This window comes from Nicotiana tabacum, chromosome 22 (assembly GCF_000715075.1).
Source record: "Nicotiana tabacum cultivar K326 chromosome 22, ASM71507v2, whole genome shotgun sequence".
NCBI lineage: Eukaryota > Viridiplantae > Streptophyta > Magnoliopsida > Solanales > Solanaceae > Nicotiana > Nicotiana tabacum.
Window position 1 is genome coordinate 51,417,770 of NC_134101.1, and position 144,179 is coordinate 51,561,948.

Here is a 144,179-nt window from a genome sequence, read left to right on the forward strand (position 1 = left end):
TGGACCTAGAATGGGTACTATCAGGCTTGATTATGGTATATCCGGGAGGATGATATTGAAAGTCGGCTTAGGAGAGGATTATGGTTCTGTTTGAGGCGAGAGAGCTCCATGGCTAGTTGATCTGATGAGTGGTTATGAGTTTGTGATTGTTTCTTTCATCATTGGCAGTGTACGAAGGTTTCAGAATGAGGTTATGTTGAATGCGGGGTTTTATACTAGTACTTGGTTGGTTTTGAGTAGTTATTGTGATCAGAAATAGTGCTACGAGTATGCGAGTTGTGTAGTATGTTATGTGATTATATCTGGGATTATGGTTGTGGCTGGATACAACTTGTTCAGGCTTATACAGTGAGTAGATGTGAGATTCGGGTCTTGAAAAGAATTTTGGATGTTAGAAATTTGGATCCATAGTTTTGGGGCTAAGGTTAAATTAATGATTTTCAGTTATGTTGTGTGGTAAGAACTATATAGAATAGGGTGACGTGAGATCATCCCCGGGTATGTGCGTGGTAAGGTGGAATAGAGATTTGAAGGTTAAGAATAACTCTTGGCACGTTCGAGGACGAACATATGTTTAAGTGGGGGAGAATGTAACGACCCGACCGGTCGTTTTGAGTATCACAACCCCATTCCACCATTTAATGATCAATTTATGCCTTACAGTTGATTTATGACTTATCGGGTTAGTTGGTTCGGGTCCGGAAGGATTTCAGAGTGAAATGAGACACTTAGTCTCATAATTGAAAACTTAAGTTGGAAAAGTTGACCGGATATTCACTTATATGTAAACGACCTCGAAATTGAATTCTGATGATTCCAATAGCTCTGTATGGTTATTTTGGACTTAGAAGTGTGTCCGAAAAATTATTTGGAGGTCCGTAGTATAATTAGGCTTGAAATGACGAAAGTTTAATTTTTGAAAAGTTTGACCGGTGGGTTGACTTTTTGATATCGGGGTTGGAATCCGATTCCGAAAATTAAAATAGGTCTGTTATGTCATTTATGACTTGTGTGCAAAATTTGAGGTCAATCGAACTTGATTCGATAGGTTTCGGCATCGAATGTAGAAGTTGGAGATTTCATAATATACTAAAGTTTCAAGTGAGTTCGCACAAGACCTAACTTCAAATGAGCATAACTATCATGATACGAAGTACTATATGATGTATTACCTATCAAATTAAATATATTTGAGTCTAGTTTCTAACGCTTCAAACCGTTCGTCATTTGGACATTTCTACAAGAAGTTATGACCAAGTTACCAAAGGCTGGAAAAATGAGATTCTGCGGCAATTCTGAGACCATTATGCGATCGCAGAAGTGGTTATGCGACCGCAAACTGGTCGCAGAATGGACCAGAACAGCCCAGTTCTGGGCACCAATTTTTGCAACCATTTTGCGACCCGCATACCCATTATGCGGTCCATTATGCGACCGCGGACCTGCTTTCGGATTGCTAATTTTTATATTTTCATAACCCGATCCCATTTTGATAAATAGGCTTTGGGACTCATTTTGGAGCAAAAATCTGACATTTTTAGAGAGAAGAGAAAGTGTTCTAGAGAGAGGAAGAAGCTCAAGTGCTTTGTTCATCAAGATCTTGTTTAAGTTTTGAAATCCAACAAGGAAATATCACAAGATCTTCACCCAAGAGGTAAGGTTCTAACCCCTAGTCTTCAATTTCGAGTTTGGGTAAAGATGGGTAATTAAGAGTATGATTTTTGGGTGTAATAGTATTATTTATACATATCAATAAGGTTTATGGAAAGATTGTTGAGTTCAAATGGGTAAAGATTGGGTTGAAAATGGTAAAAATCTTCAATGAATTTAATTGAAGATTTGAGGGTCGAGTTGATGTCGGAATTTGGTGAAATTTGTATGAATGGACTCGTGGTTGGATGGGCGTTCATATTTTATAACTTTTGTCGGGTTCCGAGATGTGGGCCCCACAAGCGATTTTTGAGTGTAATTTCGGATTTTATGGATAAATTAGTATTTTGATATGGAATAAATTCCTATAATTTGGGTTGAATGAATCAAATTAATTGTGACTAGATTCGAGCCGTTCAGAAGTTGTTACGCGCAGAATGGAATTTCTGGAGCATTGTTTAGCTTGCTCGACATTGGATTCGGCTTGTTCGAGGTAAGTAACTCTTCTAATCTTGGAGTTGAGGGTATGAACTCTGAATATATGTATTATGTGAATTATTGGGAGGTGACACACATGCTAGGTGACGGGCGTGTGGGTGTGCACCATGAGAATTGTGACATAATTGTTTTCGTGGAATTTTGTAGTCAAATAATCTTGGCATTTTCTATGTAGTTTTATGTTAAGGAAATTGAGCTGAGAATCATATTAAAAATCATGTTGAGGCTATGTGACAGTATTATTAGGACACACAGAGGTCATATTGCTGTGAATTATTTGTTTTAATTTGAAAATTTATACTCAGTCATATTCGTGTCATTACATATCATATCTCAGTCTCTGTTGTTATTTATTGATACATCATATCATCATTTTCGGGCTATTTTTATGATATTGTGAGCCCATGAGAGAGAGACTATAGAGATTGATGACTGAGTGAGGCCGAGGGCCTGATTGTGAGGATAATTATGGGATCGCTGCAGCAGGCTATATTGGCTTTATATACTTTATTATTATGTGGATCGGGACTGCTCACCTACAGCAGGCCTTATAGGATTTGTTATAGCACGTGAGTTGTCAATGAAGATACAGATATTGATACTATAAAACGTGAGTTGTCCGTGCAGCAGGTGAGTTGTCCGTGCAGATTATAGCGCTTGGGCTGAAGGAACCCCTCCGGAGCCTGTACACACCCCGAGTGAGCGCAGATACCTACTGAGTGCGAGTGTCGAGTGCTGAGTGTCGAGCGATTGGAAGGACTGAGTGACTGGGAGAACTGACTGACTGAGAGGACTAGGTGACTGGGATGACTGAGTGAAATAATACTATTAGAGTATGCATATGATTTTATCACTGAGTTGCATCGCATTGACATGCACATATAACATGCATGCATAGAGACGTATTTTCCTCATACTGTACAATATCACATCATTCATGATTTCTTACACATGTTGACAGATGGGCATAGTGATGCATTTGTTTTACACGGGTTATCTGAAAAGAAAATGAAACATCTCATTTATTATTGAAATAATTTTTGGAAAATTATTATTTTCAAACTTATTCATATTTTTGGCAACTTCGGTAAACGATTTGGGTTTCCACTCATGTACTTCAAAGGAAGAACTATTTTTTTGAAATCATGATTTAGCTGAGCATTTTATCTCTGAGTTAATACTTGTATTATTTGCTTTACCTGGTTATGGACTGTTGTGGACTATTAGTTGTGGACCCGACCTTGGTACAAGCTCGTCACTACTTTCAACCTAAGGCTAGGTTTGTTACTTATTAAGTACATGCGGTCGGTTGTACTCATACTATACTTCTGCACCCTGCGTGCAGATGTTGGCTGCTGATGTTGCTGTGTTCGTTGGGAGCTGGATATGAAGATGTACCTGCATTCCGGTTGTAGCTGCCTATTGTTCATGGTAGCCTTAGATTTATAACAATCTGTTCATGTACATTTCGAACAGATGATGTATTATTTCATATCAGTTTTGTAAATTCTATTCTTAGAAGCTCATGATTTGTACTACCAGTTCTTGAGAAAATGTATTGGTTTTATCTATTTTCTTTTAATTAATTGCTTTATTAATTTTATTGGAATTGGATAGTTGGTAATTGGCTTACCTAGCGGGTTGGGTTAGGTGCCATCACGACTAGTTGGATTTTGGGTCGTGACAACACCAATGGTTGTTCGATCACTTGAAGTGAATAAGGATTTGTTTCGACCTCCAAAAGAGGATGAAGAACTCCTTGGTCCCGAGGTACCCTATCTCAGTGCAATTGGTGCACTAATGTATCTTGCTAATGCTACAAGGCCTGGCATAGCATTTTCTGTTAATTTGCTAGCAAGATATAGTTCTTCTCCTACATGAAAACATTGGAACGAGATTAAGCATATATTGCGATATTTAAAGGGAACTCTTGATATGGGTTTATTTTATGCTAACAAAGATAGTGCAAATCTTATTGGTTATGCAGATGTAGGTTATTTATCTGATCCCCATAAAGCTAGATCTCAAACCGGGTACGTGTTTACATGTGGAGGTACTGTCATATCATGGCGCTCCACAAAGCAATCTATTGTTGCCACTTCTTCAAATTATGCTAAAATAATAGCTATCCATGAAGCAAGTAGGAAATGCGTATGGTTGAGATCAATAATTAATTTTATTCGAGAAAAATGTGGTTTGGAATGAGAGAAAAGACCCGCAATTTTATACGAAGACAATGTTGCATGCATAACCCAATTGAAGGAAGGATTTATAAGGAGATAGAACGAAGCACATTTCACCAAACTTATTCTACACACACGATCTTCAGAAAAATGATGACATTGATGTGCAACAAATCCATTCAAGTGACAATTCGTCAGATTTATTCACTAAATCTTTGCCAACTTCAACTTTTGAGAGATGGTATACAAGATTGGAATGCGGAGACTCAAATATTTGAAATAAGGTTTTCATCAGGGGGAGTAAAATACGTGATGTACTCTTTTTTCCTTACTATATTTTTTTCCACAAAGTTTTCCTTATAAGTTTTTTAATGAGACAACGAGTTATGCGTATTACTAAATATGTGTACTCTTTTTCATTCACTAGGATTTTTTCCCATGGGGTTTTTCCTAGTAAGGTTTTAATGAGGCACATTATCTTTTAATGAACATCCAAGGGGGAGTGTTATAAATATATTATATTATGGATGTTCATTTAGTACTTCGTTGTAAATAAGCTTCCTGGAGAAGCTTATCCATATGAGACTCCGCCGTAAATATATTTATCTGCTTAGTACTCTATTGGAAATAAGCTTCCTGAAGAAGTTTATCCTTTCGCTACTCCGTTATGGATAAATATTACTAATGGTAGAAGATTATCTATATCTGGTACAACAACAACTTTCAAGCAGCTTGCAGTAGCAGCTTACAAGCAGCTTACACAGCAGCTTGCAGTGACATCTTACACAACATCTTCCTTTCTTCTATAAATATAAGAGAATTCAGTACATTATTTATATAAGTTTGAAGTTTGAATAATAAATCAATTTCTCTCTATACTTGTGTTTATTTTACGATATTTATTTTATAACAAAACGATGTTATTTGATTGTTGAGTCAATTTATCCTCACCTCAACTAATTCTTATGTAATATATCTATAATTTTATCCACTAAAATTTAAAATAATCTCAAGAGACTAGCTTTTCAAAATAATTTAAGATAAGAAGTTGATATTTTTATTAATGATGCCGGCCTTTACTGTGTGCCTTGGTTAATGGGGACACGTTTCATGTGAGGTCGCACAATCACATGACAAATTCATACTCCACTTTGGAGGTAATTAATGACCCCACGTGGACATCCACTGAATACATAATACCTTCTAAGTACAAAATTAAGCCTTCATTTTTTTAGTAAATTAACATTTGATTCCCGATCAATTGATGCCACTATTCTATCCACATACTTATAAATTTTTCACTAGCACGTACAATAAGTGCATTTCGTTGACGAGCAGGGCCGGAGGGAGAGTATAATTTGCGGGTTCGATCAAACCCAATAGCTTTCGTTCAAATTATGTATTTGTTTTAAGAAATTTATTGTACATGTATAAATTATTAATTTAGAACCCAGTAACTTAAAAAATTTAGAAACCTGAACCCATAAATTTTAAATTCTGGCTCCGCCCATGTTGACGAGATGGATTGCTCAGTACCTCCACTTACAACTTCAGAGTTATGTGTCACCAAAGAAAAAAAAATGCATTTCGTTAATACCAAATAGGCAGTAAGTTGACTTTTAAAATGTTGGTCAAAAACTTAATTTTAAGCTCAAGAAGAAGAAGAAAAACATTCTTTTGGATAAATGAAGTAATAAGTAGAGTTAATCAAAGCCATAGAATAATTTTTTTCTAGTGTAAAAGTACTTGATTTCTAGTTCTATTAACTTGCACTAACTAACTAATATTAACGAAATTTTTTATTATTGACGTCATGATAAAATGTATAGAATCTTTCAAATCTCAACCCGTGGTACTTAGGAATTAAGCCATGTGGTAACTCACTATGTGGTGATTGTTGTATAGGACTTGAATATGAATTAATCGGTATCCCAAAGAGAGTATATATGGTGGGAATAACAAAATAAGATTAAGTAAAATATTTTTTTAAAGAATAGAAAAGGGAGCATATTCTAAGAAGATTTTTGTATGCCTTGCAAGTAATTAGCAATTTGATATAAAGTATTCCGAAAAGCCGAAAAACAAAGTGGGTGTGTGAAAGCGTGCGACAGCCCCACCGTTGCCTTCCTCTACACAACTTTTTTATTGCAAATACGAAATTATGCAAACCTTCTGTAGAATTGCACCCTCCGCCATGGCCTCCTTCCCTTGTTCTAAGGTTCTTTTTTTTTTTCCCTTTCTATCTTCCGCCCCTTTAATTTGTGTACATAGCTCTCTTTAAATATTTTTGGTAATTTGTAGAGTATTCTAAAACTACGACTTACAGTACAGCTTTGTTATGTGTCTGGAAGACTATGGTTATTTTTTATTTGGCGTGGATGAATTGAAGTATTCTGCGGTTTCTGAAAATAGTTGAAGTGAATTGGAGAAATGATGAATTTATTTCGCCCGTGTGTTTTTTGCTCTCCCTAAATTGAATTCATGTTTCCTTGCTAGTTATGAATTTACTGTGAAGTCTTCACCAACTGTGTAATTTGAGTACCGATATATATAAATGTAGGAGTGATTTGTATTAAAGTTGGGATCTTTTTCACTTTTTATTGTATCCTTAATTAGCTTTTGATAATTCCTATGTTGGTCTGAGATTTTAAGGTTTAAGGTTTTACAAGAATTGCTTCTCCGTCAGTTATTTACTGATTCTATCTGATCTTCTTGTGGGACTCTTTTTGTTATTCTGCTTCATAATTTTTTTTTTTTTTTTGGGGGGTTGGGGTTGGGGTGGGGTGGTGGCTTAGTTACATGTGCTGCTTTTATTAGTATTTAGATCTTTAATCTTTTGGCTTGCATTTTGACTTAATTCTTTTTGTTGGTTTTCTTAGACTCAGACAGGGGTTTGTGTATGGCCTGGTTTGAGACAGCTTTCTCTTAGGAAGAATCTCCTCTATGGATTTATGCAGCTTTTCTCAATGCCGTTTAAGACCATACGTGGAGTTAGTCGGACGCTTGGAGTTTCTAATCTCTGTAGCATTACCAGTACGTCTTCTAGTTTGCAAATCGAACTGGTGAGTCCTCATTAACATGCATTTTATGTGCGTATAATGTTATTTGTTGTGTCATTTTAGTGTTGGAGACATTTAATTATTCTTTCCTCTCAATGGAAAAATATTTCACCCATTAGTGGCTTTAGAACATTGCTGAATGTCCTTTCTTTCTTTTGTAAGTTTATCTCGAACAAGTGATTGAGATAGAAAGTACTGATGCTAGAGGGGTTTAAAATTGTTCGAGCAGACCAGTAAGAAGAGCATATTTTCGTGGTAACAACAACAACAACAAACCCAGTGAAATCCCACAAGTGGAGGTGTGGGGAGGGTAGTTTATATGCAGAACTTACCCCTATCCTATGAGGGTAGAGTGGCTGTTTCCGGTAGAACCTCGGCTCAAGAACAGAAAAGGGAGCAATAAACAAACAATAGCAATAACAATGTAATAGGACAATGAAAGCAAATGACCATGTAATAACAAAGATTTAGGAATAGGAAAATACAAGAATAGTTCTGATACTACCGGTAAGAATGACACACGGTGTACAAACAAGGAATTAGGAATAGTAAACTAAAACTAGTACTAATACTGCTGGTGAGACTAGGAGAAACTCTCGACTACCTGTCAACCCACAACCCTAATACTCGACCTCCACACCTTCCTATTGCGTGGTAATGTGCAAAAATGATTACTTTATATGAAGACGCCAAGTGTGACGGGTAGTGTTGCAATTTGGTATTAATGGCCTTTGTATACCCCTGAGATCACCGTAATTGATGATAGTCAGCTGTTAGAGTTAATTAACAGATCCTCCTGAGAGTTATCTGTATAACTAAGTGACATCTCGAAAGTTGCCATAGCAAAGCTGCTTGTCTATCATATGTTCACCTGCTCCGTGGGAGATAGCTTCAAAGGATGGATCTTGATGTTCAACATCTTTGGAATATGATGGGCATTTTTTACCCACCGTTTCTGAAGTAACTGCTGCACAACTGGTTAATTATTGAAATTCTAGAGGCCTGAATAGGAGGAGTTGGGTAGTTGTCCAGTATGCTGTAAAATGTGGGCTATAATATAGTGATTGAACGCACCCAAGGGTGTGGCCTAGTGGTCAATGAAGTGGGTGAGAACTATGAGGTCTCAGGTTCAAATCCCAGCGGAGACAAAAAACACTAGGCGATTTCTTCCCATCTATCCAAGCCTTGGTGGATAGAGTTACCTCGTACTTGTTGCTGGTGGGAGGTGGCAGGTATCCCGTGGAATTAGTCGAGGTGCGTGCAAGCTGGCCCGGACACCACGGTTATCAAAAAAAAAAATAATAAAAAAAATCAATATCCTGCCTTTACAGGTCAAAACTTCTGAAATCTATCAAGGGCATTAACAATAGCTGTAGGGACTGAACTGAAGACTGAATCTATTTGGCGTGCTCATGACATTCCAACTTGTATGAACAATTCGATGAACTTCTTGAATGGGATTCCTTTCTTTAGCGCCTTATATTCTCTGATATGCAGACGTGTTCGTCTTTTTCTTACTGGGTAATATCTTTTTTGTATAAATTTTACCATAAGAAAGGCATAATGCTCTTACACTAGTGTTGCTAGTACAAAATAATCAAATATCTAAGTCTCAGCTCACAGAAATGGTAGTGTGCTACTTTCATTTTGGGTGGGAAAGATGGGAAATTTCGTGCTTTTTTATTTTCAGGAAGCAGATTTACTAGCTGAGAAAAAATAATATAATTTCTTGCTTTTCTTCCACTTTCTTTCCCTATGTGTTTCTGCTTTCTATTTCTGAACAAGAAAGCACAAATAGGAAATCTACATCTTGACTTTATAGTGTAACAAAGCTTTCCATCTCTATGTTGAGAAACCCTGATAGGTTTTGCTCATCTTTTCTGTTGTCTATTGCCAGATACCATGTCTCCAGGATAATTATGCATATCTATTGCACGATGTGGATACTGGAACAGTTGGTGTTGTGGATCCTTCTGAAGCTGTTCCTGTTATAGATGCACTTAGTAGAAACAACCGCAATTTGACTTACATTTTGAACACACATCATCACTATGATCACACTGGTGGCAACATGGAGTTAAAAGCAAGGTATGGGGCAAAGGTATGATGAGGTTTTCCTCTTGGCGCAGTGATTTGAATTGCAGCTATTAACATAAATCTAGTATTTTCTGAGTACTTCGATTGGTTCATTTTTTGTTTCCATTTTCAATGTTTTTCTTTTGGTTCTTTTTTCCCCTCCTTTTTAGGACGGGGGTTGGATTTTATCCGGTTACAGGTTTTGGTTCAACAGAGTGATCTTGAAAAGAAGGAATGTACAGTTGCTTTAGCGCTTCATTTCTGTTGCCATAAATCTCGTGAAATACTTTAAGTGCTGTTTGTACAATTTTCTCTGTTAGTATCTTTGCCAGGCATTGCTGGGGGGACTGGTTTAGATTACCGAATCTGGAATGAAATCCAAAAAGACAACTAAAATACCAAAAACTATTTTCCTTCAAGCTCAATGATTTTGGTTTTAGAACTGGGTAGAAATTAGAATTAACTTAAACTTACACTTAAAAAATCCTGTATAACTATAACAGGCAATTTCTCTTTGATTAGCAGATTAAGGGTCAATATATTTGTGTCAGCTGAAATTTTGTCAAAAAGGCTTTCATTTTTTACGTGATTTTGTAGGTAATTGGATCTGGAGTAGACAGTGATAGAATACCTGGTATTGATATAGCCCTAAATGATGGGGACCAATGGATGTTCGCAGGCCATGAGGTGCTTGTCATGGAGACTCCTGGTCATACGCGAGGTTGTATATTAGTGCCTGATATCATTTGAAGATTTCCTTGAACTGTCTGATAGTCCTTTTTTTTTTGCTCTTGAGGCTATATGACAGAACAGACATCTATTTCCCTGTCAAATAGCACGGTTCTTGTCTTTTGGTTTTCCGTCTTTCTTTTCCTGCTTCCCTTTATGGTTAAATATCAATTCCATTTTGGGAGCAGAGAACCATTTTTGTGTAGATTTTCTCATTCTATGAGTGGTTTTAGGTAGTTACTAATCCTTCATATTACTTGCTCGTCATGTGTGCTTGCATTAGGGTAGGTTGTCTACATCATTCTCTTTGGGGTGCGGAACTTCCTCGGACCATGTGTGAATGCTGGAAGCTTTGTGCACCCGGCTGCCCTTTTTTTACTTGCTGGTCATGTGCTGTGGGAAATATCCATCTAGTGTAGGTTTACTAAGTCCGGTTGGGAGTAGGTTAACCAGTACATCCACATTGAGAAAATTCTTATCCATTAGTATAATAACATCTTACAAATGAGAGATTTGACATTTTACCACGATAATTATTGTCCTATGTCCAATTACTCATGGGAGATTAAGGAGAGAGATGATAGATCAAGGAAAGAGGTATTTTTATCAGAAATGTATTCCACTAAATAGAGCTGTATAATAATTCAAACGCTTAATTAATCTCTCCACGCGCTCCACTTTCATGTAAAACCATTTGATTGGGCGTGTTCTTTTTATGTCACACTATTTGATTGGATACGAAATTTAAAAGATTAGTTTGACTAGTAAATACATATATGACTGGTATTGGATGAATATATTAGTGTAGTATTTGAGAAGTTTATTTGAAAGAGATAACCATCAAAACTTTAAATAATTAGTTAAAATAGATGCGAATTGAGAAACTTTTGAAAGTTGATATTATGAATAGAATGATGTCAAACATTTTGGCATGTTCCAAAATAGAGATAGTGTCATTTAAAATTGGGAGAGATGTAGTCCCTTCGCTCTTCACTACAACTGTTTATTCTTTTCACTGATCTCTGACGAGAAATTTTAGATTGAGGGCAAAGTGGGGATTACTGCTGATCTAAACTGTGTTATCTTTTTGATCTTATGTGTTTTTATTTGCTTGAAATATCTCCTCAACATTACTAATACGAAAAAATGCATGACAGGGCATATCAGTTTTTACTTCCCGAGGTCAAAGACAATTTTCACAGGAGATACACTATTCAGCTTGTCTTGTGGTAAGCTTTTCGAAGGCACTCCTCAGCAGGTAAAGTAGAGTTCTATTTTGTGGGCCGTATGCATCTAGTTTGTCTTGCATTTTATTTTTCTTTTATTGAGCTTCTGTATGTTCTTTTCTATTTGGCTTCAGATGTTGATGGTTCTCAACTAGCAAGTAAGTCAGACCGATTAAGTAGCATAAGTAAAACTAGTAGTAAAAAATAGAAAAAGCCACTGTTGGCCCAACGGAAGGGGGTTTCGGTGGTTGGGGTTACCAGGAAAAATTATATAATCTATCAAAACCATAAAAGTTTTTGGAGTGAGCTAGCCAAGTTTAAAATGTGGTAGTATAGGAAGAAATATCTCTTACCTATCATACCCCGGTGTTAAATACTATGCTTATTGCTTTGGTTTGGGTGGAACAAGAACTAAAACTGTCTGCTATATAATCTGAAATTGGAATGTGAATGAGTGATGCATCATCTATCTTAACAGAGCTAGGTCCGCTGTGCAGAAAGACTTTCGTGAGGGCACTTGCCGACCGTAAATAATAAATACTACTAAAAAAGATAATCTTTATGTTACAGATGCTCTCTTCATTGAGGAAGATCATGTCCTTACCAGATGATACAAATGTTTACTGTGGCCACGAGTATACATTGGTAAATTAACTTTTGAACATTATTGTTCGGTGATAACTTAGATAGCGTTGACAGCTGCTTCTGACCTGACTATTTGACATGTTCTAACAGAGCAATTCAAAGTTCGCACTTTCTGTAGAACCTGGTAATGAAGAATTGCAGTCATATGCCGCACAAGTTGTCAATCTCCGCAAGAAGGGCTTGCCAACGGTAAGCTTGTTTTCCTGAAAACTCTAATGAGAACAATCTAGCGGTTTAGCTAAATTGTAAATATTTTGGGATGATTCGAATGATTCATGAATTTCTTCCTAGGTGTCTTACCTTCCTAGGTTGAGGAATCCAGTAATATCTATGTTGCATTTTTGATTTTTACACAAAAAAAACTATGCGTAATAGGTAAAAGTATGTGTATATCTTCCCCTCTATTTTTTGGGAATATTTATCTGCTAACTGTCAGTGTTTGCTAAGTATATCTTTTGATGCTTTAGATTCCAACAACGCTCAAAGCAGAGAAGCTATGCAATCCATTTCTTCGAACTTCAAGTACAGAAATCCGGAAGTTGCTAAACATTCCACCCACTGCTGATGACACAGAAGCCTTGGGAGCCATTCGTCGTGCCAAGGATAACTTTTAGGAATTCGCCTATAAATGACCCAGACAATGTGTTAGATACAATTTTTGTATAGGGAAAGTACATCTACAAGTGAGAAAACAGACAAGGAATACCTGATTCCTGTTCATGTTTCTCTTAACTTGGAGAGTCCAGATTCTGCCTTGGACTCTCTGTCTTTCTGATAACATATCACATACGCTTAAATTTGACCCGACAGAGTTGTTACAGTAAGAAATGCTTTTTAGTTACTACTGTATTTATTTTATGGATCAAGTTTGAAATTTACTTTTTCATTTTATAATGAATGTGTGTACCATTTCTTTCAATCGTAGCATTTTGCAGTTTGAATTCTGAAAAGGACGAGGAAAGAGAGAACATGACCAGAATCCTAACTGGACACTGCTTTTATGTTTTCCCCGAATTTCATTAGTTCATTATGAAAATACTTTCCAGGTGTTAATTGAAACAATTGATGTCAGAGTAAAACTTGATTTCTTCATAGAGGAAATTAACTTTTGCATTATCTTTCTTATGCATATACACAATACCAATTTCTTTTGATTTTTTATTTACTATGTACGGAATTAGAAGTCTGAGACATAGTTTTAAATTTTATAGATAGATTTCTGATGATAGTTAACTATGGCTTTGTAAAGATTATTGCTTGGGATTAATACAAAAGTTTAGTTCCAAAAGAATATTATTAATCACCAAAACCAAATTTAATAAAATGTGCACATTTTGATTTTTCATTTTAATTTGGTTAGACTTCTCGATGTTTCTTCGCCGTGTCCCCACAAGGACAAATGGAAGGAAGGATAACTTGCCAAGGAAATAATACAAACAAGAGGGTTAAAGTTGTCCATTTACAAATACAACCGAAAAAGATGTGACTTCTTATAGCATTGGATTCACATAATTCCCTCTTTCTTATCGGCGCCTCCTCTTCTTCTTCTTTTCTTCTTCTCTCTTCTAAGCAAACCGAAAGCGAAAAACGCCTTTCTCAAATACATATAATTATTTTCTGATTTTCTATTGCTATCAAAATTTTCTCTTCTCTCTTTTCTCGGTTTTCCAAATCTCAATCTAATAATTTTTTCTAGTTTTTTTTTCGTGTTAAACTAGTTTTTTAGGGTTCGATAATGGCGCCGCCGGGAGAGATGCCGTCTAATAATCTATGGGTTGGTAATCTAACCCCCGACGTAACGGAAGCCGATCTAACGGGTCTGTTCCAGAAGTACGGGCCGGTTGATAGCGTAACCTCATATTCGGCTCGTGGTTTCGCTTTTCTCTATTTCAAGAACATCAACGACGCTAAAGAGGCTAAGGACGCGCTTCAAGGATCTTTCTTTCACGGCAATCCACTTAGGATTGAGTTCGCAAAACCGGTTTGTTTTTTTGTTTTTATGTTCAATCAGATGGATTTTTGTTGTTTTTTCATCGATGTTTATAAATTTATTTTTGTTAGTATTTGTCGTCAACGTTTGTGTGTTCCCGATCATCTACAGGAAGCCCTTAAGCCTTTTCCCTCACTCAAAAATCAAAACAAAAGATAAAATGACTAGCCAAACGAGATCTACGCCGGAGATAAGTAGATGCGTAGAAAATAGAAAAAGGAAATAGATGAACAATATAGGAAGAAAAAAAGTATTTTTTTACCTATGACAACAACAACAAGTATTTTTACCTATGACAACAACAACAAGTCAACAACAACTTGGATCTGGGGAGGGTTGGATATCTAACGGGTAGAGAGACATTTTTTCACTTTATGGATGTTATTATTTTAGTAATTGAAATATGCCGATTTTGTTCTAATGCGAATACGCTATTAGAGAAGCAATGTATCGTAAATTCGGCCGAAATCGTTGAAATCAAATTTCTGCAATTAGGAGATCTGGCCAACATCTATTTGCAGTTCCCTCCCAAACATTTACCAATCTGTGTTGAAGAGGAAATATTTTTATCAGCTGCGAAATCGGTGATTGGTACATTGAACTTATGAACCGAACAAAATTAGACCAGGCAAATAACCTTTATGGAGTTTTCTGAATACTGCGCAACTGAATTAAAGTTGAATTAGACTTCAAAAGCTGCTCAAATTTGCAAAGCTTTAGGATTTTTATTCGAAGTTTATACCAAGTTCCACCAATATGTTGTGTAGCATAAAGGTAACCAAAATAGAAAAAAAAGAGCATATTTCATTATATACTGGAACGGTACGGATCGCTTCACACATCCAAGACCACGAGCACGATCTGCAATAGGCACTATTTGTTGTTCGAAACTAGATTGCCTTGAAACAGATTTTTGTAGAAAAAAACCAGAACGTTAATCGCCCAGCTGCAATACCATCAAAAATGCAAATCAATTGCGACGTAAATGTTAACCACGTACTATATATGTTATATAGATTCCGTTTTATTTGTATATATCCATTCTAACTGATGGAGATTTCTGGACTTTTTTGTGTCCACGTCCTTTCTCAAGGGTTCTCAGATGCTTCATCCTCCAAATGCAATTCCCGTAACATTTTAATAGACATTGAGATCAACTGATACGTGTAATTAATTAATTATACAACAAATGCTAATTAGTTGAGTAGTAGTTTAGCCACCGCTCCAAAATATGGGTATCTAGTAACTCAAATTGTCTTTAATATTTCAAGACTTGTGAAAATGTTTGATGAAGTTTCATTCTATCTTACACTGATTACTTGTTAAAAGTTTAGTAAATGAAAGTAAATGGAACAACCTTTAGAAACGAATGTTTACTCTCAATAAGGAATATCTATATGTCAACGAAGTCCAATATAGATGGGTATAAAGTAAATTTCACTTATCAGTGCATCGACTGTTATGTCTCCACCAAATAGAAGAAAAGAGAAGAATCAATATGTGAATGTTTAGGCGTTATTATGTAAATCTATGAAAAGAATTAGTACTTATATAAGCATCCCTCTGGAAATGAAGTTCAGGAGATTCTTTTCACCTTTCACAAGTATGGCTAAGACTTGATAATACTTTCTGAAAATAACCCTGGTTTACCACCTATTGGAGATACTTTCTAGGGAATACAAGAGAACCAGTCCTTACAGGAAAACAGCCTAGCTGAAGGAAAGTTAAGATATTCTATTATACAAACGTGTTTGGTATAAAACAAAAACAAATGATATGCATATATGGTGACTCCCTGTATTTACTTTTGGGATTAAAGGGTTGTTAAGTTTGGATGTAGTGGGTGTCTGGTGATACATATTTTACAACTCTAGTTGCTAAAGGTATAGCTGGATATTATAAGTGAAGGTTATGAACCATTAGAAAGAGCAGATAGTTGGTAAGCAGATAGGAAGAATGAACATCCAAGCACAAAAAAATGCCCCGGATAGTCAGCAAACTACAACTTTGTTGGATTACATGCATCCTGATGGCTTGAGCTAGTTCTCTCTTCAAAATAATGATATGTTTATTCATCAAAGGAGGGTATCATATCTTTTCCAAGCTATTATAAATTTGGCGTGAATCTTCATGTACTTCTTGATTATCATACATGCTACATGCATGCCACCTCAGAGGTAGCTGGTCCCTTTGGGATCCTCAAGTGATGTGTTTATTAATTGAATTGGTTGGTAGAAGATGTATACACATAGGGGTAGTTTGGGGGGAAGTCAAATTGAAGTATACACGTCATGGATACAATACTTGGGATAGACAAAAACAGGACATGTCCGTTGCTACAAACTATTCACCGGCTCTACCTCTTGAAATGATTTTCCCCTTTCATCTTGACGTTTGGACATTATCATGAGAATTGAAGGTTAATTACTTATAGGAAAAAGAAATATTCAATAAATTGCTCCGAAGCTTGACTTTTTCCTCCTTATGTTGACCTCAATGCATTAGAATTTGTTAACCACATACAATCATGTCTACTATATGGGCATTTGGTACTTAGCCTCACATTGTCTGTCTGGTTCTTCAATGTCACTCTTAACTTGAGTTCATTTTTTTGTTGGGACTGAGATTTTGGCCAGTATATATGGCATAGTATTGTTTCGGGATATGCTCATTAAAGAATGTTACAAACTTTTATGTGAATGCTAAATTGACTTGGAGATTATTCTGTGAAGCCCCACCTGTATTTAACGACTTGATCGTCTTTACTGATGGTTAATGTGCACTCTGTATTTTGGGCTCACGTGGCAACACTATGCCATTATTGTTGTGTTGTATGTTTGTGGAGTTCCTTTAACGCTATGGGTATCTCAACTCCTATTCTTTGATGACTGAAAACATTTTAGATTTTGTTATAGTTGTCCAAGTGCTGGTTTATTTGCCCGGCATGATTTTGTCTTACAGACATTAGGTTACCTGTCTGTTATTTGTTCTGCTGTGGTTCTCATTATGCATTGCACTGTGTCAGGTAGTTAGTCTAACAACAGTTATGCTGTCTGGTTTGCAGGCTAAGCCATGCAAAAGTTTGTGGGTAGCTGGGATTAGCAAGTCCGTGCCAAAAGAAGAATTGGAAGATCAGTTCAAGGGATTTGGTAAAATTCAAGAATTTAAGTTCATCAGGGATCGCAATACCGCATATATTGATTTTACTAGACTGGAAGATGCATCAGAAGCACTGAAGAACATGAATGGCAAAAAAGTTGGCGGTGAACAGATCCGCGTGGATTATCTCAGGTCACAACCTGCTAGAAGAGTAAGTTATTTTCTCTACAGCATGGTTTACTCTTACTGTAGAGATTTGATTCGTTTTCTGGAGTAGTAGATTTTGTAGAGGAAAATATACTATGATCATGGAAGTAGTTGTCAACCTGAAGGATGTTGATTTTAGCTTTCGTAAATGAGTTTTGGTGTCTATACTCTATAGAAAGAATTTTGCGCGACAGTCACCTTGCTGGTACAAGGCATATAGAATCCAATTTGTAAATTGTAACTCAAATCCAAAAGCTAGCTCTTGAGGGAAGGATTGCCCAAGGTCACATAGCGAGATTACAATCCATTCTCAACCTATTTGGGACTTAACATCCCCGCACACAGGATTAGATAATTGGAGCATGAATAATATGACACTGGGGCCCAACATTGAGAAATATAACAATATGGATCGATAGGCCTGGCTGTGATACCATGTGAGAAATAAACCTTGTGCCTAAACCCCAAAAGCTAGCTCTTGAGGGAGGGTTGCCCAAGACCATATAAGGAGGACACAATCAATCTCCTCAACCAATGTGGAACTTAACATTAAGAATCAAAGTTTGAGTTGAAGAGGAAAATATAGTCTTAGTGTTTGGTGTAGCCAAGGTGTGGTAAATTCTGCGTATGTGAGCTTAGCAAAGCATAGTGGGTCCAAAGTCTGAATAAAGGAAGAGGGTCGTGGGTAGATTGACAACAAATGTAGAAATAGTTTGATTATGATAAACTTTCTGAATGCTGAGTTCTTTGGTGCATGCCTACCTAGCATGCGTTCCTAAATAGATTGGATAGAATGTTTAAGACTCATATAACTGAAACCAACTAGTTTGGGTGGAAGTTTAGTTGATTGATTGATTGATTGTTTCTTGCTAACACAACTTTTAGGTTCATCCTGTAATCTTCTGGTTGATTTGTGGTTTCTTAATTTTTTAAAATCATTCCTCATAAAAAAATGAGTTCTTAAATCTTTTAGGAGCAAGGACCGGAGTTTCGGGAGATGAGGGATGTACAATATCCCAATAGGAGCATTGGCCATCCTGACACTCGGGTTATGCCTCAAGATTTTGTCAGGAACTACTCTGATCCTATGCATGCTGGCTTCAAAAGGCAACATGTAATGCTCCTTTTTCCTTGAAAGATTTCCATCTTTTTAAAGAGTGGTTTGGTTAATGGGATTATACACATGGATTGTTATCTGGTAAATGATAATATGGTTTTTTGTGTGGTGAATGATAATGTAGGGTTTTTTGGTGAATTGTAGGATTTGTTATGTGGTGAAAAATGATGTAAGATTTGTTGTGAATGATAATACAGGGATTGTTTAATAGAGATTGCCTACTTTAAGGGCATTTCTGTCTTTAGATACACTTTTTCAGGTAATACTACCAACCAAAGGCGCCAATAGTTTTGTAGAATTTTATGCCGAAACCAAAAATTGTAGATTACATTTGTAATACAGAGTTTTATGTTGCAAATTATGTGGAAATTTTATGCTGGGATTAACTCTCCTTAATGTGTCCAACCAAACTACCTGTTAGTACTGTTACTTGTTTGCATCAATTTGCCAAAGTTTGGTGTGCTGTGTGCCAAATGCTGAAGCTAGTGGTTAGTATAGATATGACATTAGAAAACTAGGTGGTTGACCAGTGGTTATGATTAGTATAGATATTCCATTAGAATTTAGAACATTGGGTGGTTAAGATTGTTTTATGTTGAATGAAATATATGCTTGTTAGTCCTAATTTTCACCTCGAGCATCTTCTTTTGCGCAGCCATTCCAGTTGCCAGCGGGACAAAGTGGACAACCTAGTAAAGTTTTGTGTATAAGTTATCCACCCTCTGTCCATGTTGATGAAGACATGCTACACAATGCTATGATTTTGTTTGGTGAGATTGATGGAATAAAAACATTTTATGATAGAAATTACTCATTGGTTGAATTTAGAAGCATAGAGGAAGCCCAGCGTGCTAAAGAGGGGTTGCAGGGCAAGCTTTTCAATGATCCCAGAATCACAATAGAATATTCAAGCAGTGGTCCTGCACCTGGCAGAGATTTCTTGGAGTATCATCCTTCAATTATGGGCCCAGCACCTGATTTTTATCCCAATGAAAACCCATTCCAACAAGCACAGATGGGCTTATTTGGCCATAGTCGCCCTATTTTGGCTTCTAATGTACCTGGGCATTTGCCACCTTATGGTATTCATGGTCCTGATATCCCAGCAAGGCCTTTGGGTACGCAAGGCAGGTTTGACCCTGTTATTTCAGGCCCAGAATTTACTGATTCGCCAGTGCTTCGGAAATTGCGAGACACAAGTCCTCATACTGTGATTGGAGGTCCAAATTGGAAGCAGTCATCTCCAACACCGGTGGTGCTTTCTTCTCCTTCAGGTGAGCAGAAACCACCTAATAGATCTGCCCTTGGTGGCTGGGATGTTTTCGATTCTAGCCAACATCAGAGGGAAACTAAAAGATCAAGGATTGATGGGGCTTTGCCATATGATAGTTCTCTCCCTCCTAAAAGAACAGATGGTCGAGCTCCTGGTCATGACTATATATGGCGCGGCGTTATCGCCAAGGGTGGAACACCTGTTTGTCATGCTCGCTGTGTGCCTATTGGGGAAAGGATAGAATCGGAGATGTAAGTATTTTGTATTTTTCTTGTTTGCTAAAGATCAGGTTTTTGAATTGCCTCACTGATTCAACACTGTACAGATTTCTCAGCTTGTTGATGGGGGTCACTTTTCATCTTTCCAAATTTGCTTTTCAATTGATCGCTACAGTGATTTCTAACCTTTTGTTGGATTTTTTTTTTTGGGGGTGGGGGGTGCGGGTTTCTTCACAGAATTATTGTGAAACTTAATCTGAAATATGTTCGAGAAAAGGTTATCAAGATAACTTGCTGCTAGCATTGGCATGTGCATGATTCTTCTTTGGCTACTTGAAATTTTTCTTAAATAATATTTATGGTCTTGCGTGGTACCACTAACTTGGAACTAATGTGTACGACTTTTATTATTTTTTCTTCATTCAGTTGCATGCACCGTATTACTTCTAATAGGTTTAATATACTTAAGTCCTGTGATATAGCACTCAAATGCCACCACAAAATAAATAAGGAACAGTCAAGTGATGAAATGTTATTTTCTGCAGTCCTGAGGTAGTCAATTGCTCCGCCAGAACAGGATTAGACATGCTAACTAAACACTACGCAGATGCTGTTGGGTTCAATATTGTTTATTTCTTGCCGGATAGCGAAGAGGATTTTGCTTCGTATACAGAGTTTTTGAGGTACCTGGGTTCAAAAGATCGTGCTGGGGTTGCAAAATTTGGTGATGGGACCACCATGTTCTTGGTGCCACCTTCTGACTTCCTTACGAAAGTTCTGAAAGTTGTTGGTCCAGAGCGTCTTTATGGGGTGGTTTTAAAGTTTGCACATCATATACCTGGTAACACATCTTTGCCACCAGAGTCCAATCAACCTCAATATGTAGATGCACCACGGATAACATCCTCTCAACCTGCGTATGATGCAATGCCATCCATGGAAAGGGTTTCACAGATGAACTATAATCAGGTTACCCGAGAAGATCTGAAGCTGCCTTCAAAAGACGTCAGTTCTCTAACTGATGCGCGCCCCGCAAATCCTGCGCAGCCAAGTAATACTGCAGCATACCCTGTGAATCCTGTGCATCAAAGCAATACTTCAGCGTCAACCCAAGCAGGGGTCACTTTAACACCTGAACTTATTGCAACCCTAGCAAAGATGCTACCAGCTAACAAGTTATCAAGTGTGGAAGGGGCAACCGTGCCTGCCGGAGCATCTGCCGGGATGCCTGCATCAGATGTTGCTGTTGCACCTGGTAAAGTGCAGCAACAATCTTGGAGATATGAACTTCAAGCTCCTGGTCAAGCTGCCGATCACATGGCACAGTTTGGTAGCCAGTTTAACAACCATACGCAAGTTTTACCACAGCTTCAAGCTCATCCAGCAGGCTTGAACACACCTAACCATTATTCTCAAGGGGCCACTGGTTTTAGCCAAATGCAAGAGCATAGCCTAAACTTGCGAGCACAAGGTGGTCCTCCCCAGACATTGACATCGACCATGATTTCTCAAAGTACACAGCTCTCAGCTCAGCCCCATGTTGATCGCCACCGTCAGCTTGGAACACATCAGGATGCTGTGAGTGGTTCTGGGACTCATAGCGCTGATGCCTTAGGACTGTATGGTTCATCTGTCTCTCAGCAACCAACAAATCTTGCTTCATTGCCCAACCAAACTCATGGTGCTAATGTTCCTCAGCCACAGGCTGGCATGCCTGTTACCTCTGGGATGGGGCTCGCAACTCAAATGCATCAGTTGCAATCTGCACTTTATGGATCAGTACAGGAGGGACCAGAATCAGAGGTTGACAAGAATGAACGCTACCAGGCAACTCTATTATTTGCAGCTAATCTACTCTCTCAGATACATAAGCAGAAACCAAGTAGTCAAAGTGGGCAAGGGTCAGGCAATCTTTGAGAAGATCTCCTTAAGCTAGGTAACTGCTCAACTCTTGATTCATGTGGATTGTTCTTTAAAAAAATTTCCATTTTGAGCAATTTTTGTGCATAACGTGCTCTCCTGTCTTTCCAACTTCTTAATTGGTTTCGGTGCTTAGTCCATCTCCTTTGTCCCGCCTTTTTTTTTTTGAAAAAAAGAACTACCATTGTCCAAGGGAAAGAGAGAGGATCAATGTGCTAGCTAGTAATTCTTTTTGGAAGAGAACGAAGATTTGGACTTTTCCCATTTCATGAAACCTTCAGTATCTAGAGGCCTGGATGAGAAGTGAAAATCTAGACTCTTGATGGTTTTGGTGTAAAGTTCGGCATTTGAGAAAGTTTTGCTTGAGGTGAAAAGCTTGAATAGTTGTAGAAAAAAACCGTGAAAAGTTGGAATGCAATTGCTTGTGAAATTGGTAATTATTGGAATTATTTCTCTAGTCCTGTAGCCTCCTTAGTGTTGTGACAAATTTTCCAGGAGTCATTTTTAGTTCAGTAAAGGTATAATTCAGCAATAAGATCGTGCTGAATATGTACAGCAAAAAGCAAAGAAATACATCCGTAATTTTGAAGGGAGCCATAAATTCTAACGGGGGAATTCATTGAACCCTCTTCCTTATGGTAGCTAATAAATTCTATGATGCTGTCAGCATCTTCACTAAATTCCGGTATGCACCAAAGTGAAAGCAAAAGGAAACAATTAAGCTTGATCTTGCTAGTGCGCTCTTTCCTGTTCTCGTAGCATCCTAAATTTATGAGGGTCCCTATTAGATGTCTAGCATGTACCTTTTGCACCATACCTTCGACTTTAGGTTGAGCTTTAGTGGTGGGGAAGCAGTTGTATTCTGGAGCTATTGGCTTTCCTTTCTTACACTGAAATTCTGTAAATCAGGTGAACCTCAGTATTGATCCTCTCTCTTTTCCTGTGACATTGCTTTTTGTGAGGCAGATCTCTTTCTCAATATGACCATTTATTTCTATTGATTGTTGTTCCCATGCTTATTATACTTTATTTTTCTGGATCTTCGCCTTCTTGTGCTCCAAGCTAACATAATATTATTAGTTAAATATGCTATCATCTTATTTGTCTCTTATAGTTCATTATTATTGGTTTAGTGAGAGCCTTCTCATTTTTGCATGTGTGATTACCCCAATTTCTCGCATAATTTGTTAGTGCTTATTTTATCATCATATTTTTGTTGCTACTTTTATTTCTGTTTCATATTGGGTATATGCATTAGTTAGGATTGCATTGTTTATACTCATGATAATGTAGCTCACTTTGAGATCTGATGAGATTTGGTATTTCGTCTGTAGTTGATATATATTTGCTATTTGTAGAACCTGTAAGGAACCTTTATTTGGATCGAGTTGTAAATTGGCTTTATGGACCTATAATTTTACTGATTCCTGAAACCTATATTCCTGCATTCTAAATATGCCTTCTCGTCAATATATATTTTAGGAATATACTAAGATATATGAGATACCAACTCATTAAAACTATCCAAAACTCTGCGCTAGAGCACTAGCAAAATTTGATATTCATGTTTTCAGTAATAGAATTCTCTATATCCCTATAAAAGTCAGATATAGTTCCCTTTACCTATAGGAGAGAAACCACGGAAATAAAAGAAGAGGGACGGAGTACTCTTGCTGTCAGCTTTTCCTGCACATTTAAGAAGCATTCCGCTAAGTCGTTTCTTACCTCTGGGCATCGTTATAAAGTAAATGAATACATCTTTTACACTACATGAATAAATTGATACAGCTCCATTTTAAAAAAAATGAATAATTTGATATAGCTGGTTGGCTCTGCAAAACATGCACGCGGACTTAAAATGTTATCTTCCAAGGGAATAATGGCTATCTAACTCCAATCACCTAATGTCCTCTCAAATTAGTAGCTTTTTAAACTTCACCCACCACTATAAGGAAAAAAAGACAAACTATATAGTCAATAACAACAGTTGATGCACCAATTCGACAATGTGATTGAGTTTAGCAAACGAGATCATTATTAAAGCTGGATAGGCTAGAAGCTAAGTGAGTTCTTAAGTAATTGAGACTCTTTCTCCAGATTCGGGCCCCTTTGGAGGATTTTGGATGTTCAATGGGTGTCTATAACTTAGCTTGCTCTAATAACCACGTGAAACTCAAGTTTGTGGTAGGCAAAAGAGTCGAGGTAAGTTTTAACTTTCTTTCATAGTAAAGCAAAATAGCCAAAGAGATGTGGATAAATGGAAACCTTTGAACTTTTCTACCTTCAAAAAAATGGAAGGATAGGAGCTAAAAATAAATGACCAGAACTCGCTTGAAATATAAAAAGATCATTCAATCTAAACGTACCTGCTTAATATCTTTTCTAGATTATGACTCGCTATTGGAGTAGTACGTAAATGTATTCCTGAACAAACTGGTTTCCAATACCAACTTAATAATATGGCTTGTTGATTTACAATTGATGTCTTTCAGTCAAATAGCCAAATAGGTGAGGTCTCCTAGTGCTTCTTTCCCATGTTCGTTCGGCAGAAATTTTATTCTGCTGTTGCGAATACAATAGTCCTCCCATTTTCCAAAAATCTCCAATTTCGTTTCCCAAGAAAATCGCTCTTTGAAGAGGAAGAATGAATTGTTAGTGTGGACTATTTAGAAGAAAAATTGGATGATATGTTAGTTTAAACCATTGTATAGATTCTGCCATATCCTAACAAAACCTTTCCTTTGGTTCGACGTGCACTTGTATGGTCTGCAGAGCCTTACTTAACTTATACTTTAGGGGCTCTGGTATCTAGCATATCTTTACCTAAATAGTTTAAAATGATGGATCTTCTTGCTTCAGAATGCAACATTTACTGGACCTAATGATTTCTTGAATGAGTGTTGTCAGGAACTGTATGTTTACCCTCAACCTGTAATTTTTCCCTTTATATCTCTCCAGTAGAAACTTTAGGTTAATCTGGCTATTTAGATTTACCCCTGGAGCTAGGGTGAGAGTGTCCTGATCAGCACAATATATGCTGTGAAGTTGAATTCAGCCTTTGATTGCTTGTCTGGAATACGAAAGCCTGGAGGAGCTACTAAAAGTACTACTATATTTATCTTCTAACAGTACCTTCTCTCACCATATAATCTTAATATTACTGAACAGAAGAAACTTTTGCATTGAGAAACATGGTCTTAGCTAAATCATTGATTTCAGAAAAGATTGTTACAAGTTAGCAAAATGATTTAAACATGAAACAGAAAGCTTCATAAACTACGAGCGGAACCACGTTCCAACCCGAGCTCTTGTTCTCGAAAGAAATGGTTATCTCCTGATATTTTCCTTTTAAAAAAAAAAAATTTATATTCCTCTTCATCAAACTGTGACAAGGAAGTTGGCGAAATATGGAATTCTCACCTACGTTACAATTTATTGATAACCACAGATTAGTGGACTGATTACAAACTTGTTCGCTTCAAGCAACCCAGGCATCAATTTTTACCGTCCTTTTCTTCCGTGCAGTGGATGAGAATGATCCTGTCAAATGAAGATTGTAAAACGTCGTATATACACTGTAGTCTAAGCAACCATGCATCAACCTCCTCGTTTGTGTTAAACGTTTTTCACCGTAGGATTCTGTCTTAAGGGCCAATTGAATTGAACTAATCAAATGAATGAGAGTAGTAATGCCTTCTACTTTCACTTTCAGCTTGGATTTGTCTAAAGGTCCAATTGAACGAATCAAACAAACAAGTAGTGTTGCCTTCTGCTTTCACTTTTTACCACTTAGACTATTTCGAATCGCAGTGCCAAATGGATACATTTTTTTACGGGGTTATTGTACGTACTTGGAACACTTTTGACATATGCGAAAACCTAGCTGGAAATATTCACATCAATCTTATCTGAATGACTGAATCTGCAGTTATAGCAGTTGGGTGGGTTCTATTATTGGTAGTATCGCATATAGTGCTGACAATCATTGGATACTCCGATATTTAGGCAATGAGTTGGGATTTTTGGAGCAATAACGTGCTAAATTTTGAGTCATTTGGGTGTTGTTGCGTTGACTCTTTCATGTGGGACCCAAAAGCTAAAAATAATTTATTTTTGAAGAAGGCAGAATGTGAAGACAGAGCATAAGAGTGAAGTTGATTTGAGCTGGCTTTTTAATTTTATATTCCACAAAATAAGAGATACTGATAGAAAAAAAAAATTAAAAATTTACTTCGTGAAAATGTCTAACAAGCCAGCAGTACTCAGGAAAAAATTGGAATTTGTACCTCGTTTAACTGATAATACTTGTACATTTTCCTTTGTCAATCGGCTACAAGTCTTATGGTTGAAAATTAAAATTTGTCAAGTATTACTTTTCTAATTTTTGTTTCTTCGAGATATATACAAAGTTATAAACTAACTTAAAATTTTCTTTCCTCTTTGGTGTGGTAGGTAGCTGGCGTATCATCGTTACCAAGATTTCAGGACAAAAGGCACAAGAAATGGAATATATAGTTGCTTGCGATAGTTCAACCTTCAATATGCCGACTGGTCTTTTAGTTATGTTCTGTGTTTTGCCTTTTTGTTTTCTTTTTGTTAGGTATTTGTTCTTTTTTTACCTTTCCTCCTCTCTCTTTTTTTTTTCTTTTCTGTTTACGAAAGAAAAAGGGCGAAAACACCGTTCAGAAATTCAATTTTTGGTGGTTTAACTTCCTCTTCTCTCTCTTTCTGTGTTTCAATTTCTTGTTAGACATTTAAGTGCAGTGTTTGTTTAAAAGGCCAGATTAAAGGCATATCCATCGGAACAGATGAATTTGACCAAAACATGGAAAAGTATTTGACAGTTCGTAGAAATTAATGAGATGTTTCCTTAATCTTATTATCAAGATCGCTGTAGTTGTTTTTTGGCAAACAAAAATTGTTTTTGTTGACAATCAAGTTGGTTTCGAGTCATTCACACAAACATTTAATTACTTAAAGAAAGAGTTTTCTCCCAACTAGAGATCTAGCTAGCTATTGGACATAAATTTGATTGAAATTTTAAAAAATAGTTTTTAAAATAATATTAAAAAATAATTTTTTAAAGTTGAAATTGTGTTTGAACATATATTTTATTTAAAAAAAGTTAAAGTTTTGTATCTATTTTGCCAATAAAAATAGGAGAATAAAAAAACAGGGAAATATTGGGGTGAAAATACCCGCACTCATTTTAATTTCAGATACTCAGGTTTCGACATGTATATCGGTTAATATTCTTAAAGGATATTTCGACATAAAAAAGTGGCGAAATACATAAACCTCCTTTAAGTTGTAATCAACGAAACACCTCAACCTCAGCTTATTTTTAGCTAGACACTTGAAGATCAACTAAACACCCGACCATGTCAGTCCATCTCGTGAAATAAACTCTCTAAGACAGGAGTTGAGTACCTAAAATTAGGTTTTTTCTTTTTCTTTTCCTAAAATAATGTGGGCCCACCTAATTTTCACACCTCCTCTCCCGTCAATATCAAGCTTTACTGGTGAAAGGATCCAGAAGTATGTGCACTTGTGAGTACAGTCATCCATTGTTACAAGCTTAGGTCCATTATGTCGGTTGTAGATAAAAGTTGTTCTCTTATTTTTCTTATATTATTTTGCAATTCAACATTTAATTTAGTTTTATGGGACTTCGCAAATTGGGGTTATGTAAGTAGATGCCGATTTGGTATTCCAAATTCGATTGTGGCCGAATTTTGAGGATAAAGAAATGGAGTTCTTCAGTATATTGAGGTTGTAGAGGGAGTAATGGCATTTTGGCTTCGTTGGTGAAGAAGACGACCGACAATAACGCCCAGAAAAACCAAAACTTGGTTTCTACAATGAAGAAGATGAGGATTGTTGATATTTCCAGATTTATTGCTCAAAAACTTGTAATTGAATACAAAAATGTGAACAAGAAAGCAGGAAAAAAATTAGAAATAAACGGTGGAGAATGAAAAAAAGATTTTGTTTTGAGCTGAAAAGTTTCTCTCAATTAGTATGAGAAGATATTAAAGCTTTAAAGCTTTAGGATTACTCCATTGCTGCTGCTGCTGTGTTGCAATTTCAGGTGAAGAAGAAGGGAGGTTAGGTTGGGCGAGCGTGCCGGGAAGGGTTCAGATGGTTTTTTTTGTTTTAATCAAAATGACACGTGTCACTTTTTAATTGGTTCATTAGGCAAGTGTAATTTACACATATGGTCTGCTGCAGTAGGGTATTTATTTAATATATTTAATAGCTACTTGAAGTGTTAAAATGAGAATTGTGCTAGTTGAGGTGTTCAGTTGATCGCTGAGAATAACTTGGATGCGCTTGTCACACCTCCTTTTTCCCGAGAGATAGGGAGTTTTTTTCATTTTAAAGTGACATTATTCGAAATGGAATTATTTATTTAATTCAGAATCGCCACTTGGAATAGTTATTGTGGTGTACCAAGTCACCGGTTTATTTTAAAATCTCAAATCGAGAAAATTGACTCTATTTATGGTCCGTAAACACATAAGACCGGGTAAGGAATTCTGTTAACCCGGGAGAAGGTGTGAGGCACTCCCGAGTTTCGTGGTTTTAACACGGTCGCTTAACAATTAATAGTTGGCCTAAGCATCTCACTTATTACATGTTTTAAACCTATTGTGCATTTTTACCTTTTGATCACTTTTAATTATTTGCTTAACCGCTTTTAGTATTTATGAAATTTATTTGAACAAGCTACGATGTCGTACACTTGTCGTTTTGGTACACATTACAAACCGCGCCACGTGAAATGCACCCGCGATTTCCAAATCCCTTCCCTCTCTTTTTGCCTTTCTCTCCTATTTTTTTTTTCTCCTCACATTTCTCTTCTATTTTTAGAAAAAAATTCAGAATTTTCATATATTTTTTATTTTTTTTAATTAAAAAAAATTTTCACTTCCCATTTTTCTTCTTTTTAAAAAAAAATAATTCCACCTACTTTTACTTTTAATTTTTTAATTCTATATTTCTAATTTTCCTATTTTTGTTTTTATTCTCATCCAAAATTTAAAAATATATATATAATAATATTTTAAAAAACAATTTGGTTTTTTAATTTATTTTATTTTAAAATAAAGATAAAATAAAAATAATACTAATAGTAATAATTGACCTTTTAAATTATTATTATATATATATATATATATATATATAACAAAGCTAAAAAATATATATTAAATTTCTGAAAATATTTAAATAGTAGAAGGTGATAAAAAATCAAATATAGTCAAAAATTAGGTGCTCACAGCTGCCCCTCTTTGCTTGAAAACATGAAGAGTTTTTAGGCAAAGACTAAGTGAGCCATGTGACTAATTTTTTACCAAACCATTATTCAAAAGAAAAAGAAATAAAAGATAGGGTGCAACCGAGTCCTGGTTTTGGACATCCTATATATCCCGGGTTATAGAGACATCAGGTCGCGTGTAGTTCAAGGAGAATGGTGGAATGATGAGTTGAGGAGTCGAGTGAGGTTCCGTCAAGTCTTCGGTCCACGGTCCTGCTATTATATCAAAATAAAAAAGAAACTAAACAAGCATATCAGTTATGAATGACAAGATTCTTATCTATGAGTCTTCTGAAACTTGATCTTGAGTCTTGACTGGTTCTTCATGCAGACTCTGATCTAAACCTTGATGCTCACTAGTTGTAGGTTCTAGTTCATTGTTCTATAGCTTGTTCTAATCAAAACGGGACTCCAATGCGCGTGGCTTCAGTCATGTCTTGAGCATTCCACATCTTTTCAACTGCTTTTGCATTTTGGATTCACTTATTTTTTTATTTTTTTTGAATTTAGACTTCTTCTTTTGGTCATCTCGAACCCTGTGCCTCGAGGTAAAACCTACTCAGACACCAAAACAAACAAACAGACGAAATGTTTCTGCCCCAGTTTGCACTAGAAAAATTTAATGAGTTTTTGTAACAAAATTCTAAACTACGAAATTTTTCGGAGTGGTGTACCCCGAAAAAGTCATGCTGTTTTTTTTATTATTTATTTTGGATGGTATTCCTTTATTGTCAAAAGTATGTCTCAACTAAGGATTGGTGTACCTTATGTTGGAAAAATATAGCCAAGGAATGGGATACCCTATACTGGCAAAGATATCAGGGAGTGGTGTACCCTATATTTAAGTTCAAATCAACTAGGGAGTGAATACCCTATGTTGGAAAGGAGACTAGGGAGTGGAGACCCTATGTCTAAAATAAAATAAACTAGGGAGTGGAGACCCTATATTGGAAAAGAGACTAGGGAGTGGAGACCTTATGTCTAAAATAAAATCAACTAGGGAGTAGAGACCTTATGTTGGAAAAGAGACTAGGGAGTAGAGACCCTATGTTGGAAAAGGCGACTAGGGAGTGGAGACCCTATGTCTAAAAAATTAAAGAGTAGAGACCCTAAGACTAAAATAGAATCAACTAGGGAGTGGATACCCTATGTTGAAAAGGGCGACTAGGGAGTGGAGACCATATGTCTAAAATAAAATAAACTAGGGAATGAAGACCCTATGTTAGAAAAGACGACTAGGGAGTGGAGACCCTATGTCTAAAATAAAATCAACTAGGGAGTGGATAGCCTATGTTGAAAAAGACGACTAGGGAGTGGAGACCCTATGTCTAAAATAAAATTAACTAGGGAGCGGAGACCCTATGTTGGAAAAGAGACTAAGGAGTGGAGACCCTATGTCTAAAAACATAAACTAGGGATTGGAGCCCCTATGTTGGAAAAGAGACTAGGGATTGGAGACCATATGTCTAAAATATCATCAACTAGGGAGTGAAGACCCTATGTCTAAAATATTATCAACTAGGGAGTGGAGACCCTATGTTGGAAAAGACAATTAGGGAGTGTAGACCCTATGTCTAAAAACATAAACTAGGGAGTAGAGACCCTATGTTGGAAAAGTGACTAGGGAGTGGAGACCCCATATCTAAAATAATCATCAATTAGGGAGTAGAGACCATATATCGGAAAAGCAGACTAGGGAGTGTAGACCCTATGTCTAAAAACATCAACTAGGGAGTGGATATCCTATGTTGGAAAAGCAGACTAGGGAATGGATACCCTATGTCTAAAAACATCAACTAGGGAGTGGAGACCCTATGTTGGAAAAGAGACTAGGGAGTGGAGACCCTATGTCTAAAAATTATCAACTAGGGAGTGGAGACCCTATGTTGGAAAAATTATCAAATAGGGAGTGGAGACCCTATGTTAGAAAAACGACTAGGGAGTGGAGACTCTATGTCTAAAAATCATCAACTAGGGAGTGAAGACCCTAGTTGGAAAAGCGACTAGGGAGTGGAGACTCTATGTCTAAAAGCATCAACTAGGGAGTGGATACCCTATGTTGGAAAAGCGACTAGAGGGTGGAGACCCTATGTTGGAAAAACGACTAGGGAGTGGAGACCCTATGTCTAAAAATCATCAACTAGGGAGTGGAGACCCCACGTTGAAAAACGCAGCTAGGTATTGGAGACCCTAAACTATCATGATTTGGAACTTTCTTCCTTTTTTTTTTAGAGAATGAGTAAAATACGGGAAAGAATTTGGAGAAGACTTCCCTTTCGAGTGGTTGTTGCTGTAGAGCCATTTCAGTCTCCACGTGATTTTCTTTTTGTTGCACCTGGTTCTTGCAAGGTTGCTTTGGATTACACATGTTTCCTGTTTCTCAAACAAAGAATAATTTGTAAGTTTGAAATGGTGGTTGGCTTTGTGGCCTTGAACGTTTCACTCACTTGATCTCGGCCCTTTCAGCTGCAACTGGTTGTTTCCTGAATACCGATTGCATTTCTAACCTCGGAGAACTTTGGCTTTTCCAGACTTTGCCATGACGGTCAGTCATGTGGGACTTAAACTTTTCAACTTTATTTTTCCTTTGTGAGCATTTGACTTTGAATTTCCTCTTTCAACAATTTTTAATTTTGAAGCAGCGGCCACCATGGCCAGTCGGAGTCGACTTGATGCCCCTGCCGAGGTTGGGTGCCTTTTTTTTGCATATTGGCTTGTATCAAGTGAGAACCCTGTAAATCAGTATTGCCATCCCTTCTTCGTCTTAGTTTTGGAACAGAGTTAGACCAAAAGGGATTCAAAGAAAAGCAAATAATGGAATGGATAAATGAATTTAGACGAGAAGTATCCCTTTCGGGGAAAAGAAAGAAGGACTTATCTAGAGTGCATGTGGACTTCAATGAACATGACATGCCTCTTTGACTGGATGTTTGATCTGTGTAAACCGTCCAACTCTTAGAAATTCATCACAACTTATGCCTCAAAATCGAGAAACTTTGCCAGGACTCTGTCGATGCCTATGGTAGTGAGGATCCTTTTTTCGATCAGTGGCGCCCATTGCGGGTTTTCACCAGCTGACCTCTCTTATTTCTCTTCTCATCATCGCCTTATAGCTCTTGCGAGTTTTCACTAATAAAACTCTCATTTTCAATCTGCTTACCATCGCCTTATGGTGCCCGTGAGGGTTTTCATCGATAAGTCTCTCTCATTGTATTTTTCTCATTTTGTTGTATTAGATCCAGGTAACTGTATCTTCCCATTTTGAACCTCTTTGCCGATTGATCAGAAGGACTTGAATATAGTTTTTGGGATAAAAAGCATTTGGATTGAATTACAATGTTGTAACCTTTTAGACGAACCCATCGTCGAATCAGTGTAACTTTTGCCCTAGTTTTAACTTTTGGGGGAATTTAGATTTTTGTTTTGGTGTGACTGAACCCTATAGGGAGGCTGCGTATGTATCCTTTCGGAATCAAGTCGAACGTAGTTTAAGGAACTTTGTTTTTGTTTTGTTTTTTTATTATTTTTCTTTTTCTCCTTTTCTGTAGTATCTTCCAGGTTCCAAAGAGGGTGATCAAAGAAAAAAGGGAACCGGATCAAAGGGTTTGCAAGGGTTGGCAGTGTTTGGGTAGCGAGAATGAAAGCATTCGGCATCCCCATCAGAGAGTATTAAAGTTGCGAAAAGGGTCAAACATAATACTTTTTGACCGCATCTGCATTGACAGATGTTTCGGGGTCATTTCTTTTAATGTCTCCCAAGTACAACGCTCCTTTCGGCAACGGTTTTTTTATAATGTACGGACCTTTCCAATTTGGAGAAAATTTTCCTTTTTCTTCCTTATGATGCAGGAGAATACGTCTCAAAACGAGTTGCCTCACTTCGAATTTCCTGGGCCACACTTTCTTGTTGTAGGCACGGGCCATTCTTTGTTGGTACAATTGCCCCTGGCAAACTGTGGACATTCGCTTTTAATCAATCATAGTTAATTGTTCCAACCGGGCCTTGACCCATTCATCATCCTCGATCTCGGCTTCAATAATAATTCGAAGAGGGGGAATTTTAACTTCTATAAGTATTACGGCTTTAGTGCCATAAACCAATAAGTAAGGTGTAGCCCCAACTGATGTGTGCATGGTTGTGCGATATCCCAATAATGCGAAAAGCAGCTTTTCATGCCACTGTCTAGAACTTTGAATCATTTTCCTGAGGATCTTCTTGATATTCTTGTTTGCAGCTTCAACAAGCCATTAGCTTTGGGCCGATAAGGGGTAGAATTATGATGCGTAATCTTAAATTGTTCGCATACCTCCCTCATCAAGTGGCTGTTCAGATTTGCATCATTGTCTGTAATGATAGTTTTAGGAATACCAAAACGGCAAATAATGTTGGAATGCACGAAGTCCACCACCGCTTTCTTGGTGACGGCTTTGAAAGTGACTGCTTCAACCCACTTTATGAAATAATCAATGGCAACCAAGATGAATCTATGCCCATTTGAAGCTTTCAGCTCGATCGGCCCAATGACATCCATACCCCAAGCAACGAATGGCCAAGGTGCTGACATAGGATGCAATTGTGAAGGCGGTGCATGAATCAGGTCACCGTGTATCTGACACTGATGACGCTTCCGGACAAAACTGAAGCAATCATTTTCCATGGTCATCCAGTAATAACCTGCTCGAAGGATTTTCTTTGCAAGGACATATCCATTCATGTGAGGTCCACATACTCCCGAATGCACTCCGTTCATGATCTTTTCAGCTTCTAGGGCATCTACACACCTCAAAAGATTCAGATCTGGAGTTCTTTTGTACAAGATTTCTCCGCTCAAGAAGAAACCGTTGGCAAGCCTTTTAATGGTTATCTTTTGGTCTCCACTGGCCTGCTCAGGATATTTCTTTGTTTTCAAAAACATTTTGATATCATGATACCATGGATGACCATCTGGTTCTATTTCAATTGTATTACAATAAACATGCCTTTCTCGAATTTGGATTTCCAACGGGTCAATATGGACATTGCCCGGATACGGCAGCATTGAGGCTAAAGTAGTTAATGCACTAGCTAACTCGTTGTGGAATCGAGGAATATGCCTGAACTCGATGAACTTGAATCGTTTGCTAAGATCTTCTACATGTTGCCTATATGGGATAAGCTTGATATCTCGAGTTTCACATTCACCTTGGGTTTGCCAAATGACCAAATCAGAATCTCCCATGATTAACAATTCTTCCATATCCAGATCAACTGCCATATTCATGCCCAAAATGCAGGCTTCATGCTCAGCGGTGTTGTTGGTATAGAAGAACCGAAGCCGGGCTGTGGCCGGATAGTGCTGACCAGTGGGCGAAACCAAAATTGCCCCAATCCATACAGCTCCATCAAAGAACATTTTCCAAGCATTGGTGTCTTCTGGAATTAATTCAACTGAATTTACTTCCTCATCCAGAAAGTAAGTACTTAGGGTTGGTATTTATCATCAACCGGGTTCTCACCTAGATGATCCGCCTAGGCTTGAGCTTTCATTTCCGTACGGGTGACATAGACAATGTCGAACTTAGTGAGTAGGATTTGCCATTTTGCTAACCTTCCCGTGGGCATTGGTTTCTGAAATATGTACTTCAGAGGATCCATTCTGGTTATGAGATATGTGGTGTAGGCCAAAAGATAATGTCCGAACTTCTGGGAGACCCAAGTTAGGGCGCAACAAGTTCTTTCCAACAAAGTATATTTGGCTTTATAACTGGTAAACTTCTTGCTCAAGTAGTATATGTCCTGCTCTCTCTTCCCGGTCACATCATGTTACCCAGGACACGGCCAAAGGAATTCTCCAAGACTATCAGATACAAAAACAAAGGTCTTCCTAGCTCGGGTGGAACCAACACTGGCAGATTTGACAAATATTCTTTGATCTTATCAAAAGCCTCTTGACATTCATCTGTCCATTTAATCGTTGCATCTTTCTTTAGCAACTTAAATATGGGCTCACACGTGGTAGTAAGCTGAGCAATGAACCTGCTGATGTAATTCAATCTCCCTAGCAGTCTCATGACCTCTTTCTTGGTTCTTGGAGGTGGCAAATCCTGAATAGACTTTATCTTTGTCGGATCTAACTTAATACCCCTTCGGCTGACTATAAACCCCATAAGTTTCCCAGATGGAACTCTGAATGCACATTTGGCTGGATTCAATTTCAAGTCATACCTGCGCAGACGCTCGAAGAACTTTCTTAAATCCCGCACATGATCTTCATGCGTTCTGGACTTAATTATCATATCATTCACGTACACCTCAATTTCCTGGTACATCATGTCGTGAAAAATGGCAGTCATGGCTCTCATGTAGGTTGCCCCGGTATTTTTCAGACCAAATGGCATGACCCTGTAACAGTAAGTGCCCCAAGGTGTGGTGAAAGTTATCTTTTCTTTTTCATCCATCAGAACCTGGTGGTACCCAGCGTAACAGACCACGAAAGACTGTATCTCATGTTTGGCACAGTTATCAACAAGAATGTGGATATCTGGCAATATAAAGTTGTCTATGGGGCTTGCCTTGTTCAAATCCCGATAATCAACGCACACTCGGGTTTTCTCGTCCTTCTTTGGCACTGGGACCACATTAGCCAACCATGTGGTGTATTGGACAACCCGAATCACACCAGCTTTTAATTGTTTGATGACTTCTTCTTTGATCTTGTCACTGATGTCCATTTTAAACTTTCTTTGCTTTTGTTGGACGGGAGGGTAACCGGGATAAGTTGGCAATTTATGTACCACCAAATAGACACTCAACCCTGGCATATAATCATAGGACTATGAAAATACGTCTTTGAATTCAAACAAAAGTTTGATCAATGCATCTCTAGTCCTTTCATCGGCGTGAATGCTTATCATGGTTTCCCGGACCTCTTCTGAACTGCCTAAATTAACTGGATTGATTTCATTTAAGTTTGGCTTAGGCTTATTCTCAAATTGTTCCAGTTCTCTGTTTATTTCCCTAAAAGCCTCATCTTCATCATATTTCGGTTCTTGATTCATTATTTCACAGTTAGACAGCGTTTTAGGATCTAGGCATGAAGTCCGTAAGTATGTTATGTTATTTAAGTCTGCATTATTAGAACTGAAAAGAAAAAGATAAGAAAAAAAATCAGAATAAGGAAAAAGGAGACATTCATTGATGATAAAATATTGATTTCATTTCATTTCATTGAAGATATGAGGGTTTACATTGAAATCAAAAGATAATAAAGTAAAACATTTGAGTTACACCTTGGAATAACTCGTAATGTAGAAAAGATTGCAAGACTAGATTACCAAGATTCCCGCCTGACAGGGAATGGGGTAGCTTTCCAATTCTGAAGCTTGGCATTTAGTCCCATGTACAACACCTCAACAGTGCTAGTACCTTCCCCCGGCTGGACCATGTGGGACTCACACATCATTTGTTTCACGGCTTCACAAATATCCTCAATCTCTTCAGTCGTGAAGGCCTTTTCTTCTTCTTCTTCTTCTTCTTCTTCTTCTTCTTCTTCTTCTTCTTCTTCTTCTTCTTCTTCTTCTTCTTCTTCTTCTTCTTCTTCTTCTTCTTCTTCTTCTTCTACATACGTGGATTTAACAAATGACTTGGTGAGATTCGGAATGGGCCGGGGCAGGACCTATCCATTTTTCTTGCGCTCATCAGCACATCTTATATCGGCATTTGTAGCTTGGAAACCTACGCCGAAGAACTTCTCATTGGCGGTCGAAGTGATGGGCTCTATGATGCCTTGTAGAGATACCTCGATCCCCTTTCCGAGCTTGTACCCATATTTAATCATTTCAATGGCGACCATGACCGATGCATTAGATAAGCAAGGTTGAGGGAATGGGGCTCCTTCTTTGCATTGATCGACAACCACAATTTCGAAGGCTTGATAGACAATGTGCTCACTTCTTTCTATAGCTTCAAGACACGGGACTGAAGGGTCCCTCTAAATAGACTATTAATACTCCCTATGTGCAACAATTTCTTAGTTTTCATTCTCAAATTTGACCATTTGATGGAGAGAGGAGGGCACAGCCCCTGCAGCGTGAATCCATAGTCTTCCTAGGAGAAAATTATATGAAGTATCCATGTCCAAAACCTGGAAAGTCACTTCGAAATCCACAGGGCCAATGGTCAAAATCAAATCAATTTCCCCTATTGAAAGCGCGCACACAAACATTGTTTGGTCGAATTCTTTTTATTCCAATTTCCATCCTCTGGAGCATAAAGAGAGGGCAAGTGTCGACCCCAGACCCACCATCTAGTATGACTCTCTTCATAGAATAACCTTCATATTTGACAGTAAAGTGAAGGGCTTTGTTATTGGCGGCTCCCTCTAGGGGAAAATCATCACGCCTGAAAGAAATCCTGTTGAATTCGAAGAATCGTTCAACCATTCTCTCCAATTGTTCAAATGAAGTTTTAACCGGGACATACGCCTCGTTCAATATTTTCAAGAGTACCTTCTGATGTTCATTTGAGCTCAACAGTAGGGATAAAAGCGAAAAGTGGGAAGAAGTCTTCCGGAGTTGATCAACTATGGCATATTTCGAAGTTTTCATTTTTCGAAAAAATTCTTTTGCTTCTTCAGTGCTCACAAGCTTCTTGGGCGGAAATTATTTATCATTGTTCAGTTTTAACTTCTTTAGCTCTTCTGGGTTGTGGTACTTCCCAGATCGGTTCATTTCGTTAAACTCTCCCATAATATTTTTCCCTTTGTAAGTAACCGTCATTTTGTTGTAATTCCAGGGGACTGTAGCGAGGTCTCTCATAGGGCTCTGTGGTGCGCGCCTGATAACCACGAGCTCAGTCAACCTTGGTGGAATTACCGGCCCCCGCGCCACATTAGTCCCTTTTGGCACATATAACTTTGGCACATTTAGCGTGACTTTCCTTTGGTCAAATATTTTGGAAGTGTTCAACATGAGTTGTTCCTTCCTTGGGGCCTTAGGAACATAGAGAATTACTTCCTTAGTAGGTGTTGTCCCGGTTTTTGTTTCTATAACTTTTTCTGTAACTTGAGGGATTTGAGTGGTTTTCTTCTCATTTATGGCTTGTTTCGCCACCGCTTTGGGTCTTGCCTCTGAATCGGCAATGGCGATGATGGCTTTCAAGGCTGGATCAAACTCTTTATCATCACAAATCATTCCAATGATCGGCTTATTGGTGTGAGTCGGTAATGGATTGTTAGTCACATTGGGGGACTTCCTCGTCCCTCAGCACCACTCGTTTTTATTCTATCAAATTCTCAAATGCCCTCTTGAGAGTCCAACAATCCTCTGTATCTTGACCCTCTGCCCCCGAATGATAGGCACACCTGGTACCAGGTCGGTATGATAGAGATTCTGGATTTTTCTGGTTTGGAGGCACATGTTGCAATAGACCCATCTGGATTAATTTTGGAAACATGCTAGAGTAGGACTCAACAATAGAGGTGAAGTCGTTTCTCCTGGGAGGCTCATGGGGGTGTGTATTATGTTGGTAGTTGTTTTGTGGTGGACGGGGGTTATATGGAGCTAGCTGAGGATGGTTATTTCTGAGAGGTAGAGCTCGGTTTCGGTTGTAGTGCTGTTGTGGCCGTGTATAGGTTTGGGCATTCATCACCGCATAGGGAGGCGGTGCCACGACGTATGCTGCATTTTGATGGAGGTAGTAGTGTTGTGGGGTTCTGGGAGGCAGGTAAGAGTGATCACAGGATCGGCGGAGTCCTCTCAAACCTGAAGCCATCATGTCTCCTTCTTCCCTCTTCTTTCGATTTGCTAAATCTCTCGAGACGTTCTGGATGGCTTGGGAGTGGCTTTCAAAGCAGATTGACTTATGATTTGACCAGTTTTCAGGCCATTTTCTACCATTTCTTCGATTTTTATGGCCTCTGCAAAAGGTTTGCCCTGGCAGACATCATGTTCTAAAAATAATCGGCCTCTTGGACCTGTAAGAAAACATTGACCATTTCTGTCTCATCCATAGGCGGTTTCACTTTGGCTGCTTGCTCACTCCACTTGATAGTGTATTCACGGAAACTTTTCGCAGTTTTCTTCTTGAAATTGTTCATGGAATTCATATCTGGAGCTATATTAACATTGTATTGAAATTTCCTGACAAAATCTCGGGCCAAGTCGTCCCATATATGCCAGTGGGAGATGTACTGGTCCATGTACCATTCTGACGCAATTCCCGCCATGCTTAAGCCATCAATAATTCTTCTTTTCCACCAACACCCCTCAGCTGGTTACAATATCATTTCGTGTAAGCAATCGGGTCTCTATGCCCGTCGTACTTTTCAAATTTTGGCGTTTTAAAGCCAGCGAGCAGGTGAACATGGGGAAACATGCACAGATCGGAGTACGAGACACTCTTTTATCCACTCAGGCCTTGCATGTTCTTCAGACTTTGTTCGAGGATTTTCATCTTCCGAGCCATCTCTTCTTGCTCGGGGTTTCTCACGACTCTTTCCTGTTCCATGTGAGACTCAAACAACGAGTGTTGAGGGTAAGAGTTTGGGGTAACATGAGCGGTGTCTAGCTGAAATTGCGGTACTTGAAAAGTGAAAGCTGAAGGCTCGAAGCATGGCATGGGCACTGGTGGTTGTGCCATAGTAGAGACTGGTGGTGCGATGAATAATGTAGAGGTACCCTTGAGAACGGTGCCTGGGGCGAACCTCAGAAGGCATACCGGTGAAATTGGCTAATATAGTGGGGTACCCAAACAGGATGAATGGGTTGGTTACGAGGATTGGGACGTTGGTGGTTCCACTCGTCCTGGGAAGTAATTCAGTAAATATGGGGATTGTAGTGGGTGGTTCTTTGCCATTTGACCAAGCGTCCCACATTTCTAACATCTGGACGCGCAACCTCCTATTTTCTTCAGCGGTTGCGGACTCTGACTGTGGAATAGCCGATATCGGACTATCCTTAGTCTCAATAATTGGTAGATGACTTTCGGAGGCCATAGGAACACTGTCTTTAGATCTTGTGAAGTAAGGATGGGAAGCCAGATTACTACAAAACCAACCACCTGAAACAAGACCTGTCTTATTTGCACACATAACAAACTTGTTAGTTTGAGACATTTAACATATGGAGAATCGCATATTGGAGATGCAATGCACTTGAACCGTTAAATGTTTCTAAATATTTTTGCAACGGTTGTGTGTTTCATCCCGGCTTTGCTATTTCTTTTCTCAAATTTCAAACCCTAATTTCTTTTACCTTCTCTTTGTTGTTTTTCGCTCTTTATTTCTTCACTATTTTCTTTTTTTTCACTCAATTTTTCCTTTTTCTTTCTCTCTCTTTTTACTCGTTTTTGGTTTATTTTTCACTCATAATGTTTCTAGCTATGATCGAATCTGATGGGGATTGCCTACGTATCATGACGCCGCATGAATCAGATCATTACGTAGTTCAGGAAATAAATATATTATAAAAGAAAAGAAAATTTTGGTTTTTTCAATATTTCATTAAATAAAATCTTTTGGGTCTTTCTATTAAAAAGACTTTGGAAATACTGACGATTAAACATACAGACTCAAAACAGAAAAATAAACAGACTTGGAAAAGATAAACATACTCGAAAAGGTAAAATACAGACTCAAAGCCAAAAAAAAAAATTAAAAACAAAAAAACAAAAACAAAAATGAGGAATACATAAGAGCATCCAAAACTACTCTAGGGGCCCGCGGGACATCAGTCGGTCTCGACGCGGGCCTGCGTGCAATCTCTTCTTGAAGGTACTCTAAATCAACCATCACTTGACGGACAAAAGTCATCACAAAAGCAAAGAACACGAACCTAGTCATATATTCACATTCATGGCACTTCATTGCGACGTAATCATCGATTTTTTTAATTCTTATTCTAATGACGTTGTTTTCTTGGAGCAAGCGTCCAATTTGCTGAGACCGGGCCTCCAACGCCCGCATGGCCATATGGTTTTGGTCTTGCAATTGTTGTGTGTTTTCTTCCAATTGGGAAATCAATGTATAGCAATGCTCTTTTTCAGCCTTGAAATCCTTTGTCTGTTGGACCATTTTATTTTAGAGATTAGTCAACTTTTCCCTTAAGATCGCGACCCCTCTATCATACTTTTGCTTTAACTGCTGAACACACCTTGCCCGTTATTCTACATTATTCGCCAATTTTGCCCGAGCTTTTACCAATTCATCCTCGGCCTTTGTCGGATCAAACCCATAATCATGAACTTTTTGCCTCATATTGCTTATGAGTCTTTCATCTTTTTCGCTTCTTATTGGGTTTTTAGTTGCTACTTTCATTTTCTGAATCTGAGCTCGGAGGGCTTCATTTTCTCGGGCCAATCTTTTATTTTCTCCTTCATCCTCGGCAGTCTGCAAACTACTATCAAATTTGAGGTTTTTGATTTGATACTCTAACTTACTTATGGTGGTCCGGTATTCCTTCTCTTTAGCTAACCAAACCCACTTTTCTCGCGCTCTATCGGTGAATTGTTTGACATGGGACCTTTTGGCGGGCTGTTCTGGCTCTTAATCGACTCGAACTCTCTTACCATACCAGGTTGTGTAGTTAGATTCTACTTCACTCGAGGACAAGTCCCGTACTTGAGTCTATGGCTCCAGAAACCTACATTGGTGCCAAATCTGGCAAACCTTTTCTTCTAGGAATGCGACTTTTGGGCATAGTTCAATAACTTGTGGACTCAAATCTTAATCATGAGGGACTGTTTGGTATCTTCCCAATTGGTGTAGGACCCGATGCAGAGCATATGGATGAATACTCTGAAGACCCATCAATAAAAGAAAACACACTCTGGCAGACATATAAATAACCTCGTTGACCGAGAGCCAACTGAAAGTCCACTCAATTCGGTTTGCAGTCAAAGAACCCAAATACGTGAACCAGGCCTCAGTACCCTCCGACAACTCATAACCGTTTACCCGGTTTCCATATTCTTCAATGCAATCAAGTCCGGTTAGATCGTAGTTCATGTTCCTCGGGCGATGGCAAAGATGTTCCACCAGCCACATTTGCAAAAATGAGCTACAACCCTCAAAGAACTTTGTCCCAGCTCGACAGGCGGTTAAAGCTCGATAGATTTCTGTGAGAATCATCGATATAATAGTGTCGTTGGCCTTTTTGACCATAAAGTCGTCCATTCCTGCATGTCCCAACTCTATATGTCCGTCACTCCTTGGGCATATCAGAGTGCCTAGAAAAACTACAAAGGCTAAACCTTTGCGTGCTTCCTATTTGTTTTATTTCCCTTATGACTCAAACCAGTGTCCGGAGCCTCAAATCCGCGGGGGTCCCCATACCGGCTGTATAAGAAGTGGAATGTGCAGAATCCTTCGACCAAATTTCTATCTTTAGCCTGCCGGTTAATACTCAGAAGGTCCAAAAACTTATGAGGGGTTACAGCCCTTTGGTGCTGCTGGATATTGGTGCCTGAGATTCTCGTCAAGACCAGTGTAACCTGCCATCTCCTCTAGTGTAGGGGTCAATTCGAAGTCAGAGAAATGGAATACGTTGTGTGTCGGGTCCCAAAAAGGTATCAAGGCTTCAATTATATCAACCTTGGGTTTAATCTTCATAAGACCGGTGAGCCCACCTAGAGCTTTGGTCACAGAACGCTTGTTGAACTCCCCAGGTCATCCCACCACATGTGGAGCCTTAGTGGAATTTCATCTACGACTCGAAAAGGTATATTTTCATCGGTGCTCATCCTCCACATTTAATTTAGGGGGACTAGTTAAAACATGTAATTTTTTTGTTTAATTATTGACCAGGAAAGATTATTTTTGCAAAATGTAACTTAAAACAACTCAAGGCCACCTATGCAAATACGACCCTTCAGCACTTCAGAAGGGAAGATTTTAGGGTTGTGCTTGCTAAGTGACCAAAATTAGAAAAAGGGCCATAGGTGGCTATTCTTGCAAAAAGGGCCTTCCGGCGTCTCGTTGGGACATTTATGGCTATTTGGACAAAAACAGCATCACCTAAATTTATTTATGACAAAATTGTAGCATTTTTCATATATATTTTTTTCAAAAGCAGGACTGGACCCGATGAGAGTTGCCTACGTATCTCACATCCGGTGAGAATCAAACTCACGTAGTTCGGTAAGTTTTGACGCACAGAAAATATGACTTATTTTGAAATAACTTTTCATTTTTTTTTCTTCAAAAATTTTGGCAGAGTTTCGGGATTTTTTAATACCGGGATTTTTAGAACCGGGTATTTTTCTATCCTACCTCACTCTTAGTTTTTCTTGATTTTCTTTTCATATTCTAGAAGCCTATCAACATACAAGACGAAGCAAATAAATGCACAAGTAGCACGTAAAATGCATCAGGATGGTCTTTTATTTTTTGGCCACACTGTCCTAGACGGACCCAACCCTTGTGTTGAGTCCCCAAAGTCAAATGCACGTGATGCAAACAAACGTACCTACTAGGGATCCGACATGAGGTTATGTCATTCTAATTTTTAATCCTGGGTGTATTGTTCTAGACCTAGCTTATCCGGACGGACAACTCGAGTCGAGGGAGTGCAGCTTACCGAAAATACAGAAGCTTCACCGGCTTTACAACTTGTCTGATCCTCGTTCTAAAATTGGAGTATGACTCTAACATAAAAGAAGCCACGCGAATCGCACACTTCCCATAAGATTTAGATGACTCAGAGAGAAGAAGGGTTTCCGTAACAGTTTATATACAATTCATATAATATCAAAGCGGTAAAAACGGCATTTAGCACATTAGATTCAAGCACGTAAAAATCAGATAATAAATAGAAGCCAAGTATCACAGTTTATTCTAAGCTCGAATTCTACTTTGAACTAGAGATTCTGGGTTTGATCCCCAACAGAGTCGTCAGAGCTGTCACACGTCCTTTTCCCGAGGGATAGGGAGTTTTTCCATTTTAAATTGACATTATTCGAAATGAGATTATTTATTTAATTCAGAGTCTCCACTTGGAATAGTTATTGTGGTGTCCCAAGTCACCAGTTTATTTTAAAATTCCAAATTGAGAAAATTGACTCTATTTATGGTCCGCGATTGCAGAAGACTCGGTAAGGAATTCTCTTAACCCGGGAGAAGGTGTGAGGCACTCCCGAGTTCCGTGGTTTTAGCACGGTCGCTTAACAATTAATACTTAGCCTAAGCATCTGTCTTATTACACGTTTAATGTTTTAAACCTATTATGCATTTTACCTTTTGATCATTTTTAATTATTTGCTTAACCGCTTTTAGTATTATGGAATTTATTTGAACAAGCTACGATGTCTTACACTTGCCGTTTTGGTACACATTGCAAATCGCGCTAGGTGAAACGCACCCGCGATTTACAACATTTTATTTTTATTATTATTTGAAGTTATTGTCAAGTCGCGTGAAACACGCACTTTAATTGGAGTTTACGTATCATGACTATGCCACGGGAACCGTACCCATAATTACGATGATTTATTATTAATCGCGCCTAAAGCAAGCTACGATGTTTGAATATTATTCAATTACTAATTTTGAGATTATTGTAAGGTCATGAGGTATGGATATTGTTGTGGAGGAAATGAAGTAAATTAATTATGAAAAAGTTGGCTAGCTTGTGAATGCTTATTTGTTTTTGGTCCTCGACAACAATTAGCCCATAAATATACCGGGAAAGTCCAATTAAAGTCTTACACCAATCATGGCCCAACTTAATTTCTTATAATTTTACTGCTAACCAATATTTGAAACTAGACTAAATTTATGGTAGGAACAGATAGATACGGGCAGAACCAATTTAGTCACTAAGATAGGAGATCAAAATGAAACTAAAACATGCTAAAATGGAAAGTCATTATTTCATTGAATAAACAAGAAAAGTAACAAATTAATACATATTCATCAATAAAATTAACCATATGAACTACCAAAAAGGACAATAAACTAATCTTAACAAATACTCAATATGAGAACAAATTAATCTTAGCACACTCAGATGCAAACTCGACCATATCATACTCAAAGTTAAATTAAAACAGAGTCAGTGAGAACATAAATGAAAAAATAAAATAGAGAGAGAAGTGAACTTTTGTATTGATGATTGTTGATTTAAATTACAACCACTCAATGATCGGATAGCTCTCAACTGGACCCTTCGGACCATAGAAAACTCGAGCGGAAAATCTCAACTTGCAACCTCAATCGACCTTGCAAAACCGACGATTTAGTGGCTATTTTTGGAGCTTTTTTTTTGGGGGGGGGGGGGGAGATGGCTCAAAAATGGTCAAGGGCTGGTGGCTTTGGGGAGTGAAGCTGCTTGTTTTTTCGAAAGAATGACACGAATATAATTTTCTTTTCTTTTTTTTAATTTTTATTTAATTTTACTTTTTTCTAAAATTTTCAACTACCTTTACTTTTATTTTTTAATTCCAACTTTCTTTTACTTTTTATTTTTTTAAATTTCCACATTTTTTTACTTTTATTTTTTTTTTAATTTTTCACTTTCTTTTACTTTTTTATTAAATAATTTCCACCTACTTTTACTTTTACTTTTTTAATTCTATATTTCTACTTTTTCTATTTTTATTTTTATTCCCATCCGATTTTTTTTTAAAATATTTAATTTGTTTTTCGGTTTTTAAATTTATTTTATTTTAAAATAAAGATAAAAATAAAACAAAAATAATACTAATAGTAATAATTGACCTTTTAAAATATTTTTAATTTATTACCCTATATATAAAAAATGTCTAACAAATCTAAAAAATATATATTAAAATTTTAAAAATATTTACATAATAGAAGGTGATAAAAATTTAAATACAATAAAAAAATTAGGTGTCACAACTATAATTCCGATGAAGGAGTTCAACTGAACATAGATATTTCAATCTGACGTACTTGGTAACAACGGAAAAGTTTATAGTGAGTTGAGATTTGTGCGGACTTAATATTTATCTTTTTTTTTAATATACTTTATTCTCGTTCCAATTTTCTTATAGATAGAAGTATTATTTTGATGAAATGAGTTGTGTCTTTGAACTTTGAACACGTGGAAGAAGTAGGGGATGGGACGGCAAACGGACAAAATAGAATAGTCGGTATACTAACTAGCAAGACTACCAAGCTGGACAAAAGAGACTAATCACTGGTTTTCAAGGGAAAAATGTCCAATACTTTTAATATGGAATATTAATTTTATATATTTATATATAACAATTACAAAATATATTAAATTTAAATTTCTAATTTTAAAATATAATGTGTCAATATTAAAAAATAATTACGAGTTAAATCCATTAAACTTAAATTTTAATTTTTTTCCACATTATTTTACGAATAAAGAAAAGTAAGATCCTTCTCAAAAAAAACAATGTGAGATAATTATTGTAAATTGTTTTTCACTGAAATCATTATTTATTAATTGACCCCCTTTCATTTTCTATTCCAACCTAACATATAGCATATGACAAAGCAACGATCGCTTTAATTCCGACAAAAGAGCTCTACGTAAGTACAATAGCAAAGCAGCGGTTCTGTATTATCTTTCAGTGGCGGTGCTGTAATAATCTCCGGCGGCGGAATACGGAGGAGAAAAAGATGGATCTAGAAAGCTTAGGTGGGTTAACGATGCATATAATCTTATCCAAATTAGCACCTCAAGATGCTGCATCAGTAGCTTGTGTTAGTAAGAGGTTTAGGAATTGGGCTTCTGATGATTTGCTTTGGTCCAGATTTTGTGCTGATGATCTTGACCTTTCTTCCCCGCTTGACCCACTTGACAATCCCATGCCTTCTTTCAAGGTATAGCTGCTCTATTTTACGCATTTAACTGAGGTTTTAATCCAAAGTAGTAATCTTTTAGTCCTAAAAAATGAAATATTTGATATTTGGTGTGAATTTAGACGTATCTTAATATTTGTTATTTGAAATTAGTACTGGTACAGGGATATAGGCAGTAACATAATTACAAGTGATTGAAGCATTCTTTTGTGGTGATTGTTGATTGTTTCTTCCTTGAGCTAATAATTTCGTTGTACTCCCTCTATCCCAATTTATGTGGCGGTGTTTGACTCGACATGGAGTTTAAGAAAGAAAACAAGACTTTTGAAACTTTTGGTCTAAAATAAACCAATGTTATTTGTGTGGCCTTAAATTAATTCATTTAAGGGTAAATTGGGACGGAGGGAGTACTAGTTTATATCAATAAAAATAAAGAACCCCACAAGAAAAACATAAACAAAGGAAAAACTTAGAAGAGCAATTCATTGTAAACATCTTTAAATGTGATGATTGAGAACACAAAAGATCCTGGAATAGGGATTGGATTAAAGCAAATTAACTTCTAACTTGGGTTTGATTGTATGTTATAATGTACTTCCTATTCTTAGGTGTTTGGTAGTGTTAAAATGTTTTCAAGATAAATACTTTTTAAACTAAATTCTCTTACTGAGTATGTTTTTTGTTAATACGAACGCCTTGTGCTTCTATTACATTGCTCCAACGGATGCTTAAACATTGTTTCTCCCTTTGCTTTTAGATTATCAACAACTATCAACTCTATCCTCATATTATAATATGCATCTATGCTCAACCAAATGCTGAATATTACACAAGAATAGTATTTCTCTATTTCTACTCATAAAACATTGCAGGAGTAATGTATACCTGACCTATCTGCAATCTATAAAAGAAGAAAAGTAATCTAGACCTCTACATCAAATGTAGGCTCAGTATTTGGACAAGTGATACAATGTTTGCCTTTTTTTATGTTCTTCTATGCAAAGTAGAAAATTTGAGAAATACAATTGAATAAGAGTATCTACCTTTTCTCCTCTTGATTGAAAGAGACAGACTATTTTGTGAATTTCATTTTGCTCTGTCATGCACGCTCACTAGATTTTATGATTTAAGCTTTGCAAAGAAAGGAAATGGGGATGCTTCTGTTCAGTTTTTTTTTCTTCTTTAAGATTAATTTTCATGTGTTACCTACTTTATGATGTTGGAGAATGAGGAGGTGAAACATTTGTCTGGCAATACGTGTTATCCAAGTGTCCGGTTATTCTAGGTTGAGACGAATCTCTGATGTGCCATTTTTAACAGCTTCTTGTCTATTTTGATCTTGTTAATACATTAACCCTGCGCTGCTTGTGTAAATGTACATTCTGTGTAAATGTTCCCTCACAGCTTGCATTTGCATGCATTCAGACATATGCGCCATTAGTTTGCATTCCTGAAACACTTCTGACATCTTGTCATGTTTATATTGTTTACTCAGGCATCTTATCAAACGTGGCGGGAGTGTTTTAATCTTTACCCATGGCCTTTGGTCACTCGAGTTAAAAGATGTTGGGGCGGACTAAGAGACTGGCTAGCAATAAATTTCCCTGAAGTTTCCTCTACATTGCGTAAAGGTGCATCTGAGGAAGAAATACAGGAGTTGGAGAAGAGTTTAAAAGTGAAGTTGCCTCTTCCTACTAGGGTTCTCTACCGATTCTGTGATGGTCAAGAACTAACAAGTGAGGAGTTCAGTGGAAGCGCGCCTGGGAATTTGTTGGGCCTCATAGGAGGCTACTCCTTTTATGACCATCTAGTGAATGTATCTTTGCTGCCTTTACATCAGATGATAATAGAAACTAAAGAAATTATCAGACATCTCGGATTTGGCAATCGATCTAAGTACGTCGTTGTAGCAGCCTCTTGCGGTTACAATGAAAAGATTTTCTTCCTCAACTGTTCCAATGGTCAACTTTATGTCGGTACTAGGAATCTCTCAACTGATGGAGAAATGCTCCCTTGTGTACCGAATGTCTTGATAAGTTCGCTTCATGATGTAAAAGGCAGTCAACAACAAGATGCCATGCTCTTGTGGCTAGAGGAACATGGCCGCCGTTTGCAAAATGGCATGATCAAAGTCCGTAAAGAAGGAAAAGTCAGAAGTATCATTCTTTTTCCAGAAGAACCTTCAATTTGTTCTCTTGCTGTAACAAATGGTGTAAAGGTAATTGTTCTGACACCATGAAGCAAACCAAATAGACATTGCTCTTGTCAGTTGTTTTAGGGTTTTAATTTTCATCCTGAAGACTAATAGTTAAATCATGTCAGGTTCGTGCTTCTTCTGTGTTTGTCCCAGAGTTCAGTAACCTTCAAGATGATTCTGAGAAGTTCTTGTTTGCTTATTCTATCCGCATGTCTCTTTCACCTGAAGGATGCAAAATGAATGGAATGACCTTCAGCTCTTGCCAGCTATATTGGAGACGTTGGATCATCCGCTGCAATAACAGAATTGTAGATGATGTAAATGGAGAAGCAGTGATAGGAAAGGTATCATTTTCATGAAGTTGTTTGATGAGGAAATAATCCCTAGTAATTAAAATGTCGAAGCTTACTGTTGTTCTTTATACTTTCAACTGTCAGCTTTATCTAGTAAAATCATCGTGGGCACCTTTCTCGTGTGTCATAAGATGCTTTTATTTTCTTTGGAAAAGAAAGAAGGGGACATGTTTGTCAGAGATGAATGAACTTGGGTTCTTTCATGTTTTTTCTTTAAGTTCATTATGAATATGTTAGTGCTCTAGTCAGTTGTGAAGTATCTTTACGTTGATCTTTTATGGGGTTAATGTGTATAAGAGATATGGAGAAATACTAGATTATTCATTTAATTCGAAGGAGAGAGGGAAAGGCATTTTAGGCTGTCAGCTATTTACTTTTATGGACTAAAATCTGAAGTTTTGCAAAAGTTTTTTGGATGTCTCAAAACTCTCATATTTCTGTCAGACTTTTGCAAAAAAAATTACCGTAGATATCAAAGAACTCAACCTTGAATTAACAGCAGCAGTCTCTTTTCCTTCCCCCTTCCCCCTTCCCCCACCCAAACCAAGGTTGGTGATCTATATTCAGCTAACCTGAATAATTTCAACACTAAATCAAAAGAGTGTTTGAGAATTGAGATGAAATCAGCATGTAATAGAAAAAAAGAGCACAATGTAGTGGGTGGGATTATTTGTATGAAATGGTGGTGGAAACACTCTTTTGTTGCAAATAGTTTTTGATCCCATCTTGGTGGTGATATTGTTGAAATAATATTTGATTTCTCAACCAAAAAAAGGAAGATAGAAGAGAAACAGAAATAGTAGATTTTGAGGGAACATGTTTGTTTATTGTTAAAAAATGAAAGAACAAGCAGATTTCCTTAAGCTCATTTACCGCACTTGTTGAATTTCTGTTTTCTCCTTTACTTGCACCAGTGGCCTCTTTTTTGAGCGATATGCATAGTCCTTTTTCCCAGAGATACAAAGGTTAACTATGGGAGCTGCTGCATTTTCTTTCTATTTGTATTGGGCAATATTGGACCAATTGGCCCCAGCCTCCATTTGTGCTGAGATCATCTCATTTTTTGCACTTCTCATATTTGCAGTTTCCACTACTGCAACCAGGTGAAGAATTTGTCTATGAAAGTTGCACGGCACAGTCATCTTCACCAGGCTCAATTGAAGGAGCTTTTACTTTTGTACCAGGGAGGTATGTCACATACTGCAATTGCTACACCATCAAGATGAAGTTCTATCTGTTCGTTTGCAATGAGTTTATTATTAGTTATTACACCTTCACATTCACTCTGTACTCTGTAGTGGATGGTAATTGCAGTTCTTTCATGCATACACCCATTTTACGGGGCCAACTTGTAGATCCTAATCCGATATGGTGTTATTTTGATCTTGAAGTGAAACAACAGTTTTGCAGCCTTACTAGGTTTTTAGCTTCATAGAAAACATTGCTTGAAGCAATTCAAAGTTTGGCAATTCACTGGAGTGATGTGGTCAAACAGCAGCTTCAAATATGTGTCCTTGGAGTGACATGTTTTGACCTAAATAATCAGGTGAGCATTTGGTAGGCTTTTAAGTGGTAGGGCAAAGCCAGTCTTTCGACATAGTCAGAGAGCGTCCAAGCAGGACAGATACGATTAGTTGAACAAGATATTAGTGGGTTGAGAACCTGAGGTCTCATGTTAAAATTCTAGCGCAGACAAAAACACTACGTGATTTCTTCACATCTATTCAAGCCTTGGTGGATAGAGTTACCTGTTACCTGTTGCTAGTGGGAGGTAGCAGGTATCTTGTGAAATTAGTCGAGGTGCGCACAAGCTGGTCCAGACACTACAGTTATAAAAGGAAAAAAAAGATATTTAAGGCTTTTTATTCCACTGCAACAAGAGTTTGTCCATTCTTTTATGTGGTGAGATTTCACTCTCAAAAGAGAATGTCCCATATGATATAGTCGTCTAATAGTTATATTTTATAACAGAAGAAAATAAGAGAACGTGGCAATTTGTTTTTTTCATTTGACTGAAGGCAGTAGTCAGATTTGAACTAGGAAAACCGGATCTGCTGTTTTTTGCCTCAACACTTGGTCACAATGATTTAATGAATAAATAATAGATGAAGACAACAGAGTTTTTATTGAACTTCTTCATTGAGTTCTACCCAAAGGCTAGGTGCATCATTATACAGGTATATGGAATCTCTAAGCTCCATTTTGTAGATGCTCAGGTTGGTATACATCTGAGTCTATGAAGGAACAGGAAATGTCAGTCCAATAGTTTGTCAATTTTATCACTTCATATTTACTTTTTGCATTTAATCAATTGTTACTTTGCGATGCCTTTTGCTGTATAGAGTACTTCAGTGATTTGGAAGAGTTGGATAACTTTTGTTCTTGGCTGGCTAGTAAAACATGTTTGTATTTCTTTCTCTGCAGATTAGCAGATCCAAAAGGTAGTGCGTTTGAAGCAGAGGTGGCAAGATTTCCCCTGTTGGTGCCAGAGTATATCTTCTGATGGAACTCAGTCAAAGGGAATGCTTTCGTCTCTTTCCTTCTGGGCCAGGAATGGAAGTTGTCATTAAGCTCTCAGCAAGTCGCCGAGGAATGTCCAGAATTTGAGAGGGAGAGCCATGGCTTCTTTTAAGTTATGCAGTTTTCTATAGTGAATAAGCACTATCCTACTCTTTGTTGTTAATGTGTGATCTTTTTTCTTCTCATGGGGGATTTAGCTTTTTGTCCCCTTTAGGTTGTGATATTGTTTGAGTGCTTCTTTGGTTTACTGTTATGTTCCTTTTTGTGCAGAAATTTGTTTTTGACTATACTGTCAAAGACTAGTGGATTTTAAGTTCCTTAGAATCTAATTTTAGAGCTCTTTGTCTTGTTTTGGCTGGCAGACGACTATATCGGATAAATTTAATAGTGCATCAAGCATGAACTGGCTATAACATGACAAATGAAACTTACAGTTGGCTAGATAAGTTCAATCAAAGCAACAAATCTCCCTGTAGGATACTGTTTACCCTCGAAATTGGATAATAATTAAACTTATAATGTGGATTTTAGGAGACGTGATTTCACTTAATACCAATTGATAAATATGAAGATTAAGGATAGAATTGAACTATAAGGCAAATCAAATCAGTGTTTGAGTAGAACTCAGCCCTTGAGTTGTAATACCCTCGAACTGGTGGATGCAAGGACAATAAAAATACGATAAGCTGAAGAACAAGAGCGTGAGCGAGAAAGAAAATTATATTGCTTTTTTCTTCGTGCCCTACAAATGGTTAGAACCCCCTTTTATATAGTAGATGAATTCTATATATAGTACAATTCTAATTAGAGAAGGAAATCTCATGATTAACTAAACAACCGTTCTTGATTCGATCCGTTCGGAGATTTCCGTCATGATCTTCGACCAGTCGCGGATATCTCGCTTTTCCGTTATTACGCTATCTTCGGTATTGCTCGATGACTGTCTTGTTTAGTCTCGATTGCTGCTGGCCTCGATCTTGGCAGGTGCCTCGAATTTCGATCTCGGTACCTTGTCTTCGTGCCTCGATCCGATCCACTTCGGAGTTGTCCTTCGATGCAAACTCCCCGGTCTCGGTCATACAGTAAAATTGGGTGGGCCCGATTTTAACCGCATAAAGATAGTCCCCTCGTTTTTTGGAGTGTAATGACAAGAAACGAATTGAGCCTTCGATTTTATACATCGTCCTGTCATGACGTCATCCTTGTGACGTAAGTGACGGAAGTGACTGAAACGCCCCGTCTGTACAGTTTTCTAGGCATTAAATGCGCGTCAGTCGATGGTCGGCCACCGCCAATATTGAAACGTCATTGTGAAATTTATAAATAGCCCCTCTCTCCACCATTTCGAACTTTTACTTTTAGATTCCTAATCTCCAAAGCTTTTTATATCTTCTAACTTCTTCATATTCAAATCCACGATTTTTATTGCTACCATCTTCTCAAAACACCGAATATTAACATCTTCATCTATTTTTAATTTCAAATCCATACAAAAATGGCAAAAACATCAAAGACTGTTCCTCAAAAGGAAAACGCTTCTTCATCACGGCCGGCCGGCGACAAAACACCGGTGGAGTCATGACCTGAAGAGTGTGTTCCCGAGGGATGTGTTATCACTTCTGACTTCAAAACTGATAAAGCCTCATCGATTCCTGGTCGATGCGAGCCAGTGTCGAGGTACATATGCTCGATAACTGAAGAGTACCTTATGCAGGTAAGGAAAGACTGCAACTGAAAAGGCAAAGAAGTGGTGATCCCGACCCCGGAAGAAGACATTACCACCCATGTGAAAGGGGTTTTAAGTGTTTACACTTACTCTTTCACGCTGGGGGCCCTCGACCTCGTCGTCGTTGATTTTTGTCGTCAGTACCAAATAACCCTAGGCCAAATCCATCATTCTTTTTGGCGAATTGTTATTCTGCTCTGATTCTTCGTGAGCAAAATCGAGGGGATGCCTTTCACCCTCGTCCACCTCATCAGGTTATACAGCCCCCGCCTCTATCGAGGCGGGTTAATAAAACTCCAACGTCAGGCCACCAAAGTGTTATTCTCGAGCATAGACGAGGACAAGGACCGAGGCTGGATGGGCCGGTTCGTTCGAGTGAGAATTTCCGACCTAGTCCCAGCCGAGAAGATGCCATTTCCTGAGAAATGGATTATGAAGCATAAGTATAGTCCCAATGTTAGTTTTTATTTATTGTTTTTCCCATTTGCTTCTTCTTATCGATATCCTTTTCCATAATGTAGTGGTCGCTTGGATGCCCGGTGCGATTCCTAACCTCAAGAGCTGGGTTCGGGACCTGGCCTCGACTTCTTCGTACGCTGAGCGCTCATGGCACGATTTATCAAAGGGCCGGTGGGAGGCCAAAACTCATGGTAAGCCATTTTCCTATGTCTTTGATGATTCGATCAAAATGTCTTTCTTATACTTAACCATTTTTTCTTGCGTGTAGGCCTTGCCAAAGATGCGGTCATGAGGCCCCCGTCTGGTGAGTAAGATACTTCGGCCCCGGTTCCGAAATCGGCGAAGGACAATAAGAGAAAAAGGGCCTCGGCTCCCGAGGACCCAGAACTTAACAAGGACGGCTCGTAAGCCGAGGAAGAACACCATCCCTCTGACCGAAGAATATGTTCGATGTCTAAGGGATAAAGATGAAGATGAAGAAAACGACGGCTCCATACTGGTGGCCCAAGCGATGAAAACAATCAATGCCCCAAAGACAGTTGGATCGATGACGCCTCCCACCGAAGTGAACAAATGGTGAGTATATCTGAAGGGACCGACCCTGAAGCTCTTCGAACTGAGGAGAACGCCCCAAGTGACTCACTTTGGGCAATAGTAATTGGAGACTCGCCTACTCTCCCTGCTTTTTCCGAAGGGGCGATTCGGGAAGCCTAGGCTTTGGGGACCCTCGAGGTAGACAGAGCTCACGAGGGAGAGGACCCCTTCCTTGATTTGTTTAGAGGTATCGAGGATGCTGCCGACCCTAGTGACGCATCGGGTCTTTTCTTCAAGGCTCAACGAGCCCTGAATCGGGTAAGTCTCGATTCCCTTCATTGATGTCATATTCTTTCATTTTCTGGCTAACTTTTTTTGTTTTTCATATAGGCTTTAGCTCTTCATCAGGAGGTATTTTCCAAGTCTCGAGCAGAGCTGAGCCGATGTGAGGCTGACTTCCGAGGGCTTTCGGAGGAGAGAAATGCCCTCAAACTTCTTAGTGGGCAGAAAGAGGAAGAGATCAAAGATCTTCGAGCCGAGTTGGCCAAGGCTCACCAAGATCAGACAGACCTGATCGAGCAGGTAATGAAAATTTTAAAAATCTTATGGGCTCGATTTGGGAATGGTGACTAACATTTCAATCTCACAGTTGCAGTAGAAGATCGAGAGATCGAGCAATTTCGTGAGGAGGTCGACATGATAAAGGCAGAGTCTTTAGGGTGGAAAGAAGGTATGGACCGCTTTGCTGCAGAAAAAGAGCATGCTCAAGCCCAATTATCATCGGTCGAAAGTCAACTTCAAGGCATGAAGGAGAAGATCTCGACTCAAGCAAGGAAAATAGAGGAGATCGAGGCTCGGTTGGCTTCCGAACTTGCCAAGGCCAAATTTGAAGCTGAAAATGCAAAGGCCGAGGTGGATGCGATCATGGCCGTCTATCAGGCCAATGCTGAAGCAACTCAAGTCCAAGCGAGAGATGCATCTGAGACCAATCACACTTGAGCATATTGGATTGCTGAACTTGCCAAATGCCAATCTCGGAGGGAAACCCTCGAGGAGATTTAGGCTCGAGGTTTCGATCTTACCAACGAGATAGCAGAGGCTAGGGAGTAGGAAGCCGAATCTGGAGCGCTGACCACTTTCGATGATGATGGTGATGATGGCAGCAAGAGCGGGTCAGAGAATGGGAGGACCTCGATGTAGAAGAAGCTGCCCCCGGAGGAGATCTGGAACCTTAGGATTTTTCAGTTTTGATTTTTTGTATAGGATCATGATCGGACCTTATAAATATTCTTATATATATATATATAAAGATCTCTTTCCTTCCCGACTTGTCTTTATTTTTTTTATGCCTTATGAAAGTTTTGTTCATAAGTTCGAGGCTTAGGCATTTTGATCGAAACCGAACTAGTGTAGTTTTTATAATTGAGTGAGTACTTGCTCGAACTCGGAATAGGGTGGCCCTTAAGTTTTAATTGAGTAAGGATGATTTCTTCGAACTCAAAAATAAACTGGCCCTTTAGGCTCTTGAATTAGGCCGATATGGCCATGGCAAAAAGAATGGCTTTCTCCCCTTTTCGGCTTGAAAAGTTTATAAATTCTTTTGTGCCTTAACACAAAATAAAGGATTTGCTCGAGAATTCGAACGGTTTCGTACCCATTAGGATTTTAAAGGGTAAATATTATCGAGACCCTTTGTTTCGTAATGCCTTTGCGTAAAATAAAGGATTTGTTCAAGAGTTTGAACGCCTTTGTATCCATTAAGGTTTTTGAGGGTCAATTTTATCGAGACCATTTGAAATTTAGCCAAGGGTAGCCTTTTTAACCGGTTTGTGAAAATATTCGAAGGCCTGTTTAATAACGGAAATCGTACGTCTCCGAACCGTGTTGATTTGGTTGTAGCCTTTAACTTGGGAAATCGCCTTTTGGGCTTGTTCCCCTGTTATACTTCGAACTTGTTCGAAGTGTCAGTCCCCGAGTGGGGTGACCATGGCCTATAAAATCGAGGATTGCTTTTTTAAGGTTTTACGATCTCGGGGTTTAGTGAATTGACCGTGTCGATTTTTTGGGCGACAGTCCCCGAGTATCGGGTAAATTGTTTGAACTTCAGTTGTAATCGGCCCTTAAGCCAGTTTCCACCATAGATCATGTAAGAAATTGTAAAGTATATATTTTTCTAAATCATGGAGCATCTGGTAAGGAAAAAATACTTCTTCCAATATATTATAGATGCGTGCATGTTTTGCCATTTTAGGGCTCGAGTAATCTATATGGACACAATTCATTTGACTGTTTGGTCCTTTACAAAATTTACCTATCGAGCCCCTATCGACACGAAGTATTTTTCTTGTAGCTATCCGAGGGTGATGCCCCTCAAAATTCGAAGTTGATTGTAAATGAACCTCAGATTCTGTTGAATTGTTCTAAGTTAGCACGAATAATGGTTGCCTCGTTAAAAACCTTGCCGTAAAAATCCATTTGGGATAAAAATTGGTCGAAGAAAAAAAGAGTGCAACGCATGCTTTCAGACCTAAGGGCTTCATGTTGAATGATGCTCTAATGTCTCCGATAAAATGCTTGTAATTGGTTAGTATAAATTTTTAATGAAAACGGAGAAGGTCATACCTTAGCAATAATATCGTTTGAGGAGTGACATGTTCCAATTATTTGACAATTGTTCGCCGTTCATCGTGCCGAGTTTGTAAGATCCTTTTCCGATAATATCGAGGATCTGATACGGTCCCTCCCAATTTGGGCCGAGTTTTCCTTCGTTTGGGTCTCGGGTATTGAAGGTGACCTTTCTTAGTACTAAGTCCCCGATTCTAAAATGTCAAAAATTGGCTCTTTGGTTGTAGTACCTTTCGATCCGTTGCTTTTGTGCGGCCATTCGAACGAGGGCGCTTTTCCATTTTTATCAAGCAATTCGAGACTTGTATTCATAGCCTCGTGATTCGATTCTTCCGTTGCATATCAAAACCTGACACTAGGTTCCCTCACTTCGACCGGGATTAGAGCTTTGGTGCTATATACTAAAGAGAACGGTGTTGACCCCGTACTGGATTTTGGCGTTGTTCGATACGTCCAAAGGACCTCAGGCAACATTTCTCTCCATTTTCCCTTAGCGTCGTTCAACCTTTTCTTTAGATTTTGAATAATGGTTTTGTTCGTTGATTATGCCTGTCCGTTCCCATTGGGGTGATATGGTGTTGACAAGATCCTTTTGATTTTATGGTCTTCAAGAAACTTTGTTACTTTGCTGCCGATGAATTACTTTCCATTGTCACATACGATCTCGGAAGACATTCTGAATAGACATATAATGTGGTCCCAGATGAAGTCGATAACTTCTTTTTCCCTAACTTTTTCGAAGGCCTGTGCTTCAACCCATTTAGAAAAATAGTTAGTCATAAATAAAATGAATTTAGCTTTACCTGGGGCCGATGGTAGAGGGCCGACAATGTCCATTCCCCATTTCATGAACGGTCATGGGGATAGGACCGAATGAAGTTGCTCCCCGGGTTGGTGGATCATCAGTGCATATCTTTGACACTTGTCGCACTTTCGAACGAATTCCTTCGTATCTTTTTCCATATTGCCCCAGTAGTACCCTGCTCTGATGACTTTGTGAACTAATGATTCGACACCGGAATGATTTCCACAAGTTCCCTCGTCAATTTCCTGTAGGACGTAGTCGGTGTCTCCGGGACCCAAACATATTGCCAATGGTCCATCGAACACCCTTCCATATAGTGTTCCATCTTCGGCCAATGTGAATCGTGCGACCTTCATACGTAGAGTCCTCGATTCCTTAGGATTCGAAGGAATTTTTCCATTCTTTAGGTACTAGATATATTTATTCCTCCAATCCTAGGTCAGATTTGTGGAGTTTATTTCGGCGTGGCTTTCTTCGATCACTGACCTCGAAAGTTGCACGATAGTCCCTACGCTAATTTCGTCGTCTTCGACCGATGACCCCAAATTTGCAAGGGCATCGACTTTGCTGTTTTGCTCTCGAGGTACATACCATAGGGTCCATTCTTGAAACATATGTAATGTCACCTGTAATTTATCCAAATATCTCTACATTCGATCGTCTCGAACCTCGAATGTTCCGTTGACTTGGTTTACCACAAGTAAGGAGTCACATTTGGCTTCGATGACCTCTGCTCCCAAACTCTTAGCTAGCTCGAGACCTGCAATCATGGCCTCATACTCCTCATTGTTAGTTAACTTAAAAGTTTTGATAGACTGTCTAATTGTATTAACTGTGGCCCGCGTCAAAACGATGCCTAGTCCAGTCCCCCTCACGTTCGAAGCGCCGTCTGTGAATAGGGTCCACACCCCCGATGTTGTACACGATTTTAATAATAGTTCTTTTTCGACCTCAGGTACAAGGGCTGGCGTAAAGTTGGCCACAGAGTGTGCTAAGATTTGAGACTTGATGGATGTTCGGGGTTGATACTCGATATCGTACCTGCTGATTTCGACAGCCCATTTGGCCAATCGACCCGAGAGTTCGAGCTTATGAAAAATATTGCGAAGAGGATAAGTGGTCACCACACAAATTGAGTGACATTGAAAATATGGTTTTAATTTCCTAGAAGCGCTTATTAGAGTAAGAGCCAATTTTTCTAAGTGTGGGTACCGGGTCTCGGCCTCGCCTAGAGTTCGACTAACATAGTAAACAGGAAATTGCGTACCTTGATCTTCTCGAACTAGGACTCCACTTACCGTGATTTTCGAGACTACTAAGTACAAGTAGAGTTGCTAGAATTTATTATTTACTACTTTGACAAAATTGAGCTCCTCAAGCATTTTCATAATGACGGGGTCAGTCCCCGATTCATTGGCATTCGACCTTTCCGGCACTGGCTCGGTCCTGTGGACGACTTCTGGTTCTACCCCACTCGACGCTCGATATTGATTTTATAGTTGCGCTATAGCGGCTTATTGAGTCTGTAACATTTCAAATATCAATTGGAGGCTGACTCCACCATCTCCTCCGCCCTGCGTACCTCAACTACCAGATCGACCTTCCCTGCGTACGCTACCTTCGGGATCAACGCCCAAATTTATATTTAGGGCGATATGTGAACTGATGTTGATTGGGTGTGCAATTGGTACTCCCTCGAGATTAGCCTGAGGCACCTCAATTCCTGGGGCAGATATATTGTTGTTCTCCCCGTGAAATCCGAAACTGTTGTCACCATGTGTGGGTGTCGTTTGTGAGTTTGGCATGTTTTTTCCTGAAAACAAAAACACTTACAAGAACAAGCATAAAGTAGTGTGTGCTATTGAAATCAGTATTTAGCAATCACTATTATCCTTAGCCCCACGGTGGGCGCCAAACTGTTTATCCTCGAAATTGGATAACAATTAAACTTATAATGTGAATTTTAGGAGACATGATTTCACTTAATACCAATTGATAAATATGAAGATTAAAGACAGAATTGAACTATAAGGCAAATCAAACCAGTGTTTGAATAGAACTCAGCCCTTGAGTTGTAATACCCTCGAATTGGTGGATGCAAGGACAATAAAAATACGATAAGCTGAAGAACAAGAGCGTGAGCGAGAAAGAAAATTATATTGCTTTTTTCTCCGTGCCCTACAAATGGTTAGAACCTCCTTTTATATAGTAGATGAATTCTATATATGGTACAATTCTAATTACCGAAGGAAATCCCATGATTAACTAAACAATCGTTCTGGATTCGATCCGTTCCGAGATTTCCGTCATGATCTTCGACCAGTCGCGGATATCTCGCTTTTCCGTTATTTCGCTATTTTCGGTATTGCTCGATGACTGTCTTGTTTGGTCTCGATTGCTGCTGGTCTCGATCTTGGCAGGTGCCTCGAATTTCGATCTCGGTACCTTGTCTTCGTGCCTCGATCCGATCCACTTCGAAGTCGTCCTTCGATGCAAACTCTTGGTCTCGGTCATACAGTAAAATCGGGTGGGCCCAATTTTAACCGTATACAGATACAAATATCCAGTCCAAAAAATGATGTTTAACTGCAACTTGAAAGCATATCATACACTCTACTTGTTAGCAGTATTGTTTCTTGCCACTTTGGTACTTAAGTTATCTTTCATGAATATTACTGTTTGAGCATTAATTCTAAAAAGTGCTACTTTGAGTCGTTTTAAATTTTTTGCAAGGAATACACTGAATGCTGTGGAATAATTCAGAAACTTGTGTCGTTATCGATTCAGACACCGTTTTTAGCAGTTTTGAACCATCTCGGATAGCAATACTAAGCAATTGGTGAATATACGGATTATATCATTCTCTATTTTCTTATTATTTTCGCATTGTTAAACAACATTCACTAATGACAATATATGAGTTGAAATCTCAACAGTTTTACAGTAATTATTATCTGATTGAACTTCAAACCGTAATTATGTTAAGCATATTGAATCTTAATGACGTGTACTTCTGATTCTTATACTTTTGAATTTTTAGAGATTTAATGAAATATTACCTGTTAAATTATTAAATATTTTTTGATTACTCTATATTTGAGGTTAATGTAATTCTAAAAATATTCAAATATAACATATGTAAAGGCACAGAATCATTTTTATCAATTCAAGATAAAACATGCTTATATTGCAAGGACCAAAATTGACTAATTCATCAATAACTGAGGATCAAAAGTGCAATGATTCCAAAAGAATAAGGTGCCCATGTCAACATGTCGGAACATGTCCGGATATGAATCCCTGTCCGAATTTATAGCATGTCCGTAGCATTATTAAAATTACAAATTTGTACTTTCCTTCCACCGCAGGCGCAGCACACTCTTCTCAGATTTTGCCTTCTCTGCTTTCTTTATCCTCTCTCCTAAGTTTTTTCCTTTCTCATTCTCTTTTTCTCTCTAGCGTATGATTTATTCCCAATGTGCAAAGCTGCTTGATTCTGTTTGCCCTTTCAGATTTTCCCTTTTCTGGAGATCTAATCGAAACCGTGTAAGAATTTCTCTTCTTCTCCTCTTTTTTCTTTTTAAAAATAAATTTGTAATTTTTTTTTCGTTTTCTTTATTGCCTATCTCTTTCATTTTGGTGCTCTGCATTTTGTCCTTTTTTGTGTGTGTTAAATTCTTCAAAAGGGTTGTTAAGGTTTCAAATTTCTTTGTTCTTTGAATTCCGGGTTTGTATTTTTTTCTTGAATCTAAGATTCTGATAATAAAAATTCCCTTTTTTGTATCAAAGATGTTTTGGGGTTTACTCATTTTCTTTTTTTTCTTCTTCCATTTTTCAGGTTGCATTTTACAGAGGAAATTGATCTGAGATAAGCTTGCTCAGTATTTGTGAAATCTACAGGGTCTCAGCAAGGGGTTTCATGTTCTGTTATAGCTAAGTTTTGGTGGAATTTGAATACCTCAGGATTTTAGATGCAGAAAAAAATAACTTACATTGTGAGAAGGTTCTTGCTTTAAGCGAACAACGAATTATTACCTGTTGATTTTTGTGTTTCTGTTATCAAGGTTGTTCGGTCTGGATTGTATATGTGTAAAAGTTGGATTTTTTGGCTCTGTGATATTTTAGCATTTGAAGATCATTAACCTGAAAGGTAGGTTTTATAATATATACTGTGTGGGCTGGGAGAACTTATATGGATAAGGATAAGTCTTCAAGCCATGCAGTAGGTTCATTGCCTCCATTCGGGAGATACTCATTGTTTTCACCTCCTGGGGGTAGTTCCAATGCAAAGTTGGAACAATCTGGATTAGCTAATTTACCTCCCTTAGGACCTGGAAATGCTTCAGAATCAGGTCATTTTGGTCATGGTTTGTCGGCTGATTCTAGCCGATTTAGTCATGATATAAGCCGAATGCCTGATAACCCGCCTAAGAAATTTGGTCATCGGCGTGCCCACTCGGAGATTCTTACTCTTCCTGATGATATCAGCTTTGATAGTGATCTTGGTGTTGTTGGTGGACTGGATGGACCGTCTCTGTCGGATGAGACTGAGGAGGACTTCCTCTCAATGTACCTTGACATGGATAAGTTTAATTCTTCATCTGTGTCTTCTGACTTTCAAGTGGGCGAGTCTTCTTCTTCGGCAGCTGCAGCTTCAGGTTCATTGCAAATTCCAGCAATGGCTTCAGCAGCTTCAGGGTCAGATAATTTGGGCCCCACTGTTAGCGCGAAGCCAAGGGTTAGACATCAGCATAGCCAGTCCATGGATGGTTCAACTACAATCAAGCCGGAGATGCTTATGTCAGGTGTAGACGAGGCATCTCCACTTGAAACTAAGAAAGCAACGTCTGCAGCGAAGCTTGCTGAACTCGCTCTGGTTGATCCAAAACGTGCCAAGCGGTAAGGCTTTAGATGGAAATGTTGTTGCTCATTTAAGTTTGCAGTCTGTTTCACGTTACTTTAGCTTGGCTATACCATTGCATTTTTCTTTTCTGGTGCATGGTCTTGCTTGGGATGAAATCTTTATGTGGAGGTTTAGGGGCAGATTAGGGAGGGAGGGCCCTAAACTATGAGCCTCCTGAATATGTTTTTGAAAAAAGTTTTAGATTTAATGCTACAGTGCTGTTTTGCAAATGCCTGCTCCGTGTGAAGCAGCATTGTAAAAAGCGAGCAGCAAGCGAAGCGATGCTGAAGCGCTTCAAGGGTGTGACAAGAGTGTGAAACGAGGCGAGACGAGGCAAGGTTAATGAAGCGACTGCTTCATAGTCTGAAGCGTCAAGTGAGGCTGAAATGATCGGGTCTTCTCTGTTTTTTAGAAAAGGGACTTAGTTGGAAGAAAAAAGAAAGCTGGGACTTGTTTTTTTTTAAAAAAAGAAAAGAAAAGAAAAGCTGAAGAGCATTATACACATAGAGGCGACCTCATGTGTTCATCAGACTTCAACCTAGGGTTCAAATTTTTTCATCCGTAATTTTCTTTTTCTTTCTTCTTCGCTGGTAAGGTTTTTTGCTGCTGTGTAGTTTTCGCTGGCAGCTCTTTTTTCTCCATTCTTTCTTCTTCAAGCTTTTCTTTTTCCCTTTTTTCTTCTTCTCTTATTTCTTCTTATTCAGCTTTTATATTTTTTTATCTTTCTTCATTTTTTTCAGTGTGCTAATTTAATAGAATTTGCCATTTTCAGTTTGCTAATTTAAGCCCAAGCTGCATATTTCTTTGTTTCAATCCGTTTTTTCAATAGCCTTTTTTGAGTTACAATAGATGTTTCTGAATTTTTTTCTTTATCAAGTGTGTGTGTGTGTGTGTGTGTATATATATATATATATATATATATATATATATATATATATATATATATATATATATATATATATATATATAGAGAGAGAGAGAGAGAGAGAGAGAGAGAGAGAGAGAGAGAGAGAGAGAGAGAGACATATACACTTTTGGTTTATTTTGGTATTTCTTAAAAAAATGCACTTCACTTCAATGAAGGGAGCGCCCCCGCTTCTCGCTTCACGCTTTAAGCTAAGCAGGGCCCTGTCACTTTTTTCTGCTTCGCGCTCTGAAAAACACTGGTATGAAGATAATCATTTATTCCATTGGTAGTGAGGCATTTTATCTATATGTTGCTTAGCACTTGCTTCTCAATCTTTTTGGTTACAGTTTTGTCATCATACTTCTAAAGGTTTGCCTATGGTCTCTTCTATCAAGTTTTTCCCTTCAATGGCCAAAGAAGATGGTGAAGTGATGAAAGTTGTTAGAAAGGAAAATAAAAGAGTATAGAGAGACAAGGCCCTTCTGGCCCTCTACGGCTCTACCGTAACTGTGTCAACAAGTGCCTCACACTCCCCAGAACATTTCTGTTCTATTTCTTGTTCTCTCCTGTTCTCCTTGAGCCTACAGAAGAGGAATCTCCCCAGAAGTTGGATTTCATTTATGGTGTGTAGAAATCCACCTCTAAGAACCAAAATCCAGCTTTCTTGACTCCTCTAAATTAGCTAAAGTTGGCCTCCATTGTTGGTGAGGAGGGCACACTGCCACTGCCCCTCCCCCCCTGCCTTCTAGGAAATTTGGACTTGTTTGTCAATTAGAGGGAGGCTGGGAAAAGAGAGAGAGAATATGTAAGATCAAAACTGTGGGCCCCTCCAGGGAGTTTGAAGCAGGCAACAGAAACCATGTGAAGTGTGAGAGGTGTATATCGTCTTTATAGGGCTAATATAAAGACAAATGCCATTGAATGTTTTTCTTTATAGGGTGACCATGCCACTAAGATTAGAGAAAAGAGACGGTATCATGGGATGGCTCAGTATTCTAAGCTTAGTTTGGTTGTCCCAGTCGAACTGTTCGTTTCACTTAAACAAATCTCCAGTTGTATTCTCTCTCATCATTGTCTTTGTTTATGCTGTGCAACAGGATTTGGGCCAACAGGCAGTCAGCTGCAAGATCAAAGGAAAGGAAAATGAGGTATATAACAGAACTTGAGAGAAAAGTGCAGACTTTGCAAACAGAAACAACTACTTTGTCTGCTCAGTTGACCCTATTGCAGGTGCATATCAGTTGCTCTCACTGCCCTGTAATTGTTTGTTTCTGTTCCTCTTTTTATTTGTGTTTGCTTTCTGTTGTCGAACACGGGTTTGGGTGTAATTGAAGTGATGCTTGTAGATAAGTGCCTGGTCTAGTGTCTGCAGCATCTGCTTGCATTTGTAGAAATGTACAGATATATGTATCTTTAACTTTTTCTCTACGTGTATTATAAGATTATGAATTCTGAGATGTCTGCTTTTGTTTCCACATGAAACAGAGGGATACAAATGGTCTGACTGCTGAAAACAGTGAACTTAAACTGCGTTTACAAACAATGGAACAACAGGTGCACTTGCAAGATGGTAAGAATCTGAACATTACTTCAGTAATATTTTCCCCATTAGACATTGTCTTTTCATCTGTCTGGATAGTGGTTGCCATTTCTTCATTGGTATTCTTGAATATATTTAGTTTGACCATTCAAGCTGATTCAAAAGGGGATTATTGGTCAAATGCAAATTAAGGTCTGGTTGGGTTTAGGCTATTGTTGATTTCTGAAACTTTTTCCGCGAGTTGAGAAGAAAGTGAAATTAATTTTGATTTACTTCATCACTTTCACATCCAGTGTAGTATTGATGTTTTGGTAAAAAATACTAGTAATTCTGATCTTGTTGTACAGAAACCAACGCACCACATATTACCTTACAAGGCTAAACATGTTTTTTAATAGGACCTGGTTGCCAAGTAAATATTGAGAAACTCATATATTTAGTCTCATGATGGGCACCGCCCATGTATTAGGTAATACTCTGTTTCATCCATTAAAAAATGGATAGGTTAGAAGACACCAATAGGCTATAAATTCACCTTGTAATGCCTTTGACAGCATTGAACTCAACAGGACCTTATTTCCTTGTACTCAGTAGAAGATCATACTAGGCTGATTAGAACACTTTCCTAACATAAATTTCCTTGTCTCTCTCTGAATTTTTTTCATCTCCATGATCTCTTCAGCTTTTTTCCAACTTCTTCAGCCAGATTCCGGATGCAACTCTATGTGGATGATGAAATGAAATTTATTTTACTTACTACTGAGAAACATAAGCCTTGGAAAACACTTCTCTAAGATTAGTAGCTATGCTACTTTTCTGTATCTGTAAATTCCTTAAACAGGAATTCCTGAATAACTGATTCATCTCCCAACTTGGGTAAAAAGGGGAATTCGTATCGCGCGACTTTTGGCATGTGAATGTGCTGGGAGGTTTCCTTATAAATAATATTTGTCTTAATTCACTTCTCAGTTGAGCTACTCCTTCACGTGTACCACGCTCTCCTTTCCAAAAGGGGGGAAAGGCCGGAAACAGAAAAAGTGAATGGCTAAAAGTTTAAGTGAAAAACTGTAGAAGACCAATATTCAATATAGAAGGCTTTAATTAAATGGTGAAGAATGGAGCACTACTACAATATATGGGTTTGTTAGAATTATTTTTACGCTAATGGTGAAGGCACAACACACTAGCGGGCCTTCTTCTTGTAATATTAACGCCTCCGTTAAGTATAATTTGAAAAGGTGCAATTATTTTAAAATTTACACAGAAGGCTATATAGAGTACCGCGCCTTCTGTGTAAATTCAACCCTGACGCGATTCAGCTTGATGAAAGGCGCTTTCGTTGACGGCGCCTTCAGTATTAATACTAAAGGTGTGCTTGTTGCTCGCGCCTTCAGTGTTAATACTGAAGGTGTGCTTGCTGACCACGCCTTCAGTCTCAATACTGAAAGTGTGCGCTTTGAATGCGTTTTCCTTGTAACTGTTAAACCCTCCACCTTCTCCATTTCAGTCGCCTTCCACCATTTTCACCTGAAAATTTCCTATTTCCCTTCAATTTTCACCGGAAAAATAACCCTATTTTGGCCCAAAAAAATCACACTATTCCCAGTAGAAGTAGTAGCAGGGTTGTTATTGTTCAAGACTTCAAGTAAGTTTTAGTTCTCCCAATTTTTTTTTGCCCTAGATTTTAAATAGTATATTGTTATATTTTGATTGGTTATAGATTTTATTTGTTTTCTATTTTGATTTCATGTCTAATTGTTACATTCTGATTACATCCAAGTTTGAATAATAGAACAAGTTCACTTGTTATGTGAGCAAAAAACAATAATTTAAATCCTTTTTATTTGTGAAAAAAATTCGACCATTAGTAGCATTTTTTTATATATTTGATTGGTTGCATATTAAATTTTTTGGTTGTAAAAAAGTAGTATCTTGTTATTATTTTGATTGTTTGAATTCATATCTAATTGTTGCATTTTGATTTTGTCCAAGTTTGAATATTAGCAAAAACATTCCAAAATAAACTTTCACTAAAAGCAATACTTTTTTCGCTTATATATTTTTTACCTCAAGAAATATAATACTATAATAATCTATGTAACTCATGTGTTTTTGATTTGCTTAATTTATCACTACTATATCAATTCATAATCTACTAATTTAAACTAGTTACATAATATTTTCCACGAAAAATATATTATCACTGTACAAATTATTGAACAAATTAGGCATACACACTCAACTACTACTAATGGTCAATTTTTTTCACAACAAGGAAAAAGAACTTGCAACTTTCAGACCTTAGCAGATTTTTGCTAGTTTAATTCCTTGCTAATCTGCAGTACGCATAAATTGTCGCAAGATGTTTCTCTAGAAATTGTCTAAATTACTCTACGAGCTCTTCATCTTGTTCAATGTGCATGTTTTACAAGTCTGGCAATTTACACCTTTGGAAGAGGTTGATGTCTTGAGTTCCTAGTGCCGGATGTGCTACGAATGATTAGTAGACAAGTCATTGCTATCTGTCCGAAATCATCCTCATTGATTTATGAATTTGCTTAAATGTTTTCTTAGTTTCTTTAATGTATCAAAAAAACACTGAGGGCAAAAGTAGTTTGGGTTTTTGTCTGGAGGGTTTCTAATATTCTGCTCTGTTTTTCTTCTTCTTCTTTATTTTCTATATATAGCATTGAATGACGCTCTAAAGGAGGAGATACAGCATCTGAAAGTGCTAACTGGACAAGGCATTGCAAATGGCGGACCTATGATGAACTTCCCAACATCCTTCGGAGGCAATCAGCAATTTTACTCTAACAACCATGCGATGCATACGTTGTTGGCTGCGCAACAGCTTCAGCAGCTCCAGATACATTCTCATAAGCAACAACACCAGTTTCAGCAACATCAGCTCCACCAGTTTCAGCAGCAGCAACAGTTGCAACACCAGCAACAACTGCAAGAACAACTGCACCAAGCAGGAGATATGAATTCGAGAAGTTCACTGTCATCTCCTCAAAATGACAATGCTTCTGATACTAGTGCTATATCAAAGGATTGAAAAACACACAGGCATTGTTGGCCAGAGAGTATAGAGTTGATCTATTTTTTCAGAATCATCATGTGTTTTCATCTAGCTCAAAGTCTCTCTATGTTTCAAAAACATCATGTGTTTTTCATGTAGCACAGCTTATTACTCTTAATTAGGTTGGTTAGCTTCATCTGCATTTTAGTACTACATTGTAGGGTCATTGACTTTTTAGTTGAAAATTGTGCTAGTTCCATTCTATGGCAAGTCATTGTGCTCGACATGTTTTTCTTCATATATTACCAATATTCTTTGTGGTGGTCTTTTTTAAGACATCAAATGTAATTTACGGTATTTCTCTCATAGTGTCAGTGTTCACATATTACTACTAATTATATTTGAGGCATGTGAGGATATCTGTTGGTTTTGTCTTATAACTGTCTGTTCTGAATCTGTTATCACTTTGAGAAAAATTGCAGGGTGGAACTAATTTCCAACGTTTGCCTATGAATTCTGAATTATATTTCATGTTTTTATTCATTTCAAACTGTGCTTACCTCTTGCATGTATACAACTTATGACTCCATGTCCTCTCGTCTTCAAGACTATGTTTGGCTAACTCACCTAAGCAAGTGAATGTCGATTTTTTATAACTTTTACAACGGGAATTCCATTTACCTTTTTAAGAGTAAAGTAAAACAAACCACAAAGGAGTTCTTGCCCTAAAGAAATGGTTTTCGTTAATAAAGCTTTTATAGAAAAAGTAATAAAGTAGAGGCATCCACTTATGTCGTGTGACTGGTAGATTTAACCATTTAGTCTGAAAGATAAAGTTGGTACTCTCTCTGTCTCAAATCAATTTATGTGGAGGAGTTCAAAGTGCCAAGGAAAGGATAAACCACATAAAGTAGTACTTCATTTTTTTGTGTGAATTCAAATACATATTATTAAATCTCTTATAATAAAATTTATATTTAAAATTACATGAAAAGTATAAGTGATCATAGTTAATATTTTAAAATATATAAAAAGCTTAAGAAAATCGTAGTCAACAAAAAACGGTATAACTTCCCAAATACTCGAGCTTTGTATTAAGCAAATAATTTTAAATGTCAAAAGACAAAAAAAGTAAATAAAATGAAAAGGAAAGAGAGTCCTCTACACTAGAATCTGCATCTTCTCTGTCACTTCTTTCACCTCCAATCATCTTGAAGAGAAGAGTCACTTTTTGTTCTTTTCCTGAAATAGTTTAATTCCCACAACCCAACAAATTTAATTTTTTTTTTTTTTTTTGTGGAGTTTTTCTCCTCCATATTGACAATTCCATTTGCGCGATCACTCTACAAACAGAACACCTGATCAAACTCTTTCAGGGTATGTTTTTGTTTTCAATTTCATTAATCTTTTCCCTCCCCCCAAACCCCAGTTTTGTTCTTAGTTTAACTCATACTTCTTTTAGCTGTGAGTTATTTATATTAATCATTTCTTGTAGTATTTGTTTATTTGGGTATTTTTAGAAATGCAACTGACAGGTAATATGTAGGAATGTAATTGAGAAACATAACAGGAGAATTGGGATTTTAGAAAATTTATTCCTAGAATTAGATGAAGTGTGCATCTAATAGGTTCATTAGCTTGGCCAGAATGCTATATGTTGTGGGTATTTCTTGGAAAATTAAGATAATTGAATCATTGAATTCATGTTATAGCTATATACTATATGCAAGTTCTCTTATTTTCTTTATCTAAATAACAAATTTGTATTTCTAAGATCCAGACTAATTTTTAGAAGGGTATATTCTTGCAAGGATAAAGATATGATCTTGTACATAGACATGTATATAGAATATAAGCCCTAGATAATGTAAAGTTAATATTTTTAATGAGGGTAACTTTCTGCAATATCCTTAAATCTTTGCACCGATAAAAAAAAAGAATATCCTTGGATCTCTGCTCCAACAGCCAGCTCCATCGGTAGTGGTACTATTTGAAATTTCACTAATTCCATTCTTAGAAAGTGTGGTACTGAAAGACGTAAATTGGATAAGGAAATCTGTCTCTGTTGGATGAAGTTTCAAAATGGATTCCTTTTCTTTCAACTAATAGAACTTTTGAAAAAGTGAGGAATGTGTTGCCAAGGACATTCCAGAAGGTCACCCATCTTAGGAAAACGAACTCACTTTAGGTTCACATGTTTCCTAAATGGTTTATACGTGCCAAGTTTAGTTGAGAAAATAGTAACTTATAGATTGGGAAAATAAGAAGATACCATTAGTCTTATGGTGTTGGAATTTTGGTCACTTAATTCCTTTTTTTGGTGGTAAGATTATGCAAATGATTAAGATGTAATAAGCAAGTTTAGGGTTGTATTGAAGGTGCCTCTGTGTTGTATTTTTCTTATTTCTTCATGAATCTTTTTCAACTATATAAATCTTGGTCCTATTTTTGTCGTTATTAAAGAGAACAACTTCTACTTTTGAGCCCACGTATCACTTCAGCCAGTGAAGCCATGGCCAACTGAAAGAAGCCTGAAAAACAGATGGAAGGGTGGAAACTAAGGAAGAAAGAGATGTAGATAGAAACTGCTTTCGATGAGCCCGAATCTGGCTAACCTTATTGGGCACATATACAAGTATATTGATTTTTATCAGGCTAGCTTTAAAGAGCACCTTTGTATTGAATGATTTGAAATGGAAAGAAGCGGCTTGTAACGGACTGCAATTCTCCTAGACTGCAAGCATGCAAGCCAACAAGCGAATGACACTGTGAACTAGTTAAGATTATATATTAACAAATTATGAAGGCACATTGAAGCCTTTTCTATGAACTTGCATTCCTGTCTCCAGCAGTCAAGATCAATGTGTGACCACAGTTTGACAGTGAAACCTCCTAAAACCTTTTCTTATCAAGAATGTGCCAGGTAAGAATGCGTTTCTTAATGGAAGGACTAATCTACAGAAATTTGAACTGAGATAAGGGTAAAAGCATGACTATTAGGAAAATGAATAGGCATCAGAATACTAGTAAAAACTAGATTTAGGTGATCAGATCTGGATCCATGAGGGTAAAGATGTTAAAGGGAGGACTCAAATCAGTGTATAGTTGTTTGGTGCGTGGGTACACCAGCGACACTGATTCTTACTACTCAGATAAATAGTGTAGTTTAGAGTGTTCCGACTACAAGAAAAAGATGTCCCAGTTTTGCAACTATTGCTTCCTGATAGGTTATAAAGTTAATGTACTCTAAAATTGAAAGGTGTAAACTGTAGCGGTGACATAGCAAGGTTTATCATTTTGCAGTTGTTCAAGATACGCGAGTCAGCATATTCAGAATTTGGTTGTGGAAAGAAACAGCAATTTCATCAGAAAGATGTCAGTTTATGAAATGTAAAGGGACTGTAAATACTAGTATTATGTTTGGCGAATAGCCTATAATCACTGGCTATCTCATAACTCGAGACTTTAGGGCTATAAAACAGTATGGTGATGCAGAGGGATGTCAAATAAGTGCATGAGTAGAACATGCACATTGATCGTCCATTTTTGTCACAGTTTTGGCATGGCCCATCTCTTGTACATCTTCTGTTCATAATGCCACTTATCTGTTAAATTGTTCACTCTTTTTGAATTTGTTATTGAGATCTCTAAGTTTGAGGGAAGCTACTCTCCAGCTTTTTACATTCTAGAAACTTTGAAGTACTGTTTTTGGTATATCGATTCTACATCCTGGTAATAAAATCCTCTAATCATAAACTAAGGTGGTGCCGTACAGATAGTTTTCATTGCATATGGCCAATCTTGATGGCGATGATGAACCTGAATGGATAAAGAGGGTGAAATCAGAAGGTGCCGTTCCCCTTCTGGACCCAGATGACTGCTCAAATGGTTGGGCTTCTCCACCGGGGAACGGTTTCATGGTAAGAGGTCCAGAATACTTTTCAACAAAGGTTAAAGTTCGTGGGGGGGAATTTCTTCTAAAACCTCTTGGTTTTGACTGGATTAAAGGTCCCAAAAAGATTTCTGGTCTCCTGAATAGTCCAGCACACCGTATCAGGAGGGCTCTTCAAGAGGAAAATCCAACTGGTCACAAGCCCTTTATTTGGGTTTTCAACTTGCAAGTTCCTAGTAAGGAAAATTATAGTGCCGTTGCATATTTTGTGGGTCTTGAGCCTGTCCCCGAAGGGTCTTTAATGGAGCAGTTCTTGAAAGGGGATGATGCATTTAGAACTAGAAGGCTTAAATTGATAGCAAATATTGTTAAAGGACCTTGGATTGTAAGAAAGGCAGTTGGGGAGCAAGCTATATGCGTAATTGGTCGTGCGCTGACTTGCAACTACTGTATAGCAGACGACTTCATAGAAGTAGATATTGATATTGGATCTTCTGTGATAGCAAATGCAATTGTTCATCTCGCATTTAATTATCTATCATCTCTTACTGTTGATTTAGCTTTCCTTATTGAGAGTCAAGCTCAACCAGAACTACCAGAACGGATTTTAGGAGCTGTAAGATTTTCAGAGCTGAAAACCACTTCAGCAAGGCCAGTTGAAATGCCATCTGATGGGAACATGGGAGAGTTGCCGCCTTCTTTCTCTTCAAGGTTATGGAAGTCGTTTGGGCACAGTTTCTCCCACCGTGTTCAGACAGATACTCAAGATGGTAGCTCCAGCTCATCACATGTAGAGGGGGCTGTTGATAATGGGATGTTCGAAGAAGATACAAAAAAATGGTAAGTCATCTCAGACTTTAAGGACGCTTTATCAAATACCTGACGTAGAAGAAACATGATTTTTCCTTCCTCATTTTAGTTTTACTTTTTCTATTTTAAATTTGACTACATTGCGAGCAACCCACCCCCCTCCGCCCAACCTCCACCACCCCCCAAAAAAAATGTAAGCGCCTGTTTCATGGCTAAATTTTTGAATTCCGAGTTCATCTTTTCCTTTGTATAAAACTTACCATGGTAAGGTAATACCTTTTTTACATTGCTAAGCATGGCAACTGCTAAGAGTTTGGCAAATCATGGTTTGATCTAATTTTTCAACACTAAAAATTGGTCTACTAGGTTTTCTTTTACATCCTTCCTCGGGTTAGCAAAAATAAAACACAAAGAGAAAATCACGCAAAAGATTTTTGGTTTAGTTCCATTGTATATAAAGTTCCCAATTCTTCCTCTTCCTGAGAATTTTCCTTCAGTCAGTTAAAGCTTCTTGAATGGTAGTTATGATTTCTTTGAGCAAAATTGTTACTAGTTTCCCTTTGTTCTGGATTTCCTCTGATTGTTTCTTCCATCCATAGAAATATAGTTTAAGAAAGTTTTCTCTGAAGTGTGGATTCTTAAGTTGATTTTGAAATCATGTCCAAAATGAATTCCTCTGACCAGTAATGCATCCAGAGTAGATTTTACATATCTTATTTTTCTCTTCTCACACCGCACAATTGAGATGCTTCCCTTATGTATAGTGCCAATGGTTGTAGTAACTGGCATATCTTTTTTGCAAATGACTTCTAATTAAGGATATAAACAATGATTTCAATCATAACTGCCTATTTCAGTGTTGGCTATCCTTCAAGTGTCACTCTTCCAACATATGCTGCATATAAAATCCACAGAAAATGTTATAATTTGCAAATGTTTTTCTTATAAATATGTTAACGCAGCATCATGTTACATTATCTCTCAGAAAGATTTTGTTTTTAATTTCATTGTTTAAACATGCATATGGAGCTCGTGTATTGTTGCTGGCATGCTGCTGAGACTCCTTTTTTTTTTAAATTTTTTCTCCGGACACCAAGATTAGGGTTTTCTCTTGGATCATGTCCTCTTTCCAATGAAGACAACATTGTCATTTTCCTTGCAATATATCCCTTGCTCTCTTTCTGTTCTTCATTAGACAGTTCCCTCCTTGTATTCTTTCTTGGATGTTTGAGATGAAGGCTGTTGCTCAAGTTATACGCATCAAATATCTGCTCATATTCTTACTGCATATACTGATATATACATTTCTTAATATTTGAACACCGCAGACCTCCACACTGTAAATTCGACGAATTTCTTGAAAGGTTCAATGGCTTCAGGCGTGAGGAATCTTACTATTGGTCTCTTGTTGCAGTAGAATTATATACTACAAACATATGCATACAGCTCTGTGGCAAATTTAGCGACACGAAACTGCAGTAACATTCTTCGGCTGTATTGGCCTCTGCCATTCTCATTTCTTTCTGAAAACCCACTTCTTCAGCTGCTCATTCATTTGTATTCTTGATATTGATTTTTATTTGTTTATATCGATTGCTCGGTAACAACCGGATACTAATTTGAAGGGGTTTGATTGGCTATACATTGTTTCTTTTCCTTTTTTTTTTCTCTTCAGCAACCCCATATTGTTTACAACAACAACAACAACCCAGTATAATCCCATTAGTGGGGTCTGGGGAGGATAGTGTGTACGCAGACCTTACCCCTACCCTGGGGTAGAGAGGCTGTTTCCAAATGAAACTCGGCATCCTTCCCTCCAAGAACTCCCCACCTTGCTCTTGGGGTGACTCGAACTCACAACCTCTTGGTTGGAAGTGGAGGGTGCTTACCATCAGAGCAACCCACCTTGTCTAAATTGCTTACCATCAGAGCAACTCACAACCCCATATTGTTTGATGTCAGGAAATATATTCTTTGATTGAAAATGTTGGGATAGAACAACTATATTTGCCAGAAGAAATAAATAAAGGCAAAAAGAGAAGAAGAAAGACAGAGAGAAACCAAATACAGTAAATACTCTCATGAGGACAAACCAAAATTTACATGATTTAAAACGCAGAAAGCACACCCCTTAGACTTGCACAACCAGAAGCTCCATGATTTTGCAAAGAAAACTAAAAGTTCAAATCAAAATGCTTCTGTTGGCGGCTTAAAACGAAGTCTGATTAATAAATGAATTCTGCAAATTTATGATCTTCCGGAAGATCTAAGAAAAACAGTTTCAAAAAACTAAAGGAACGGGGGAATGACTACCTGTAATAAAGCAAAGGATAATACGAGTCGAGTCAATCATCAGAGGAAGAAAGGGTCAAATTACCGGCTATTGGACAAAATCTTACCAGAGATGGAGACCCCCTCGCCTCGCCTGCTAAATGAAAGCAAATGATATTACCTGACTCAAAACTACCTAATATGGGGGAACCTTCCAAATATTGCAAATTTATGATTTTCCAAAAGATTTAAGAAAACAGGTTCCAACTTATTCTGCTCAATGAAGGTACAAGGATACTCCCTGACCCAAAACTAGCTAATATAAGGTCCTATAAAGATTAAACATGAAAACATATACTCCATGAGATAAAATTTGAGCATACATCCTATTAACAAAGCTAAGAAATGATTCACGAGACTGGACTAGGAGAATGATCTAGGTATTAAAGTATATCACTAAAACAGTCCAAGAAAAGAATGAAAAGTTAACCGACTAAGTTAGCAACCAATTACATGTCCAAAGAGTTTTCTGCACATCTGGTATCTTCTATATTCTGAGGCAAGCACTGGCCAAAAGTTTTAATAGGTAAAACTTTATAAGAAATTGCATATTAGGCTTTCTCAAGGACAAGATTGAGGATGCGATCATACCAGCACTAACGCACCGGATCCCATCAGAACTCCGAAGTTAAGCGTGCTTGGGCGAGAGTAGTACTAGGATGGGTGACCCCCTGGGAAGTCCTCGTGTTGGATCCCTTTGTAGTCATTTTGTCTTTTTATTTTTTTGAGCCGAGGTTCTTTCGGAAACAGCCTCTCTACTCCTTCGGGGTAGGGGTAAGGTCTGCGTACACACTACCCTCCCCAGACCCCATTAGTGGGATTTTACTGGGTTGTTGTTGTTGTTGTTGTTGTTGTCAAGGACAAGATTGACAAATAAATCTCTTTTGCAGTTTCCGGAAACTTCCCAAAGGGACAAATTTCATTCATAAACAAAACTTAGATAGTTGAAGCAGTCCTTTTTTCTCTTTGAAGGCTATCTTCATCCTTAACATAAGACTCTTTTCTTGACTAGGTATTGAATGTCTCCATGTTTTCTTTGCTTTCTGTTTAATTCATGGGAGAGTAATGGGGGTGGGGTTGTAGCACAAAGCACAGAATAAGCAACTAAGCTTGAAGCTTTGACCTATGTTACTCAGACTCTCCAAAAATATCCTGGTGCATGTCAGATCCTCCAAAAGTAGTGCATTTTTGGAGGATCCGATACAGGTAAGGCAGCATTTTGGAGAGTCCGCGCAACAAAGGCTTTGACAGTATAAGCAAAATCCATGAGTCTACTCTGCAATAAAATAAGCATTATAATGGACAGAAATTGACAACAGTAAATATAATTGTTCATTACATAGCCTAAAAAACAGACAACAGAAATTCTTTTGATATTTGCAAATGTCACCCTCCCAAATCATTTAACAAAGAATTGGAATGCATGCATGGATGGAACACAATGGCTAAAGCACCTAACCACAAAAATTTAGTGTTAGGTGGAATACTATGGTGCATCTATAAATATGTTAATAACAGCTTTGTCCAACACACTTAAACATGACAGTGGTTACCTAAACAGACGAGTGTTTCAAGAATCAATGAACATATTGTCGTCTAAATGACAATTGTTGAGATTACTGGGCAGGTAAACCAGTCATCCTCTGCAAAATCCCAATACTAATAAATACATTGTAATCCCCAAGTAAGCAGTGAAAGCTATACAAGATTGGAGCCAGTATCTGCTAATGTACTCATCTGTAAAGTTCTACCATTTCCAGCTGCAAGAAACCGTACAGAAGGCAAAGAGGGATCGGTGACAGGTTCAATCTCAAGAAAGTTCAAATCAAATGTAGCAGACTTTTTCAAACTGAAAACAAACACAACCACAGTCCATCCCAGCAGTGTAACCGCCCAGTAATTGTTCATCCCATGTATCAGACCCCAACCAACAGCATAACCAACAATGATTCCCGATAAATGCCCAAGAAAACTCGCTTGAGGAACAATAATAGAAGTAAATATAAGTGACTCAAATGGCGCAAAACTGATGGGAAGTGAAAGAAAACCAAAAAGATTCAGCTTTGACGACGGTTGCTTGACTGAAAGAATCGTCATCCACCCAAACACCACACAAGAATATCCAACAGCAGTAACTCTTCGAAAATACTCAAGCTTAAATTTCTGAATCAAAATATGGTACATTGCTACGACAAGCATGCCCGAAAGAAGAACCAAAACCAATGTATAATGAAGATAGTACTCTACCCCAAGACCTATATCTCCCAATTGTTCAACAACTCCAAGACTCCAAAGTGCACTCATATTAAAAACAAGATGAAGCACACTAATATGCGAAAACGCTGATGTTATTATCCTCCAATGATGACCTTCCACAGCAGTTTCATAACTCATACCAACATGTGAATAACCAATATTTGATTTCTGAATATAGAACCAAATTGCACTGCATATTCCAATCACACAACTCGTTGCTGGCTTTTCCAATATCTCATAAAATAATGGTTTCCCCATTTTGAAGAAACCACCTACTCACAATTCCTTCCTTAACTTTATTGCTAAAATGCTTACAAGGACACAACTTTGTCCTTTTTATTTCTCTTTTTTTCTTCTTCTGGGGTTACGCAATTAATCAAATTCAATACGGAATCCACAGAAAAATTGAATCTTGAAGCAGCATAGAGAAACCCCAAATCAGAAAAATCGAGAATCTTGCACTAGGGCTAAGTTTGATGAAAGTAAAATCACATAAAGACCCAAATCTACAAACCCAGCTTCAAAATTTCTTCATTGCAATCTTATTCAGATCCAATGTAGTAACTAAGATTCCAGAGATCCTCGTACAAAGATCAATCGAGCTATCAATCTTCAATAAAATTTGAGAATTTAATGGTAACCCAAAATCTAAAACAAGGAAAATTGAATACGTAATACTTACAGGGTTGTCTCGAAGAAATGTTGCTATGAAAATCAATGTATTTTAGGGAGAGGGGTTTCAGTTGTTATTTTTGTCGAGTCCAGGCTCCTCTAGAGTGACATAAGGAAAATGGAACAATTACAATTGTGGTCCCTCAATTTTTAAAACTTTTAATTTTGGTCTAACCTTCTCACATACCGACAATTAGTTATGTGAGAGTTCTTTGTTTAAAACGTGGAATGTGGTTCCAGGTAGGGGACATAGTTTGGGGCAAACTCGAAATCCAAATCGAAATCCTGAGTATTTTAGATTTTTGGTTTGGATTTTCGAATTACGGATTAGATTTTGGATTTAATTTTTAAAATTTTTGGATTACGGATTGGATATTGGATTTGGTACTTCAAATTTTTGGATATCCGAAAATCCAAAATTCTTATACTTTATATTTGGTCAATTATCCATATGTCAATAGTAATAAGTTCAATATCTTACCCATTAGATATTATCTCATATATTCAATATTAATTACTAAGTTACTGTGTGAATACTTTTTATTTGGACATGGTTTTACTATTTCTACTTCTTATCGACTGTATTAATGCCTCTATTTTATTTTTTGATAATAATTTCGTTACTTGAATACTTCATTTGAATGATTGTGGTGACAATGAGGAACTTTTCAGGCAATTTAACATGAGTACCTCATTTGGATATTTATTTTTGTAAAAAGCAGAAATATCTCAATTTATAAGCTCAAAGCCGAAAATCCAAAATATCCAAATCGAACTTAAAAAATCCGATCCAATACGAACTTATTTGGAATGGATTGGATTTGGATTGTCATTTCTTCAATCCGAAAACCGAAAATCCAAACCGAAATTTTCATATGCAATCCGAACTACCCGAACGCCCACCCCTAATTCTAACTTTCTAAGGGTGTGTTTGGTATGAAGGAAAATATTTAAAATAAATAATTTTCTTATTTATTTTTATTTTTACATTAATTAACTAAAGTAATGAAATGTCACGACCCAATTTCACTTATAAGCCGTGATGTCGCCCAACGTCGCCGCTAGGCAAGCCAACGGTGAACTAGCCATGTATTTATTCTTTTAACAACTTTGAAATAGTTGATTTTTATTTATTAAGTAAGTAAGAGGTGAAAAATTCTATAAAATAAAGTGTAAACTAATATAAGAACAAGTATGGTGAAATAAATACTCAAAAGCCATCAAATGTCTACTAGCATAATTCCAAGACCTGGTATCACAAGTGTATGAGCTACTAGTGGAATATATAGAATACTAAACTACTGTCTGAAATAGAGTAGACAGAAAGTAAATGCAAAAGAGAGACTTCAGGTGCTACAGAACAGAATCGGAAAGCAGCTCACCACTAAGTCTCGGAGTATCAAGGGTGTGTGTCGGGATGACTTCCAAATGCACCTGCCTCAGATCCTCCACGATTAGTGCAGAAGTATAGCGTGATTACATAAATAACATGTACCCAGTAATTATCCAGTCTAACCTCGAATAAGTAGTGACGAGGGGTCGATATCGACACTTACTATAGGCCAACAATAAAATACAGAAAATTCTAAACATGTATGGGATATAGAAATAATAATAATAACACAATAACAAGCAATGAATAAATGACTCCTTAACTGATAATAAATTCCAAAATCTCTATCCAACACCTACTAACCCCAAAGCAATTTCTATCATTAAATAAATTATAACCTCTCAAGCCATAAAATAATATCAAGTGTAATCAGGCTCTGAGTATTATCACGCACGATTTATGCCGAGGTCGTACGACTCGATTAAAAAATATATTGTATGCACTGTCGAGGGTCGAACGACACGAACCATAGATGCATCTATTATACTGCCGAGGCGAACGACCCGCTCCCATGAGAATAGAGAAGTTTACCTCGCTCGCGGAAGTACTTGCGACGCGAGAGGACATGGATTTCTCAAAGTTATTAAGTATTCTTCAAATCTTTCCCAAAAATAATAAATCTAACTTGGAAGTTTTCAACTAAAATCTCTAGTCTCAGCTCTATTTAAGATAATTAATATGCACAACAAATATGACAGTACAATTAAAGCATGATGTAAATCTAAGACTACTCGGATATCTCAGAAAAAATATAGCTACGCACGGACTCTCGTCACTTAGTGCGTACGTAGCTCCCCACACAAGTAACACACAACAAAATACACCTAAGGGGATGAGTTCCCTCTTAAAAGGTTAGGCAAGAGACTTACCTCGTTCTCAAGATCACTTCCGGTCCACAAATACTCTCTAAATCCTCAACTCGGTGCCAAACAACCCTAAACTAGCCAAATATTATATAAATAAATTAATATATACTCAAAAGTTCATAATTTAACTATTATGGTAATTACACACCCCTAATTGAAAGATTCCTAAAATTCACCCGGGCCCACATGCTCGGATTCCAAAAATTTTCGTAGATAATTGTTACTCACAACCTCACAAACTCAAATATATAATTTTCACCCAATTCCATAATTATTTTCGTGGTTAAACCCCATTTTTATCAAAACCTAAGTTTCACAATTTTACATGTTAAAATCTACCCATAATCTATGTATTTAACTTACATTGGGTAGGAATTACTTATCTTCAATAGATAGGTGGAAACCCCTCTCTAAAAAGCTCCAAAAATCGCCCAAGAAGTGAAATAAATGAACCAAAATGGCCTAAGTCCCATCTTAAATGAACCTCACTGTCTCCCAGTGGTTCCGCTTCTGTAGCTCCGCATCTGCGGAAAATGCATTGCAGATGCGGCCCTCCCCAGTTGGCCTCCTTCCGCTTCTGCGGTGCCCTCTTCGCATATGCGGTCAAGCCTTCGCCCCTGCGCCCCTGCCCCTCAACCTTAAGGCCGCTTCTGTTGACCTCTGACCGCTTTTGCGCCTCCATGTCTGCACCTGCGGAGTCAGCCCACGCAACCCAATTTCGCACCTGCGGCTAACCAGCCGCTTCTGCGGTGCCGCACCTATGGCCAATCCTTCGTAGGTACGAACGCACCAGAAGCCCTACTGCTTCAGCAACTTCTTCCAAGTCCAGTCGAGTTCCGCGCATCGCCCGAATGGAATCCAAGGCCCTCGAGGGCTCGTCCAAACATACCAACAAGTTCGAAATCATAAAACGGACTCGCTCAAACCCTCAGAACACGTGAAAATAACATCAAAACTAATGATTACACTCCAAATAAAATCAAATCAACTTATGAACTTCAAGTTCTTCCAACTCACTCCGAAGGATACTTAAACTACTCGAAATGATACCAAATTTTGCGTGCAAGTTTGAAATCACCATACGGAGCTATTCCTAGGCTTGGAATCTCAAACGAACCGCGATAACACCAAAAGCTACTTCAAACCAAATTTAAAGAACTTTAAAACCTTCAATGCGCCAACTTTCAACTTTAGGCACCGAAACGCTCCCGGGTCATCCAAAACCTGATCCGAGCACACGTCTAAGTCCAAAATTATCATACAAACCTATTGAGATCATCAAATCCTGGTTCTGAGGTGGTTTCTATAAATGTTGACCCAAGTCAAACTTAACCCCTTTTAGCCAATAATAAGGAACTAAGTGTTCCGATTTCAACCCAAACCCTTCCAAACCCGAACTAACCATCCCCGCAAGTCATAAAACAGTAAAAGAATATACGAGGAGTCTTATTTAAGGGAACGAGGTTCTATAATGTAAAATGACCGATCGGGTTGTTACATTCTCTACCTCTTAAACAAACGTTCGGCCTCGAACTGGTCTAGAATCGTACCTGGAGTGACGAATAAGTGTGGATATCTGCTCCGCATGTCCTCCTCGGTCTCCCAAGTCTCCAGGCTCTCGTCTAGCTGAACCGTGTTGTAGTCTAACACATGCGACCTATTGGCATGATATCTTTAAAGCATAGACACGTGGAAACCGGATGAACTCCCAATAGACTAGGAGGTAAAGCAAGCTCATAAACAACCTCCCCAACTCGTCTAAACACCTCAAATGGACCTATAAACCTTGGACTCAACTTGCCCTTCTTCCCGAACCTCATGATTCCATTCATCGCCGAGACCTTTAAGAGAACCTTCTCACCCACCACTAATGATAAATCAAGCGCCTTATGATCCGCGTAACTCTTCTGTCTGGACTGTGCTGTGCAAAGTCGCTCCTGAATCAACTTTATCTTTTCCAAGGCATCATTCACCAAATCAGTACCATATAACTTATCCTTGCCGGGCTCAAACCATCCGATGGGCGAACGATATTGCCGACCATATAGAGCCTCAAATGGAGCCTTCTCGATGCTGGACTGATAACTGTTGTTGTAAGCAAACTCGGCCAAAGGCAACAATCGATGTCGCTTCCCTCCGAAGTCAATCACACATGCTCTGTACATATCCTCCAAGATCTGAACCGTCCGCTCTGACTGCCCGTCGGTTTGTCGATGAAAGGCTATGCTAAGCACCACTCGGATCCCTAACTCACTCTGTATTGCCCTCCAGAAATGCGAGGTAAACTGAGGGCCTCTATATGATATAATGGAAATAGGCACACCATGCAACCGAATAATCTCCTAAATGTAAATTTGAGCCAATCTCTCTGAAGAATACGTGGTCACAACCGGAATGAAGTGTGCCGACTTGGTCAACCTATCGACAATGACCCAAACTGCATCAAACTTTTTCAAGGTCTGCGGCAACCCAACTACGAAATCCATAGTAATGCGCTCCCATTTCCACTCAGGTATAACCATCTACTAGAGTAGGCCACCTGGCCTCTGATGCTCATACTTAACATGCTGGCAATTTAGGCACCTCGCTACATACTCAACTATGTCCTTCTTCATCCGCCGCTACCAATAATGTTGCCTCAGGTTGCGATACATCTTCGTAGCACCTGGATGAATAGAATACCGATAATTGTGTGCCTCCTCTAGAATATTTTCCCTCAATCCATCAACATTAGGGACACATAGATGACCCTGGAGTCGCATAACACCATCCTCACTGATAGTAACCTCTTTGGCACCACCCTGTAGCACCATCTCTCTGAGAGCCAATAAGTGCAGATCGTCGTACTGGTGAGCCTTGATCTGCTCGAATAGTGAAGACTGGGCGACAACACATGCAAGAACTCGACTGGGCTCTAAAATATCCAACCTCACAAGTCTGTTAGCCAAGGACTGAATGTCCAAAGCTAATGGCCTCTCCTCTGCTGAAATGAATGCCAAACAACCCATACTCTCCGCCTTTCTGCTCAAGGCATCTGCAACCACATTCGCCTTGCCCGGATGATAATATCATAATCTTTTAGTAACTCAAGCCACCTGCGCTGCCTCAAGTTGAGATCCCTCTACTTGAACAAATGCTGCAAGCTGCGATGATTGGTGTAAACCTCACAGGGTACCCCATAAAGATAATGCCTCCATATCTTAAGAGCATGAACTATTGTGGCCAACTCCAAATCGTACAGAGGGTAATTCTTCTCGTGGGGCTTCAGCTGACATGAAGCATATGCAATAACTCGCCCCTCCTACATCAATACAAAACCCAGGCCAATGCGTGAAGCGTCACAAAACACATTATACATCCCTAAACCGGAAGACAACACTAACACTGGTGCTAAAGTCAAGGCGGTCTTAAGCTTCTGAAAGCTCACCTCGCAATCATCGGAACATCAAAACGGAGCACCCTTATGGGTCAATCTAGTCAAAGGTGCTGCAATAGATGAGAAGCCCTCCACAAACCGACAATAATAACCTGCTAACCCCAAGAAGCTCCTGATCTCGGTCATTGTGGTAGGACGGGACCAACTCTGAACTGCCTCGATCTTCTTGGGATCTACCTTAATACCCTCGCTTGATACAACATGCCCCAAGAATGCCACAAAATTTAACCAAAACTCACACTTAGAGAACTTAGCATATAACTTCTGTTCCCACAAGGTCTGAAGCACCACTCTCAAATGCTGCTCGTGGTCCAACATGCTACGCGAGTAGATCAAAATGTCATCAATGAAGACAATGAAAAACGAATCAATATACGTCCTGAACATCCGGTTCATAAAATCCATAAATATCGCCGGGGTGTTAGTCAAGCTGAAGGACATCACTAGAAACTCATAGTGGCCATATCTAGTCCGGAATGCCGTCTTCGGAACATCTGAATCCCGAATCTTCAACTAATGGTACTCCGATCTCATGTCGATCTTAGAGAACACCCTGGCACCCTGTAACTGGTCAAACAAATCATCAATGCGTGGCAACGGGTACTTGTTCTTAATGGTAACTTTGTTCAACTGGCGGTAGTCAATGCACATCCGCGTAGTCCCATCTTTCTTCTTCACGAATAACACCGGTGCACCCCAAGGCGACACACTCGATCTGACGAACCCCTTTGCTAGCAACTCCTCAAGTTGTTATTTCAACTCCTTCAACTCTTTCGGAGCAATGCGGTAAGGTGGAATAGATATAGGCAGAGTACCTGGAGCCAAATCAATACAGAAGTCGATATCATAATTTGGTGATATGCCTGGAAGATCAGAAGGAAACACATCGAAGAACTCCCGGACCACGGGCACTGAATCAATCATCGGAGACTCTGTAGTAGTATCCCGAACATAAGCTAGATAGGCTAAACAACCCTTCTCGACCATATGTCGAGCCTTCAAAAAAGAGATAACTCGACTAGATGTAACTAGCAGACGAACCCTCCACTCCAATCTAGGAAGCTCCGACATTGCCAAGGTAACAGTCTTGGCATGACAATCAAGGATGGCGTGATATGGAGACAACCAATCCATGCCAAGGATGACCTCAAAGTTGGTCATATCGAGCAACAGAAGATCCGCTCTAGTCTCATAACCACAGAAAGTCACGATACAAGACCGATAGATCCGATACACCACAATAGAATCACCCACTGGCATGGACATATTTACAAGAGTTCTCAAGGACTCGCGAGGAATACTCATGAAATGAGAAAACAGAGATGAAACATATAAATATGTAGACCATGGATCAAATAGTACCAAAGCATCCCTATCGTAGATAGAAATAATACCAGTGATCACGGCATCTGAGGCCACTGTATCTGGTCTGGCCTGAAAACATGGAACCTAGCTGGAGCGCCACCTGACTGGACTCTACGTCTGGGATAGCCCCTACCCACCTGCCCTCCACCTCTAGGCGACCGGACGACAGGTGCGACAGCTGGTGCTGAAATCATAGGTTGATGACCGTGTTGTAATGCCTTGCCCTGAAGTCTGGGATAAAACCTCTTCATGTGGCCAGGATTCCCGCACTCGTAATAACCCCTCGGAATGGTGGAATGATGACCTGAAGTCTGGACATGATGGCCGGAATACCCACTGGAGGAGCCCTGAATAGCTGGTGAGCGGTAAGAGCTCTCTAGAATGGCTCTGAAATAGGGCCGCACTAGAGCACCCCGAGAAGGCGGCGGTGCTGGATATGTGGTCCTGCTAGACTGACCCCTCACAAACTAACCTCTGCCCCCAGACGGAGCACCACTGAACCCTCCAGAATAACAGAACTGCTTACCCCTCGGCACCTGCTCTCGGCTCCGCTGACGAACACCCTCGATCCTCCGAGCTATCTCCACAACTACCTGATAAGAAGTCCCCATCTCAACCTCTCGGGCAATGGTGTCTTGGATACCAGAGTGTAACCCTGCAACAAACCTCTACACCCTTTCTGCATCAGTAGGAAGTATCATAAGTGCATGGCGAGACAACTCAGAGAATCTCGCCTCATAGTCGGTCACCGACATCTGACCCTGCTGGAGCTGCTCAAACTGAAACTGTAACCCTTCTCTATGAGAAGGTGGAATATACCTATCCAGAAAGATATGTGTGAACTGGTCCCAAGTCAAGGGAGGAGAACCTGCTGGCCTACCGAGAATATATGACTGCCACCACCTACGGGTCCTACCCTCCAGCTGAAAAGTGGTAAAGTCCACCCCGTGGGACTCCAATATCCTCATGTTGTGCAGTCTATCCCTGCAACAATCAATAAAGTCTTTGGGGTCTTCATGTCGCTCACCTCCAAAGACAGGAGGATGTAGCCTGGTTCATCTATCTAATAGCTTCTGCAGCTCGCCGGTCGCAGCTGGTCTGGACTCAGGTATGGCTGCTATAACTGGCTGGGATCCGCCCACGGGTAGTGCGCCTAGGGTATGATATACAACAACTACATTCCCTAGAGCCTGAGCGGTAGGGGTCTGTCCTCCCCTCCCGCCTGAGATGTGACTGGGTACGCTGGAAATAAACTAGTCTGAGTCATAGAATCCATGAACTGCAGCATACGACCCATGACATCCTGGAATAGTGGCGCATACTTGAAATCCATTGGGATGGCTCCGCTGCAGGCACCTCGCCATGCTCCTTAATAATAGGATCCTATACTGGATCCACTAGTGGCATAACTGGAGAATCTCTGGGATGCCCTCGTCCTCTACCACGAGTTGGAGACCTCCCTTGGCCTCTGCCCCTGCCTATAGTAACAGGGGGAGGAACTCCTCCATGATCGGGTACATCTGCCGCACGCTTTCTCACCATCTGTGAGAGAATAAGAGAAAGATACTTAGCACAACATCAACTGCATAGTAGGAGATAAAGAAAGAGTAGTTTCCTAGCACCCTATAGCCTCTCGAAAATAAGTACGGGCAAGACTCTATTAGGCATGCTTATAACTTGTGAGACCTATGTGAACCTAGTGCTATGATACCATGTTGTCACGACCCAATTTTACCTATAGGTCGTGATGGCGCCTAACATCGCCGCTAGACAAGCCAACAGTGAACTAGCCATGTATTTATTCTTTTAAAAACTTCCAAATAGTTGAGTTTTATTTATTAAGTCAGTAAGAGGTGAAACATTCAATAAAATAAAATGTAAACTAATATAAGAACAATTGTGGTGAAATAAATACTCAAAAGCCATCAAATGTCTACTAGCATAATTTCAAGACCTGGTGTCACAAGTGTATGAGCTACTAGTAGAATATACAAAACACTAAACTAATGTCTGAAATAGAGTAGACAGAAAGTAAATGCAAAAGAGAGACTCCGGGTGCTGCAGAACGAACTCGGAAAGTAGCTCACCACTAACTCTCGGAGTATCAGGGGTGCGAGCCGGGATGACTACCAAATGTACCTGCCTCAAATCCTGCATGATTAGTGCAGAAGTGTAGCGTGATTACATAAATAACATGTACCCAGTAAGTATCCAGTCTAACCTCGAAGAAGTAGTGACGAGGGGTCGATATCGACACTTACTATAGGCCAACAATAAAATACAGAAAATTCTAAACATGTATGGGATATAGAAATAATAATAATAACACAATAACAAGCAATGAATAAATGACTCCTTAACTGATAATAAATTCCAAAATCTCTATCCAAACACTTACTAACCCCAAAGCAATTTCTATCATTAAATAAATTATAACCTCTCAAGCCATAAAATAATATCAAGTGTAATCAGGCTCCGAGTATTATCGCGCACGATTTATGCCGAGGTCGTACGACTCGATTAAAAAATATATTGTATGCACTGTCGAGGGTCGAACGACACGAACCATAGATGCATCTATTATACTGCCGAGGCGAACGACCCGCTCCCATGAGAATAGAGAAGTTTACCTCGCTCGCGGAAGTACTTGCGACGCGAGAGGACATGGATTTCTCAAAGTTACTAAGTATTCTTCAAATCTTTCCCAAAAATGATAAATCTAACTTGGAAGTTTTCAACTAAAATCTCTAGTCTCAGCTCTATTTAAGATAATTAATATGCACAATAAATATGATAGTACAATTAAAGCATCAGGTAAACCTAAGACTACCCGGACACCTCATGGAATATAGCTACGCACGGACTTTCGTCAGCTAGTGCGTATGTAGCTCCGCACACAAGTAATTCACAACAAAAAAAATATACCTAAGGGGATGAGTTCCCTCTTACAAGGTTAGGCAAGAGATTTACCTCGTTCTCAAGCTCACTTCCGGTCCACAAATACGCTCTAAATCCTCAATTGGTGCCAAACAACCCAAAACTAGCCAAATATTATATAAATTAATCATTATATACTCAAAAGTTCATAATTTAACTATTAGGGTAATTAGCCACCCCTAATTGGAAGATTCCTAAAATTCACTCCCGGGCCCACGTGCCCGGATTCCTGAAATTTTTGAGATAATGCTTACCCATAACCTCACGAACTCAAATATATAATTTTCACCCAATTCCATTATCATTTTCGTGGTTAATCCCCATTTTTATCAAAACCTAAGTTTTTCAACTAAACCTATAATTTTCACAATTTTACATATTTAAATATACCCATAATCTATGTATTTAACTTACACTGGATAGGAATTACTTACCTTCAATAGCTAGGTGAAAACCCCTCTCTAAGAATATCCAAACATCGCCCAAGAAGTGAAATACATGAAGCAAAATGGCCTAAGTCCCGTCTTAAATGAACCTCACTGCCTCCTAGTGGTTCCGTTTCTGCGGCTCCGCATCTATGAAAAATGCATCGCAGATGCGGCCTCCCTAGCTGGCCTCCTTCTGCTTCTGCAGCGCCCTCTTCGTATCTGCGGGTTCGCAGATGCAGTCGAGCCTTCGCACCTGTGCCCTTGCCCCTCCAGCTCAAGGCCGCTTTTGAGGACCATTGACCGCTTTTGCGGTCGCGCATCTGCGCCTCCATGTCTGCACCTGCGGACTCAGCTCACTTAGCCCAATTTCGCATCTGCGGCTAACCAGCCGCTTCTGCAGTGCCGCACCTGCGGCCAATCCTTCGCAGGTGCGAATGCACCAGAAGCCCTGCTGCTTCAGCAACTTCATCCAAGTCCAATCGAGTTCCGCGCATCGCCCAAATGGCATCCAAGGCACCCGAGGCCTCATCGAAACGTACCAACAAGTTCGAAATCATAAAACAGACTCGGTCGAACCCTCGGAACACGTGAAATGACATCAAGACTAAGTATTACACTCCAAATAAAATCAAATCAACTTTTGAACTTCAAGTTCTTCCAACTCACTCCGAATGCGCTGAACCATACTTAAACTACTCGGAATGACACTAAATTTTGTGTGCAAGTCTTAAATAACCATACAGAGCTATTCCTAGGCTCGGAATCCCAAACGACCTCGATAACACCCAAATCTACTTCAAACCAAATTTAAAGAACTTTAAAACTTTCAACGTGCCAACTTTCAACTTTAGGCGCCGAAACACTCCCGGGTCATCCAAAACCCGATCCGAACACACGCCTAAGTCCAAATTTATCATACGAACCTATTGGGGCTGCCAAATCTCGGTTCCGAGGTCGTTTACTACAAATATTGACCCAAGTCAAACTTACCCTTTTTAGCCAATAATAAGGAACTAAGTGTTCCGATTTCAATCCGAATCCTTCCAAACCCGATCTAACCATCCCCGCAAGTCATAAAACAGTAAAAGTACATGCGGGAGAGTCTTATTTAGGAGAACATGGTTCTAGAAAGTAAAACGAGCGGTCGAGTCGTTACATGAAAATTAAAAATCAAAATTTGAAACTATTTTTGAGAAAATATAATAAAAAGAATACTTCTAAAAGTTTTCAAAAAATACAATAAACTTGGCTAAATTTTCTTCACATAAAGTACCCAATATATTTTGTCCAAAAAGGTTTTCATAATCATGCAATCCTTATCATTTTACACTGAAAATTTTTAGCCTACACATTTTGAACTTTTTCTTTCTTTCCTTTTCTTTGTTTTGGTAAGTTGGTATATTATTGATTATAGTTGGACCTATTATTAAATTTTGCTTTATTACTTCAAGGAAAGTGGGTGTATCCTTATGGAAACCAAATTAATTTCTAACTTCCTCAATCTATCATAAATAAATTACTTGTCATTCTTCTCAAACTTATTTCAGATTGCACTTACCTTAAATTGTGATTCTCAGAACTATATATAGCAAGAAAAGTGATAGGTATTTATACAAGTTATAACTCATCAAAAATTTGTTGCACACTTTTCAGTTTTCAATATGGCTATGTGGAAGGGATCCATCACTTTGTTTTCCATGGTTTGTTTGATGCTTATCACAATAGGTATATATTTCTCCCTCTTTTACTTTCTCATCAAACGAAAATTCTAATTCTATATATGTTTGTATGCCTAAATAAGAAATTGAATTCTTAACATAAAAGTATTTCATAATACAAATTAATTTAATTTTTGGAGTTTCAAGTATATAATTAATATAGCAAATCCGAAATAGTTTGGGATTTGAGACATTGCAACTTATCACATTTTTTCTAAACCGGCCTATAAAGTTGTATTATTTTTCTACTTAAACATAAATTTTTTAATACTTTATAACAAAAAATTAATTAATATTTGTTTATAGGCTTGCAGAGTGTGGAAGGTTCGGTCTTGTTTGGTGAACCATGCACAACATTTAGGGATTGCTTTAATTCTTGCGGTCATGGCGCAATCCCCTTTTGCCAGAATGGACATTGCAGTTGCGATAAACAGGAGGAGACTATGAGCATTTCTTCAACTGGAACTATTAGAAAACTTTTACAGAATAATTAAGACTCTGTAATTATACACAGGAATAATTGGTTTATTGAAATTTTCAGAGTGATAATGATGAAGATTTCTCTTCAATTTCAGTTTATGGATAGAAGAGATTTCTCTTCAATATCAAATTTTCGCATTTTTCCAAAGGTTATATATTGACCTCCTATATTGATCAAAGACTAACTCGTCATCGGTGTTTTTGCGATTATACTTGGCTTGAGCCTGGGGTTTATCGAAAACAGGCGCTTTACCAGCACAAAGATAAGAGTAAGATCTGTATATATATATAATATTACCCTCTTCAAATCCCACTTGTGAGAGTCAAATTAAAGGAGATTCAATCAAACCTCCGTTATTACATGTAGCCAGGGGTGAAAAATGCGCGGATCGGGTCGGATATGGGCGGGTAAAAATTTGGTAATGCAAAAACGGTTAAATAATCCGACCCTACCCATATTTAATACGGTTAAATTATCTGACCCTACCCATATTTAATATGGATAAAAAAAAGAGTTAACTCGCGGATAATATGGAATGAATATCCATATTATCCATGACTTCTTGAGTATGATCACTTTTAAGAGAATTCCTAATCTCTCATACTTAAGGAACCCTCAATTTGAGGTTTTACAAATGTAAAAGTTAAACACATTAGTTATCCATTGGTTATCCATTTTCTAAATGGATAATATGATTCTTATCCATATTTGACCCATTTTTAAAAAATTCATTATCCAACCTATTTTTAATGGATAATATGAATAGATAACTGTTTTCTTTTAACTATTTTACCTCCGCTACACGTAGCTCTGCCCCTTGTGATGCCTCTTGATCGGTAAGAGTTGAGAACACTATGAACAAATTACTTCTTCAAAAGAAGAGAGAGCTAAGAATAAGGCTAGCATTTGGGTAGAAACCTGTTAGTTATAGGCGAAAATAGTAGCCAAGGACAAAATATGCAATATTTTCACATCGTTAAAGAACAAAATAATTGCTAGTATTCCACAATATATTGAGGGCCTACCCTTTTCTCTACCCTTTCTCGAAGAATAACAATTATCAAGCACCAAAGACATGAAATTTAGTCGGTTAAATTTTTACTAATCAATTTTCTTTCATTATCGAGGAAACATTGTGTAACGACCTAATCGGTCGTTTTGAGCTCTAGCGCGTCGTTCGTCGGTTTGAAGCCTTGAGTAGCTTCACTTTATGTTTTATGACTTATACGCGTAGTCAGAATTGAATTTCGGAGTTGATTTGGAAAGAAAATTCTAAATTTAGAAGTTTTAAGTTGGAAGAATTGACTAAGGTTTGATTTTTGAGTAAACGACCTCGGAATCGGAATTTGAAGGTTCCAATAGATTTATATGATGATTTCGTACTTGGACGTATGTTCGGGTCGAGTATCGGGTGGCGCGGGAGCATTTCGACGCCTATTATGCAAGGTTGGCATTTTGGAAGTTTAAGAAGTTTTTAAGTTTGATTTGGAATAAATTTTTGGTGTTGTCGATGTCCGTTTGGGATTCCGAGTCTTCAAATAGGTTCGTATTGTGAATTATGACTTGTGCACAAAGTTTGGCGTCATTCCAGAATATTTTGATATGGTTCGGATGCGTTCACCGAAGTTTGGAAGTTTAAAAGTTTAAAAGTTTAAAGAAGGATTTCGATCATTGATTCATAATTTTGATATTGTCTGACGTGGTTTGAGGTTTCAACTAAGTCCGTATACTATTGTGGGATGTGATGGTATGTTTGGACGGGGTCCCGAGGGCCTCAGGTGCGAATTGGATTGGAAACACATCGAGTTTGGACTTGGAAGAACTGCTGAAGCTTAAGGCTTTTGGTGCGATTGCACCTGCGAGGTTATGGCCGCACGTGCGAGACCGCAAAAGCGGCTCAAGGGTCGCAGAAGCGGTAGGGAGTGGGGTTGGATTTGATTCACAGGTGCGAGGAATTTATCGCACCTGCGGAGCCGCAGGTGCGGTCATGGCTACGTAGGTGCAGAGTGGTGCTTGAGCTTGGGAGTCCACAGATGCAGAGGATTTTCGCATAAGCGGATGCGCACCTACGGTTAGATGGCCGCAGAAGCTGAAAAAGTTGGCACTTTTGGGGAAGTCGCATCTGCGAGGAAGCTTCCGCAGAAGCGGAGCCGCAGACGCGCAAGGAGTTCCGCAGGTGAGGAAAGTCGGCTGGGCAGATTGTTTAAAAAATGGGGTTTTGCTCTTTTCACTCATTTTCTCTCTTGATTTGGGCATTTTTTGGAGAGCTTTAAAGGGAGATTTTCATCATTTATGGCAAGGTAAGTTATTCCCACCTATTGTAAGTTAAATACATAGATTTTATAAGGATGTAAACATGAAAATTAGTAGAAAGCGTGGGATTTTGGTAGAAAATCTAGAATTTGGTATTTTTAGAATTTGACCACGAAATTGGACATGAAATTTGGAATAAATTATATATTTTAGTTTGTGGTGTTATGAATAAAGTTTATCTTCAAAAATTTTCGAAATACGGGCACGTGGGCCCGAGGGTTGATTTTATTGATTTTTTCGAGCGGAGTTGGTAATTTTTATAAATGGTTAAATTGTAAGCATTGGAGTATATTTCGATTGAATTACACATTGTTTGACTAGTTTCGAGACGTTTGGCTTGAGTTGAGGTGTTAGAGAGGCGTTGGAGCCGATTATGGAAATTCGGAGCGAGGTAAGTCTCATGTCTAACCTTGTAAGGGGAAAACTACCCCTAGGTGATATTTATTGTTACGTGCAACTAGTTGTGGGTACTACGTACGCACGAGGTGATGAGAGTCCATACGTGGCTAAAGCATGTTTATGTCTGGGTAGACTTAGGACTTTATCATGTAATATTTGAATTGTTTGGACTCATTTTGCTAGCTTAATTAATTGAAATTTTAAATAAAACTGATTTAGAAACATATGAATATATTAGGCCGAGTTTTATCACCTTGAGTTGTTGCCAAGATATTTGATAAGTGTAAAGGGGTATATTTACTATTGTACCCATGTACTGTGTTGTAAGCACGTGTCTCGTAATTCGATAACTTTCTTTCTTTCTTATGGAGTGGGCCGAATGCCTCGGCAGTATAATAGATGCATATATGGTTCGTGCCGCTTGACCCTCGGTAGTGTACATATTATTCTGAATCGGGCCGATCAACCTCAGCATAATCGTGCGTCATATCGCTAGTACTCCGAATATTCACGAGATAATATTTCCACTGATGCTCTGCATTTTATATGGTATTCCTTATTTATTTGATATCGGCACTTGGTATTTTCTGAGCTGTTAAGGTAGGATACTAGATCGAGAAATTCATACTTTAAAAGAAATGTTTGAAAGATTATGTAATTTACAGATTCACCCCACTATCGTTGTGCACTTCATATCTGATATGAATTATTATATCATTTTATTTAACCTCTAGTAAGTGTCGATATCTATACCCCGTCACTACTTCTACAGGGTTAGGCTAGATACTTACTGGGTATGCATTGATTTACGTACTCATACTGCACTTTTGCACTAAATGTGCAGGATCTGACAGGTTCATCTGGTAATCATCTTGGCACGTGGGCGCACCTGTAGAGGAGACTTTATCTGATCAGCATTCCAGGCTACGCATCGTAGTCCACTGAGTCTCCATCGTACTATTTACTTTATCATGTCTAATTCACATTCTGGACAGATGTTGTATTATTATTAAAATGCCCATATACTTATGACACCGGGTCTTGGAGCTATACTAGTTGATGCTTATGGTTTCGTACATCATTAACGCCTTTCAATTCTTTTTTTATAAACTACATATGTTGTACGTCCCCGTGGATTTAGGAGCGTAAATTGTATTAGGTAAAATATGGTATGGCACGTGGCTACCCAAGAAGTGGATACGTGGAACCTAAGCCGGGAGGACGAAAAACTGGACGTTGCTATCCCATGTGTCACCGGAAATGATAACGTTCATGAAGGCATAGAATACTCTGCACCCGGTAGCATTCAATGAGGAAAATTCCACATCATTAAGAGCAACGACCCGTTACAAAGAATTTGACATTTATATCCACCGTTACGTCTTCATCAATGCTCCTCATAATTGACATTAAAGAAGGGCACGACCCTAGTGCCTTCTTCATAGCTATAACTAATAAGCTCAATGATCATTGTAAGGGAAACAAATTTTCTGGCTAACTTACACTATATTCTATACAGAATTTTAATACAATTTTGCTTTCTCGCTCTTTGATCTCATCATTATTATGCCCGAAAACCCTGTTCTCAGACTCGCTAGATCTGTCATTTCATCTACATTTTAAGGTTGAGTATTTTATATTTCGTCAGTTATTTCGCTATTTTTTGGATCAAATTAATTCACATGTCTAGAAACCACGAACAAATTTAATTGTACCGTTTTACGGGTAAACAGTTTGGCGCCCACCGTGGGGCCTAGACAGTCGTGCAATTAAATTGATCCTTGCCTTTTTTACTAACGAGTTTTAATTACTTTGTCTTAGTAAAAAACACAAAAAATGGCAGATAACACTGTTAACGGCACACGCAACCCTGAAATTCAAGGGGGGCAACCTTATTTCGAGGATTCAATCAGTGACACTCGCAATGAGGAGAACAACGCTACACCGGTACATGACAGACGGTACACTCGACAGATTCGAGAGGCAGCTCCTGATGATGCTGATGAGGAACATGTAGCGTATGCAGTAAGGGTCCTGCAAGAGCAACATGTAATCATTCTAGTCCATCTCACGCGGCAGGATCATGTTATGACAGAACTAAAACAGACGCTTTCAGATGCCTTAAATAATGCAAACAAGCGAGATCCAGTTCCTCCTGATGTTCCCGCGAATCAGACGACATAGAGAGTTGATAATAACACTCCCAGGGACGAAGTTAGCGGGGCTAGGGGTAGTAGATCTGATCTCAACAATGCGAACGATCCGTTCAAAGATGAACTTTTTAGGTGCATGAAGGAAGTAAACACCTGCATGGATCAAATACCGGGCACACCACCAGTATTAAAAGGCCCAAACTCGAAGAAGTATATTCAATTACCGTATAAACTGAGCGCAACCCCAGAATTAATCCCGAAGCGGTTCAAAATGCCCGATGTATGATGGAACTTCAGATCCATATGAGCACATTACTACCTACACAACAACGGTGAAAGGAAATGATTTGGCTCCTCACAAAATTGAATCTGTATTGCTAAAGAAATTTGGTGAGACTCTCACGAGGGGAGCTTTAACGTGGTATTCATTATTGCCGGAGAATTCCATAGATTTCTTTGAGATGCTCGCGAATTCTTTCATCAAAGCTCATGCCGGTGCCAGAAAAGTACAAGCCCAAAAGGCCAACATATTTAGGATCGCGCAAGGAGAAAGTTTAGTATATATTGTTATAATGTGATGCCCTTCGGGTTAAAAAATACCGAAGCCACTTATCAACGGCTCGTGAATAAGATGTTCGAAAAACAAATTGGAAAAACTATGGAAGTATATATAGACGATATGCTAGTTAAGTCTTTGAATGCAGGTGACCACCTGAAGCATTTGCAAGAAACATTCAACATCCTGAGGGAACATAATACAAAGCTTAACCCCGTGAAGTGTGCTTTCGGGGTCAGTTCGGGTAAGTTCCTAGGATTCCTAGTCTCACAAAGTGGAATTGAGGTAAATCCCGACAAAATCAAGGCCATAGAGGACATCCCGGATCAATTGTCTAACATAAAAGAAGTCCAGAGGCTCACAGGGAGATTGGCAGCTTTGAGCAGGTTCATTTTCCGATCATCGGAAAAATGTCATTGCTTCTTCGCACTACTAAAAATGAAAAACAATTTCGAATGGAAATCGGAGTGTCAGAAAGCCTTGAAGGAGTTGAAGAAATATTTGCCAAGCCCTCCGTTACTCTCAAAACCAAAAGAAGGTGAAACATTGCTAGTCTACCTCACGGTTTCAGAAGTTGCGGTAAGTGCAGTTTTAGTCTGAGAGGATAAAGGTATGCAATCTCCCATTTATTATGTTAGCAAAATTTTAACGGGAGCAGAAACTCGCAACCCACATCTGGAAAAGCTGGCTTTAGCTCTCATAGTCGCCACTCAAAATCTGAGGTCCTACTTCAAATGCCACCCGATAGCTGTGGTGACAACTTTACCTTTTGAGGAATATTCTCCATAAACCCGAGCTCTCGGGTAGATTGGCCAAATGTGCTGTCAAAATGAGCGAATTTGATATAGAATATAAACCAAGGACTGCAATTAAGTCGCAAGTCTTGCCTTACTTCGTGGCCAATTTTAGTCCGGGACTATCGCCTCTGGCAGCCAAGGAGGTAATAATGGTGTCAGAATTGACATCGGGAGTTTGGACCTTATTTATGGACGGAGCTTCAAACGTAAAAGGGTCCGGGCTCGGAATAGTCTTGGTCACGCCTTCGGGGGAAACCTTAAGGCAAGCCATCAGAACGATTCTTTTAACAAACAATGAAGCGAAATACAAAGCTTTGATTGAAGGGCTCGAATTGGCCTGGGGGCTTGACTTCGAAGTCATCGAAATCAAATGTGATTCGTAGTTGGTGGTAAATCAGGTCTACAAAATTTTTGACACCAAAGAGGAATGTATGAAACAATACGTGGTAAAGGTTCAGGCTTTATTGGTGCAATTCTGGGAGTGGTCAATTACTCATATCCTGAGGGAAGATAACACGAAAGCAGATGTATTGGCAAATTTGGGCTCATCGATAGAAATCCAGGGATCAGAATCAGGGACGGTAGAACAACTGATGAACTCAGCCTTGGACACAAATGGTTTCTAAGAGGTGAATTCGACTAGTTTGGTCTGGGATTGGAGAAACTAAATAATCGATTATCTTGAGCATAGAAAGTTTCCTGAATACCCCAAAGCATCAAGAGTGTTAGGCACCAAAGTTGCACGATATAGCTTCAAGAAAGTCCAATTGTACAAAAAATCCTTTCGAGGCCCGTTGGCTCGATGCTTAGGAGCATTAGAAGCTAGCTATGTCATGAGAGAAGTCCATGAAGGGATATGCGGCAACCACTCGGGTGCAGATGCTTTGGTGCTAAAATTAGTTCGGGTAGGATATTACTGGTCCCGTATGGAACAAGATGCCAAAGACTTCGTACGAAAATGTGATACATGCCAACGCTACGCACCACTATTACATCAACCGACAAAACCCCTACATTCGGTTTTGTCCCCGTGGCCGTTCATGAAATGGGGGATGGACATTATCAGATCGCTACCACCGGCTCCTGGAAAGGTAAGGTTTCTTTTAATTTTGACTGACTATTTTTCTGAATGGATGGAAGTAGGTCCTTATCAGAAGATCGGAGAATGCGAAGTGGTCGACTTCCTATGGGAAAATATAATTTGTAAGTTTGGAATACCAAAGAAGATTGCATACGACAACATGCTGCAGTTTATCGGCGCAAAAGTTACAAAGTTCCTTGAAGATTTGAAGATAAAGTAAATGCACGACTGGTGTCACCTCTTCACCTTATCATCCGAGCGCAAATGGTCAAGAAGAATCAACTAACAAAGTAATTATTCAAAATCTCAAGAAAAGGTTGGAAGTGACAAAAGGCAACTGGCCCGAAGAATTACCTGGGGTTCTATGGGCCTACCAAACAACGGCCAAGTCAAGCACAGGTGAAACCCCTTTTTCCCTTCTGTACGACATAGAAGCTTTGATACCAGTGGAAGTAGGGGAATCAACCTTAAGGTATTTCCATGCAGACGAAGAATCGAACAACAAAGCAATGCTAATCAACTTGGAGCTACTCGAGGAGCGTAGGGACTTAGCACATATAAGAATGGCAGCTCAGAAACAAAGAATGGAGCGATATTATAATCAAAGATCCAACCTCTGATATTTCAGAGTAGGAGACTTGGTCTTGAGGAAGGTAACTCAAAACACCCGGGAACTCAATGCGGGCAAGTTAGGCTCAACATGGGAAGACCCTTACCGGTCTTCAGCTATCAATGGGAAATGATCGTACGAGTTGGAGAACCAGAACGGAGACAAGTTGCCCAACAACTAGAACGTGGCTCACCTCCAAAGATATTACTGCTGACGAATAATAGTCAAACGGAAAGTATGTGCTGCACTTTTTTCCCTTCGTTTAGTTTTTGTCCCAATTGAGTTTTTCTGGAAAGGTTTTTAACGAGGCAGCGACACAAAGCATACTATGAAGACATCAGTGATAAGAACTTTGATTACAAGGCAAACAAATAAGTTTCCACTCAGGGATGATTAGATAATCTTTATTTCGATATCAAATTCCCACCGGGAAGTTAAGTTTGCTGCCGAGCAGAGGTTACCCGACCGTTTATGAGCACAAACCACTAGAGGACTGTTAGGTATTCTTTCGCTCGATAGCATGGATTCCTAAGGGGAATCAAAGTATGTTTCTGAGTGGAGGATTACCTAGCAATTCATTGGTGGAGCCTTCGAGGGTGCAAGACTTCCAGTGTTCCAATTCGCACTCTCCACCTTCGAACACTGGGGGAATAATATGAGGATACGGTAACAATGACTGCCACATCAATCGGGAATGAAAATTCGGAAACAAAATGCTTCATCGGGACCGGGGACTACACAACCAGCCTCGCAGAAACAAGTTGTACAAGAAAGCCACATATAATGGCAATTTCTTTTTGCATAGCAAGATGCTTATGTATTTTTTGAAATAAAAGGAATAAAATGAAATTCTTTTGCTTTTATCTTGTTTCTTGTTTAAACGATGAACTAACTTTTTCATTTGAAAGTTAAACAAGTACTTCAAATGTTAGTGCCGTAATGAACATGAGACGTCTTTTTCAAGAGCACCGTAAACATAAGAGTGCCCTCTCTTATAAAAACTCTCACGTTAAAGGTTTGGTTCCGGAAGAATTTATGCCTGGAATAAAAAATGCTATCGGGGAAAAATACACTCGAAGCCGCATATGAAAATAACTCAAAAGGCAAACTTGCACAAATACTTATAAAAACCTTCACGTTAAAGGGCTGGTTCCGAAAGAATTTATGCCCGGGATAAAAAATGCTATCGGAGAAAAATACACCCGAAGCTGCATATGAAAAGGACGCAAAAAGCAAACTTGCGCAAATACTTATTGAAAACCTCACGTAAAAAGGATAATTCTCGGAAACAAAGTTCGAAGAAAATGCATCCGAGACCACATACAAAAAAATGTGAACAGAAAAACATGCACCAAATCCTTAAAAGAATACAAGGGTTAAAAATCTTGCACGAATATTCAAGCAAAAGTAAGACTCAAACAAACATTTTGGCAAAAGTATGTCTTCATTTACAAGAACATGCCAAAAGAAATACAAAACAGGACAAGACAAATAAAGCTAAACTGCAGTACTTCCGGGCCAAGGAGAAAGAGAAGTGTCCGCGTCCCCAGGAGTGGTAGACGGTTCCACCGATGGCTCGAGATTTTCCCCAGTCTGATCTTCAAAATCGTCGCCCTCTGATTCTTCTTCAGTTCCCGAAAATTCAGAACTTGAACCAGATGGGCCAAATATATCGGACCTCGATGGAAGGCCAGTCTTAGTGGCTAACTCAATCTCGCGTGCCTTATCAAGCTCGCGAATAGTTGAATTAAAGAGCCTGTTAACTCGATAGTTTTCCTGTACTTCTCTTCTAGCTGGGCATGTTTCGCCCCTGCGGCAGCAAGCTCTTCGACTTTGGAGTTCAAGGTTGCTTCAAAGTTAGTTACCCTCCCAGTAACAGCAGCCTCGCACTCGGTTGCAGCAAGAATAGCGTCTTGGACTTCAGCCCATTTAGCCTTGGCTTCATCAAATCTAGCCCTCAGCGGGCCAACTTCTTGGCTGAGGGTTATCACTTCTTGCTCGATTTGCTGCAAACGAGCTTCCAAAATGACGGCCTTGGTGGCTCTGGTTTCCAGTTCTGAGAAATGGAGAATGGTTTGGTCTCGTTCCACCAAAAACTGATCCCGTTTAGAAGTAAGTCCTTCTTTCTCACGAATCAACCTTTGAAGGCCCTCAGAAGCAAGAAAGTTGGCTTGCAAAACAAAAAGAGGTAAAACTTAAAATACATTCATTCAAGTAGGAGAAATAACAGAGGAAGAAAGAAACGTAACTTTGTGGCGTTATGAATAGCATTATTCAACAAACACTCTCCCGAGAGTGTTTGAATCTTTTCCCAATCCTTCTTTGAAGCCAAAGTCTTCAGATAGTTAGCAAGACCCACCGGCCGGGAAAGATGATTGCACCCGGTACAGACCAAAAGAGTAACATTCATCCTCCTCTGAGGATCTTCAGAAGGGGCAGCATAATTTTGCCCCAAATTTTCATGAACTGGGGACTGTGGAAGAGGAACGCCTTCTTCATGGTCAGGTATGGCAGCTGGAGATGATGTTGCTGGTGGAAGAATGGATTAAGATGGAAGTGATGTAGTAGTTGCTGGTGTTGGAGAAGGTGGTGATAAAGCTGATGGGGTAGAAGAATGAGAAACATATATGTTAAAAGCAGCACTGGATGTTGGGTACTCGCCAACTGAAGACAGCAAGGACTTGGTACTCTACCTTGTAGTACCGGTCACAATAATTGAGGCCCAAGAACGGGAGTTAGCATTATCTGTCAAATCAAATTCTCCCCAAAGTGCCGAGACATCATCCTCGGTTGGTATGAATGTCTCAACAGGTTGAGCATCCTATTGAGATGATAAGGGTCATTGCCTTCTATAAAGAGAAGCTCCCTCATCACTAGCTTCTTCATCGTCATCAATCATCACAGTGTCTATGACCGGCCCGGAAGGAGGATCAGGCGTCATCGCCACCGGAGATAGCTCGGGGATAGCAGTCTCCGCCCGCTTATTATTCTCCCCAACCATGTAGAAACGTCTTCTCTTTGGTTGCTTATCTTCTGGCTGAGGACTCCGTGAAGATGTGGTTACACCCGAAACATACCCAGAGATACATGTTCGAGTGAGAGCTTCCTGAAATAGCCTCGTTGTATCAGCGGGATCAGCCAAAGCATCCTCCTCGGGGATAGTAACAGAGCTCGTAGGTAAACCTAATTTCATAAACAAGCCAGAAAGGTTCAATCGATATGCAAAGCAGAGAAAGATGGAAGCGAGGTAAGTTCAAATTACCATGATTTTTGGCCTTCCACCCGTATTTCGGGGAGAGCTCTTTCCACAAGCGAGTTTTGGGCATTGTGATGTCCAAAATTTTTTGAACCCACCGGTCTAATACTTTCACCACCTGTGGGACCCATCTAGTTGTTGAAACATACGAAGAATGAAAACACGGCCATAGAATATGTGTTAATGAAAGAAGGAATATTAGAGATGTTACGAGCGCGGTTCCAAGCTGCCGGAAAGTATGAAGCCGTTGTTGGAATAATACTGCTAGTGGCAACCGCGGCGAACCATTCCGTCCACCCACAGTCATTATCATCATCCATGATAGTCAACAAAGCATGGTGACCTCGTTTGCAGAGATTTATCATACCCCCGCCCCCTCCCGGAAAATCTTGGGGGAGTATAGCTTCATCATGTGAGCTAATGTTAGCTCCTCTCCAGTTTCTTGGCACAAGCGTCGAAGACAAGAAACCGTCCTCCACATGTGAGGACTTACCTTTGCCAAACACACCTGATAGCGGAGGCAAAATTCCGTAATCATAGAATCAAGCTCTCCACTCAAAGAAAACGCACCCAAAGTAAAGGGATACGTGTAAAAGTATGTAAAACCTTCCTTGGGAAGGGTCACTCACTCTGATAGACCGGAAGCGATGATATCCAATTCATGGCAAAGACAATCTTCCTTCACAGCGGGAATACTGAAAGGACAAATGGAGGAAGGGTACCTGCTAACAACCCATGTACGAGAGTTAGCAGAAGGGAGTTTCTCCTCAAAATCCTTTGCGGTATTGAGTCTTTTTGGTATGATGGAGTCTACGGTTGGAGAGACAAAGTCGTCGGTTTTGTTTTTGCCTTTCGAAGAACCAGTATGTTTTGAGGAGGAAGCCATCGAAAAAGATAAAGGATTTTTTCTATTTGAAGAAAATGAAGACTCAGTAAGCGAAATAAGATGAAGGAGGTTGGAGTACAAGGGGGGAAGTTAATACGTATAAGTAAAGTTTTGGCAGCTAAATCCTTGGCTAAGATTACCTCGGTACCGACAAAAGCCGTGCTAAATCATGGGAAGATGCGTGTTCGAGGCATTAATTGTGTAGAGACAGGCGTCTAATCAGCCGTCAGTTGCCTTCAAAAGGAATTATAGTAATTCCCGCCAAAAGAATATTTCTACCAACTTTTCGGTAATACAAAGTTATGTCACCGGAAAGCAGGGGGCTATCTGTATTAGGTAAAATATGTTATGGCACGTGGCCACCCAAGAAGGGGACGCGTGGAACCTAAGCCGGGAGGACGAAAAATCGGACGCAGTTATCCCGTGTGTCACCGGAAAAGATAACGTTTATGAAGGTATTGAATACTCTGCACCCGGTAGCATTCAATGAGAAATATTCCACAGCATTAAAAGCAACGGCCCGTTATAAAAAAATTGGCATTTATGTTCACAGTTACGTCTTCATCAATGCTCCTCATAATTGACATTAAAGAAGGGCACGACCCTAGTACCTTCTTCATAGCTATAAATAATAAACTAAATGATCATTGCAAGGGAGACGAATTTTCTGGTTAACTTACACTACATTCTATACAGAATTTTAATACAATTTTGCCTTCTCGCTCTTTGATCTCATCATTATTGTGCCCGGAAACCCTGTTCCCGGACTCGTCAGCTCTGTCATTTCATCTACATTTTAAGGCAGAGTATTTTATATTTCATCAGTTATTTCATTATTTTTTGGATCAAATTAATTCACTTGTCTAGAAACCACGAACAAATTTAATTGTACCGTTTTACGGGTAAATATAAATCTCCTTCCTTATTAAAAACTATTATTTCGAAAGTAATAAAATGAGTAATTAAATGGATAAATTACTGTTGGCTTGTCTGAAGGCGGCGTTAGGCGCCATCACGACCTATAGTGAATTTTGGGTCGTGACACATTGGATAGTAATTGAAAACTTGCTTAAAATTTGCATCCGGTTAGAGGTTCAGCTAAATGAGAGTATCAACTATAATACATTTGATTCAAAGTATGTTAACTCAAGCCCAGCACGTTACTCTATCTTTCTACAATTATTTTGAGTGGAAAATTAGGAAATTGCAAAAGCAATATAAAAATTTGTATAAAATAATATATACATATATATTGATTAACCAAAAGAAATTAAGATTAAAAATTGTATTCTAAAACTATTATCGACAAAAAATAAAGTCAGAAAACACTTGTAGATGTTCTCAAAAACAAAATACACTTGGTTGAAAAATCTTCACAAAAGGAAACTCTTATATTTTGACTAAAAGAGATTTTCACACTCATGTAATCCGTCTTATTTTACAGTAAAAATTCATTAGTCTACACATCTTTTGACTTTTTTTTTTCCTTTTCTTTATTTTAGTAAGTTAAATATGCTAGTGATTATATTATAATTGCACCTGTAACTAGATATTGCTTCATCACTATTAGGAAAATGGTTGTGTCGTACTATGGAAACCAAATTGGTTTCTTACTTCCTCAAATTATCGTAAACAAATTACTTGCCATTCTTCTTAAAGTCATTTCAGATTTTATTAACTTTAAATTGGAACGGTCCTCAAAACTACATATAGCAAAAAAAGGGATAGGTATTTTTGTAAGTTACAACTAGTCACGAATTTGTTCTACACTTTTCAACATGGCAATGAGGAAGATATCGTCCATCACTTTGTTTTCCATGGTTTGTGTGATGCTTATCACAATAGGTATTTCTCCCACTTTACTCTCATTCAAATGGAAATCAAAGTTGCAGATATGTTTGTATGCTTAACATAAAATTAATATTTTGTATTTAATGTTTGGATTCTGAGTAAAAATTCATGTTCACACAGCATTATTCCTAAAGATCTATGATTTCAGGGACTTCTTTAGGCAAAGGCATATCAAAACCTTTTTAAGATTATTTTCAAGATATGATCTATCAAATGGTTGCAAGATTATCCCTACAGTATACCAAGTTTGATATTAAAGTTTATTTGTTTTTGCTATAGTTTGCACTAAATTTGATGTTTTAGAAGAATATTTTGTTCTAGTTAAAGGCTTGTATGTCCTCATAATAATAAGTGCATATAGATTAGATCCAGGTTTAAATAGTACTATGTCGGGTCATTTGGTTTGAACACAAGTTATCCCGCGATTAGTTATGCTGGGATTAATTATCCTGGTTTTATTTTTTATTTATTGTTTGGTATGTTGCATTAATCTTTGGGTTGTCAATTTTACTGCTTCATCCTGAATAACTTATCTTTAAATTACTATTCCACTCTCTGATAGATATAAGTTATCCCGGTACTATTTTTAATCATGGAAAAACTTATCCCAAACTTAGTAACCAAACAAGGGACAAGGCAATCTAAACTAGTTTGGGTTAGGAGCTGCAACTTACCATATTTCTTCTAACCTGGCTTTGCTATAAGATGGCCTATAAAATGGTACTATTTGTCTAGTGACATTATATTTTACATGAGTTTGGTATTTTTGTGTTATCTTTACTTAAATATAAAAATTTGTAGTATTTTATGATAAAAATTTGACTTTTATAGGCTTACAGAGTGTGGAAGGTTCGGTATTCATAGGTGAACCATGCAAAACAGCTAAAGATTGCTTTGATTTTTGCCGTGGCGCGACCCCATTTTGCCAGAATGAACATTGTATTTGCGAGGTTGAGGAGGCGGCTATTAGCAATTCTCAAGCTGGAGCTATTAGAAAAATTTTACAACATAATTAGGAGTATGTGACTATACATAATATATACATAATAAGAACAATTGTTCTATTGAAATTTTCTTTAGTTGTTGGTTGAAATTAATAAAGATCTCAAATAATGAATGACAAATTTGTCTATTTTTTCATGTATTTTAATAGCATGAAGACTGGTTACTTCATTTATTCTTTCTTCTTTTTTTGTTTTTTTCATGGCAGGATTTAATTTCTTAAATCTTGCTCATTAACTTGTGCTTTTGTTTTGAAAAATAGTACGTGAAACTTTGATATATATAGTAACTCAGAAAACTAAATGAAGTATTACTGAATTTGTGTATAACGCTCAAAACCAATGGTGATGAAAATGATGAAGATTCGTTTCTTATTTCTTTTTTTTCGAGAGAATTACTCTGCAAATTCAAGATGTCATAATGATCAAAACGGTTAGTGCTGTACTTGCATCTCAAAGATGAATCTCATCACTATCCGTATTATCAAAGGTGCGCTAAAAGTGCCCATAAAGCTGAAGCGCGGCTCAAAACATGTTGAGTACTTCGCCTCGCTTAGTGGACAGTATTGTCAGCAAGGTACTAAGACATATTTTTCTTTGCTAATGATTAAGCAATTGATATTTCATTTAATCGTAAATTTTCTTCAATTTCTTTGTTAATACACGCTTATAGATATTAGTTTTGTAGTTTTTCTCGCCTTTCTTCATTAAAACCAACGTTTTAAATGCGCTTTGAGCTTTAAACCCCAACAGATCTTAAAATATTTTTGCTTTTTTTGTCTTTAATAACACTTATGACCATGAAGATGGGTGTATCCAGTTGGGACGTGAGCACATGTTTTGTACTGAATCAAACTCATATAGTAATTTCCTTTAATTCGCTCTTAAATGAAATTTGCATTACATTACAATTCCTTATATAGGAATAAACCGACTAAATTTCCATTTTCTAGTCTTTACTAATTCAGTCACCATAGAATTAACATATATATATCATATCCTGAAAACTTAACCTTTTTCAAGACTCCTAACAAGTGAGATTATTCCCAGTATCTACACCAAGTTGCTGACAATACTCAGTGTAATATTGAATCCTTCTGGCAACAGGCTCTGGATTTCCACCATTACACTCAAGCGGACCATTAATGGCTCGAATCGTCGCCCCGAAACCATGGCCAGAAGTTATGAGAGAATGGCAATTATTCATCCAATACCAAAACGCAGTTTTGAATGCTATGAGACTGTCTCTAGCCACGATATCGGGGTCGTTTACGCCATCGAATCCGATGTCTTTCCCCGCCGGTCCATAGTTGAAATTCCATGACAATTGTATCGGTCCACGGCCGTAATATTTCTTGCCGAGGACACAAGGGTACTCTGTATTTGTCTCATCACAATAGTCCCTAGATGCACCATTTATCTCATTTCTATAGCACATTTCTGCATAAAGTGAAAAAAGAAAAAGAAACTGTAGTGTGAGTTGCGTAAAATTGCTATATAATGTTATATGGAAGTTGTCATGTAGTCGTGAAAATGTGTGCCATAGTATACAAGATTGTAACGAACAGTTTATACAATCAAGTCACTTAAAAATTAAGTCTATATAACTTTTATGGCCAGTTTAGATCTACATGACATAATAAATGACCTATTATAACCAGTGTCAGAGCTATATATGTGTTGGCAAGAGGATTCAATCGAATCCCTTTTAAAAAAAGTTACATCGTTCATATATAAATGATCTCTTTTTTTTTCCCCAAAAAAAATGATCTCTTTGTTTTTTTTTATTATGTACAAGTTGTTGACTCCCCTCAAGTAGTAACAAAGAGGTTCAAAAATAGCTGTAGATCATAAGTTCAAATCCTATGTATCAATAAGTCAAGCCAAAGCTTGGTTCAGATGAAACCACAGCTTATTCAGTAGATCCACCGCTGCATTAATTATGTGATATCATAGTATTAATTTCTTTTCCGCTATTAGTATATACAAACTTAAATTAAAAAGAGGTAACAAACAGGAGAAGGTTGTAAGGAAAAAGACTCACGTCCAGTCTCATGGGTAACATGAGCAAAGAAAGCAGCAATTTCACGCTTATTATCATCAGAAGAACCAGCAGTTGCAAATAGAGGATAAGACCTGAGAGCTTCAAGAAAGGCAGATCTTGTGTAAAATCCTTTGCCTTCACAGTTTGGAGCAGCTTGATTAGCAATTCCATTGAAAAATGGTTCAGAAACAATTTGAGAAACTGATGAAATTCCATAGTTTTCTGTAATAAAACAAGGCCCCCCTTTACAGCCTTGACCACAATATGCATTTCCAGTGCCACAATAACCCCATCTGCTGCAGCACAAACCTTCCGCACACCCACAGTTTTGAGCCAAGATTAATTTTGGAATAAATATGGCTATAATATAAATAAATAAAAAGAAGTGCTTTCTTGAACCACAGTTAATCATTTTTCAGCGAGGAACTAGACTGGATATGGAGGAAAGACTAAAGCATAGAAGTATTTATAGAAGCAAAAAGACTGAACCGGTAATAATGTTGAAAATTGTTTAATATTTCAGCAACTTTAATGTGAACTTTATAGGTATAGATGCACTTTAGATTAGTTTGAGTATTGCACTTTATTAGGAAGGATATGGTTTTGTCATAACTCGTAGGGTCTGCCTAACACTCTATCTATTAAAAAAGATTAGTTGATCACAAGAACCCCTTGACGCTTTTTGATAAATGTGCAAAGACCTACCTTCAAGTTTTAAGAATTAATGATAAGTTCTCTCTTATTTCAGGTTGTTCAGAAGCGACTAAGCGTCCCTTGACAAGATAAATGCTAATGTTAGTATTTGTGGCTAGTATTATTATTCGTACAAAGTATTATAATTCGTACAAGATAAAAGAGTTTAATATTCGTACAATTAAATCATCTTATATACTATTTGTACTTGTGTTTATATGTATGCATGCATTGTCTGATTCTAGTTTTCGATAAATACAATAATGTTTATTTTCATGAATAAATTTTTTTATGACATATTAGAATTACTTTAGAATTTGCATGGAACTTAACTTTGAATTTCAGAATGATATTTTTTCACTTCCTTAGAGATTCGAATGTAATTAAATATCATATTCAACTCTAGTGTTGATAACTTTGCACCTTAAAACATTAAGCTTGGAACTAAAGGAACGTCACGTCGCCTGGCAAGCAATTATTAATAGGTAAATTTTGATGGTTTCTATTTTACGCTACGTTAATTTCAACTATTTCATATGTGATACACCCAACCCAATTATTGACAAAGTTTTTCGGAATTATGAAGAATGATTGGGTGACTACAATGATAAAAAGGGATGATTTGACACAAAAGAGACTTTGTGGGGATGATCTTAGGGGAATGTCCCCAAAATATTTTTTTTTTAAAAACTCTCCTTTTCAAGGGTTTTTCTATCGAATTAAATTATTCATCGAAGTTTATTGGATGTGAGGACGTAATTTTTGCTCGACATATAAAATCGCTCCTAAAAAGTCAAAAATAGTTTTAAGTGCTTTTCGTAGAACTTTTAGGAATTTTGTTGGTTTATTTTGATGGTTTAAGTGCTCGGCATATAAAATCGCTACTAAATTATTATTTTCCCACATTGCATCATTGGTAATGTTTTAAAGCCATGAAAATCATAATTATTTTATGTTCATTGAATTTTTCCTAGATTTTGATTGCATCATTAGCCTTTAATTGCACGTAGTAGTATCTTTAAACGAAAATTAATAATAATAAAAATTAACAATAATAATAAAATTACACTAGTTGTGTCTTTTACATTTTTGGCTAGGTAATTAGTTTAATTTTAATTATTTTGAGTTAGTTAAAGGCTAATTAGGCCTAGTTTGCATTTAGATTCAATTTGATTTAAGTGGACTAATATTTATTTTTTTGTTAAATGAAAAAGTTTGTTCAACCAAGTATAATTATTTACAAGCACACCTGCTCATTGGACTCTAGAGACAGGATCATACAAGAATAACTATTAAAACTCTCGCTAAACTAGCTACTTCCAGTTCCAAGCTCTATAACTGCTCACCTTCTAGGAAGGGTGTCAGTTGTAGAGACAAGGATTTACTGGTAGCTACTCCTAGTCTGGGTAACCTCTCAATCTATCTAATTCATTCTGCCATTTGGAGTATCTTTATCCTACAATATGCAATTGTAGAGCTATTTCTTTTAGTCTTTCTGTAGTTGTTTTCTTCAATTGTTGAAATCTTCTACTGTTTCTTTCCATCCAAACATGGTAGACTGTGGCTGCAAATATGAAGGCAATGATGACAGTTCTTGGGTGTTTGTTTCTTGTTATGTTTGCCAGCCATGCTAGTTCTTCATTCCATGATCTTACTTGCCTCTGTATTCCTATCCATTGAAGTAGTTTCTGCCATTTAGTTTTGGAATAGCTGCACTCAAAGAATAGGTGAGTGAGTGTTTCCTCTGCATCTGTTGAGCATAGCACACATTCACTTTGCACTTGTATTCCCCATAGTTGTATAATGTCTATTGTTGCCAGTCTTGGTTGAAGAGCCATCCACATAATGAATTGATGCTTTGGTATCCTGCCTTTACTGAGAATCAAGCTTTTCCAATAGACTTTTGGATATTGAGGGAGACTGTCCATATAGGCTTTCTTAATGCTGAATTTGGCATCTAGTGCATAAGTCTGTATTCTATCCATGTTAGGTGCTAGCCATTGTCTAGCCTCAAATATCTTTCTAACCACCGAGCTTGCTTGTCTTGGTGTTTTGATTTCCTTTAAGTCTTTACCCTTTATGTATTGATGTTGTATCCATTGGACCCAAAGTGTATCTTTTTTCTGAGAAATTGCCCACAACAGCTTCAATATTGCAGCTCTACTCCACAGGGTAAAATTGAGAATATTTAGTCCACCAGTAGATCTTGGTTGGCATATTGTTTCCTATGCAATGGGTGCTATGTTCACATTCTCCTTTGTGCCATGCCAGAGGAAGTTCCTGCAGACTGTTGTGCAAGTTTAACTACTTTTTTTGGAAGTAGAAAGATCTGAGCCCAGTAGGTTTGAATCTCAAATAAAATACTTTTTATCAATTGAAGTCTTCCTGCATATGATAGAAATTTAGAGGACCAACATCTGACCCTTGCCACAATTTTTTCCACCAAAGGCATACATTGGTTGATAGTCAGTTTTGTAGCAGATAATAGTACTCCTAGGTATTTGAAAGGAAGGCTGCCAAGGGAGAAGTGAAGTTCAACTAAGAGTTTTTGTCTGAATTCAGTTGTGACTCCAGAAATGTACAAGGAGCTCACTACCATATTAGCTTTAAGTCCTGATACAGATGATAAGTGTTCAAAGTATTTCATCAGGAGTTGCATTGAAATTCTGTCTGCTCTACAACACAATAGCAGGTCATCAACAAAACAGATATGAGTGATGTGTTGCTTAGAGCATTTAGGATGATAGTTGAAATTTGGGACAATTTGTAACTTCTTTAATGCTCTATTTAGGTATTCCATCACAAGCACAAAGAGGTATGGTGACATAGGATCCCCTTGCCTTAGACCTTTCTTTGCTGGGAAGCTAGTTGTCATACCACCATTTATCAGCAGTGTATAGCTTACTGTGGTTACACACTCCATGATCAGACACACCATCTTATGTAGAATCCCAAACTCAATCAGTAGTTGCTTCAGGAAGCTCCATTCTACCGAGTCATAGGCTTTTCTAATGTCAACCTTTATGATGCATCTTGGGGATACTGATTTTCTTGTGTATCCTTTCACCAACTCATGTGCCAATATGACATTGTCTAAAATGTTCCTCCCCTATATGAAGGCAGATTGAGATGGTCCAACAAGGAAATCCATTGTTGCTTTTAACCTCTTAGTTAGGATCCTAGCAATAATCTTGTACAGAGCAGAGCAGCATGCAATTGGCGTGAATTCTTTCACATATGTTGGGTGATCCATCTTAGGGATCAGTGTGACAGTGGTGCAGTTTATTTCTTTGAGTATCTTGCCTGGTTCAAAGAATTGTTGGGTAGATTTTGTCACCTCCTCCCCTATAATCGACCAGAATGTCTTATAAAATTCAGGCGGATAACCATCTAATCCTGGTGCTTTATCATCTGGTAGCTCCATTACTGCTTGTGGGACTTCTTCTTTTGTCACAGGGTTCATCATTGATTGTTGTTGGGCTAGGGTCAAAGTAGGACCATCCCTAGCAATGTTGATATCCAAACCAGGCAATATAGGAGCTACTTCCCCCAGTAGATTCTTGAAAAAGCTGATGAACTCATTCTAGATCTGATCTGGCTCAGTTAGTCTAGCATTTTGCTCATTGTAGATGTAAGATACTCTGTTCCTTGCTTGTATAACTTTTAAATAGGCATGAAAGTACTTGGAGTTTGAATCCCCTTGTGCAATCCATATAGCTCTTGATTTTTGCCTAAGTACTCTTTCATATATTGCATCCTATTTTTCAATCAGTGTGAGTGTCAGTGTTTCCTCCTCTATGATTGCTGGGTTGAAGTGGTCATTATTTAAGGCCCCATGAACTGCCTCCAGCTTATTCCTTAGGTTTTCTAGCTTATTATCAATGGAAGAGAATTCCTTGTGAATGTTCCTAGTTTGGATTTCCAGCAGCTTCAGCTTCCTGCATATCTTGAACATAGTGTGGCCCTGACTTTGTTGTGTCCAAACTGTTCTGACTGTTTCTCTATAATTTTCCTGTTGCAGAAGCACTGTCATGAGTTTGAAGGGTCTCCTGAATTTATGTCTGTTAACTATTGTATTCAGCATAATTGGGGAGTGGTATGAGACTCCTGGAAGCAGGTGTACTGCTTCAATCCCTGCATATGTCTGGAACCAATTAGGGTTGCCAAAATCCCAGTCAATGTGGCTGTAAATCATTTTATCTGCATCTCTCTTATTGTTCCAGGAGAATTGACAACCTCGTTTGGTGATTTGCCCTACTCTAATGTCTTCAATACATTGTTGGAAGTCTATCAATTCTTGTTGGTGTACTGGATCTCTATTTATCATGTCCCTTACTGATAGTATACTGTTGAAGTCTCCAAGAATGATCCATGGGCCATTTGTCTTCGCATGAATGGCCTTAAGTTGATCCCACAGAGGCGTCCTGTGGCACCCCCATTTTCTCGCGAAAAGCGGGTTTCGGCGTATGATAACTCTTTTAAAGGAAGTATTAAAAGAGGAGAGTCACCACCTAATGATTTTTAAGGTGCGTTAAGGTACTTATTTGCAAATAAATCTGTTTGACTAATCTATGTCACCAAAGATCGGGTAAGGGCTCAAGTTACCTCAAAAAAAAGGTGTTAGACACTCCTTGTGGTCCACAATTGTGGGTCCCCGCTGAACTTAAGATTATGTGGATTATGATTAACCTAGGTGATCAAATAAACCAAGGAGTTCAGAAGTCACAGAACTTTATTACAACATGATTAATACAGATCCTAGTGTGAATATAGGGATACGGCTATTTAGATCTAATAACAACATACAAAGAAGAGGAGGGTCCTAAGTTATTTAGCCTAAAGGATCACCCTGTGCAACATAAATAATACTTCGTAACTCCCTCAAGATGGGGTGTTACTCATATTATTCAGCTGGCACAGACTATCATCTCCTGCTACCCGATTACTATGTTAAAGTTGTTACCTAAAAGCATTCTAATTCAATTATAGTCTGTACCCTATGTGTGCACTACCCGTCCCATACCTATGGTCCAGGAGGTTTTGGACCTTTATTTGGGTGGTTCTAGACCTTACTTAGGCTGCTCAGAAATGTCAAAACTAGGCGACATACAAAAACACATTAGACTTCAAGTATGGACAATTAAGGGCTCAAGTTTGCCTCCACACTTAAGCAACAAATGCACGCAAGACAAGTTTTCATGTTAGGCAATTCCGAATTAAGAACCATAAGCCCTATAGACATGATTTCTATGTGACAAGGCATCGAAGCACACAAGCAGCTTCAGAGGCCAGGCACTGCTCATAGACAGGATTATACACGCTGATTATTAAGATTACATGTTTCCAGTTATTAACCTTGTTGAGTCTAGGTGAATTACGCAGTAAGGAGTAATGAAGACCATTAGGGGGAGCCCAAAATTACTTATGCTTGATGATAGTGGCATAAACAAGCGGTAAATAGTTTTTAGAGGTTCATCATTAATATAGAATGAGTAATTATATCCTATGGGCACGTTCTCTAACAACTGACACTTGGAACTCATTTTATTGTTGTACTTAGTCCTATAGGCATGGTTTCTAGTGAACAGTGCGATATAATAGCAAATGAAATGATCAAAATCCTATAGGCATGATTTCTAGTGATCAGTGTGATATAGTAGCAAATGAAGTGATCCAAATCCTATAGGCATGATTTCTAGTATATATGCTGCAGCAATGCAAATTGAAAAAAATTTCAACGATATTTATTTCCTATGGGCATGTTTTCTAATAACATGTAGCAACGAGGATAATTGAAGCATTTGAGCTCATGCTTTGCTAGTAGGCAAGTAGTGTGAGTGTGTGCTTCTCCTAATGGCATGATTTCTATAGTGTACATAGAGAGTGAACGACACATATAACAAACACATCATTAAGTCCTATAGGCATGTTATCTACACATCACATGTGAATATTAAAATCTACCCCATTCCCTTTTACTAACAACCCCAAATGTTTATACAACGATTATTATAGGCCTAATAATGAGTAAATTAAAAAATATTACATAACAGTGATAAGAGCCCCGCAACATGCCCAAATAAAATAAATACCCAGCATTGCATGGGCCTTCAATAGCTCTTACACAGCATACTCAGGCCTTCAACAAAGAGCCACATTCGATACACGACTCAGGGATCCATAGAAGAGTCCAGAACGAGTTTACTCAACAAGGGGAGGTAGAGTGAATAGGAACAGTTTGAGATTGAGGGAGTGACTAAGGACCAAGCCCTAGTGTGTCAGAGTTCACAAGGGTCTCAAATGGACTCCGAGCAGTGCTTACACTAGGGTGGTCAATAGAGAAGTCTTAGTGGCCTTGGCTTTCAGCCGTCCAAGAGTGATATATTCAGAATAGTGTAGGTAACAAATGAGAGTGAGGGAATAGTGATCAAGAGGGCAGAATTTGAAGAGGTGCATTTCTATTTTTTAGAAAGCAGACATGACAAGGGTGACATATAAGCAAAGAGAATCACAAAACTCAAAGAGCAGGTTGTTATCACAAATTCAAACACTTAGCATATTAGGCAGAAAATATTTTTTTGCGAAAGACAAGGGCATCAACGTTTCTGACGTTACAAGATTGACATACAAAGGTGCATAATACTAAACGAGTCTGAAGTAGAGCATTAACTTGAAGTATTAAAACCTAGGGGGCCCAACTCATGTTAAGTATCCATCACAATATCAAAAGATAGACATATTAACGTACATCATGAAGCTAAACAATATCAAACATGGTAAGGAAACACAAGTTGAGATAGCTACTCTAAATGTTCAAATAATCACTAAAGGATATGAGATTCAGCAAATAAAGACATGATGAAGTGTCAAAACTAGCAGGGGAGTGGATCATAGTTAATAGTGAACATATTACAGATACGAGTTAGTCATTACAGGAATGCAGAACAGAGTAGGAAAAAAAACTCATGTCAAACAACAAATATAGACATTCAGGTATCAACACATTAAGCTTAAGAGGGTCTAAATTATTTAGGCGAAACATATTCAAATAACCTATCTCATAACTGGTAGATTTATTTCAAATCAAATGCTAAAGAGGTTCAAGACGAGTGCAAAACTAACAAAGTTGCACACAGAAATAGCCCAGAACACATTAGGTCACGAATTTCAAAGGTAAGAGTATGCAAATCGTGAACACAGAAGAACAAAATTGTAAAAGCCAAAAGACTAACCAGTTATCAGTTGACAAAAACAGACAACAGGAAAGAACCAACTCCACAATACTTTGAATATCAATCAAAGAGCGAGAACCTAGAATCTTAGTATGTCAGAGTTCCTAAGGGCTTCGAATGAACCCCGGGCAATGCTCGCACCAAGAAAAGTTGAAAAATCAAAATTCGGTAGCCTTGGCTTTCAGCCGGCCAAGAATCAGAGTATAGAACAAGAGAATAAGAGAACAATAGAGTAATAACTCCAATTTTTAATGAAAGTCTAGCGATTCCCGGTCTGCCTCAAAAGGGGATGGGGAGGGGTTTAAATAGCAGTCAAAAATCAAGCAAGCACATAAGGAAACGGAGTAAATTAAGCAACAAATAAGGGAAGACAACATGCAAATTAATTTGAAATCGATTTCAGAGAGAAATCCGGTAAACCCTAGTTTTTTAGGAAAAGTGTAAATCAGCAAAAATTCAAACAAAATCGGACTCACACAGTGTAGAATCAGACGTGTGTAGACAAAATACGGTCCAGATTCAAGAAATAGGACTCATTCGGACATAATCAGAGAGGTAGTACTTGCCATGTTTAGGAAAGTACCAAGTAACACCATAATCTTGCAAGTAACAATGAGATAACGCGTAAAAGGTAAATAAATCACAGAGGGAATTCATGATTTACTCGAATTTGGAGAAGATTGGGGAGGCGACAGTTAGGGTTTGTGAGGAGAAGAGAAGCTTCGAGAGGATTTGGGGGCGGCGAATGGGTAAATTGAAGTTAGGGTTTGAGGTTGAGGGGTTATAAGGAGAGGTAGGGGATTATTATGGGTCGTTGATCATTAGAGATCAACGGCCAAGATCGAAAGGGGAGTGGGGCGGGTCGTTTAAAATGGGTCGCATCCGGGTTCATTAAAAGGTTGGGCTGGTTTGTGCTGCTGAGAGGGGAGAGTGTGAGTACTTAGGATTTGAGCCAAGATTGATCCGAAAATTAGCCTAGAATTGGGCTAATTTTTAAATAGGAGATTAAAAGAGAAATAATTTAAGAAACAATAATTAAATAAATATATAAAAATTCTATTTATGCAAATTAATGCTTTAAAATAATAGTACGAGATTACAAAAAATATAAAATATTATTTTGACCCTGACCAAAATGACAAATGCAAAATATAGGTTATGCCTGCAAAATTGTGCAAATAGCTTAAATTACCACTGTAATTATAAAATAAAGTAAAAATATTTGAAATATATATTATGGATGCAAATAATAATTTTAGGTACTTAAGTCATCCCAAAATAATTTTTAAGGATAATTATTAGATATTTATATAATAAAAATATAGAAAGAAATTAATTTTTGAGCTTTAAAAATTATGGAAAATTATACAAAATGCTTGTAAACTAAGTAATGATACAAAGTGATATTTTAAAAATATATATACTGTTTGAAAAAATATGAGGGCAAAATTGGTATCAACACTTCCTGTCAGCAGTGGTATGTAATCCATAAACAAAGGTTCCATAGCAGTAGAAATTTATATTTTTATCCTAGATATGACAGTGAATGAGTTGGCTAGAGGATTGAATCACTGAGATTGTTACATTTACTAATTTCCAACGAATCCAGATTCTTCCCTTTGGTGCTGAGGAGTAGTTATCTACAAATTTTCATCGTGCTCCAAGCTTCTTTTGTATCACTGCAGCCTTTGACTGTTTCACTTTGGTTTTAAAACATCCTACCATATCTATCTTATTGTTAAGTAAAAACAATTTAAACTCTTTTTGTTTGTGGGGTTTGTTCAGACCCCTTATGTTCCAAGAGCTGAATATCATGGTGGAGGTGTTTTAATTGCCTTGATTTCTTTATCTACCAATTGATCCACCCTTATGACTTCTTGCTCAGGTTATGCTCTCTCAAGTATCCTTAGTGGAGCAAATTGATTCCTCCTGGCAATATCTTATATGTCAATGTGATGTCCACCTTTTTTCTTCGAACCATGATGAATGACAACTTGTTTCCCTATGTTTGATAGCTGCATTTGTATCTGAACCTCTGGTGTTTCTTCTGTTGATTTTTCAACTGAAGTTGTCTCAGGAGGCTTAGTGTTTTCAGGGGCTACTGAAGTTGTTTCAACTGTATCCTCGGTTCTATAACCTTTGTCTTCCTTTCCCATTACTCCTTCTTCTTTTTCTTGTTCTGCTTCTTTCTGGTTGTACCTGTTGTGGATGTTTTCTTTGGCATTTCTCAGTCATGTGGCCAAATTTGTTACATTCTTGACAGAACATAGGCTTCCACTCATATTCTACATCTTGATTCCAAATCTTACCATCCGCCACAATAACAGGAAGAACATCATGTAGGGGTTGAGTGACATCAACCTCTATGAGTACTCTAGCATAAAAGATTATATCACACTGAGTTGTGAGCTTATCAGTACACAAAGGCTTTCCAATGTAGCTCGCTAGCCTACCTAGCTTTTCCTCAGCCTAGAGTTGTATTGGTAAACTTGGTAACATCACCCATATGGGAACAATTCGTATAGATTCATTCCTTATGTTGAATTCTGGAGTCCAATCTTTCAAAACTATGGGTCTGTTATTGAATGTATACAGGCCATTTTGGATAATCATGTTCTTATCCTCTATAGATTCAAATCTAAAGATAAAATAGCTATTGTCATGTAATAGTACCTTCAGTGTAGCCACTGAATTCCATACTCCATAGACAAACTTGAGCATCTCTTTGAATTTTGGATTTCCCCAGATTACATAGCCAATTAGGGCATTTTTCCATTGATGGCATTGGCTCTCTACTTCATTTACATTCAATTCAACCAGTTTCACTCTATCCTTGATCACCGGTGGGTAGAGCTTCAATTGCATTCCTTGGTCCTTCATTCGATTACCTTTGACCACCTCTGCCATAGATCTAGCTGGTACTTCTGTTGAGTATGCCAGTTTGCACGCTGCAGTTGTAATTCCTAATTCCTGTGGGATTGATATTTCTGGTGGAATTGTAGTAATTCCCTTCTCCGGTGGTTGAGAATCATTCATTACCGCCGTTTTCATGACTGTTGGTGCACTTCCCATTCCCGGCAACCAACTGACAAGTTGTAGAGGACCTAATTGTTGTTCAATTCCAGATTCTGGTGTTACCAATTGACTAGTCGATCCCTCAATTTGTTCTGTAGAGCTCTTCGTCATCAAATCTTGTCGTTAATGGTTGTTCATGGCTATTGTCGTCATCAAAGTGGACTAATGTTGGAAATGAAAGAAGTAGAAGGAGGTCATTTGGTTTGTTTGGATTGAATTTGGGCTATTATTGTCTGGCCCATCTTAAACGCGTGCCAGCCCAATACCCACATACAAAATTGGTCCAGTCCCCTCTAAAGCTAAATGACAGCGTTTCACTACAAGAAATATCAGTCATTCCTTGGTCATGATCAAACTGCTGAAAACTAATCTCCATTCCCCATATAACTTTCTCAACTTGTTATATTCTTCAAGTTGGGTCTCCCATTTCTTCTTCTCTTTCCTCAACTTATTATCACCGTAAATCGCCCACGGTGGCGGCCCGACTTCAAACACCACCAAATTATCACCCTACAATCCTCAAGCTTCATTTAATCCAAATCCATCATTATCTCCCTCCAATTCCATCACAAACTCATCATTTAGTAGATCCAAGATTGACCCAAAACCCCTAATCTGTCTTCTCTTGATTTCTTCTCAAAGACAACTCATTTTGTCTCAAAACCTACGTTGATCGATTGTTCTTGACGAGAGTAATCGATTGATATTTGTTTTAGTTCATTCCGAGATAATCGGATTTTGGTCAACCGGTCGTTAACCGGCAAGATGCTCTCCAATTGACCTTTTCTGCTTTCTCCGGCTTGCCGGAATTATTTTGTCAATATGTTGAAACTCATTAGGTATGCCTTCCTCTCTTTTTCCTTTTATTTGTTGATTTTAGTTCTTATCTAGTCCTCCTCCCCTATTCTCTGATTCAAATTAACTTTTTTGCATTTGTATATTATTTTAGTTTGACTGTTTGTGTGTTTGCATATTAGGAGATTCATTTTTTTTAGTTAATTTAATTGCATGATAGTTAACTGGTAGGCTAATTGATCTTGAATCATGTTAGTCGCATGGTTGAATCAGGATTAATCATTAGAATTACTTGATTTTTTGAATGTTATTTGCTCTGTTTTGATTTTTAACTTGGTTGGAGTTCGTTTGTTACTGTTGTTTGTACTTACTAAAAGTCTATGGGGTACGAAGGGAATTTAAAATTTGATGAAATCTTTCTTGTGACTAATTTAGAAGCTTCTAGAAAAAGAAAAAGGGACTGAATTGTAAAAGAAAATAAGAGCAGGTCATATGTGAGGGTGAGGAAGTAATAAACAGAAATAAGAGGGTCAAAAAAGAAGAGAAATAACAGAATACAACTGTAGGAATATTCTACATAACAACACATTGGCGAAATGTCTGTGGTTTTTTTAAAGATTAATGTGTTAATATACTGAAATGTGAGTACTGCTCAATGAAAATAGAGTTTGAAGTGGAGATTTTCAGGTTGTTTTGAAGTTTAAAAGGTATCAGCACCAAGCCATGAACTAAACCAATAGATCTGGATATTAACAGGATTGAAGGTGGCTATTAGCGTAATAGTTTAATCTAATTAAATATCCTTCCAGTTTAAACTCTTCTGTAAAATCGATCAATGGTATGATGATTCATTCGAGATTAAGTCTGTAATAATGATTGTCTACAATAGTATTGAATTTATAAAGTAAGCTTATTGTAATTAATTGAATGGTTGATTTCATGTAATGAGTTAGTAGAGTTAGAGTACGAGTATTTATCTTCATGATTCTATTACACTGTGATTTAAATATGAGAAGTACTGATTTCGTAAATTACAATCATCGTGCTTAAACTTGAATCTGATGTGTAAGACCTTGTTGATATTGATCATTCGGGCTCAACAGTTGGCCCTGTTAAGCCTAATGCATGGGTTTGGAGTTGAAAAACTCTGATTCCATGCAATTCATTTAGCTGAGCGATCTTCAGGTCCACAAAAGCCTTAACAGTTTACTGGGTGGGTGGCCTTCTCAAGAGGCCACGTGTTGGGCCTCAAATCGCAACCCATTCGTATCTACCAAGACCTGTTGGAGGTCTGGCCGAAATACTTAACTGAACTTGACCCCTTAGATTATTATCTGTGTTCTAATTCGTGTTTGAATTAATTAATTAAGAGGAGGCCAAACCAATATCGTTTACTTCACGTGAATTCCTTAAACAATTTAAGATGGCAAGTCGAATTTCCTTCAATTATTTTGTCCTTTTATATGTGTTGGAAATTAGATTCAATTAGCATTTAGCACTTGTCAAAGATTCATGCGCCAATAATTCATGTACTCACGTACGCTTCTAGAACAAAATCATTCCATAATTTCTAGACCTTTGCACTTGACCTCAAATTTAGGAAAAATAATTAATTTATGAACATTCGTAGTTTGCTTTAGGCGTGTTTATTAATAAATCATTATGACTATGAGTATTGTTCATATGGCATAGTCATGATACATAACTCCAAACTCAAGTGTGTTCACGCGACTAGACCCCAACTTCAAATAATTAAAATAAAATAGTTGTGAATCACCGGTACGTTTTACGTGGCGTGATTTGCGATGTGTACAAAAATAATAAGTGCGCGACATAGTGACTTGTTTAAATAAATTCTATAAGTGCCTATAATGTATAATAAAAGCGGTAAAAGGGTAAAAATACACAATATGTTTAAAACATCTAATAATCAGACAATTAAGCCGAGTGTAATTTGTTAAGCGACCGTGATAAAACTACGGAATCCGAGAGTGCCTCATACCTTCTCCCGGATTAACAGAATCCCTTACCCGATCTTCTGAGTTCGCAGACCATAAATAGAGTCAAACTTTCTTGAATTGGGATTTCAAATTTGCTGACTCGGAACACTGTTAATTATATAATTTTGAGTGGCGACTCTTAAAAATAAATAAAATAATCTCATTTCAAATAATGTCACTTTAATTAGAAAAATTTCTCTCCCTGAAAAAAGGAGGTATGACACCGGATTGTCATACTTTTGCTCTTTAGGATTTCTCTACCGAATTGAGAGAGTTGATACTATTATTACTCTATCTATCTGTTAAGTTCTTCATTGAAATCTATCGGATTGTCATACTTCTGTTCTTCAGGTATTTCTCTACCGAGTTGGTAGAGTTGATGCTATATTTTCTCTATCTATTAAGTTGTTCATCGAAGTCTACCGGATTGATATATTTTTTCTGAGTTATTGTAACAAAGAGTTCTTCGAATTTGCAACTTCAACTTCGATCAAACCATCCCAAATCTGCTCTAAATGATCTCAAATATGAAACAAATATCACGACCCGAAATCCGAACCTCGGGGTCGTGATGGCGCCTAACATCCACTTGCTAGACAAGCCGACGCGAAATAAATAATTAACCAAATTTTAACAGTTGAAAACAAAATAGTGGTATTCAACGAGAAATAAATGTCAAATCTAACACAGTGCGAATATAAACCATGTGATGCTAACTACTCCCAGAAATCTGGAATCACGAGTACACAAGCAACTAGAAGTCTACAAATATAGTCTGAAATAAATACAACTATTCAAAAGAGATAAATAATAAAAGTAGGAAAATGAAGGGGTCTTCAAGGTTTGCGAACGCCAGCAGATCTACCTCAAGTCTCCGTATGAAAGTTATCCAAGTCGACGCACCTCTAAGCATCGTTGGGACTGATACTAGTATCTGCACAAGAAGTGCAGAAGTGTAGTATGAGTACAACCGACCCAATATACTCCGTAAGTATCGAGCCTAACCTCGACGAGGTAGTGACGAGGCTATGACAAGACACCTACGTAAAAACCCTGTACAAGTATATGTAAAGCAGTAAAATAGCAAGAAGAATGATAGAGTATTAACTGGGAGGGGACATGCGAAAGGGGAAAATATCATAAAAGCCGCAAGTACGAAATCACGAAATAACATCTTCCGAATTAAGCAACAATATAACCAAGTAAATTACCAAAACCGAAAATCAAATAAAATAATGATATGAAAATGCCACGGCATCACCCTTCGTACTTTTACTTTCGTCATCACCATGTAATAGCATGAATATAATGGTACGATATCAACCTACGTTCTTTTACTCTCAAATCTCATAATATATGATAATGAATGCAAATGAGACACGACAACACGCTTCGTTCTTTTTTCTCTTCCTCACCAAGCAACAATATAAATCCGAATAATAAAACAAAGCGGGAAATAATTTCACTTCAAATATGGTGCCATGATATCAAACTTCAACTTTCAAAATATTCAACATTCTTGAAATACACAGTAAATACAAAATGAGTAAATAAAGAAGTAATAATCTAACCTAAGCATGGATATCATAATTAACACAATAATATAATACAAAGAAATAATTTTCACCTGCATGCTTTAACCTAATGGCAACGCATAGGTACTCGTCACCTCACATATATGTTGTCCCCACACATAAAACGCATAGGAAATAGATCAACAAGTCCTGATATCTCAAATCAAGGTTAACCATGACACTTACCTCACTCTGCAACCAAACCAACCAAATCTAACCAAATATAGTTCAAATAATCCTTTAGAAACTACTCATGAGTGAAAAAGATTCATTCTTTAAAGATTTTGAAAAAAGTCAACATCAGACTCGCTTGGTCAAAACCCGAGATTCGGACCAAAACTCAATTATCCATTCACCCCCGAACCCGGTTATGTGATTAGTTTCGAAATTTGACCTCAATTTGAGGTCTAAATCTCAATTTCTCAAAATTCCCGATTTATATCGAAATTCCTAATTTCTACCATGAAAAAGCATAGATTAAAGGTTAAAATCAATGGATGTTTATGAGAATGTAAGAAAACAAGTTAAAATCTATTAACCTATGAATTTGGGGTGAAAAACCTCTTCAAGATCATCACAAGGCCGAGCTCAAACTTGAAAATGGTGAAAAATGAGATGAATCCCGATTTTTTAAAGTTTAAAAGACTGGGCGTTTGTTTATCGCGTACGTGATACACCTGATGCTATCGTGAATCATAGCGGCCAAAATGGCCTTCGCGTTCGTGAGCCTAGGCTCGCCTTCGCGTAGAGTAAACACCTGCCTCCCCCAAAATCCCCCTTAACTCATCGCGTTCGCGTATGAACGGTCGCGTTCGTGAAGGGTAATCCCTCCACTGCTTCGCGTTTGCATAGAAGAACTCTGCCCCTATCCCAGTTTCCCCTTCACGATCGCGAAGCACAAGGCCTCAGACACTGGATACAGCTGAAACCACTATCTCCTAAGTCCAAAAATGACTTGTAACCTATTCGAAACTCATCTGAGCCCCTCGGGATCCAAACCAAACATGCACACAAGTGTAATAATATTATACGAACTCGCTCGCGTGATCAAAACACCAAAATAACACCTAGAACTATGAATCGGACATCAAAATGCATGAAACTTTCAAAAAAACTCAAGAACATTCAAATTTAGAACCGAGCGTCCGAATCCTATCAAATCAACTCTGTTTTGCACCAAGTTTCGCAAAAAAAATTAAATAGTAAAATAAACTTATACCAAGTTCCAGAACCGAAATTCGAACCCAGTAGTAATAAAGTCAACCTACAGTCAAACTTAAGAAATCTTTAAACCTTCAAGTTACTAGTTTTTAACAAATCAAGTTAGGGACTTCCGAATTCAATTTCGGGCATATGCCCAAGTCCAATATTATAATACGGACCCACACGGATTGTCAAAATAGCAATCCAGAGTCGTTTACACAAAATATTGACCGTAGTCAACTCAAGTCATTTTTAAAGCTAAAATTCATGTTTTCTTTAATTTTCCACATAAAAACATTTCGAAAAAGATACGGACTGCACACGCAAATCGAGAAATACTAAACGGAGCTAATCAAGGAGTAGAACTCAAAATGACATATCGGGTCATCACATTCTCCACCTCTAAAACAAATATTTGTCCTCGAACAGACATAGAAAGGTACCTGGATTGGTAAAAAGATGTTGGTATTTACTCTGCATATTGGACTCAGACTCCCACATAGCTGTCTCGATCGGTTGACCTCTTCACAGCACCCTAACAGAAGGATAATTACTAGACCTCAACATCCGGACCTGCCGCGCCAGAATGGCCACTGGCTCCGCCTCATAAGTCAAGTCCTTGTCCATTTAGACTGAGCTGAAATCTAATACATGGGACGGATCACCATGATACTTCCGGAGCATGGAAACATGGAATACCGAGTGAACTGCTGATTAGCTATATGGCAGTGCAAGCTTTTAGGCCACCTCACCAACTCTCTCAAGGATGTAAAAAGGGCCCGATATACCTAGGGCTCAACTTGCCCTTCTTCCCGAACCTCATCACACCCTTCATGGGTAAAACCCGTAGTAAACCCCTCTCTCCAACCATGTATGCAACATCACGAACTCTCCGGTCGGCATAAATCTTCTACTTAGACTGTGTTGTACGAAGTCGATACTGAATCATCTTGACCTTTTCCAAGGCATCCTGAACTAAATCATTACCCAACAACTGAGCCTCTCCCGGATCAAACCAACCAATTGGCGAATGACACCGCCTCCCGTATAAGGTATCATAAGGAGCCATCTGAATACTCGATTGGTAGATGTTGTAGGCAAACTCCGGAAGCGGCAAGAACTGATCCCAAGAACCCCCGAAATCCATAACACAGGCACGAAGCATATCCTCCAATATCTAAATGGTGCACTCGAATTGTCCCTCCATCTGGGGTGAAATGTTGTACTCAACTCAACCTGTGTGCCTAACTCGAGTTGTACAGCCCCCCATAAGTGCGATATGAACTGCGTGCCCTTACCAAAAATAATGGACATTGGCACACCGTGAAGATGAACAATCTCGCAGATATATATCTCAGCCAGCCGCTCTGAAGAATTAGTAGATGCCACCGGAATGAAGTTAGCCGACTTGGTCAACATATCCACAATGACCTATACTGTGTCAAATTTCTTCAAAGTCTGTGGGAACCCACAACGGAAATACATGGTAATACGCTTCCACTTCCACTGGGGAATCTCAAGTCTCTGAAGCAAACCGCCAGGCCTCTGATACTCGTACTTCACTTGCAGGCAATTCAAAACACTGAGCCACATACGCAACTATATCTTTCTCCGTCCTTCTCCACCAATAATTCTGCCTCAAATCTTGATACATCTTGGCAACATCCGGATGAATGGAATACCGCGAACTGTGGGCCTCCTTCAGAATCAACTCACGAAACCCATCCACATTGGGCACACAAATCTGACCCTCCATCCACAACACCCCATCATCTCCAATAGAAACCTTCTTGGCATCACTGTGCTACATTGTATCCTTAAGGACAAGAAAATGGGGGTCGTCATACTGACGCTCTATGATGCGCTCATACAAAGAAGACCGAGAGACCATGCAAGTAAGAACCTGACTAGGCTCCGAAACATCTAACCGCATGAACTGATTGGCCAAGTCCTGAACATATGATGCTACCGGTCTCTCACCAATTGGAATATATGCAAGGCTACCCATACTCACAACCTTTCTACTCAAGGCATCGGCCACCATATTGGCCTTCCCGGAATGGTACAAAATGGTAATATCATAGTCTTCAATAGCTCACCACCTCCGCTGCCTCAAGTTGAGATCCTTTTGCTTAAACAAATACTGTAGACTCCGATGATCTGTGAATACCTCACACGATACGCCATAGAGGTAATGCCTCCAAATCTTCAATACATGAACATAATTGCAAACTCTAAGTCATGAATAGGGTAATTCTTCTCACGAACCTTTAACTGCCGAGACGCATATGCAATCACCCTGCCATCCTGTATCAATACTGAACTAAGCCCAATACACGATGCATCACAATATACAGTGTAGGATCCTGAAGTCGTGGGCAACACCAATACTGGGTTGTAGTCAAAGCAATCTTGAGCTTCTGAAAGCTCAACTCACACTCATCGGACAACTTGAATGGAGCATCCTTCTAGGTTAAGTCTGGTCAATGGGCTTGCTATAGATGAAAACTCCTCCATGAACCGGCGATAATAACCTGCCAAACCCATGAAGCTCCGAATCTCTGTAGCTGAAGTAGGTCTAAGCCAGTTCTGAATTGCCTCAATCTTCTTAGGATCTACTTTAATGCCCTCGGCAGATACAACATTCCCCAAAAAGATGACTACACCCAACCAAAACTCACACTTTGAAAAATTGGCATATAACTGACTATCTCTCAGAGTCTGAAGTACAATTCAAAGATGCTTCTCATGCTCCTTTCGACTGGGGGAGTAGATCAAACTATCATCAATGAAGGCGATCACAAAAAAATCCAAATAGGGCTTAAATACCTTATTCATCAAATCCATAAATGTTGTTGGGGCATTTGTCAAACCAAATAACATCACTAGGAACTCATAATGCCCATACCAAGTCTGAAAAGTTGTCTTAGGGACATCTGATGCCCTAATCTTCAACTGATGGTAGCCAGATCTCAAATCAATCTTCGAAAATACTTTGGCACCGTAAATCTGACCAAATAAGTCATCAATCCTCGGCAACGGATACTTGTTCTTGATAGTGACTTTGTTCAACTGCCTATTATCTACACATATCCTCATCGAACCATCCTTCTTTTTCAAGAACAACACTGGTGCACCCCAGGGCGAGACACTAGGTCTAATGAATCTCTTATCAAGAAAATCCTGCAACTACTCCTTCAGTTCCTTCAACTCAGGTGGGGCCATATGGTATGGTAGAATAGGAATGGGCTGAGTGCGCAGAGCCAAGTCAATATAGAAGTCGATATCTCTGTCGGGTGGCATCCCCGACAGATCTACAGGAAACACCTCTAGAAACACATGCATAATTGGTACTGAATACATGGAAGGAACCTCCGCACTAGAATCTTGAATATAGGCCAAATATGCTATACATCCCTTCTCGACCATACGTCGAACCTTCATATAAGAAATAACCATGTTAGTAGAATGGCCAGGAGTCCTCTTTAACTCTAATAGAGGCAACCCCAGTATGAATAAGGTCATTGTCTTGGCATGACAATCCAATATAGCGTGATAAGGTGACAGCTAATCCATACCCAAAATAACATCAAAGTCCACCATATTAAGAAGTAGTAGATCTACACTAGTCTCAAGGCTCCCGACAAAAGCCATGCACGAGCGATAAACACGATCTACAACAATAAATCTCCCACAGGCGTGGGCACATATACAGGAGCACTCAAAGAATCACGAGGCATAACCAGATATGAAGCAAAATAGGATAACACGTAGGAATAAGTAGAGCCCGGATAAAAAAGAACTGAAGCATCTCTATGGCAAACTGGAACAATACATGTGATGACGGCGTCATATGACTCTGCCTCAGGTCTAGCTGGAAATGTATAAAAATGGGGTTGGGCCCTTCTTGGACGACCTCTAGCTAGCTGGCCTCCACCTCTAATGGCCTAACCTCCACCTCTAATGGCCTAACCTCTACCTTTGGCAGCCTGACCCTCGCCACTAGCTAGCTGAGTGGGCGGTGAAGTAACAGGTGCCTGAACTATGGCAGAAAACTGTGTTGTGACATGCTGCCTTGTGACTTGGGGGAAAATCTAGCAAGGTGTCTCGGATCTCCACAAGTATAACAAGTCCTCGGTTGTTGTGATTGCTGACCTTGAAACTGACCATGTCGACCTGAATAACCACCCTGGTAACTCTGGATCGGATGTGCACTAATGGGAGCTGATGGTGCACTGTAGGCTAGCTGCTCAGGATGAGACACATAAGGACCACGACTACCCGAAGCACCGTGGGATGCTTGAAACGCTGACTAAAATGGCACTTATTAGTACCATCGTGCTTTAGTTTTAGTCCAAAAATATTGATTTTTGTTCCCAAAAATAATGAAATTGTGGAAATTGCAAGAATGTTAGAGAATTGGACTTGAATGAAGAAATCTAACTCAAAATGAGTGTTCCGTCTCATAAGGCAAGAAGGAGTGCAGCATGCCAAAAGTGCGGTCCGCAGAAAAAAGCGCGAACCGCAGAATTCTCTATGCGGCTGCAAAACTGATGTTTATGCTCAGATGATGATTGAAGTAAAGTGCAGATCGCACACAATTTTTGCGGCCGCAAAACATGGTCGCACTGACAAGAATGAAAAAAGTTCAGAGAGTTTGCAAAACGACCAAGTATGAAGCCTTACCAAGAGTGCAGCCGCAGAAGAAAAAGTGCGGCCACAAAAGCTGAAGTGCGGCCACAGACCAAATTATGCGGCCGCCAAAGTCTTCAACCTGCAGAGCCAAGAGAAGTGTGAACCGTATATGGAATTGTGCGGCCACCGATCCACCCAAAGGGCAATTTTATCAGCAAATTTTGGGTCACTATAAATAGACGAGAATCATTTTTTTAGGTTAAGTTTGGTAATTGTTTGAGCTGTAGTCATTGTAGTTTACCACTTTTGGTAATTTGTGACCAATTTGGATTAAAATACATTAGTTTATCATTTTAATATGTTATTATGGCTTTAATTAGTGTTTCTTCTTTATTTTCTTCTATTTCTATTATAAGTAGCTAGATAGTTTCTATGGTTGTGACCCAACCCTAGTGTGTAATCCTTATGGGTAATTAATCTAATGCTTGTTTATGATTGGGTGTTTGTTATTTAACCTTGTTCATGCTTTAATTCTAGAATTAATGGTTGAAAATATTGATTCATGCCTTTTTGACTTGGTCTTTACTTGAGAAAGAAGGACCTAGTCTAGGAAAACTTGGCTAACTAGAAATTGGGCTAGTTAAGGTTTTGACTAGCCTAATTAAAGGGTTTGAAATAGAAATTAAGAAAATTCAACTTGAGCTTATATCAACTATTTGATATGATTTTATTATCCATTTGGGCTTGAGAAAGCCAAATTGTGCAAAATCACTCTATGACCGAGAGGTATTGAGTGGGTAACTTAGAGTTAAGAGCTACAATACACCCTGATAACTAAAACAAGTGTTGACATAATTAACTCATTAGGCTAATACCTATGTGGAGGTTACACCCCTAGGCCTTTTACCTATTTGAAAATAACCAAAAATAATTAATCAATCTCTAGTTTCTTCTCTCTAGTTAATCACTGTTAGCATAAATTGTAGAAGTAAATTACAAAACCATCTTGTTTGGAAGCGTATTTCAGCTATTTCTTCTACACTCATCAAGTGTACACTCTAACACCCACTTTTAACTCCCTAAGGAAATCGACCCCGACTCATTGTTGGGTACTATTTTTTCAACGATCGTTTCCACTTATTGTTGAGTGAGGATTGCGCATGGATCAATTTTTGGCGTTGTTGCCAAGGAGTTATAACAGTGTTAGCTATATATTTGAGTACCTTTTTAGAATATATTCTGTCTCTTTCGTGCTACTAACTTGTTTAAGAAATCATAGGTACAAACATGGCGAACAATGAGCTCGAAAATATGTCTTTGGGGGTGTAACGACCCGGTCGGTCGTTTTGAGAGTTATAGCCTTGTTTTCCCTATTTATGCTTATTTGTGTGTTGTTCAGCTGTGTTGAGTTGTTTTGAATTGGTAGTTTGGGTTCGGAGTAGTTTTGGAGTGAAATGAGACACTTAGACTCTTAGTTAGAAAGATAAGTTAGAAACAGTCAATCGGAAGTTGACCTATGAGTAAACGAATTCGGATTGGGATTTTTATGATTCGATTAGCTTTGTTGGGTTATTTTATACTTAGGAGTGTGTCCGGAATATAATTGGGAGGTCCGTGGTAGAATTAGGCTTGAATTGGCAAAAGTTAGAAATTTGGCGATTTTGGTCGGTAGTGGAAAATTAGGTATCGGGGTCGGAATGGAATTCTGGAAGTTGGAGTACATTCGTAGTGTTATTTGTGACATGTATGCAAAATTTGAGTTAATTCAGAGTTGATTTAATATGTTTCGGCACTAGTTTTTGGAAGTCAAAAGTTCGAAAATTCATTTAGTTTGATTTGAGGCGCGTTTCGTCGTTTAAATACTGTTATGCATGATTTGAGGCCTTGAGTTGGTATGTTTTATGTTATGGGACTTGTTAGTATATTCGTACGGGGTCCCAAGGAGCTCGGGTGAGTTTCGGATAGGTTTAGGTTGCGTTGTGCTCGTTTTTCTTATGTTTCGACATCGTTTCTTCCAGCATAAATGGTACCACATTAAGCAAATGAGCTCCGATTTTTGTTTTGATTGAAGCATTATATCCGTATCGTAATTATGGAGCCATAACAAAAAGAATCGTCGAATTTGGGCAACGTATGAGAAATTTATGGTCATTTTACTAAAATATTGGGTTGTTAGATTTTTCAGATTAATTACGCAATTGCCACTGCATTCGTATTTAAAAATCTGCACTATTTGCAAATATTAAAACCTACATATCTCCTTCATTATAAGGTCAAATAGAGTAATTCAAAAGCCTAACTTGACTAAACTTTTACAAGGAATCCATTGGAGGCATAAAAAGCGAGTTTCGGGATCGTTTGTCATGAGAAACGAGGCAGAATAGCTGGCAAAAAATATATATAACGAGGGTTTGTTCATTCAGTCATATTTTGAGTTGGGGAGCTCGGATTTGGCGATTTTGGGGGCGATTTTGACCATAAGGTTTGGGGGTAAGTGTTCTCTACTCAATTTTGGTTATATTTCATGAATCCATCTTCGTTTTTGGGATTTGATTGATGATTTCAAAGTGAAATTGAGGGAGTTAGGGTTTGAGTTTTGGAGAGTTTAAGTGAGGATTTGAGGGACCAAACGGAGTTCGATTTTGATTAATTTTATATGGTTAGACTCGGGAGAGGACGAGGTTTATTATTCTGCCATTTTGATTGATTTCAAGACGTGATCCCGGGGGGCGGGTTTTGGCTGATTTCGGATTTTTGGCATATTTATGTAATTTTTATTTGGAATTCGATTCTTTAGACTATGCTGATAGTAGTATTCTAATTTTTGGTTAGATTCAGAGATTTTGGAGACCGAGTCCAGAGATGAGGGCATCCCGGAATAGGATTTTACGCTGTTAAGGTAAGTAACAGTTTTAACTCTAGCTTTGAGGGTATAAACCCGGAGAATTTGATATCATGTGACTGTTTGGAGGTAATACCCATGCTAGGTGACGGACGTGTGGGTGTATACCTCGAGGGAATGAGACTTGGTCCGTCCCGTGAGGCCTCATGGCCATCATCTGTGTTTACGTAGTTACTTGTTGTTGAACTTGTCTGTCTTCATGTTAGAGATCATGCTTAGGCTTTATTCATGCTCACAATATTTGTACTTAGTCATAGAAATTATTGTACATGTTTACCTCAGTCTCTATTATTTGCTAATATGTTGTGATACTTGATGTGGGAAGTGTTCCCTTATTTGTTGATGGTGTTGAGGCTAGTGAGGTACATGATTGAATGAGGCCGAGGGCCTGGTTGTGAGGATATTAATACCATAGCACGTGAGTTGTCCGCGTAGCGCATGAGTTGATCGTGTAGGTCCAGGTATTGATACCATAGTGCGTGAGTTATCCGCGTAGTACGTGAGTTGACCGTGCGGATTCAAGTATTGATATGATGGCACGTGAGTTGTATGTGCTTAGCACTTGGGCTTTGGGAGCCCCTCCGGAGTCTGTACACACCCCCAGTGAGCGCAGAGTGTTGAGCGTTGAGTGCTGAGTGCGAGTGCTGAGTGATAGAGTGACATTGCTGTGAGATTGCATTTACTTTTGTTGTTGCTGCATTTACCTGTTAATTTTCCTTGTAGTCTTACTGATTTATGAAATTACATGTCTACTCATGTTTGTACTTAATTGTGGAAATAATAATTGGATTATTCTGCTTAGATCGTCACTACTGCTCAGTTCCTTAGTTATTTCTGTTACTACTGAGTCGGTTGTACTAATACTACACTCTGCAGTTTATGTGTAGATCCAGGTGAGTTAGAAGGCGGCGGTCGTTGAGTTCAGGCCGGCTATCTTTGGAGACTGCAAGGTAGCTGTTAGCGTCCGCAGGACCTTGTTACTCCTCTTGTCATTTCTTCTTTTGGACAGTTAAACAGCTTATATATCTTAGTTCATAGTTTTAGATGCTCATGACTTAGTGACACCCCGATGTTTGGGCTCGTTTTCGTATTTTCTATATTATATTTAGAGTTGATTTAGTTTATGAGAAATTTAAATGTTGGTATTATTTTATTAAATTCTTATAATCGATTTAGTAGTAATATTTTGGGAAATAGGCTTGCCTTGTAACAGGATAGGCACCATCACGACCATGGTTAGATTTTGGGTCGTGACAAGTTGGTATCAGAGCCTAGGTTACATAGGTCTCACGAGTCATGAGCAGGTTTAGTAGAGTCTTGTGGATCGGTACGGAGATGTCTGTACTTATCTTCGAGAGGCTGCAGAACCCTTAGGAAATTTCACATTCTTTGATTCTTATCGTCCGATATTGATTTAACTTGAAGTGTAACTCTTTGAATTCCTTCCACGCATTCGTATGCGCACATGAGCGCTCAGTATCAGTTGTGCCTCGACGTCTTGTGATTCCCTGGATGAGGTACGAGATATGATTTCTATGTGTTGATGTTGGGCCAGTCTGGAGGACTCTAGGTCGGGGTTTGACTATAGCTTGAGCACTGAGGTATTGATTGTGTGAGCGTGTGCTTGTGGTACATTTGGGGATATTTAAGAGAGTATTCAGTGGCTTATGAGCCTTAGGGCGGTGTGGTTTTATGCTTGGGTCTCGTGTGGTGAGTCTAGGTTGAGGATTGTGGTGTTATGGCGGGGCGAAGTATCAATTTGAAGGTAATTCAGAAGGGACTCTGATAGATAGGATATCTTGGGAGTAGGTTGGATCGGCAAGGTAATGGGTATGATTAGTTCTTTGGGTGTGTATAAGGTAATGAGTTCTACAGTGTGTAGGTTGCATGATTCAAATGTTTTATAAGAAATTTCATATGAGTAAAAAAAACGTTTGATTCCAAGGCTGGTGGGTTTGGTTGAATTGAGAAATTTCACTTATGTTGTGTTATCGGACCTACATTGGGTAGGGGTGGCATGGGATCACCCCCGGGTATGTGCAAGGTAAGGTTATGCGGTGGTTTGATGGTTTTGAGAACAACCCTTAGCTCGTTCGAGGATGAACGTTTGTTTAAGAGGGGGAGGATATAACGACCCGATCGGTCGTTTCGAGAATTATAGCTTTGTTTCCCCCATTTTTGCTTATTTATGTGTTGTTCAGCTGTGTTGAGTTGGTTTGAATTGGTAGTTTGGGTTCAGAGTAGTTTTGGAGTGAAATGAGGTACTTAGACTCTTAGTTAGAAAGCTAAGTTAGAAAAAGTCAACCGGAAGTTGGCCTATGAGTAAACGAATTCGGATTGGGATTTTTATGATTTGGTTAGCTTCATTGGGTGATTTTAGACTTAGGAGTGTGTTCGGAATGTAATTTGGAGGCCTGTGGTAGAATTAGGCTTGGTCGGCAGTGGAAAATTAGGCATCGGGGTCGGAATGGAATTCTGGAAGTTGGAGTAGGTTCGTAGTGTTATTTTTGACATGTGTGCATAATTTGAGTTAATTCCGAGTTGATTTAATATGTTTCGGCGCTAGTTTTTGGAAGTCAAAAGTTCGAAAATTCATTTAGTTTGATTTGAGGCGCGTTTCATCATTTAAATGTTGTTATGAATGATTTGAGGCCTTGAGTTGGTATGTGTTCTATTATGGGACTTGTTAGTATGTTCGTACGTGGTCCCGAGGGTCTCGGGTGAGTTTTGGATAGGTTTGGGCTGCGTTGTGCTCGTTTTTCTTATGTTTCGACATCATTTCTTCCAGCATAAATGGTACCATATTAAGCAAATGAGCTCTGATTTCTGTTTTGATTGAAGCATTAGATCCGTATCGTAATTACGGAGCCATAGCAAAAAGAATCGTCGAATTTGGGCATCGTATGAGGAATTTATGGTCATTTTACTAAAACATTGGGTTGCTAGATTTTTCAGATTAATTACGACATTGCCACTGAATTCGTATTTAAATATCTGCACTATTTGTAAATATTAAAACCTACATATCTCCTTCATTATAAGGTCAAATAGAGTGATTCAAAAGTCTAACTTGTGTACACACCCCCAGTGAGCGTAGAGTGTTGAGCGCTGAGTGCTGAGTGCGAGTGCTGAGTGATGGAGTGACATTGCTGTGAGGTTGCATTTACTTTTGCTGTTGCTGCATTTACCTGTTAATTTTCCTTGTAGTCTTACTGATTTATGAAATTACCTGTCTACTCCTGTTTGTACTTAATTGTGGAAATAATAATTGGATTATTCTGCTTAGCTCGGCACTACTGCTCAATTCCTTAGTTATTTCTGTTACTACTGAGTCGGTTGTACTCATACTACATCCTGAACTTTATGTGCAGATCCAGGTGAGTTAGAAGGCGGCGATCGTTGAGTTCGGGCCGACTATCTTTGGAGACTGCAAGGTAGCTGTTAGCGTCCGCAGGACCTTGTTACTCCTCTTGTCATTTCTTCTTTTGGACAGTTAGACAACTTATATATCTTAGTTCATAGTTTTAGATGCTCATGACTTAGTTACACCCCGATGTTTGGGGCTCGTTTCCGTGTTTTCTATATTATATTTATAGTTTATTTAGTTTATGAGAAATTCAAATATTGGTATTGTTTTATTAAATTTTTATAATCGATTTAGTAATAATATTTTGGGAAATAGGCTTGCCTTGTAACACGATAGGCGTCATCACAACCATGGTTAGATTTTGGGTCATGACAGGGGGACTTGGATGGTGAAGAGGAACAACTCGATGAGGTAACTCGAGTGCCATAAGCTAATCGGCGAGCCGGGTACCACAAGACAATGTGCTTGTACCACCTCCACCACATCCACCTCAAGCGGCTCACATCGGATATTGCCTAACGAAGGTTATGCTAGTCCAATAGTCCATCCCCGTATTAGGGAAAGTAACTTTCAAATCACTAACGTGATGATCACTTTACTTGAGCAACGGGGTTTCTTTACCGGTGCACCAACTCAAAATGCTTACAAACATTTGAAGGGCTTTGTGGATACATGTTTGGGGAGCAAGCAAACTAATATTTCAGAGGATGCATTGAGGCTAAGGCTTTTTCCCTTCTCTCTATGGGGGAAAGCTTTAGATTGGTTGGAACATTTGCCGAACCATTCAATACACACTTGAGATGAGTTGGTGGACAAGTTCATTGCTAAGTTTTTCTCTCTCGGGCACATGGCTACACTTCGGGATGATATCTTGGCATTCAAACAAGAACCGAATGAGCCACTACACGAAATTTGGGAGCGCTATAGAATAATGGTTAAGGAATGTCCCAACAAGGATATGATGGAAAACGTGTTGAAACAAACCTTTTATCGTGGGATTAACACAACTAACCAATTTGTATTGAATCAATTAGTTAGTGGAAACATCATGAATATGCCTTATGTGGAGGTGTGTGACATTCTAGACGAGATGGCAGAGACGTCATCGGCTTGGCAATCCCGAGCCAATGTGCTATAAGGTGATCCAAATATGATACACCTTCACAAAAAGTTGCAAGACCATGGGCAAGCCATTACCAAATTGACAAATACCATGACTCAACTAGAAAAGGCCCAACTCAATCAAGTGCAAGATCCTAAGCAAGTTCATGCTATGGAGGGAGTTAATATTTTGGTGAATAAAAAGAGGACCAAGGGTCCACAAATTGAAATCCGAGTGGAGAATTATGTTCAAGAGGATGGCGGTTTTGATCAAGATGATTCTTATAGTGAGCAAGAGGAGTAAGTGCATATGTGAACAATTTTCAAGGGCAAAGAAACAACTTCCAAGACCCAAATCAACAACAATGGTGACCACAAAATAACCATGGCAATTGAAATTCTAATAATCAAGGGAATTGGCATAATAACAATAATCAAGAAAATTGGAGTAACAACCGAGGAAATTGGGGAAGCAACAATCAAGTTTGTTGGAGAAACAATCAAGGCAATCGGGGGTCAGGTTTTCAAAGGCCCCCAATGTATCAAGAACCGAGCAACCCACCTACTTATACTTCCCATGATTCAAGTTCTTCAAACAATGTGATGGTACATATTGAGAATATTTTCAAGCAAATGATGGAAAAGAATGCCAAATCGGATGCCCAACTTGTCTCACACAACACATCAATCCTAAATCTAGAAGTTCAAATGGGTCAAATCTCTCAAGCTCTAAATTCTCATCCTAAGGGTGCACTACCAGGTGACATGGTGGTGAACCCAAAGGGGGTAACAATATGAGGCATGCTATGGCGATTATCACAAGAAGTGAAAGAGACAGAAATGCACCCACCTCAAGTGAAGGCGACTTGTCGATGATGACCAAGTGTTGCAAGAAGAAGAGATCCCCAAAAATATTGTTCAAGCAAATGAGGAAGTTCAGATTAATATTGATGATAGTGTTGAAGAGACTCAAGAGGAGGTGAACCAGTCTAGGTAACACATCATTGACATACCGGAACCGGTAGTGCAAAAGGCAAAGGCACCATTGCCTAAGCCTCCACCTCCATCGGTAGTGCAAAAAGATCCCGGTGCCTTCACGATTCCTTGTACAATTAGGAGTGTCGAGTTTGCAAAAGCCCCTTGTGATTTTGGGGCAAGTATAAATTTGATGCCCTATTCGATTTTCAAAACTTTGGGGATCGGGCAACCAAGACCCACTTCTATGAGATTGCAAATGGTCGATCATACCATGAAGAGGCCGTTGGGTGTGAATGAAGATATTTTGGTCAGGGTTGATTAATTTATTCTTCCGGCAGACTTTGTTATTCTAGATTGTGAAGTTGATTATGAAGTGTCGATCATTCTTGGGAGACCTTTCCTTGTTACGGATAAGGATCTTTGTGATGTATAAGTCGGAGAACTCACTTTCTGGGTTGGTGATAAAAAAGTGGTATTCCATGTGTGTAAGTCCATACGGCAACCAAATAGCAATGAGGTGTGTTCTTTTGTGGACTTAGTGACTAATGTTATTGTTGATGAAACAAATACAACTATCAATGTTGGTGATATATTGGAGGCCGTTTTGCTAAATTTGATGATGACGAAATGGATGGTTTCATGGAATGCGTGAACTCTTTGCAGGGAATGGGGTCATACAACTATGCACCCTGGAAATTATCCTTGAATCTTGAAAATAACAAGACTCCTCCAACAAAGCCTTATATTGAAGAGCCACCTACTTTGGAGTTGAAGCCATTGCCTCCACACTTTCGATATGAATTTCTTGGCCCTTGTTCTACTTTACCGGTTATTCTTTCCTCTTGTTTAACTAACGTGTAGGTTGATTCCACATTGGCGGTGTTGCAAAAGAGGAAAAGGCTATTGGGTGGACTTAGGCGGATATTCGGGGTATAAGCCCCTCCTTTTGCATGCATAAGATCAAGTTGGAGGATGGTGATAAAATGTCAATTGAACATCAAAGAAGACTCAATGAGTCTATGCAAGAAGTTGTCAAGAAGGAGATTATCAAGTGGTTGGATGTCGGGGTTGTCTACCCTATCTCTGATAGTTCATGGACCTATCTCGTTCAATGTGTGTCAAAAGGGGGGGGCATGACGGTGGTTACCAATGATAAGAACTAGTTGATTCCTACAAGAAAGGTGAGCGGTTAGAGGATTTGTATGATTTATCGCAAGCTAAACAAAGTTACAAAGAAGGATCACTTTCCACTTCCTTTCTTAGATCAAATGGTCGATAGATTGGCCAGTCGTACTTTCTATTGCTTTCTTGATGGGTACACGGGCTACAACCAAATTCTCATTTCTCCAGAAGGTCAAGAGAAAATAACATTTAATTGTCCCTATGGTACTTTTGCTTTCAAGAGGATGCCATTTGATTCGTACAATGCACCAGCGACTTTTCAACAATGTATGATAGTTATTTTCACGGACATGGTGGAGGACTACCTTGAAATTTTCATGGATGACTTCTTGGTGGTTGGCGACTCTTTTGATGATTATCTTGAAAATTTGAATAAAGTGTTGGGTAGATGTGAAGAAACCAACTTGGTGATCAATTGGGAGAAATGCCATTTCATGGTTGAGGAAGGTATTGTCCTTGGCCATAAAATCTCAAGGAATAGCATTGAAGTTGAAGAGGAAAATATTGAGGTGATTTCTAAGCTTCCATCCCCAACTTCGTGAAGTGTGTGTGGCATTTTCTTGGCCATGCGTATTTCTAGCGCTTTATCAAGGATATCTCTAAAGTGGTGAATCCATTGAGTAAGCTCCTTGAGAAGGATGCCAAGTTCAATTTCAATGATGATTGCATGAGGGCTTTTGAACTATTGAATCTCAAGTTGATAACTACTCCTATTACTACCGCTCTAAATTGGAGTGTGCCTTTTGAACTCATGTGTAATGCAAGTGACATAGCGGTTGGTGATGTTTTGGGGAAACGTATCAACAAAATCTTCTATCTGGTCTACTATGCTAGTAAGACAATGAATAGTGCCCACGTCAACTATACTGTTACGAAGAAAGAGATCTTTGCTATAGTGTTTGCAATTGAGAAGTTCCGCCAATATTTGATGGGTGCCAAAGTTGTTATCCATACGAACCATGCGGTGTTTTGCTATCTTATGAGCAAAAAGGATTCCAAAGCCCGGTTGATGAGATGGGTACTCTTGTTGCAAGAATTTGATATTGATATCTAAGATAGGAAAGGTAATGAAAACCAAGTGGCAGGCCACTTGTCTCATTTGGAGGAGGAGGGGAGGCCGAATGACGGCTTTGAAATCAATGACTCATTTACCGATGAGCAAACTTGGCAATTTTAATGAAAGAGGTGGAATGGTTTGCGGACTTGGCAAATTTTCTTGTGAGTGGAAGAAGCTCAAAATAGATTGTCAAGATTGTTATTGGGATGAACCATACCTTTTCCGAATTCGTATGGATGGGGTGATTAGAAGGTGTGTACCGGAAGAAGAGCAAGATGATATTCTTGGGTCTTGTCATTCTTCACTATATGGTGGTCATCATGGTAGAGAAAGAACGGCGGCCAAAGTTCCTGATTGTGGTTTCTACTGGCTTACTCTTTATAAGGATGCTAGTGGTTTGGTGAAAATATGTGATGAATGTCAACGGGTCGGTGGAATCTCAAAGAAAAATAAAATACCTCTCACAACCATCTTGTAGATTGATATTTTTGATGTTTGGGCCATTGACTTTGTGGGACCTTTTGCGAACTCTTGTGAAAACACTTACATCTTGGTCGCGGTGGATTATGTGTCCAAATGGGTTGAGGTCATCACCTTACCCAACAATGAGGCGAGAAGTGCAGTGACTTTCTTGAAGAAGAATATTTTTACAAGATTTGGTATCCACGTGCAATCATAAGCGATGGGGGGTCACACTTTTGCAACAAAGCTTTTGACACTTTACTTATCAAGTATGGTGTTATCACCCACAAGCTAGTGGGCAAGTGGAAGTCTCTAGCCGGGAGATAAAGAGTATCTTGTCTAAAACGGTGAATGCTAATCGGACGGATTGGTCCAAGAATCTTGATGATGCGTTATGGGCTTATCGTACGGCTTACAAAACACCTATCAGAATATCTCCATACCGGTTAGTGTTCGGAAAATATTATCATCTTCCGGTGGAATTAAAGCACAAAGAAATGTAGGCTCTAAAAAATTTGAATCTTGATTGGGATGTAGCCGCTAACTTGTGAGTTGCACACTTGAATGAATTGGATGAGTTCTGGTACCATGCATATGCAAGTTGGCCCTTGTACAAAGAAAAGATAAAATATCTTCATGACAAATACATGTGGAACAAAGAGTTTAAGGTGGGCGATCTTGTATTGTTGTTCAACTCAAGGTTGAGGATGTTTCCCGGGAAGCTAAAATCCAAGTGGAGTGGTCTATTTGAAATCATTGGTGTGACACCTTTCGGTGCATTAGACTTGAAGAACAAGAACAATGAAGTATTCCGAGTCAATGGTCACCGGGTAGAGCACTACTTGGGCAAGGTTGGAGATAGCCACGTGGTGGTGGCCATTTACTTCATTTGAGGATGCTTTGACATTGCGTCGTGCCGCGTCATTAAATCATGCGCTTCTAGGGAGGAAATCCATGTTCTTTTCCTTTTTCTTTTATAGTTAGATGTTATTTGTTGTGTTAACTTGATTTGAAGTGCGCTACAAGATTGAGTGTTACATGCAAATGCAAGAAGGGTGGACGAAAACAAATAGCTAAGTGTTGAAGGAACTACGGACCGCACTTTAATTGTGCGGACCGCAGAAGTTCATGTGCCACAGCAGAGGTGCTTGTATGGCCGCACATTTCACATGCGGACCACACAATTGGAGGCTTGCCAAAATGTCAAAATGTAAACTCTCTGAAGTTTGAGTCTATCAGTGCGAGGCAAATCTGCGACCGCAAGAACAATTGTGCGACCACACTCAAAAATGTACAGACCGCACATGAGGATTCAGAGAAGTCAGGCCAAGGTGAAAGAGTGCGGACCGCACTTGGAGTTGTGCGGCCGCACTCTATCTTTTTCCCTCTTATGACTCTTAGTATAAATATAACTTTTGAGTTCATTTTACTTCACAATCACTGTTGCTCTGCAAGTTTTTTACTGAGAGATTTTAACTGCCCACCACATACACCTACCTTTGCTCCCACACATTGTGCACTCACTCAATCTGGTATGTTTTATTTCATGTTAATCTTTGTGGTAGTTTAATTTTTGAAATTTTTAATTTCGTTTTAGGTCATCTGCTATAAGAGTTCATCCATGTGTCCATGTGGGGTAGATTTGTACTGGGTAGTTGATAATACATGTTCAGATTACAGTTCCCTTTCCTGTAGCATGTTATTTCTGCAGTGACCTCATTGTGTCCACAATGTTCTCCCTTGCCTACATAATTCTTGACTTTGTTGAATGATGACTTGCAACTAACAATCCTCTTTGCTTTGATATAGATAATGGTTCGATCGCGAGGCCGCGACGAAACTACAAAAGGCAGAGGTGACTCTTCTAGGGGTCGAGGTAGAGGTACCTTGCCCCTTAACCAACCCAAAACTATCATGAAGAAGGCCACAGCAGGTAGAGGGAGGGGTGTAGACTTCTCAGAGTCTAGCTCTTATGTTCCATCTAGGGAAGCTTCTGAGGGCAACTCCGTGTCCGTTCTAGGGGAGCAGTCAGTTGCACAGTCTAGGCCACAAGGGCGATCTGAGCCCATGGATGAGGCCTCTTCATCTCAAAGTACTTCTGAGCTGAAGTAGTGTGTGCGATGTTTTCTACTCCTGCCACTCCCAAATATGATGATGATGAGATACAATTAGCAGAACCAACATGAGATGATGCTGCTGGGGACACTAAGATGTCCAAGGATGCTTAGGGATTTTTCTTCGCTCTCTCTCATTTCACTCTTATTTTATTAAGCATTGGGGACAATGCTTACTGTTATTCGGGGGTGGAGTTTATTTAATTGACACATTTGGATACATTCGGATTGTAATAATTGGATGATTCTGTTTCTCTTCTTATTTTTAGTTTATCTATCTTTAGTTAGTTATTGCTCTCATTAGCTTCTTTAATTTTCTACTTGGTTTCTATTCTGTTAGTAACTTCTTTTTATGTTAGTAGCTTATTTTTATGTTTTTCTTAGTAGTGTAGATAATAAGCCTTTGGTTTTTTTAATGTCACGATTCTTTCCAAAGGTAGTTTCGTGTGAACCTGGTGACTCTTCCCGAGGATGGATGGTGTGACAACCTTCTTAAGGGAATGAGTTCATTTTTGTGTTTAGGTAATAATAATAGTAATAGCAATGAATAAAACCATAATCAAGTCATTCTCTAAAAGGAGTTATTCATGCTTCATTTAGTACCAACACAGTTAAATACGTGCTTATGGTTTGAAACAAGGTTTTTGAAAGAAAATAGCTCTATTTAGTGACTTTGAGACTCTTGAGTTGACTTTGGTAATCATTGAGTGGCTTATTGGACCATAGTGATCTTTAACTTGATTGTGGTTGTTGTAGACTCTCGACTCTATCCACTTTTACGGTCTAGTTGCATGGGGGGTGAGGTGATTTTTTGTTGCTAGTCCAAGTATCTGTGCGAATGGTCTAGAACTTGCCCCGAATATGTTTCAAGGCGAAATCCTAAGTTTGCTTGGTTTGGAAAATAATTGTAGGCTTTCCTTAGTCCGTTTGAGCTTTCTATTGCCAACCAATGATTTTATCCCCAATCAATCCCCTTTGAGCCTTTAGCCTTTCTCATTTGGTAATCATGTTATAAGTCTTTACCCATTTTGTCGTGATCCTCTCTTGGCACCCTGACCTTTCTTAACACTCTTGTGAAATAAGTGACTTAAGGCATAAGTTTGGGGGCGGGGGGAGAATTGAGAAATTTGAAAGAGGTATCAAGGCACCAAAAAGAGAAAAAAAATGATCTCTATGAAAAGATAAGGCAATAAAAGAAAAGGAACAAAAAAGAAAATGCCAAAAAGAGAATAATAAGAAGGGTTGATAAAATCAAATAGGGGTAATTGTCTCTAGTATTAGAATCAAGGGAGAAAAAAGAATGAAATGAATAAGAAAGAGTGATGTCAAGTCTCTCTAGCCCTCAAGAAAGAAAATAAAAAAGAATGCCTCTAAGAGTTGGTAAACATGAGCCAAGAAACGAAAATGTGGAATGCTTAAGGAACGGTGTAACCATTTACCCATACGATATCCTACCCCAATCCAAAACCTTCATTACAACCCGAAAAAAGTCCTACTTGATTTTGAACCGAGTAAGCTTACATTAGTGGTGATCTACATGAGGGGAAAGCCTATGGTATTTGAAGCCTTACTTGGAACATTCGTTTGTGAGAGAAGAGTGAACCTTTCATCAATTTAAAGATTGAGTGCTAACTCTTAAAGTGAGCTTGGCAAATGGAAGGTAGAGAAGGAAGAGTTTGGAGTCTACCATGATCTACATGATAGAACAAG

The 144,179-nt window shown here is 38.5% G+C and overlaps 9 protein-coding genes, 1 long non-coding RNA gene and 1 other non-coding gene across 17 annotated transcripts; 7 read left to right on the forward strand and 4 right to left on the reverse strand.

The window, feature by feature from the left end:
- Nucleotides 1–6,389: 6,389 nt before the first annotated feature.
- On the forward strand, nt 6,390–12,932 carry LOC107763231 (putative hydroxyacylglutathione hydrolase 2, chloroplastic). 2 transcript variants are annotated; one of them, XM_075244243.1, is made up of 8 exons: nt 6,390–6,549; nt 7,211–7,393; nt 9,288–9,491; nt 10,064–10,187; nt 11,353–11,453; nt 11,992–12,066; nt 12,157–12,255; nt 12,534–12,932. In XM_075244243.1, the coding sequence occupies exons 1-8, from the start codon at nt 6,493–6,495 to the stop codon at nt 12,678–12,680; spliced, it is 990 nt and encodes a 329-aa protein (XP_075100344.1). In that variant the 5' UTR covers nt 6,390–6,492; the 3' UTR covers nt 12,681–12,932. The 2 variants fall into 2 exon arrangements, with proteins under 2 accessions (XP_075100344.1, XP_075100345.1); XM_075244244.1 differs by lacking the exon at nt 6,390–6,549 and adding an exon at nt 6,761–6,781.
- Nucleotides 12,933–13,558: 626 nt separating this feature from the next.
- Nucleotides 13,559–26,603, forward strand: LOC107763232 (flowering time control protein FPA-like). 2 transcript variants are annotated; one of them, XM_016581704.2, is made up of 6 exons: nt 13,559–14,047; nt 17,121–17,366; nt 18,336–18,476; nt 19,135–20,003; nt 20,516–21,906; nt 26,343–26,603. In XM_016581704.2, the coding sequence occupies exons 1-5, from the start codon at nt 13,802–13,804 to the stop codon at nt 21,885–21,887; spliced, it is 2,874 nt and encodes a 957-aa protein (XP_016437190.2). In that variant the 5' UTR covers nt 13,559–13,801; the 3' UTR covers nt 21,888–21,906; nt 26,343–26,603. The 2 variants fall into 2 exon arrangements, with proteins under 2 accessions (XP_016437190.2, XP_016437191.2); XM_016581705.2 differs by lacking the exon at nt 18,336–18,476 and having other exon boundaries at nt 13,560–14,047.
- A 6,443-nt stretch (nt 26,604–33,046) lies between these two features.
- On the reverse strand, nt 33,047–34,463 carry LOC142175846 (uncharacterized). Its single transcript, XM_075242846.1, has 2 exons — nt 34,141–34,463; nt 33,047–33,161 (listed from the first exon to the last, which is right to left on the reverse strand). Exons 1-2 carry the CDS (start codon nt 34,461–34,463, stop codon nt 33,047–33,049), a joined length of 438 nt encoding a protein of 145 aa, XP_075098947.1.
- Nucleotides 34,464–46,636: 12,173 nt separating this feature from the next.
- LOC107760641 (F-box protein SKIP16) lies at nt 46,637–52,392 on the forward strand. The gene is made up of 5 exons (XM_016578724.2): nt 46,637–46,997; nt 48,472–49,194; nt 49,299–49,517; nt 50,611–50,714; nt 51,951–52,392. Exons 1-5 carry the CDS (start codon nt 46,794–46,796, stop codon nt 52,027–52,029), a joined length of 1,329 nt encoding a protein of 442 aa, XP_016434210.1. The 5' UTR covers nt 46,637–46,793; the 3' UTR covers nt 52,030–52,392.
- Nucleotides 52,393–61,518: 9,126 nt separating this feature from the next.
- On the forward strand, nt 61,519–68,851 carry LOC107760642 (putative transcription factor PosF21). Its single transcript, XM_075244232.1, has 5 exons — nt 61,519–61,739; nt 62,034–63,094; nt 65,103–65,235; nt 65,491–65,575; nt 68,233–68,851. Exons 2-5 carry the CDS (start codon nt 62,388–62,390, stop codon nt 68,601–68,603), a joined length of 1,296 nt encoding a protein of 431 aa, XP_075100333.1. The 5' UTR covers nt 61,519–61,739; nt 62,034–62,387; the 3' UTR covers nt 68,604–68,851.
- An 853-nt stretch (nt 68,852–69,704) lies between these two features.
- LOC107760643 (protein ENHANCED DISEASE RESISTANCE 2-like) lies at nt 69,705–74,911 on the forward strand. Of its 5 annotated transcripts, none has more exons than XM_016578728.2 (3): nt 69,733–69,944; nt 71,871–73,299; nt 74,598–74,911. In XM_016578728.2, coding segments are annotated over exons 2-3 (942 nt in total). In that variant the 5' UTR covers nt 69,733–69,944; nt 71,871–72,358; the 3' UTR covers nt 74,599–74,911. The 5 variants fall into 5 exon arrangements, with proteins under 5 accessions (XP_075100096.1, XP_016434214.1, XP_016434215.1 ...); XM_016578729.2 differs by having other exon boundaries at nt 69,806–69,944; nt 72,329–73,299; XM_016578730.2 differs by having other exon boundaries at nt 69,806–69,944; nt 72,343–73,299.
- A 1,266-nt stretch (nt 74,912–76,177) lies between these two features.
- On the forward strand, nt 76,178–76,296 carry LOC142176814 (5S ribosomal RNA). Its single transcript, XR_012705622.1, has one exon. It is a non-coding gene; the product is annotated as a 5S ribosomal RNA (ribosomal RNA).
- Nucleotides 76,297–76,874: 578 nt separating this feature from the next.
- LOC107760645 (RHOMBOID-like protein 13) lies at nt 76,875–78,629 on the reverse strand. Its single transcript, XM_016578731.2, has one exon. It carries the CDS (start codon nt 78,112–78,114, stop codon nt 77,299–77,301), a length of 816 nt encoding a protein of 271 aa, XP_016434217.1. The 5' UTR covers nt 78,115–78,629; the 3' UTR covers nt 76,875–77,298.
- Nucleotides 78,630–90,580: 11,951 nt separating this feature from the next.
- LOC107760649 (uncharacterized) lies at nt 90,581–91,245 on the forward strand. Its single transcript, XR_001642433.2, has 2 exons — nt 90,581–90,678; nt 90,978–91,245. It is a non-coding gene; the product is annotated as an uncharacterized LOC107760649 (long non-coding RNA).
- A 15,669-nt stretch (nt 91,246–106,914) lies between these two features.
- LOC107760646 (endochitinase EP3) lies at nt 106,915–108,580 on the reverse strand. The gene is made up of 2 exons (XM_016578732.2): nt 108,100–108,580; nt 106,915–107,495 (listed from the first exon to the last, which is right to left on the reverse strand). Exons 1-2 carry the CDS (start codon nt 108,509–108,511, stop codon nt 107,083–107,085), a joined length of 825 nt encoding a protein of 274 aa, XP_016434218.1. The 5' UTR covers nt 108,512–108,580; the 3' UTR covers nt 106,915–107,082.
- Nucleotides 108,581–110,243: 1,663 nt separating this feature from the next.
- On the reverse strand, nt 110,244–111,715 carry LOC142175847 (uncharacterized). Its single transcript, XM_075242847.1, has 3 exons — nt 111,215–111,715; nt 111,042–111,121; nt 110,244–110,952 (listed from the first exon to the last, which is right to left on the reverse strand). The coding sequence occupies exons 1-3, from the start codon at nt 111,713–111,715 to the stop codon at nt 110,244–110,246; spliced, it is 1,290 nt and encodes a 429-aa protein (XP_075098948.1).
- Between the last annotated feature and the right edge of the window lie 32,464 nt (nt 111,716–144,179).

Coding starts and splice junctions, on each gene's coding strand:
- LOC107763231 (XM_075244243.1), top strand. CDS start 6,493: ATGCAAACCTTCTGTAGAATTGCACCCTCCGCCATGGCCTCCTTCCCT. Junction 6,550..7,210: donor CCTCCTTCCCTTGTTCTAAG/GTTCTTTTTTTT, acceptor TGGTTTTCTTAG/ACTCAGACAGGGGTTTGTGT. Junction 11,454..11,991: donor TCGAAGGCACTCCTCAGCAG/GTAAAGTAGAGT, acceptor TTTATGTTACAG/ATGCTCTCTTCATTGAGGAA.
- LOC107763232 (XM_016581704.2), top strand. CDS start 13,802: ATGGCGCCGCCGGGAGAGATGCCGTCTAATAATCTATGGGTTGGTAAT. Junction 17,367..18,335: donor GGTCACAACCTGCTAGAAGA/GTAAGTTATTTT, acceptor TAAATCTTTTAG/GAGCAAGGACCGGAGTTTCG. Junction 20,004..20,515: donor GAAAGGATAGAATCGGAGAT/GTAAGTATTTTG, acceptor TATTTTCTGCAG/TCCTGAGGTAGTCAATTGCT.
- LOC142175846 (XM_075242846.1), bottom strand. CDS start 34,463: ATGGCAGTTGATCTGGATATGGAAGAATTGTTAATCATGGGAGATTCT. Junction 33,162..34,140: donor GAACCAGATGGTCATCCATG/GTATCATGATAT, acceptor GAATGTCCACAG/TTTGCCAGGGGCAATTGTAC.
- LOC107760641 (XM_016578724.2), top strand. CDS start 46,794: ATGGATCTAGAAAGCTTAGGTGGGTTAACGATGCATATAATCTTATCC. Junction 49,518..50,610: donor GAGAAGCAGTGATAGGAAAG/GTATCATTTTCA, acceptor TCATATTTGCAG/TTTCCACTACTGCAACCAGG. Junction 50,715..51,950: donor TTTACTTTTGTACCAGGGAG/GTATGTCACATA, acceptor CTTTCTCTGCAG/ATTAGCAGATCCAAAAGGTA.
- LOC107760642 (XM_075244232.1), top strand. CDS start 62,388: ATGGATAAGGATAAGTCTTCAAGCCATGCAGTAGGTTCATTGCCTCCA. Junction 65,236..65,490: donor CTCAGTTGACCCTATTGCAG/GTGCATATCAGT, acceptor CACATGAAACAG/AGGGATACAAATGGTCTGAC. Junction 65,576..68,232: donor ACAGGTGCACTTGCAAGATG/GTAAGAATCTGA, acceptor TTCTATATATAG/CATTGAATGACGCTCTAAAG.
- LOC107760643 (XM_075243995.1), top strand. CDS start 72,359: ATGGCCAATCTTGATGGCGATGATGAACCTGAATGGATAAAGAGGGTG.
- LOC107760645 (XM_016578731.2), bottom strand. CDS start 78,114: ATGGGGAAACCATTATTTTATGAGATATTGGAAAAGCCAGCAACGAGT.
- LOC107760646 (XM_016578732.2), bottom strand. CDS start 108,511: ATGATTAACTGTGGTTCAAGAAAGCACTTCTTTTTATTTATTTATATT. Junction 107,496..108,099: donor TGTTACCCATGAGACTGGAC/GTGAGTCTTTTT, acceptor CACTTTATGCAG/AAATGTGCTATAGAAATGAG.
- LOC142175847 (XM_075242847.1), bottom strand. CDS start 111,715: ATGGAGTGTGTAACCACAGTAAGCTATACACTGCTGATAAATGGTGGT. Junction 111,122..111,214: donor TGGAAAAAATTGTGGCAAGG/GTCAGATGTTGG, acceptor TACTGGGCTCAG/ATCTTTCTACTTCCAAAAAA. Junction 110,953..111,041: donor GGCATGGCACAAAGGAGAAT/GTGAACATAGCA, acceptor CCTGTGGAGTAG/AGCTGCAATATTGAAGCTGT.